The sequence below is a fragment of the Lytechinus pictus genome, chromosome 2 (assembly GCF_037042905.1).
Source record: "Lytechinus pictus isolate F3 Inbred chromosome 2, Lp3.0, whole genome shotgun sequence".
Taxonomy (NCBI): domain Eukaryota; kingdom Metazoa; phylum Echinodermata; class Echinoidea; order Temnopleuroida; family Toxopneustidae; genus Lytechinus; species Lytechinus pictus.
The window spans coordinates 56,289,341-56,433,519 of NC_087246.1; the positions used below are offsets into that span (position 1 = coordinate 56,289,341).

Consider the following 144,179-nt stretch of genomic DNA (forward strand, 5'->3'; position numbering starts at 1 on the left):
CCCAAGTCTAATTTGTTTTGGAAGTAAGAAAACATCATTACTGCGATAAATTTTCAGGATGATATCTTTTATATTAAATAATACATTTGTACAAGCTATGGAAATATTTAAATATATAAAACATATTTTGAATTTCTATTATGAAAAAGAATTGCCTCCAAACTACATGTACTGAGATAAGACATAAGGATATTTCTCTGAAAATCATATCAAATTTTTATAATGTTTTATTTCCATGGACAATGGGCTTATATTTCTGGCACCAAAAATGCTGAAGATTGAAAAAAAAATTGTACAGTATGGAAAAGAAAAAAACATGTTCGTAATCAAACTAAACTGGGTCTAAAAGAAACTTACCAAACTTTACAAGGGCACTGCAAAAATTCCACTCAGTCAAAATGATCAATATTTTTACACAGGCTAGCTTCAATAATCTTTACTAGGCACATGTCACTAATTACGAGTTTGGTTCAATGACAGAGAGGTTATAGCCCCCCGCATCAACTGATGTCAGAATCCAAAGTCGCAAAATGGCAAAAGAAAGATCAATGAAAATGTGAAGGGATTAAACAGGATTCCCAGATTTGTACACATGTCCTTCACGGGCATGTGTAATGATTGGCTCAATCACCAAGAAGCTACAGTAAATTAACATCAAAATTTGAGATGACTGAACCAGTCATGCAGCCACACACAAACCTCCTGGGGATGTCCCGGCAAACGGGGGATAATCTGAACACGGTATGTGCCTGTGTGTGTCTCAATCAGTCACACACAGATAACACTGTGTTCAGATTATCCCTCGCTTACCTAGTTACCATCCAGGAATCTGTGTGTGGCTGTGTGATTGCTCCAGTCATTTAAAACTTTGATTCTAACTTCCTGTAGCTTCTTTGTGAACAAGCCAGTCGCTATGAAGGACATTTGTGAAAAAATGGGAAGTTTGTTTAATGCCATGTCATTTTCATTGGTCTTTCTTTTGTCATTTTGTGAAACCAATTGCTAGGAGGGGCTATAGCCTCTCCATGATTTAACCAATCTCTTAATCATTGACATGTATTTGTAACATTATTGAAGCTAGCCTGTGTAAAAATATTGTTCATTTTGACTGAGTGGAATTTGTGCAGTGCTTATGTAAAGTTTAATAAGTTTCTTTTGGAACCCAGTTTATAATTCAATGGGGATAAATAATATTCTACCTCAATCTTTAAATAAAAATCAAATTTATCATATCAAAATGAAATTCAGAAAAACGTTGGCTCTTCTAAACAAAATATATGTAGGCACACAGTAACATAAGTGTAAGCTGGGCAATCTTTAAATAAAAATCAAATTTATCATATCAAAATGAAATTCAGGAAAAAGTTGGCTCTTCTAAACAAAATATATGTAGGCACACAGTAACATAAGTGTAAGCTGGGCAATCTTTAAATAAAAATCAAATTTATCATATCAAAATGAAATTCAGGAAAAAGTTGGCTCTTCTAAACAAGATAAATGTAGGCACACAGTAACATAAGTGTAAGCTGGGCAAATCATGAAGAAGAATGAATATATACATCAGATTTATACATTCCATGATTAGCTTAACTTTATGATCACTTGCTAATACTGCTCCCAGTATCAGCATATCATAACTTTGGCATACTGCACAGTTTGTACACTATTTTACAGTTGCTTCAGATGAAAAACTACGGGTGTTTCCCCAAATGGTTGTATCTACATCATAGAAATAAAGGAGGGGTGGGGGTTATGAACTGATGAAAACAGCACCTATTCTAAAAACATTGGCAATTTCAACTGAAATAATTTTCTAAAACTTAAAGAGAAAGAAAATAAACAATACTAATTTATCAATTCATGCTTTTTAGTGCAAAATTGGCTGAAACAAATGAAGCAATGAATTTTAATGCTACAAAACTTACCAACTTTCTGCACTTGTTTGTAATTGCACATGAAATATTATTACAATACAGACAAACATTCTTCATATGGTTCTGTTCATACCTTGATCCATGGTCATTTTCATGCTGGTTTTATCAAACTCTACATAGTACTGTGCTGTGTCAGTTCTCATCAGATAAAACTCAAACTGCACAGCGCTTATGCAGTAATTCACTCTAAATTACGATGTTTACATTTGTCTAAAAGGGATTATTTGTCACTGTGTCCACAACATAATCACCAAAATTAACACTTTTCCGAGGCATGTTTTACTGCCGAGTTCCTGTGTTCACATTGTATTAAGAATGTTGTTTCCTTTTATCTCACGTTTGATGAAAGGTACACAATAGCCCTAATAGTTCCAGTAACACATGAATGACAAGGAACATCATTTTACCCCTCACATATAGCCATGAGTCCAAGGCATCAGCACCCTGTCTGTCGTCAAGCAATGTTAAAAGGCCCGAATTCACAAAGGTGGTTTTGAAACCATCAATTGAACCTACAATTTATGCAATTTCCTGAATAAATTACGCTTATTTACCGTGTGCAATAAACAATGGCCAATGCTGATGCACGCTTTTTTCACAGTGCGCCAAATGGACGCCTGTTGCCATGGTTGTGCACGCTAATTTATTCATGAGTCCACTGTTTTGAAGGGTGGACTCATCAATTCAAAACAGTGGACTCATGAATAAAATAGCTTGCTTAACCATGGCAACAGGCGTCCATTTGGCACGCTGTGACAAAAGCGCACATCAGCAAGGACATTTTTTTTATATATGCGGTAAATGAAGCGTAATTTATACAGGAAATCTACATAAACCATAGGTTCAACCGATGGTTTTCAAAACTGCCATTGTGAATTCAAGCCAAAAAGCACCATTCCTGAATAACGTTCACATACATATTTCAAAGATCCAGTGCCCTAATAGTGAAAAACTGCCATCAAGCTGGTACAATGTGAGAGATATCTCAGACAATACCCCACCATTTCAAAATCTCATGAATAAAAAGCATAGTCCCTTTATCATAGAATTGTAATTTATTTTAATTTTAAGTAGAGGCGAACACCATCTCCAATAAATTGATTGTAATTATCAATTATAATTATTACTCCTCTTATGTAACAGGACCTTGTATTCATTGATTGCATTAGTGATACTAGAACTACTACTGCACACAAAGAATTATGTGTACAAATTATACCTCAAAAACATTTCTGATTTTTTCGCAATAATTGCACTGTGCAACATTTTATACTGTCGCAGATACATGTATATTGGCTCATTCTTAATTTCTGATAGATTCAACATTATGTGGTGATAATATGTATAGTTAATGAACAGTTTTACGTCCACTTAATCTACCTTATCTAATACCTTCGCCATTTTCCATACACATCATCTACGTCCTCTTTTCCCATTCCACTCTTTCTCAACTAAGAGTAATCTTTTAGTTTTGAATAATCCTATAATTCCTTCCTCTATATCAATGCTAGTAGAATGACTCTATATCTGGGTATAAAACTAGACATTCATCCTATAGAACCGAAATCACATGTATTTTCATGTAATCTAAAGAAAGGCAAACAAGCAGAATGCCATTCTACCCTTCACTTGTTTTCTCTCAATCCTTCACTGAGTGTTTCCCAGCATTCTCCATCTTTCGTGGGTCTTGGCTTCCAGACCATTGTCTCACTCTCCTACCAGATCACCAGCCAAAGACGAGGATCATCCTCGTCTCTCTACATCCACATCAATCTGACATGCTGGATTCCTTCCGTTTCTTCCACAGCTTCTCTTTCCTGATTCTCCATCCATTCATTCATTCAATAGTTTGTTGCCCCTGAGGCCCATTCCCTAGGAGTTCTTTCGGCCTGTTCCGTTCCTATCTTCCGGTAGAAACAGATGTAAGCGTCTCCTAAGAGTCTCCTGAGGTGTTCTGGAAGTTTCTTGTCATCGGGCGTATTGATGATCCTCTGAGGATCTTTCAACCATTCTTCAAAGTTCTTTAGGTGGGTAACCTTGGGGATGTTGAAACCAGGAACAGTGGATGCTATCAGAAGGAGGACAAAATGTAGGTGACTCGTAATATCATAATCTTTACTCTTTAAGTGATATGATATGGTGAGTACATGTCAAGATGTGATGAACGTGATCTGTTCTCTTCTCCTCTTTATCTCCTTCTGGTTTCTCCTCCCTTTCTCTCCTCTCCTTTCTATTCTCTCAATTTATATCCTTACACCTTCACGACTTCCATTTTCATTTGTCTAGTTTCCTTCTTTCTTTCCGCTCACCTACCACTGCATTCTTCTTTTTCTCCACTGACACTTTTTTTTCTAAGATCACATAGTTTACATAATAGGTTTGTGTATCATTTAAGAAAATGTTACGATACTTTGTATGAGAACTTTATATGTAACTTGCATGTTTGTAAAATTGATCACAATTCGGCCTTTGGCTGCGATGATCTTTTAATAAACCATTTTATCTATCTATCTATCTAATCAATAAATAGCTATGATTATTATTTCAGTAAATAAGAAATTAAGTTAAAGAGGCAGATCAATAATGAAAAAAATATGACACTGGTCAATAAAATAACTATGATAAAAAATAAAAAGATGATGATTGTGGTTTATAGTGATGATGATGATAGTGAGATTGACAATGATGATGATGACGATGAAAATAAAAAGATGAGAATTATTCTAATAGTGGGTATGATGATGATGATGATGAAGATAATGATAATGAGAATGATATAAGAGTGATGAAGGTGATGATGATGGTGGCGATGATGGTGATGATGATGATGATGATGATGATAAGATAAGACTGATGAAGGTGATGATGATTGTGATGATGGTGGTGAAAATGATAATGGTGATGGAGGTGATGATGATGGTGATGATGGTGGTGATGGTGTTGATGGTGATGACGGTGATGATGATGAAGATGATGATGATGATAATGAAAATGCAAATGATGATAATTGTGATGAAGGTGATGATGATGGTGATGACGGTGACGATGATGAAGATGATGAAGATGATGATTGTGGTGATAATGATGACCACGTTTATAATGATAATAATAATAATAATAATGATGGTGGTGATGAGGATAAGGGTAATGATAAAATGGCTCTACTTCTACTGCTGCTCCTGATGATAACTACGATTTCATTATTCAACCTACCATCTCTATCTGCCATGCTGTCAAAGAACACCCAATGTGTGGGTTTCCTCTCAGTCTTCACAAAGGCCACATAATGACTTGTCTGGATGCACACTACAGCAAACAGCTCCATCGTTTGTCTCTGAAAATGAAGCTGCTGTCCAGTTCTGGTCATCAGTTCAAATCCTTTCTCAACCTCTGGATTCAGGGTGAGCTGTTTTATCCTGTGTGATGGGAGACTGCTATGGCTCTGATTGGTTCGATAAGACGATGCAAAAAAAAAAAAAAATCTCACATTATATTTGTATTGCGTAAATACAAGGTGAAAGTTTTACGTATTTCTGAATTCTTTTTATTGCACGTCTCTCCTGATCTACGTGTATGATCTATGATCTACATTTCTTTTCGCAGTTCCTCTCTCCAATAGAATTAACCAGATCCTAATCTTGTATTACTGAAGGCTTACTGTTTAATTCTTGATTGATCCCAATCTCCTCTCGCAGGCTTTGTCCGTCTTTATTTTGTTCCTATTTTACTTTCTGCAACCTCCAATTTTCCTGCGTTCCTGTTTAAGTGTCTTTATCACATGCCATTTTCAGTCTCACCCCCAACACTGTGCTCTGTCTGTCTGTCTGTCTGCCTGTCTCTTCCTCTATCTTTTTTTAAAAAATCCTCCCATAATCCCACTCCCTTCTCAAATATTTCCTTGTAAATGCCAACTCTCTAACATTTTCTCTAAATCTCTGTGTTGTTTTTTTCTTTACCCACTACGCACCATATCACAACAACTAAAGCAGTAAGACTTGATGAATTCTTCTGAGATTTCTTCATCCGGTCTGCAGTCTCTGCATTCCACCTTGGCCAGCTCCCCACAGATAGTACATGATCTTGGATCTATAATGTACACATATCATGCCATAAACATGCTATCAATACACCATAAGGTCACACAAGTTTTCAATACACAGTCATAATCATTACAAATAACTCAGGGGAAAGTAGAATAAAATGGTTGACATTTCTTTGAGTATATTCTCATGGTAATCCACCAAGAAATAATGCAGGAGAGTTCCAAAATAACTTCATACCTAACGAAAATTTGCAACAGCAATAGTCTTTAAATCCTCCGTATCTGGATTTTGTCCCCGCAAGAATACCCTAAAAAATATTTTCTTGAAAATCGTTCATTCATACAGTTTCATTTCTACTTCTTCCATCAACTTAAACTCTCGTTGCGGGCTGCAACCTCACAACATGTACACCAAGTCAAAATGCATTGTCCCATACACATATCATAATATATAAGTTAGTATACAGTTGGGAAAAATGTTGCCTCAAAAACTAAATGTATAAATTCCTTGTAAATGATTACAGAATATTTCTTTGTCAAAGACTACCACATTCCCCTCAGTAATATTGAAATAAAATTCAAATTATATATTTTTTTAGATTCATTAAGCATGTCATATAACTTACAGTTTTCCAGTAGATCAGTGATGTCAATGGTTAGACTGGGTAAAATCCTCCTATACATCTTATAATCCTTCCCAAATCTTGGCATCTGAACTACAAGACACTCTGGAATCTACAAACGATAAACAAATTTGAAATGATTAATATACAAATGATTGGGAAGTGAAAGCTTAAAATGATAAGGTACTAACAGACAAATGATTAATGTTAAAACCTTCAGCACATTAACTGATGCCAATTGGTAAAAAGCTGAAGAAAAGGCAAACAACCGTAGGTTATATGGTATAAGAAACATCTGGCACCAGTATTCCATGAGACTGAAATTCAAAATTGGATTTATTTGAAAAATTTAACCTAATAAAGAAAGCTTGTCTAAGGTTGAGCCCCCCCCCCTTCCCCCTTTAAGAAATGAGGTTCAAGTCTCATGGTTAAGTAAAAATACAGAGTAATATAATACGTTGAAATAGAAATTTAAAAAGATAATCATTTATAATTCAGACTAAAATCTACACAAAAAAATTTGTCTTTTGTCACTTATATTTAGTGAATGCTCTGATCACACAAAGTAACAGATGAGATAGATGGTTTGGGTGAGTAATGCCTTGCCCTTCCCCTTCCAATCCTTTGTGTCTTCAGAGCGTTTATAGCGTGCTACTGCTCGTGTTCCACATTGTATCAAATTGTTCCCAGAGGAAGGAGAGAAAAATCATTCCAATTTCTGTTCTGGGTGGTACAGTGGCAAGTTTTTAACAGTTGTATCAAAATAATACACACGTTTCATGTTCTACTGGAACACTAGTCCATATTGTTACCCGTTTTAAAAGTGTGTCATTGGACCTTTAATAATGGGATATGAGAATTATTACCTCGACCAGCTTTAGTTCGTTGTCTAAGAAGGATTGATGGAGGAGTTGTTCAACCTTTGGTAGCTCTAATGAATCATTTTTCTCCATGAAGATCTGATACAAATACTGGCTGTCAATCTCTTTTGTATCACTATGCCTATCGAAAGGCAGATATAAAAAAGAGAAAGAAAGAGACAGACAGATAGAGAGAGAAAAAAGGAAGGGGAGAAAAAAGAAGACAGAGAAAAAATGCGTAATTAGAATAGATATAATCACCAAAAAAAATCATTTAGTGGCACTGAGGGCCTTTGGGGTCTATGCCCCCCCCCCCCCATTCCACTACCCAAAAAAAAGGAATAGGAAAGTGCAATATGATGTTAAATATAAATATGATATATTTATTGTCAAAATCTATCCCAAAATTAGCTTTACGCATTAAAAAGGTAGAAAAAATCCCCCCCCTTTCCTTCATACCGTGCCCCCTTTGGATTATTATACTAATGTACAGTGGTGTTGTAGAAAATAGATAATTATCTCACAGAGTGATAATTTGCTCTAACAAGTCAAATAAGAATCATTTGTATGTAGACAAGTCAATGTCAAAGCAAAAATCTCTACACTTGTATTGTTTACAAACTGATATAACTTAATTACCAATCCAAGCACAATCTATTTAGTCTGTAATGTTTAATATGGGGGATTTATAAAAACAATTACCAATAGTCATGATAATTTTATACCAATAAAACTGGCAATGGAAATACAAAAAATGCCAATAATAAAATACCAACAATGATTATAGAGATCGCTATATATTATGGGTGTGACTTGGTGTATATGATTCTTATCAGGGGAATATAGAATTAATCAAGATTATATGTAGATGTATGTTAACAGGAAAATCGAATACTTGAAATCAAAATATTACAATCATTGGCAAACCTCATGAATGCAAGCACACTGATCAACTTCCTTATTGATGTATATATTGAGTCTTCTCAAAATAGAATCATAGTTTCAAAACGTCAGAGATATTCATATACATTATGTATACATCTATGCACCTTCACGCATTTCAAAATTCACAACCAGATAAATGCACTGATCTGGAGAGAGCTATAAACTGATGCATGATGATTCTATAAATATCACTAAAGGATAATCTGCATTCATTAGGCACTTGAATAATTTCTGAGAACCATTTCAAACATGACCATGTGTTATCAAAGCATCCTGATTATCTATGATGCAAATACCCATTAAGATTTTCCCTGAAGTCTATTTCCTTGATTGGCAATAACATGCTTTCAAGAGTAGCCAAGGAGTGGAAAATACAGAAAATAAATATTTATAACTCTGCTAAGAGTAACATAAATACAAGTATGAACTTCATATTAATATCATTGCTCTTATATTATATTGATACTGATGCTCTAATCTAACTGATTAAACTCATGAACTTTGGAATGTATATTTATAGATTTCGTACTTCGAAAGAAATATATTAACTTATTTGCAATGTCAAGACATCTTATAAATATTTCAAAGAAAAGGAAAAGTTTACATCAATCACTGGGAATTGTAAGGATGATGGCTTGTACCATACCATGCCATTAAATTTCTTCCTCTCTCAATCCTGTCATTACAAGCATATGAATGCATTCAGTAGAAAATGCTTTATAAGCAAAAACCTGAGTAACCTAAAGTAATTTATTGTGAAGTGATATGCCTAATCAGGTTCAGTTGAATAGAATGATATACATGACTTAAGTATTTCATCATCATCATCCTCATCATACTCATCATCATCATCATCATCATCACCACCATCATCATCATCATCATACTCATCATCATCATCATCATCATCATCATCATCATCATCACCACCATCATACTCATCATCATCATTATCATCACCACCATCATCATCATACTCATCATCATACTCATCATCATCATCACCACCATCATACTCATCATCATCATTATCATCACCACCATCATCATCATACTCATCATCATCATCATCATCATCACCATCATCATCACCATCATCATCATCACCATCATCATCATCATCACCATCATCATCATACTCATCATCATCATCATCACCATCATCATCATCATCACCATCATCATCATCATCATTATCATCATCATCATCACCATCATCATCATCATCATCATCATCATCATCATCATCATCATCTTCATCTTCATCTTCATCTTCTTCTGCATCATCAACAGCACCACTGCACCATCACCATCCATCACCATCATCCTCATCTCTATCATCACCATTTTATTTTTCATCCTGATGTGTCAACTACAAAGCATGTTTCAGTACCATACCTTGTTTTGATAAGTGGCTGAGCCTTCAAGACATCTCTGACCAGCATGTGAAGAAATTCTTCCGGGTCCTTCTCCTCGTTGGTCATTCCTGGTAAAAGACCTAGTTTATCAAGATGAAGACGGAGATCTCGCACACGATCAGCTCGTACAAACCCATTCCTAGGAAATGCAGAAAGCACAATCATACAATCATACACAAGAATCAAGTTTACACTACATTCTAGTTGCCATTGCCATTCCCTGGCTCAATTGTAATATCATACAAGTATCTGGTAGTGAAAACCTTTATCAACTTACTATTACAAACTTAATCAACAATCACACTTACAAGGCGATAACAAGGCGATGTTTCTCTCTAAGACTATTTATATCATTTCTTCCCTAAGAAAAGTATACAAATTTTCCTTACCCTAACACACAAATTACAGTAATGCCTTAAGGAATCTCCAAGGATTCTTGGATACTTACTTAGGAATTAGCTTGAGCAACCATATCAGCTCTTACCCCCATATTCGATTTCTACTAGGTACCAAATTACTTTATACACAACCATCAACCATTAATAACAATCACCCCGCAATCACCACTGTCACAACAAGCTCAACCATCCCTTCTACATCATGACAACAACCACTAAAGAATTTGTCACCAGCACCGGCAAATAAAAATGGAATCTTACTCTCTGAGTGGGTTGACGATTTTCTCCCTGAGTATTGTCTGAATTTCTTCAAAGTCCTGCACATCCTTTCCTTCCTTTGGTCTTACTAGGGAGACATCAAAGGTCGTATTGAAAGAGAACATACTGTAGAGGCTCACATCTAGGTAGCAGGAGTTCTGGTCTCCTTGGATTCCTTTGTTCTCCCCTACTGAACTTTGTTGGAAGTTACGAAGCTGCACATAGCCTGGAATGATGGGTGATTCCTGGTTTCCAAAATCTGAACCAGCACCATGAAAGAGTGTGATAAAACATGCATCAATATATTACAATCTATCTTAAAAAATACAGTAATATCATTAGAAAAACAAAAAAGGGGGGGGGGCAGTGGTTGAGTACACTACTGGGGTCGTTTGGTCTAGTGGTTAGTGCATTGGACTCATGATTAACAGGTTGTGGGTTTGAATCCCAGCTCAGAATCATTTCCACTTTAACCAAAAGGCCTGTCGTCTATGGCGGTCACCTGCTTTTACCGATTAACTCAAACATAAAGTGTTTCCTACGTAATTGGTCATATACCAGCTTGGAGTTGATACGCAGAAAGCTGCTTTGCTGAGTTCCTAAGGGAGTTACTTAAACAGAAACAGAACCTCCTGATAAAAACTGGGATGATGTTGAATATTATTCAGCTCTTTTCTTGTTGTATGAACCCCAATTCTGAGAGCAGCAAAGATGAACAGTCCCAAGTAATTCCAATTTTATATCTGTGAAATTTTGTTCCTTTAAGCTGAGAAATCCCTTTTTGAACCAAATTCTTTGTATGTCATAATTGTTTAAGCTGGCGATAACTAATGAAACTAAAAAAAAAATAGAAACAAACCTTCTCTGATCAGTTCAAAGCATTAAGCTTATGATAAGCAACAAAGTTGAGAACCTACCCAGACTTGTTTCTCTTGTAAAGACCCTGTAGGTATCAGCATTGGTTGGGAATCGTGAATCTGGTCGACATTGAGATAGGTAGACAAAGACTGCTTTCCTCGGTCCACAGGTGAAGTATTGGGTACCTTCAAAGCTACCATCAGTGCCACCGATGATTGGTTCCTCCTAAAAATGAAAAGAATGTAAAACTCATCTCCTTTCATACAAGCACGCCCTCTATATGTCTACAATTACCCTGGTCAATGGAATTGGCTCACCCGCACATAAATAACATATTCGTTTTCTACACTCTCTTGGGAACATTCCAGGAATTCACATGGTGCACATACTGTTAAGCAAAAGTCAAATACAGTTATTTCTGTATTTAATACCTGGGTGGAGAGTGGCACAGGTAAATCAGTGCCTTGCTAAGGGATGCTACTGCTGCAGAAGACCTTGAACCCTTGACAATGTACTTTCCAAACTCAAAGCTTATCCATGGATCCACAACACATGTACAACATAGACTGGTTTTTCTTTGATACCCTACTGATTCTCAGTTCAGGAACTATTCCATCTGATCCACAAATTGGTCGATTACAGTGTAAATGATAAAAACACAATATCAATTACGTCAAGCACTAGTGTCTCAGCTAGTTTATCCATTCTTATTTACAGCAACTTTCTCGCAGAGATAAATGACAAGTAAGTGCTAACAATTCTAAGACCTCTGATGCCCCCAGATTGTAGGGGAAGAGAATAAATTCCTAAACCGTAAATAAATAGTTTACACCACATACATACCAGCTCTATACCAGCAATGTGATCATCAAGCCAATTAAGATGAGTACAGAGAGATTTAATGACACCATAATGGGACTCCCCTCTGATCTTCACCTCGACCACTGATTCCACATCCAGATCCGACTTCTGTGCCTCAGCTTCTGGCGATCGATCCACAACAATGACATCCTTGTCGTATCCTATGCGACGGTGTTGGGTGTAATCATATGCAGCAGGGTATGTTGGTTCCTCTTCATGATTTTCCTGGTAGGTTTCAAATTTTGTTTGTTCGAACCATCTTCTGTTGGATGGGGATCCTGTAAATGAATTACAGAATGAAATTAACATTTGTTTTACCGGTATACACATTGAAGGACTATAATGTAGTCAGCATTCTAAATCCTTAGATCCAAACTATATTTATTTGAGATAATGAAATGGGAGGCACATCTAGAATGCACCCTCAAGGTAAAAAATCAATCTTTTTTTCTTTTTTTAATCAAAATACATGAATATCAATACAATTTTATATATTCAGTAAAATTAATATAAATCATAGGGTCAGTCTTTATATAATAAGTCACGGAAGGGAGTTTTAACATGAAATGAACATAAAATCAATTCCCTTTGAAGATTGAAGAAAAAAAAAGATTCTTGAATGGATACATATTCACAAAAGAAAATATACTTTTGTAATGATCATTATATTTGTCACACATCAATATCCAATCTGTAGATACATTCTTCTTTTCTTCCATAGAAATGGGAAGCTGCATGCCTTAACTTGTAACCCTTGTGACTCCATACTTAAAAAAAAGTTTGAGATATTTCCTCCCATATCTACTGAATAATTGCCCAGTACTACAATGAAATAACATTTCACTAGATTGATACATGATTGAAAATAGCAATTGATAATACAGTGTAAGCTATGAGTTACTTTTGTTCAAATGCCAGAACCTTAAATAATTAACATTCAAATTTCTGTGGCGACTGACTAAGTCATAAAGGATATGCACCGATGCAATTACTTGCATAAAACGCAGATGATTTAAGAACATAATTTGTTGAGTGATCACATTGAGCTGCTGCAGCAGAATGGAACTGAAACCAATAAATGTGCACTCAAGTGAACAATAAATGAAGAAAACAAGGGAATTCCCAACAATTCAAATAATCACAAATTATTACAACATCCTTCACAACCTAAAGGCGACCTCCTCCCATCTCACGCTCCCTCTAATGAATACTATAATCTAATCGAATCAAGTGGTTTGCTGATGCATTCATGCTATTTGGATGGAGAAAAGAGAGTTGGTCATATTGTTTTGTTGTGATTAAGAAATTTGGGATTCACTTCCTAAAAATGCAATCAACTTAGTCAATTTCTATATCATCATTTTACAAACCTGAAATAGAGCTTGACAGCTGAAGAATATGAGGAGGAATAGGCAATAAGAATGAGCAATTGTATGGAAAATCCTCATGCATAATGCTGTGATCGTTCAATAAATACACCAGGAATTCATCAACAGGGGTGTGCACCACAGATTCTCTTAGAAGTTGAAAATTTTCCTGAATTATGTAAAATCCTTACAAACTCCACAAGATTATCAGAATGTTTCACAGGAAAACTTGTCCAGGATAGAGAAAATTTGTTTGAAACATGTAGAGAACATCTACCAGATTTAATACTGACCCACAGCACAGGCAGCTATAAGAAATCATTTAGTCTTACAGCAACAATGAGAGCAAAAGAAGTACAATCCTTGAAGGAAATATAATCCAAGTAGTTTTGTCTTTAGGAATATTCAATGTGTAACTAGGAAATGATCTCCACTTAATATCACGACTAGCTAGATATCATGCAGCAGAGGCTTTTATAGGTTCAATTCCAAAACAAACTTGAATCATGATAAAAATAAATCTGTTCCAAAGTCCACATCTGGTCAAAACCTGCTGATAGTTATCCAGGAGACTTATCATCAGCTGTTTACGACTGAAATTCTATGCCAACCAAAGGTTATGAATATGTATCAAATAACTGAAGACATAGTCTGTAAAAACAAACCTTATTTACCCTATACCATATTCCAACATGACGGGGTTGAAAGGAATGAAATTGAATTTTAAAAAGGAGCAAACATATACTTGATAAAAACAATTATACATCACTGAAGGTAAAGCAGATAATTTTTTTCAGTACACATTGCAATTTTTTTGTTACTTAAACCATGATAGTAAATTTCCTAGGTCTGATTTACAAGACTAGTCCACAGAGCAGAAATGCCTCACATTTCTTTATATGGGTGATGATGTCATCTCATGGTAATCCCCATGTGATGTTTGCACAATTCCTCAGCTCTTAGTGGGCATCACTAGAAACTGCTGGAACGTATATGGTAGAGAGGGAGTTTCGATGGTGATTCAGTGTTTTATTTACCAAGGGAAGGGACTTATTTTCTGAATTTTTATTATAAACATGTTCTGAAATGGAGGGTTTCTTCCTCAATTATCAAATGGTTATTCTTAGTTCCTCCTCAGAATAAACATACATTGTCATTTATGTTTTACATAGTATTACACTTCCCATGACTTTTTGATGATCTTTCTTTATTGGAGTGTAAAACAAAAATCCAATATATAACATTGCAAATCAGAATAGTATCGAGCTAAACCCCTGTAACATTGTAATGCTCTACCCATCATCATTTTTTTTTCAATGTAAACTGTGCGATTCAGCCACCTGCTGAAATATACAATTTGAAATAAGCCAGGAATAATGAAAAAATAATAATTTGAAAAGGAAACAAAAATACTAAATAAGAAGAGGTGTGGACTTTGGAATTCAAAACTAATACATATTTCTGAGTCTGAGCCACAAGTCTTAAAGAAAAATAGATAATTCAAGGCAAACTGCAAATAGAAGGATAAAAAACATGCACTTGCATGTCTTGTGCCAAATAGATTTTTAGCAGTAACATAGTACTTTAAATTATGTTGATGCACATATGACTATATAATACCACCATTGACCCTACCATGATAATACCCTTTCTTGTTATCTCTTCTAAGAAAATATCTTGGAAGGATAAGGCATCTTCAAACCATATCACAAATTAATGAGATGTTCCTTGTTTACTGGAATAGGGGAGAAATTGAGGAGAGGATAGGTCAATGTATCTTGTTTAACTTTTATATGAAAGAGCTCCTAGATCTATTTTCATATTGAGACCGAGAGTACATGTAGTTCAGTCACAAGTGTCTTCAGCTTGATGCTCTACTCCACAATTTGCCAATTTTTATCAATTTCACTTGTAAAAATATAAAAACGTGTGGAAAAATGTCTGAAAATAAGGATTGGTTAACCCCTTTTTGTGGAAAATTTGAATTAAAACAAGTGGAGTGCCTCTGGCAGTCTCACCTGCATCACACGATTCAATATAGCAGCAGTGCTGACTTTGAAAACTACTATGAAATAATTATTCACAAAAAACACCATTCAGATATTGATACAATACTACATTCATTGACAATAAATGACATTTGACCTTGATCATGCAACCTAAGACTTGTCAGTGATACTTGATTACCGGTACCCCTATATCCACATTTTATAAACTAAATCTATAAACTTTGAAAGTTATAACAGCAATCTAATAATTACCTCCAAAATGGCCAAAGTTCAATGACCTTAAATGACCTTTGACTTTGGTCATGTGACCTGAAACTCACATGAGATGTTCAATGATACTTGATTACTCTATGTCCAAGTTTTATGAACTAGATCCATATACTTTCAGAGTTATGATGGTTATTCAACAAATACCCCAACATGGCCAAAGTTCATTGACCTTTGACCTTGGTCATGTGACCTGAAATATGCACAAGATGTTCAGTGATACTTTATTACTCTTATGTCCAAGTTGTATGAACTACATGTAGACCAATAAACTATCAAAGTCATGATGGTAAATCAACAAATACCCCCAACTTGGCCAAAGTTCATTGACCTTAAATGACCTTTGACCTTGATCATGTAACCTGAAACTCGCACAGGATGTGTAGTGATACTTGATTACTCTTACATGTTTATATATTTGTATGTTTAAGTTTCATGAATCAGATCCATAAACTTTTAAAGTTATGATGGTAATTCAACAAATACCCCCAATTTGGCCAAAGTTCATTACCCTAAATGACCTTTGACCTTGGTCATGTGACTCAAAACTCAGGCAGGATGTTCAGCAATACTTGATTAACCTTATGTCCAAGTTTCATGAACTAAGTCTATATATTTTCCAAGTTATGATGACATTTCAAAAACTTAACCTTAGGTTAAGATTTTGATTCCCCCAACATGGTCTAAGTTCATTGACCCTAAATTACCTTTGACCATAGTCATGTGACTCAAAACTCAGGCAGGATGTTCAGTAATATTTGATTAACCTTATGGCCAAGTTTCATAAACTAGGTCCATATACTTTCTAAGTTATGCTGTCATTTCAAAAACTTAACCTTTGGTTAAGATTTGGTGTTGACGCCGCCGCCGTCAGAAAAGCGGCGCCTATAGTCTCACTCTGCTTCGCAGGTGAGACAAAAATCAAAGATGGCACGTTTTACTATGGTCTGTTGGGTTACCACACATATATGTTTTCATAAATACTAAAGTGAATTAGGCTTTATTGAAATATTCTCACTTCTATATGAAGAAATGTAGTGACAGTTATATCACTTTTCATTGACTGATTCTTTTATATGAATATTTCCATTTATCAGATTTTATAATGCTCTGCCAGTATTTTTTTTTCTAAACAAAGGCTCACTTGTCTAACACTTTATCAAACGTAGTGAAATCTTGCATATCTCTGGGAAGCCAATATTATAGTTTCAGAAATCCTCTAGGAGGTCCACAGGGGCAGTTATTATTCCAAATTCACTTGACACTTATTGAATATGTATATTATTTATTCAATGTTGAATTTTGTTCATGCTTTTATTTAAATTGAATTGATTTATCATGTAATTATTTGTATTATGTTGAAGAATGAAAAAAATAAATTGAATTGAATTGACATATTTAAAATAAAGGTTCTTTACTTCAGTAGGCTAAAAGACTAAGAAAGCATTTGATTCCCTAGAACATGACCTTTACTGCCAATGCCTACATCATTTGGCTTTGGTGTACATGTACATCATTCACAAATGGGAACAAGAGTGTCGCAAGGGCGAGCACATAATACACCCGTCTGTAACATGGAAATTGAGTTATTGGTCAAGCAAGAAAAGTGGAAGGTGGTGACTTGACCTTTGACCTTTTTGACCTTCCTGAGATCCATATTAGTATCATACACATCAAATTATATAAGCCTAGGTTAAGTTAAACTGAAGTTATCGCGTTTGCAAGGACTTCAGAAGGGTAAGATGAAAACATGTCACTCAGTCACTGTGACCTTGACCTTTGACCTTTTGACCTCAAAATCGCTAGGCTTCCTGGGATTCGTGCTAGTATCATACACACCAAATTATATGAGCCTAGGTTAAGTTAAACTGAAGTTATAGCATATACAAGGACTTCAGAAGGGTAAGATAAAAACATGTCACTGTGACGTTGACCTTGACTTTTTGACCTCAAAATATATAGGCTGTCTAGGATCCATGCTAGTATCATACACACCAAATAATATATGAGCCTAGCTTAAGTTAAACTGAAGTTATCGCGTTTACGAAGAAAAGTTAACGGACGGACAGACGGACGGACGAACAGACAGATAGACAGACGAATGGACACCAAGCGTGATACCACAAAACGTCCCGTAGGACAGGCGTATAAAAAGCAATATATAAACATGGACCTAGTAGGTCCATGATATAAATTAGACAGCCAAATATTTAAAGGGATGGTCCAGGCTGGAGATATTTAATAAATAGAGTGAAATTCACAGAGCTAAATGCTGAAAATCTTATCAAAATCGGATAACAAAGTTTTAGAATTTTTAAGATTTGCATTATTTCGTTGAAACGGTTCTAAGCAATAGCATGTCTTCATGAATATTCATTAGGTGGGCTGATGATCATGATGTCATATCCCCACTTGTTCTTTTGTATTTTATTATATGAAATTACAGTAGGTTCATTGAAAAATTTTCTAGCAAGAACTAAAACAATTGGAATGACAACTGATTAAAGTGCATTAGTTACTTATTGCCACAACTTATTTCATCATAATGGAGACACATCATTTTATACACATGTGTGAAACAATTATGATTTTATGTAATAAAATAAGAAAAGGGAAATTGGGAATATGACATCATCAGCCAACATCATGAATATTCATGATGATGTGCATATAACTGTTTAAAAAAAATATTGATAAACTATAAAATTCAATAACTTGGTTATTTGTTATCCGATTTTGATGAAATTTTCAGCAGTTTGCTCTGTAATTTTTACTCTATTTATTGAGATTTAAATATTTTCAGCCTGGACCATCCCTTTAAGTTCAGTGAAATCTACTGGACATTGCCGGATGTTAGATTAGCAGAAGAAAGGCAAGGAAATCTCTCCGGCTCTCCCTTAAAATAATCTGTTTAAAGAGCCTTGCATTATACATCTTGAAATCAGAAGAGAGAAGGATGTAGAAGTTGGTCTATAAAGTGAATTGGAATTATCTTTATGCAGATAATTATTGTTCACTTTGTTCAAATGTAAATTCTAATTATTTAACATTATCCAAATTTGAAAATCAGAAACATTCTAGACATAGATTTTCAACACACTTTCAAGTTTGTTGTTGATAATCAATATTCATTATTAGTGTTCTTTCAAAAGAATTTTTTTCTTTTTCTTTCACATCATGACAAAAGGATGTAAAAAATGAACGGATGTTTGAATAAGATGCAAATTATTTCTTTAGATTAAAGGAAGTGTACACTTTTTTTAATTGCTCTAATCTTAACATAATACAAATTTCATTCCAAGAACCAAGAAGGATTAAGTATTATTTGGCCTCCTGCATTGTTACAGTTCAACAGAATAAAGAGTTCACATTTTAAATGATCTGTTGGTTGCTGAAAAATATGAATGTCCAGAAAGTATGTTCAGACTGCAAATTTCATATGGCGTTTCAGATAAAGAACTATTGTTGGCTCATTCATCTATTATTTCAACTACAATTTTAGAGAATCAAGTTAATAATATTCTGAACCTGACTGAAATAGTATAAAACAAGCATGGATCATTAGTTTTCCATCACTTTATTACTATTATTAAGACAATAAAATGGTTATGCATTTAGTTTGGAAATGCACAAGCATTATAGAATCAGCTTAGAAAAAAGTATGGACTGCTATGAGAGGCATGGTTGTTTCTAGAGGCTCAAGGGGATAGCAACGCGACTATGCCTGAGGGCATGGTCTGGCAGGTGCAGGCCTGTGGGCCGAAAGAAACAACCATGTCTCGAATATTAAAGCAGTCCATATATCTTTTATGAACCACATTATAAATAAGTCTAAAAGTCTCCAAAATAGTCTATGTATGATCTAAGAACAAGCTTAACAGCTAATATTAGATCTAAATTATCTAACTTTAGGTCTAGTGTTGGTCCTAACATTACATCTAGCCGAATTTACCTTTTGCATAAACTTTAGTATTGAACAACTTAAACAAGGTTTGATGATTGATACTTCCATATGTCCATAATATGTTCCCTTAGATTATTTCCAATAATGTGTTTTATTTTTAAAATAATTTTCAATAATGCTATTAAAATGCTATTAAATAATGCTATTAAAATAAAGTATTGGGAATAGAACATGCAGAAGTCAAGAATCTGTATTTGTTTCATTGAAATGTCATATATGTTGTGTGCACATGCGCAATAGGCACGTAAATGCGCGAGTTGTCTAAAATTTTCGATTAAATTGCACTGATAGTTATGGTACTTGCAATCACCACAGAAAGCAACATTTTGGGGATCTCAGCCAAATTTAACTATGCCCATTATTATGGGATGGGTGACAGGGTCAGGGGGCAATGGGCAGAAATCTTCTTAATTATGCCCATTGCCCTTGGAAACTACCTTAGTTTGTTGTTTGGCAGGCATGGTCAAATACATAACTCCACTTTTGACATTATTTGACAATCTTAAAGAGGGGTTTACAACTTTTACTATATTTGATTTTTCACTGTTTAATTATGAAATGTGTAATCATTTGTGTATTATCAAGAAGCTTCATTCTTTTTTAAACATACATGTTCATTTAAACCTACTATTTATAATTAGTTTAAAATAGACAGCTTTTTTGTAATTTGGCTTTTTGAATAATGCCTATTAAAGTAGTCATGGGCATGGACAAGTGGATATTCAGTGTAGTTTGATCAAATTCATGAGTAATGAAATGTTCATTCCAATGCTTTTAATATCAAAATGTCATATATTTTCGATTAAATTGCACTGATACAGGAAATATACCTTGAAGTTACGAATGAACACAAGATTGAATATAAGACAGACATACAGACAGGGCTCCAAAATATAATTACTGGCACATATAACCTTAGGTGGGCAAAAGTCACCTAGTGCACATACAGACAGGTCCCCAAAATATAAAATAATACAACTGGCACATAACCTTAGGTGGGCAAAAGTCACCTAGTGCACAAAAGTTCAAATAATTTTCTTTTATTGCAGTCTCACTCTACTTTAAATGATAAATTTTATGCAAATTGCTATAAAAAGAGAATTTCAGAAGTTTTGCTATCTAACTGTATATATGGCTAGGAGGTTTGTATTACTTTAGACATAAAAATGGATGATATAAAAGTATATCTTATTTCGCAATATATCGTATTTCACAATGATCCTTTTTTGTAATAAGTCTATTTCACAATTCATACTTTGGAAATACAACAGGGTGCTAAACTCACACCTCACCAGTCATTATCAGTTAATACATTTCAATCTTATATTCCTTCTTTTTTCTATCTCTTTATTTCTTTATTTACATATCTTTACTTATTCTCGTTATTTTTTTCTCTATTCATCTTTTTGTTTACATATTATTGTTTTTCTACTTACTATTCATTTACATATTTAAATTAATAATTTCCTTTATCAATCTTTTTTTTATTCTTTCTTTTCTAAGGGGTTGTGAATTCATTTAAACTAAAGATAATAAGAAAGTCTTTTCAATTCAAAATGAATGGTTGAATTTTTTAAATACATGAATATAGACTCTGCAAGTTATACCATGTTCTACATGGCATGTCAAGTTGTTTTATTTTTGTTTTTTACTACAAATGCAGCAGGATGATATGTGATCCTAAAATAATGCAGGTCAATGTCATGACAAGATTATCATTCTGAATTTTATTTCAAATGATTGGAACTGAATCACTGGTTGAGCCAGCAGATCTGTGACTCTAGTAAATACGATCAAAACAACTCATCATTTCAGAATAGCAAATTTCAGAACTTAAAATGGCCATTTGAGAAAAAAATACGATTTTCAATCACAGCATTCAAAACCCCAATCACAAATACTTAAATCACACGTCAACAAGGCTTCATTCACTTGTCATACAAAGGGAATTGCTACACCCTCATTTGCAACATGTAACTATATTCTTTAAAAAACACTCACATCAAAATCAAAAGGTTTTACCTATAAAAAACACTAAAAATATATAATAAGATAGAAGAGGAATGTATGATATTTTCATTGTTTATTTCAAATGAGATGATGAGGAAAGGGGAACATTTGTGGGGGCAATGGATAAGATAAACTTTTCCATTATTTTGAAGAAAAAAATGTTTTTTTGTTAACATGTAGTCATGCAAAATAAATGATGATATATGAAATAATAGAAAGCAGAATGGCTAAAGAAAAAAAATCCAACAAACCCATAACCATTATGGGTTTGTGGGATAACCTAGGATTGGAAATGTAGAAATATGTGAAGAAACAGATAAACATTTTATTGGCATATAAAGACAGACACAAACACAAGTTAAGCCAAAATATAGTATAAGAAAGGATTACAATAACAATGAACAGTAAAGTATTTCTTCTCTATATCAATCTATTATCACAACATTATAAAAATATGCTCTGAAGGAGAGAAAAGAGAGAAAATGAACTCACCATGAACAAGGAATTCTGCATGAAGATCCATTCCCATTTCCAACAATATTTTACACAGCTGCCATCCAAGATTATTCCCCAAATAAATACTTTCATTCCTGTTAATCCAATTCCTCAGAAAAAAGAACTTCTGTTTGGAGACATCATGCCATTGCTTCTGAATCTTGAGAACATCACTATCTGGTACTTGCAGTTTGTGTGCAAGTTCTCCGGTGGAACACTGCATCTTTGCAATCATTGCAAGCACATTTCCTTCTTCAAGTCCTGATTTTAAAAATGAAATATGTGTGTGCCATGAACCTTATAATTGTTGGACTTTGTATGATTTTAAACAATAACTGATCTCCTCTTTTTCTTCTTTGTCTTGATGCAGTTTGTTTTTCTCATCTTGCTTTATTTTCACAAACCATCAATCACTAAATTTTCTGTTTGATCTTCTTCCAAATGGTCTAATCTGCATTCATCTAAATTGATTCATCTGCTAACCATTGGTCTCATTGACATTTAGCCTATTTACCATTTTGTTAAAATTTCAATCATGCTGTACACATTTTTTACAATATCCACTTGTATTAGACCACCTACTTTATATGATTAGATGAACATTATTTTATGAACATTTTTTTTGATAAACTGCAAAATAATAAGTTAATGAAGTGGAAATTAGACCATCAGGGCATTTAGACGAAGACCCCTCTTACACCGGATTTCCTAAGTAGTCTCGGGGGCGCCATGCAACCAGCCTTAGGCGGGTTTCTAATCCGGTTTAAACGCACAAACCTACACGAGACCGGTCTCGGGGTGCCCCGAGACTGCTTTGGATTCGGTGTAAACGCATACCTGCCCGAGACTGGTCCGGGACAGGCTCGATTGATGCCCTAAACGTGGAACGATTATCCAAACAAATACAGTGCGCGCTTGGCGCCCCACCAAACCTATGTCGAATAGCTTTGGTAATTCAGTGTAAATGCAAAGAAAGCTGTCTCGGGGCACCCCAAAACTCGTAACGATTCCGGTGTAATAGGGGGTCAAAAATTTAGGTCAACTTTTTGGAAACCAGTCTTGGGGCGCCCTGAGACTGGTCTCGGTTAGGAAATCCAGTGTAACAGAGGTCTAAATGACAGTTAGACCAAGTTTGTTTTTATACCAAGTGATGGTTGGACCAATGGTAATTAGACCAAATCGATAGTGGGCTAACACATGATGGTGTTAGATGATATGAGAATAAGACTATTTGCTAGTAGACCAAGTGGGTACAAGCCTATCAATCAGATGTGCTATGTCATACGTCTAACAGTTTCAGTAATTGTCGTACACCTACCTCTTGGTGGAGGAATCCTTTCTGGTTGAACCTGCGGTCTGCAGGACTCCGGTAACACCATGTCAGCAGCATCGTTGTAGCCATACTTCATGAGAACATCAAAGAGTTTCCTCTGTCCGTCCTCTTCATTCATTGCTCTGTTTGCACGCCACCACTGGAGCAATCTGAGTGTGCTTGGTTTGGTTCCGTGGCGGCTATCGTTGTGGCCAAACTGCTCCTGCATGGGGATACTCAGAGCGATGGCGATACTGTGCTGCTTGTCGTCCACCATGTCGGCTATCACCTCCAGCAACGTATCATCCATACCTGCCAAGAATGGAAGATTTGGTCAGGATCATACATGCATGATCTACACACAACCAATGGATCCAAAGACTATCCCTTCAAACTCTTCTTCCTTTAGCATCTCTAAATGCTACAATACAATATCTGAATGACAAGTTTCTAACATGCTAGCAAATACCAGACACCCATGGACATTATCTGCACACATGGATGCCCCAATATGGTTCAGGTAATCATTTTACTTACATCAGCAGGTAAGTTCACAGGGAGAATACATTGCAACAAGTTTCTGCCCAGTCCTTTGCACAATGACCTGCTACAATTTTTCTTCATTTTGTGTGTGTAGCATTCATAATATTAATGCATAAAAAATGCATATCAAATTCCTTTACAATACCAAGAAATAATTCATTTTTTTGTATTATCCACACTCTGATAAAAAGTTTAAACATGGCATCATTTGGCACAGCAATTATTATTTTTGCATTAACCGACTTAAATGTCCTTTTTCCTGTATGATAACGTATCAATTTTGTTATGGAATTTCAATGTGAATATTATTAGCAGTGGGAAACCCATATGAATTTGAAACACTGTCATTCTGAGAAAGATATTTCCTCAAAGCATACACCGTGTATCCTTGCAAAGTGTATTATTAAAGATGGATCTACATGGGTTTGCCAATTTAGAAAAAAAAAATTCCTACTTCCCTCTTCTCATATACATGGAGTTGTTTAGTTGACAAGTCTTCTTATTAAACACAATAACAGTTTATAAATTATGCCTGGGCAAGTACGGTAGGCTCTTTGGCAAGACACCAATCTAAATTGCAAAAGGACCATTCTTGTTCACATGTGTGACTGAAATTATGAAAAATCTTGACTTAAATTAGTTATAAATCTAAAAATTTAAAAGATTTATTATGATAATTATGAGAATTTAATTTCATTTTGAAATTCCTGTGAATTTCAAAATGAAATTAAACTTTCAAAGTCATGCTTCTGTGTAAAGTCACACACGTGACCCACATTTTTTTTTTTTTACTTTTGACCTTCAACCTGAATATTGAAGACAGCAAAAAATATTTCCAATTAATAGCTGACTAAACATGTTAATGTTATATAACCCTCGAATTACAAAATCTTTATATTTGTATATTTATAACTAATCAAAGTCACGATTTGTCATAATTTTGGTCACACACATGACCAAGATTGGCCCACTAACAAGACCCAGGAGAGGTTACCGGTAATAGATTCCTGAATAGAATTTACATCTTGAATTCCAAGAGGGGAAATACAAGAAATTAATCAAACTTTTGTGCTGCACCCAAACCCCATTGCCTCAATATATAACCAGTGTGTTGGCTCAATTGGTAGAGCGTCCGTCTCACAACCAGGAGGTCGGGGGTTCAAACCCCGGCCGCATCAGACCAAAAGACATTAAAAGATGGGAGTTGCTGCTACCCTGTTTGGCGTTCAACGATTAAAGGGATAGAGCCTCGTCGATCTGGCGCTGCACAGCGGCTGCCGGGCCCACGATCAATTGGGCAAAGCTAATTTTTGGAGTATTCCATTTCATGTCTATTTCGAACAATAGATTATTAATTTATCATTTTTTTTTATCATTATCATATTCACTCACTTCACAAACAAGCTGCTCAAGCCACTTTCAATTACAACCTTTCATAAGAACTAGAAAACAGACAAAAAGTGGAGTGCCTCTGGCAGTCTCACCTGCATTACGCGATTCAATATAGCAGTAGTGCTGACTTTGAAAACTACTATAAAATAATTATTCACAAAATATACCATTCATATAATGATACAACAGGGGCCGCGGAACCGGGGGGGGGGGGGGGCTGGGGGGCTTGAGCCCCCCCCACTTTTTCCCAAAACCGTGTACAAAAACATAAAAATTACCATATGATTGTGATTTTTAGCATGGTCAGCCCCCCCACTTTTGGCTCAGCCCCCCCACTTTCAAAACCGTTCCGTGGCCCCTGTACAATACTACGTTCATTGACCCTAAATGACATTTGACCTTAATCATGTGACCTAAGACTTGTCAGTGCTATTTGATTACCCATATGTCCACATTTCATAAACTAAATCCATAAATAATGATAAAAAAATTAACCTTAGGTTAAGATTTTGATGTTGATTCCCCCAACATGGTCTAAGTTCATTGACCCTAAATGACCTTTGACCTAGGTCATGTGACCTGAAACTTGGGCAGGATGTTCAGTAATACTTTATGTCCAAGTTTCATGAACTAGGTCCATATACTTTCTAAGTTATGCTGTCATTTAAAAAACTTAACCTTCAGTTAAGGTTTGGTGTTGCCGCTGCCACCACCGCCAGCACCGCCAATGCCGCTGCTGAAGGAAAAGCGGCGCTTATAGCCTCACTCTGCTATGCAGGTGAGACAAAAATCATTTCAGGAAGGTCCCACATAGGGGGTTGAACATACATACTTTCTGGAATTGTTCAATTTTATATTGGCAGCTATAACAAAAATCAATGTAATAACAGCAAAACACAATGAGAATCATATATACATACTAGAAACTCCTACATCAACATGAAATCATTGTCTCAGAACTGTTCCCGATAATGCAAAGAAAGTGAATCAGATTGACAGACTTGAGAGTCTTTCATGGAGCTTTCTGTCTATGATATGCAGTACAACTGTTAGAAGCTAAATGATATCCTTACATCTGATTGGTTGAGATTGAATTTGAGAGCAAAGACTTTATAGAGAAGATTCTTCATACCATAATAATAAGAATAATAATACTAACTCTTATTTATCCAGGGTAGCCACTCTCAGCTGTGAGCTGTTCTTCCAGCGGGCCATGCATAACATAATGTTATTATTACCCTTCTCCATTCCCATACGTCGAGCACCTGATAAGAAGGCAGAAGGTCCTAGTTTTAAAGTCTTTGGTATGACTCGGCCGGGGATCGAACCCACGACCTCCTGTTCATGAGACGGGCGCTCTACCACTGAGCCACCCTGTAGCATTGTACTCACCTTTGACAACCTTGTTTGCCAGGCTTTCCCTGTCACATTTCCTAAGGGCATCTGACAGAAGGCTGAGGAGATCCCCTTCAGGCTCCTGACGTCTCTTCCATCTTAAAATGGTTCCATATGCAGCAGCAAAGTCATCATTTCCTTTATCAAGATTCTTCAGCTCTCTGGTTGTCAGGCGCAGCACCACTGCAAGACGTTTCCAGAAGTCTTTAGCGCCCCTGGCGACGTCTTCAAGTACTTCAGCTGTTAGACCTGTTGTGCACATATTACTTTCAAATATTAAAATATATCTAATCTAGATAACAATTCAATATATTTTCTTGACATTGAAAATTTTTACTAATTTCCTTCATTACACAAGGGTGATACGAGAAGTCCAAATGGATTTTTAAAGATAGCTCTTTTTTATACATGACATGCATGATAAAGAAAACAATGGGTGGTTATTTTTGCATCGATAACTATTCATCCTTTACTAACTACTGCTACAAAAAGTTGATTCAACCAAGAGTCAGAAAATTACACCACACATATTTACAATTTAATGAAAAGGTATGTCATGAACACTAAACTAACACATATGGTCTAAAAGAGATCTTCTTTGACAACAATCCATTGCTAAACAATGGATGATTTATTGTCTCCATGTCTCCATCTAAGCATCCTCACACCAGGGTGCCCTTCCTATTGACTCATGTTTGAGTTGGATGTAAGGTGTGAGCCTGTGTCTGAGCTGTCTGAGCGTATGATTGACATATATGTAGTGGAGCGTACATGGGGGGGGGGGGAGTTTGTGTGTAGAATGTGAGGAAATGTGTGTGGTTCTTTTGAACACTGGGTTGTTGTTGCATGGTGATTGCGGTCACAACAGAAGGGTACTCTGGTGTGGGGGTTGCGGGGTGGAGGCACAGTGCCAGTCATACGTCTTTGATACCTGTTTGCCTGTTTCGGCCAGAGAGCAATAGATAATGTACCGTTCTCTGGTAGGGACGGGTACACGGGTGTTAGAGATATATGTGACTGGTACTGTACAAGTAGGTTGCACAATTGCATTGTCATATTTCTCTCTGACTTCTCTTCTTATCTTATCTTCTATTTTTTTCTTCTATCCTCTCTGATCTCATTCTCCCCCTTTCCTTCTCTCTCTTTTCTTCTCGTACAGTTGTGCAATACATATTTTAACAGTTATGATTGTTTGTCAAATGTATTATTTATGCCATTGTTTATTGTATTCATGTGTGTAACTTTATGCCCGAAAGCGAATTTTGTGTATTTTTATGCATGACAATAAATTATCTTGAATCTTGAATCTTCTAAATAATTTGATATCATATTTATATGGTATATGTTTATGATTGAAGAATAAGTAGGTACTCTTTACTGTGATGTAAAATTTGATTTGCACCAATATAAGGCATGGCTGCAATAAATGAATCCAGATGCCAATTATGTTCCAGTAAACGTTCTTGCAGACCCCCTTAAATGAAATCAATTCAGAAATTAAAACAAAGAAGTGTTCATTAAACAATTATTATGTCAATTCCTCAGTGATTTTACGAACCGGCTCAAAACTAATTTTCAGTCAAATTTTGTAAATGTATTTTTTTTTGCATATTCTGAAAGCCTGTAATTTACTCTATTGATTTGCCAAATTTCAGATCAAAATTTGTATTTAAATTTCTTAAGAACCAGCTCAACCACCTCCTTTGATTTTACGAACTGGTTCAAACCATACTTTATGTACTATAAAGTCTCGGGAATGGCACGCTCAGGTCAAAGACCCAACCTAGATGCTGCACGTATGTGGCTTATGCAGGGCTTGTGCCTCTAAAAAATCATGTGTGTGGCATGAATGATTTTACGAACTGGCTAAAACCGTAATTTATGCTGCTAAAAATCAGTGCGCATGGTGCGTAAGATTTTACAAAGTGACTCAAACCCTGTTTTTGGTAAAAAATAGCAGCTTCTGAAATGCATACATACGCTTCATTTCAATTGCAGACATAATTTTGTATATAAATAGAATGTATACTTTAAAATTAAATTGGTATAAATAATTGATCTGGTTTCTTTCAAAGCGCAAGTTATGAGGATCTAAAAATCATTCAAACTTTGAACGCGATTATCTTGAAATCATGTTTTGGAGATCAGCCGAGGTTTGAGCCAGTTCATACAATCTCTGACGAATTACTAAAAAAGGTGATTTGCATAGACTTTACTGCAACTCTTGTAGGATTATGACTTCATTGATATCTGGATTCATTAACTACAGTCATGTCTTACTTTGGCACAATATAATATTTTACATAACAGCAAAGTATACCTACTGATTATCCACACACACACTCATACTACAGAAATATAATATAAAATCATTCATGAGAAAAGACTCTTTCAGGCCATACATGTACATAATAATGATGTGTTCATGACATATTTTTCCTTAAATTGGTGATTTGTAAGGTGTAAAGTTGTTTCTCACATGGTAGATGGTCATAAAAAAATAATGGTAGATTTATCAAATTAATACTATATTCTCAATGCACTTTACACTGGAATATATTGAAGCTAAACTCATCTAATACAAACACAGCATTACATGTAATTAATAGACTAAGTTAGGAGAATTACAACTCACCCCTGCAGACTTCCATAGCTAGTTCATCCATACCAATGTCACCAAGACCTTTCGCTAGCATGAGAGGCTTATCAGTGTCAAAGGTCAGAGTGAGTCTCCAGTCAAGGAGCATGTTATATACCCTCTGACTTGGATGGGGGTCCTCCATCTGGAGCCGGCTTAGATGGTCACGCTCCAGGCCAAGGCTGTCTCCGAGGACATTCCAGACAGTCTCATCGACCAGGCCTGCTATATGATGCAGCCTTTGCTCGTCTAGTCCTGAAAGACACAATTCAATGATCAATTTAGGTTGTTTTTCTATTCAGCAAGAAATTCATCCACACTGTGCTGCGCTCCACCCAAGTGAGGTAAATGGGTATTTGGCAGGAATATTTCCCCAATTGCACGGAGCTCTGGGAGCAGCGGCTAAAGATAAAACCAGGGTATTCAATGGTTGGACTTTGTTTCCTCTAGGAAATGCGCTCTATAAATCCAGCTATCATTATGATTTTTAACATTAACTGTTACATTAGTAATTTATGTTCATCAGACTTTTAAAAATATAAATAATCTGGATACAATTTTTTTTTTCTCTCTCTTTTTTTCCCTCTTTATTTTCATTGGCCTGTCTGTATATTCTATCACCATTACTTCAGCCATCTTTCTTTCTCTCCCTATATCATTTCTTACTTTTCTATTGCTCGATACCCCTCCCTCACATTTCGAGTATTCCAATATCATCAGCTCACCTTGTTCTAGTTCATTAGCAAGATAATTAAAATCACTCTTCTGACAGGCCTTAATGAGTGGCCCTAGTTTATCCCTAGAGCTTGACATCTGTTCACGCCATCTTCGTAGCATATCCATAGCACATTCCTTGGAAGACGAGTTGGTGCCGACAATATCAGCCATCTCCTTGTTCATGATTCCCAAGTTCTCGGCTAACGTCTTCCATTGTCCATGTATATGTAACGCCACATTGCCTAGGACATCATCCAGGAGAGTGACTGCACAACATGATTTTTGAGGAAAAATGGATCTGATCAGTAAATGATACTTCTTTTCAGGGTAACGATATAGGTATATTCATATTAAAGCAAATTCAGGTAATAAATGAATCAATGTCATTATCAAGAGTGCAGTGTATGAGTATAGAGGATGATATATCACTTTACAATATGAAAAATGATCAGGGAGGTGTTTCATCAATATTTGTTGTCTGACAAGGTGTCAGATCTCACAAATTTCCTTGGTTTTGATTGGTGGAGAAGCACAACTGTATGTCTGTTGCTATGGTTACTTTCAGATAATGACAATTGCCATTGCTTAGAACTTTTTTGAAAAGGTCCCCTAATTATCATTATTTATTCAATAGATTACCTGATCTGAGACTCCCCCCCCCCCCAAAAAAAAAAAAGAATTTACCAGGCACTATTAATTTGTCAGATATCAAAGCTCATGCTTAGTAGCAAATGAATGTTGATTTGAAACTGATGAAATTGTGTTAGAACTTTGGATGTAACTTGCAAGATTACTGATGGTGCACTCATGATTTCAGAGTATTTCAGTGTATTTTCCACACATTTGCACATTTATAATTCAGGTTTCTGTGCAAGGCACTTTCATTTTACTCCCAATCTAACTGTTCTTGATCCATGCGATAAATATATTGATAAAGCTTTTGGATTTGTGAAATCATGAAAAAAAAAAAAACCACCACCTAGCTTTTGATGGGCAGAACTACAATTTATAATTCCATTTGATTTTCATCAAACACAAATTATCATTCTTTGTGTGTGAAATGTTTCTTTAATACTAAAAGTCACAAAATGATCCATCTTACTCTCCGACTCACATTTACTGACAATCCTACCATGGTCCTGTCCTGTTGTTCTATTACTTTTGACACTTGCTGTCTTTCTATGAACACTAGGAACATCTGAAGAAGATGAGTGATATGCATCATTCCTTCTTGAGTGACTCTCGTTGCGTTGGGGAAATTTATTGGTAGTCCAATTGCTTTTCTCTCGCTTGCTTTCTGCCAAAGCAACTGTTTTTGAGCCAGAGTCTTTGGGACGAGTTGTCCCTCTGGTAACAGTTTCTAATGCTGATGTCTGTCCGTACTTAATAGACGTGGGTATGTTACCAGTGGAGGAGGGCTTTGCATGCATCTTTACTCGTACTGCTCCAGGATCTATAGGTTTGCCAAACACGGAATCTGTTTTAATAAGAAAATTCAACAAAAGGCTTCTAGATATCATTTTAAACTTCAAAACCATTGGTTCTGTACAAAAATCATACAAATCCACTATTCAGCCAGGTATACTTCTTTTTCTTGGATTTCTAACTGAAATCAATATCAATTTGATTGCAATGACAAAGCAAGTCATCATTCAATTTATATACAAAATGTGACAATAAAAATTAACCCAAAGTTTGATAGAGGTATTGTTGATTATCAATATGTGTAAAAGAACTTAACTTTACCCTGTCTTCCCCACCCCCTTAAGTGAAAAAAAAATAAAAAAATGTATAAATGAAAATTGTTGAAATGCCAATGAAGAGATCCATTTCACTCTACTAGCACGAAATTCATTCTTTGATATCAAATACCTCAGCCAAAAATAAAAAGCGTTTTGATTCACTGCAACCATTTTACTGTATTATTGATCAGTAATGTAATCACAATTTGATTTCATTTGCAAAATAGCACAAAACATTATTCAATTGTATGTGATATTTTGAAGTATCAACAATGTGTTTTGTTTAAATTTAACAGTAGGACTATAAATATATATATATATTTAAGACTGACATAACATCTTCAAGAATATAAACACGATTCTATTGAGCCTTGCAAGGAAATGAAAGGAGTGTGGTTTAATTACTTTTGTCTACGAGAGGAGCTGAATGTGGTTTACTGGGTGAAGTGGACATGATGGCATCACTAACATCAGTCATTGCTAGATGTTCAAAGCCAGTGGCAACATCCTCAGTAAAGGAATCACTGTGATGTCTCTGATATGGGGGAGGGTCACATATCCTGTTGAGTCTTTCAATCGGTGGAGCAGAGGTAGCATTAAAAGAATCCTTTACTGTCTCTGTAAAAGGTTTAAGAAAAAAAATTCAAGTAGACGTGGATGCTTTCATGTTTTGCATTAAGGAGATAATCAATGAGGATTATGAGATACAGCAAGACAAGCATGCAGAGTTCACAAATCAAGGTGCAAGTCAGACATAAACCTAGGTTATGTTACAAAATACATTCACAATTACAGGTTGTTATTATAATGACTTTGATTCACACTGAACTCTCTGTGAAACAGTAACTTGGGTCCCGTTTCATAAAGCCTTGTTACAATAACAAATGCAAGATTTTCTATGACAAATTTACTAACAGCCAATCAGTTTGAAGGATTTCAGTAGCTTATAACTGTTATTGTAAATTTGTTATTCTAACAAGTTCTATGAAACAGGCCCCAGATTGTCCTATCATTAATCACCAGTGTTATAGCTACAGTGGACGGCAATGGTTGGGCCAAAGAAGATTTCTGATAACCACTCATCATGAAAAACACTGCTTCCACTACTTTCAAATGAAAAAAAAAGAACTTCTTACAAAGAGGAATTGGACTTGCATTCATTTCCATCTATAATCTTCTTTTAGTTGAATAATTTACATTAAAAATTCTTTTATTAGTTTATTTTAAAAGATTTGCTAAAATGTCAAATTGTTTTAAGGGCAGTTCCACGGTTACGGAGTGACATTCAGAAACAAGTTTTTAGCATTCAAACAAAGATATCACACATAAGTAGTTATTTGCAAAGAAATGGTACCTGAAAGTAGTTGCTGAAATTTTGATCCACTGAATTAATGACATATGAATATTCATAAACATGGTTACGGAGTGACGTAAAATGGACAGGCGTATATGAGGAGAAAACATATTGCTCAAACTCTGTGAACTTTAAATGGCTATCACAATGATGAGTTATTGATTGGATTCTATGTTGTTCTAGCTTTAATATGCTGCATTACATTAAACAAGTGGAATGCCTCTGGCAGTCTCGCCTGCATTACGCGATTCGATTAGTAGCAGTGCTGACTTTGAAAACAGCTATTAAATAATCATTCACAAAAGAATACTATGTCCATTGACCCAACATGACCTATAACCATGATCATGTGACCTAAGACATGTGCATAACAATCATTCATACTTGATTACCCTTATGTCTATGTTTCATACAATCCATGTGTAGATCTATACACTTTCTAAGTTATGATGCAAATTCAACAAATACCCCCAACATGGCCAAAGTTCATTGACCCTAAATGACCTTTGATTTTGGTCATGTGACCAGAAACAAGCACAAGATATTCATGGATACATGGTAACCCTTAAGTCCCAAGTTTCATGAACTAGCTCTATAAACTTAAGTTATGATAATTCCACCAAAACCCCCAACATTATCAAAGTTTGTTGACCCTAAATGACCTATGATCTAGATCATGTGACATGAAATTCGCACAAGATGTTCAGGGATACTTAATTGCTCTTACGTCTAAGTTTCATGAACTAGATCCATAAAATGTCAAAGTTATGATGACAATGCCACAAAGACCCCCAACATGGTCAAAGTTTGTTGACCCTAAGTGACCTTTGACCTTGGTCATGTGACCTAAAACTCAGGCAGGATGTTCAGTAATACTTGATTACCATTATGTCAGTTTCATGAACTAGGTCCAAATACTTTAGAAGTTATGATGACATTTCAAAACTTGAACCTTGGTTAAGATTTCAATATTGACGACGCCGCCGTCACCGCCGTCGGAAAAGCGACGCCTATAGTCTCGCTCTGCTATGCAGGCGAGACAAAAATTGGTGTATTTTTTCATCAATTACAACTTAAAACATAAACCCATACCTGGTTACGGAGTGACGGTTACGGAGTGACATCTAAAATATTCACACACAGGCAACGTAAAATGAACTTATGATTTAAAATTTTCTTATGATATGATGTAAAATGATGACCAGATTATCCAAAAGAAAATTTTACAAAACAAGCAATAGTTTTCTGTTAAATTGAAATTTAGTAAAAAACAATATATGTAGTCCCATGTATAGAATTTTTTGTATGGTTTGGATTCTCCTATAAGGAGATGCGTAAGAAATAAAATTTGTGGCTAATTTTGTATATATGAAATCCCATATGAGTTTTGATAGAAAAAATTGATCCAGATTTGAACTAGAGCCAATATAAATTTTTGGAAAATGTCCACTTTTTGCTTGGAATTGCCCGTAACATTGATGTTCCTTCACTTTTGGCTATAAGACCACTTACTTAGCCTGAATTTTTTTTTATAATGCTGTGAAGTAGCAACCATCACTAAAATGGGTCTAGCGGGAACACAGTTAATCACATACAAAGGGTCCTTTTGAATCCAAAGGCCTTGGCCTAAAAAGGACTAAACATAAACTCATCCAGGTCAGGCAGGAATCAGATAATATATCAAAGGTGATCCTCTCTTCCTCTTGTGTACAAGGATTAACAGAAATGTATATTGCACACATTGTACATACCTGGTGATAGACTTCTTTCATACGACATAACACAAGAGGCTGGAAACAAAACAGTTCTGTCAACATGTTTGGGTTTAAACAATCTCTTTCCACGATAGGTCCCATCATTACATTCATCATTCCTTAAACATGGAAAGTCCTAGCAAAATACAAAAAAAGTAGCAGTCATTTATTCATGCAAATACATTAAATGGTTATAATAAAATGGAGCAATTGAAGAATAAACATATCAAAATTGAAATACCTTAACATTTTACATAAAAAACAGGAGTTCTAAATATCAAACAAAAGCTTGCAAGCCTAATGAAAATATATGCAATAGTAACACTTGTAATGAAATAGCACAGAGGAGAAGTATATGGTTTCTACCAAGTCTAAAAAAAAATAATGATCTACAATTGAAGACAAAATTACATTATAAATAGTAATACAAGAAAATTAATCTTCGAAAAAAATTAAATGAGCTCTCTGATTTCCACTCATTTCTTTACAATTCCTATATAATCTAAAAGAATCAAAGAAAATTGTATGAACAACAACAATCAACTAAACAAGAAATAAAACAACATAAAATGAAACCCAGTTAGAAAATCAATCAAAATTGACATAGGGAGTAGAAAAAGGCAATTATAAAATGTTTCATCTTCTTCTTATCTCCGGATATATTTCAGGAAAATGTATAATGCAAAAATGAAAATCACAATTAATGTCAATTGAGACTTTTTGAACATTCATAACTCTCCCGTAATGATTATTTCTCTGAATTGCCTTTCACTCTTCATTTTTTTAAATAAAAATTGATTTCTCCAGAGTTTTTGTTTCCTTTCGTTTCTGTCCTCACCAATTCTATCCCAACATGCACCTCCACTTCTTGATCAGGCTTGCCGACCCATATCACATTACCACTTTTGGTACCATCACGCTGTGTGTCGATATAGACTCGGCTGCCGCAGGTGAATTGATTGAAATCAAACAGGTCTGTTGAAATCTCCATTGGTTCTGTGGAATGAAATCATAAATTGTCATGAAGCGAATTCATCAGTGACTAGTCTTACTAAAGGCCTCTGACTTAAGGCAGCAATTAAGTAAGTCAGTTTCAAGGCCCTGCTCAAACCTCCTCTGGAATGACCAAATTGTGGGTAGTCAATGGAAGTGCACACAAGCTTAGATTTTTAGTATTGTTTCATTTTTTTTTGTAATTACCTAAGGCTTAGTTTACAATTTCATATTATATTTTGCCTATTAATTTTGATACTCGGTGTAAAGTTGAACATAGAAAACAATGTACTTAGAATTTCCATACTAAGCGCTTAATAATTTGTTATTATCGTTATTATTAGACTATCATGAACTTCAATCCTCATCTCAAATGCAAAAGATGTATAAGACGCATTCTATAACCTGTACAAAGGAAATGAAATTCAAACAACTGATACATGGTGACAAATATTGGCATATTTATTTAATTTTATTGATTTCTGCAGCTTTTTCATATACAAATGAACAAAGAAAACAAAAAAATTACTGACAATCAAAATAAAGAACAAATTTGTGTTTTCTTTAATATAAAGATATAAGAAAGTTGCAGAGGTTGCCACTATGAGCTTAGCTTGACTGCGTGGCAACCCAAGAAAACAATTACAAATTATATTTGAATTATATATTACAAATTCCAGGAAATTCCAAATAAAATGTTCATTTGACGAATTCCTAAAATCTGCCATGTCTCCAGAAATACTTGTTTCACCGCATCACAGTTGGGGTAACACATAAGAGGATATCACGCTATGTTGTGTGATGTGTATCTCTTAACAAAAAATTAACCGTATCTCAGTGTGATTTTCTTCTCAAAATCTGATATTTGGCAAAAATTTATATCAATTGTTACCCAACACAGTTGTGTATTTTACATACATCATTTTCACCAAGAGCATTTCAGATTTAATTTGAGGATGAATGTTTAGTTCAATGGAACAAACCAGGTGATAACAATTTTCTTAAAGGAATGATGAACAAAAACATTAATTCCTGCGAAGGTTAGAATTGTATTTTCCACAAATTTTGCCCAAAGGTGTTTGCAACAAAATTATACTTCAATGGATTTCGGTAATTATTCCACCAAAATTTGGATGGGTACCCAACTTTGAAGCATTATGTCCCCCACCTCTTGAGATAATAATTGTTTTCGGCGAAGAAACTGAGCAAAAAAAAATATTCAAATTCCTTTTTTTCCCAAATTTCTTATCATAAAAGCAAAATCACACCCGCATAATTGAGCTTCAGGCTTGATAAGACATAATGTATAAGTCAGACATAAGATTTTGTTCATCTCTTTCATTTGATACCAAATTAATCATTGTAGCCCAAAGACATTTTATAATTCTGGCTATTGGATATTTTGTGTGGAATTTGCCAAGTGGATTGCAACTTAATTATATCATCAATTTTGAAATACTGTAACCCATTTAAGATAATGAAAAAAATGTTATTTTTTTTTACAGGAACTACCTACCTGCAGAATACTGATTGAGAATCCCTGGTTGGTCTGGAGTGTCCACAGGAAACACACTTACTTTGGGACATAAGATTGTTCGTGCAGGTTTCTGAGGATGAAAGAGAGTCACGCTTCCGTATGTCCCATCGCTTCTCATTGATGCTTCCACAGGATTATCCTAGAAAATGAACAAAGAAACTTGAATTTACAATTTTTCATGACACAACTTTTTATAGCGTTGTGTAGTGGAGATAAGCTAACATCTGCACATACTTCTGGCTTCCTTTTATCAGTTCTTTATGGAATATTGACAACAATAACTCCTAAGTCGGTAACCTTTGACATCGACATGCTACTGTGTGAAAATATCACTGGGAATCAAATATAAAAACTCTAGTTTCAATCTGTATTACAATAAATAAGTACTTTGTACTCACAAAACACTACCAACAATGTGGAAAAACAGAACTACATGTAGAGAACGGAATGTATTGGGTCTATATCTGGTGCTTCTCATGTATAAAAGAGAAAAAGAAAATGACAATATTTTCAAAATATGAATCTGTGAACTTTTCACAAATTTAACCTTTAATTGTCAGTCATGTGATTTAAACAGTAATACAACCTTTCAATAATGGTAATACATTTGAACTTTCCAACCAAATGACTACTGCGAGATGACTCCAAAATGGATATTTTAAAGAATACATTCAAAATTCTTTGCAAACAATGAGTCAAATAAGTCAGATAAAAGTTGATGCATGGGTTGTTCTTCTTACTAATTCAATTCCCACAAAGTCTATGTTGGCACCAGTGGGTCTTCCACAGTATATAACACGACCCTCCTTCATTTCATCAGTGAATACATGTACCCTCTGGTTGTGTTGTAAGTCACAGGGACTGAAAGCCGAGTCAACTTCCAAGACATTCTTTCTGTAGTGTCTGATGGTTCTGTCAAAGTCTTTGTAGCGTTTCTTGATTTTGGTAATGGGGACAAACACACCACAGTCTTCTTGGCAAGCGAAAAAACGATGGTTCCTGAACATTCCATCTGTGGTTCCTGCTCCCCTGTATTCCTGAGAATAACAAACAATGAGAGGAAATGTCCAAGGATCACTATAGGCTTGTCGCTTGTGAAATTACCAGGTATTGCAAGATTTTTTTTCAACAAATTAAGAAATATTGAAGCTCAGAACCATGCCTTATAAAAAAAAGAGAGAGATCTTTCTAATTTCTAATGTTGTGAGATCCTTTCACTGGGAGATAGATGTGTATTTCAACAAACCCAATTTCGTCAACTTTGATCCACACAAAATTTGACTTTTGCAATATTGAAGAGCATTAAAATGTGTAAAAAAAAAGAGTAAAAACTGACAAAGGACCCCTTTGTCCCATCCTCCTCCTTCCTCGACCATTTGAATGAATCTATTTCTTATCATTCTACTGTTCTTCTTATAGCAGGGAGTATTTCCTATATTAACCAAGAAGCAGCTTTTAAATTATTTAATTTGTTATATGGATAAAATCTTTACACAAATATTTACAATGGAACTTTTGACTTGTGCAAAAAGAAAAGTTTTTTCTAAGGTGTATATCTCTTAATCATGGTTTCAAGACCCAGAAGGACCAAAAAATGAAATTAAGAAATCAAACACCGATCAAAAGCTTACATGTATATAAACTACTAAACACAACAATGCAAGCTTTATGCACTTTCACCGCTTACCAGCTGAGTATTATGCTGAAGAATAGCTTTACTTATCGGGGTTCGAAAATAGGCTTTCTTGTGCTTTTCACCAAGACCATTATGTCATGTTGTGTTAGAAGCATTGTGATTGCATACATTTGTAAACAGAAAAACTGGGTGATTTTTTTGCTTTTCAGATTATGCATTTTATTTTCTTTACTTCTATCACATAGTGATATCATAAATATAATTTCCGGTAAGCTTGAATTGATGAAATCCACCGCTTTGGGCTAGCGTTTGCAATATTTTATTTCCCTCTTATTTTGCGCAGCTTTCCAATTCTATCTGCATTCAGATTATGTGTCACAACTTTTCCTGACTAAATAATTTAGGCCCAATAAGAACCAAACAAATAAATCACAAAAAAACCTAGTGAAGAGTTGTACGTTTCCATCCATTTGAGCTCTGAATAATTTTCAATGCCATTTTCCTCTGTAAATTTAATTCATAATCTAGAAATAATAAAAGAAATCTGTCTTTTCTACGTACAAACCAATTGAATCATAACCCTCCTAAAACAGTGTGATATCACGTAATTAAGGCCGTTAAGAAGCTGGATATAGCTTATTGTCAAAACCTGTTAATTACAGTTTTTCTATATGAAGCAAAATACTCAGCTGTCAAGCAGTGAATACGCATAAAACTTACACTGTTGTACTATGAGCTATATATACTTTTGGCTTCGGTCTGGGTCTTTAACATATATTTGAATAATTACCTCAAGCTCAACTCCAAAATGAATCCCTCGCTCGTTAGGGAGTATTCCTTTGTATCTAATGACCCCAGCGACATTTACCTGGTTTCCCTCTAATCTCACTTTAACAAGAACCCAATCACCTGAATTGCAGATCAAACCAAATGCCAAGGTGTCACTCTCAAATGCATACAAGTTATATCTCTCCTCTCTTGATGTTACAGCAATGAGTAAATCTTTCTCAAGTTCCTGCAATGGAGAAATATCAGAGTAGTGACAGTCAAAGTCCATATTGTCATCATCCAATGATGAGACACGTATCTTCCTGGCTTGCTTTGATGGTGACAAACGACGAAGAAGCGTTCCTCTTAGTAGCCTTTGGCATGCTGATCGACTACTATTCAATATTGTGCTTGAATCGGTATTATATGCCACCTCCTTGTCATGAATGAGCATGACATACTCAGCTCTGGAAACCTGTTTTGAAGACACAGCCATCATGCCAAAATACCATTTCAAGTACAGTTTCTATGGTACTGCCAGCGATGGGTTAGAATAAGGAGGCAACTAGATTCTGATCTTGCTTCTCTGATTCCACCTTTCAAATGATTCTGTGCTTTCACTCTTGCCTAAAAAGAAGAGAAAATATATTAGCATGATAAGGCCCAGTAGACTGACAGCTCATCAGAACATTGACAAACAAGGATGACAGAGCTCCAATTCCCTCCCGTCCCCCCCCCCCCAAAAAAAAAAGAAGAAGATATTTGCACTTTTACAATTCACCAATTGAGAGATATCAGAAAATACTAAAAGGATTGTGTATTACATACTTTGACATCTGAGAATGTGGTTCCTTCTTAGATGCAAAAAGTAAAAATATATGGTATGAGTGCTATGTGTACGGCCCTCCATAATGAGTCAGATTATTTCTAGGTTCTTGAACTATGCAAATTCTTAATTTGGTTCAAGTACAGACTAAATAGAAATATCAAGCAAAGGTAAAGAATTTCTGAAGAACATCAGTTTATAGCCTTTTAATAAGAACAACAAATTCTGCTATCAAGTGCTTGTGGTCTAGTAATAGTCAAAGTGCTGGGTTAAAGCAAACTTCTGAAGCAATGCCTGGATTCGACTCTTGCTCTTTCTTTAAAAAAAAAATCATTTATGAATTGAAAAAATCGTATGTAAACATTGTATTTGTTATGTTGAAAATGAACTGAACATTACAAAGCGCAGTAGAGTATATCTATATAGTGGCTGCGCTATACAAATTCATCATATTTTACAGAATTTTTATGACAAAAAAGAAGAAATTTGGGAGTACTTCAAAAAGCAACATTGTCAATGTCGGGATTACTTTTAATTTCAAGGGACATGGATCACAGTGAACCACTGAAATTTTTTTGCCCATTTGTCGCTGTTTCGTGTGTTATATCCAATGAAAAATTAAAAGTTGAAGTTTTTTCACCATTATGAAAATGGCTACAAAAGGCAAGGGCGATAAAAGGGCAAATTTTCTGAGAACAAATGGCAAAAAAACCAGGTGGGTGTTTCATAAAGCTGTTCGTAAGTTAAGAGCGACCTTAAGAACAATTTTATATACCGCAAATTCGCAAATTGTCTCTAAGCGGTTAAGAGAAAGGAAATATGTAAGTATATAATGTAATATATATGTAAATATATAAGTATAAAAGAAATAGAAATACTTTGCACAAAAAAATGTGACTTACCACACGAAATGTGATCATTTCGTGTGGTAAATTGTATACACCAAAACTCTCATTGGCGATGGTTTACTAGCGCGTAAGAAAGGTTCACCAGTCGTTCTGAAAGTCGCTCTTGACTTACAAACGGCTTATGAAACGGTCCCCTGGCTACATTAAATTTCCTACATAAACCTGTGCCACTGCTGTTCAGTACCATTATCAGGCTATTTACTTCCTTATGAAAACGGCAAGAAAACGGCGAATGGAAGAGACAGGGATCCGGTAAGAGGAGCAAAAATACAGAGATAAAACAGCCTGGCGAACTATTATGCATAGCATAAAATCAAGAGAAAACAGAAAGAAAAGGGAGAACAATAACCCTAGCTCCTGCAATCATCTTATTAAAAGGGAGCCTGTGGACAAACATTGATAGAATTGAGGTGGGTGCATTAACTGCATTTGTTTTTATTTGGGGGTGTTTTCAGGTATTATTTTGGTGCCACTGCCTTGAGAAAATCTAATATGTATGGTGAGGCTCTGGGCGCCCGTGCTTTGCCCAGGCGTTCTCTGGGTTAGGCGAACAATAGTGTGATATGCATTGCATAAAATGGCTAGAAAACAGAGACATAAAGGCGAATCGATAGTGTGATATGAATAGCATGAATGGAGAGAAAAGGGCTAGAAAACGGAGAGGAAAGGGTGAGAAATCATAGATGAAAGGGCTGGCCATTGTGAAGTTTAATATCATTTCAAATGATGCAAATCACTTTGCATACACTTTCTTTCCATAGTCCGCACTTTATTTTTGTTGCCCGTTCTAGCCCTTTTATAGCTTAGGTTCGTTTCTCAACACCATCATAACTAGGTCTAATTTCTTGACTAAATCGGAGATAGTGAGCTCCTTGTCCGCCGACTGCTTCACGAAGCCCTCTTTGCCAAGATTGGGGACAACAGCCTGACTACATATTTATGACATCTCCGAAGTCCGAGACTGTTATACCTTCTTTCTTAATGACGTATTGGCATCACGTGGGTATGACAGGTATAACTAAGACAGGCAAAAGTGCCTAAAAATTTGAAAATTATAATCTTAAGTAATCAATCATAGAGGTTGAAATTACATTGCAAAACAAGTGTAATAGATCATTCAATAGTTGTGATGCACAGAAACTATAAAAACCGTTGTTTAAATGCCACAAAATAATTCATTTTAAAATAGTAAAATAATTGAATCGATAAAGATTCTACCACTTCAGGCCATCCATAACTGGACTCATATTCGTTGTTTTCAGATCCTTATCAACATTTTGGTAAAATTGTATCTCTAATTTATGCATAGAATTTGTCAAATCTTGGGCCCATTGCATAAAACTTTTGCCATAAAAACCTCTGGCAGACAAAATGCCATTGAAAATTACACATTAAAAAACTCTTGGGGAAAAATTTGCCAGAGATTTTTATGGTAAAAATTTTATGCAACGGTCCCCTGATGTTTCGGTATCTAAAGAATTAATCAATTTATGTTACAATAATAATTTTGATGTTTGGATTTAAAGTCTTAAAAAACATACAATCATCATCAATCTACAAAGAAAACCATTACAGTTCACTTTCCTGGGGGTACCCATCTCAACATCCACATGTGATTTTTGAGTCATGAAATGAATTATTCATAATTTCATTTTCTAAGCAATTGAATGCTCCAGTCTTCATGTTTTAAGTATGATGTATATTTTGCTTATGCTAACATTTTGATTAGATGTATTTCCAAATTCATCACAATAATTGCAGTTTTATCATAAGTTTGCTTTTTGAAAATCATGCTATTTTGTATTTGTAAGCTACGTCTCGTCTGCTCTTTCTACCAATAGCATCAATATCAATTCAGGAATTCTAGCTAAGTAACGTTAGGAGTAGGAAACCTTTCGTGAAACGGATTTAGTAAGATTGGAACTAACTCTGTGGTTGGTGGATAAAGATATGACTAACTTGTCCAGGTGTTGAGAAATGAGCCCCAGCAAGTATCAATGTGCTGTGGTAAAAAAGGGAGAGAGAGAATGGCAAAACATATCTGACACGCAAACCAGTAACTTGTTACTAGCTTATCTTACTCTAGACCAAAGCTTCGGTCTCTGTTATTTTGGTTGTTCCGCTGAACTACGTTGGCTCCACTCACCAAATACATAGACCGAAGTTAAACCGTCGTCTGTACAGGGGCTCAATGGCCACCGCCAATTTCTTGTTTTTCTCCTCGATACCACGATATTTTCCACCAACAGTTCATACATATGCACCTATAGGTGAAAATGTATAAGTAACTAGTTTCTTACCCTAAATTCCCGCTTTGAAACTGGCAATCAGGGGATTAACTCTGGAAGTTGACACTTGCGAGTCAGACTAGTGGGCAGCCATCTTGGTAATTAATAATTCTAGACAGGAATAACCGTCGTTTCTGGGGATTTATTCAACAATTTCTGACATTTTACTGTAATCCCCATTCAGCGACGGTAGTGTGAGCCTGCATGTGTAATCACGTCACCCATTCGGAGGACGGGTTTTATCCAGATTTAAATTTTTGTAGATTCTAAATGACATTATATTATCTTGAACGAAGGCCCACTATTTTCGTTGGACTCTAATCTTTCTTTTGATACTATGTAAATACTATGTAAAATATCGAAAATATACGTTACCCAGGGTGCTACATAACTTTTTTGAAGCACTTGCCCAGTCGGGCAAGTAAATTTTCAAATAGTTGGAAAATACTTGCCCAAATATAGATTTCACTTGCCCGAAAAAATCCTTCAAAACAAAGTTTTATTGCTTCAAAACAAGTTTTATCCTTATGGTTTACAACTTTACATACCATACCATTGACGGCTTTAAAAATATATTTTTCAACATGACTACTGATGTACCTTGTAGTTGTATTTCTTTTTTTTTAATGATTTTTATCTTGAACATCATGACAAAATATATGGTCAATATGCTCTTTAATTGATTTCCTAATCTCATATATTTTCCATATATTTTGGAGGGGACTAGGACACACAATACAAAAAGGGAAAATCACTGAAAATAACCAGAGAAAAAAAAAAGAAATTAAGAGAGGAGAGAATGAAAGAAAAAAAAGAAGAAGAAAGACAGAAAGGAGGAAGAAATAAAGGAAGGAAGAAAGAAAAGGAAAAAAAAGAAATAAAGAGAGAGAGAATGGCTGCGGGGAAGAAAAAGATGGAAAGAAAGAAAGAAAAAATAGAAAAAAAAATGAGGGGAAGAGAAAGGAAGGAAAGAAAGGAACGAATAAAAAAGAAATAGAAAGAAAAGTTTAAATGAAAGAAAGGAAGAAAGAAAAGAGAAAAAGAAAAGGTAAAGGATTGATGAAAGGAAGGAAAAGGGAAAGAAAGAAAACAAGAGAAAGGAAAGAAGGAAGAAAGAAAAGGTATTATGATAGATGGAAGAAAGGGAAAAAAGAACGAAAGACAGAAATAAAGAAAATCAGAAAGAAAGAAGGAAAGAAAGGAAGGAAGGAGAAAGAAAGAATGAACACAAAAAGAAAGGAAGGAATGAAGGAAAGAAATAAAGAAAGAAAAGAAAGAATGAAAGTGATGAAGAAAGTAAGGAAGAAAAAAGACAGAAAGAAAAGGTAAAGAATGGATGGACGGAAGGAAGACAGTAAGAAAGAATGAAAGGAAGGGGAAAGAGAAGGAAGGATTAAAGAAAGAGGTAAATAAAGGTTGGATGGAAGGAAGAAAGAAAAAAAGATAGAAAGAAATGAATGACAAAAAGAAAGACGGCTATAGTAACAGAAAAAATGAACAAAAGAAGGAAATTTAAAGAAATAAAGAGAGATTCAAAAGAAGGAAATAATGAAAAGAAAAGAAGGAAAGATAGGCAGAAAGAAAGAAAATAGAGAGGAAGAAAGCTCAAACTATCCAGTCATAAATAAAGAAAATTTATAAATTTCCTTGGCTAAAAAAAAATTGTTACGAAAGAAACCATGTTTATCAACATACACACAAATGCATATGTGGGACTGTCAAACAATGTATTTCAGTGTGTGCGATACAGACGATCATTCGAAACCCGATCTTTTTGAAGCATAACAGAAGTGAAAATTTCTCCTTTTACTGCTTGCAAATGACAAAGCTACCCCAATTTTTAGGAAATATGGACATTACAAGAATTTTCATTGGTAAGAAATGTGAATTTTGACAGTTCTGTGGGAGATTTCTTCCAGAGAAAACTTCGTTCGTGCAGCACCGTACTCCGTAGAAACTGAACTACATGCATCGGTTGCGTGGACTAGGCGCTAGCTAGCTAGGTATGCTAGACTGCCATTGATTCTGTGTGTGTGTGTACGTCTCTGAGCTGTGTGTTTATTGCAGAAAATGGTGCAAATTTTGCAATTCGAATCATGACTTTTTTTAAAGAAGAAATTAATGATATTGCTTTTTTTGTCTCTTTCTTTTCTATATTTTGATGGTGAAATATGGGGAATCTTTCTACAATATAATTTCCATAGGAGAATTTTGCTTGCCCGATTCGGGCAATCAGTTTTTGTCTTTGCTTCAAAACACTTGCCCGACTCTAACTTTTACTTGCCCCGGGCAATCGGGCAAGCGCTTATGTCGCACCCTGCGTTACCGATGAGTTATTCCCCCGTTATTCCTTATTCTTTTTTTTTCTGCCAGAGAGGAAAAAATGGCAGCCGTGCGTTGTTGTCCTTTACGTTCAACGAGTTGTGCTTTTATCAAGGCTTTCCGATTAAATTTTCAATAGCCTGGCCAATCAATGTGATCAAGGCACATCTACAAGCGCAAAGCAGCGGCACAAATCGCGATATATAGCGACTGGTAAATACGTCTGTAAGGATGATGACGTCATCCAAGATGGCAACTTACGTTGACCAACGAAAGGATCGAAGATGACGATGTTTCGATCATCATTTGAAAGGAATGAGCGGTAACTGCGGTCTAAGGTACGATATTTCTGAATTTTAAACATTTTATCGTAAATATGGATGTGATTTCTTTTTCATAATGTGATATTTTATGTACAAAAAAACGATCGGAAAATCAGGTTTCCCCCGAATGTTAGAGTAAGTTAGATCTAACGTTACTGCTAATACGTTGTCTGTACGTACGGGCCTCCAAGCTCTTCAGTCTATGTATTGGTGAGTGAGCCAATGCAGTTCAGCGGAACAAACAAAATACAAAGACTGAAGCTTTTGGTCAAGAATAATTCATGAAAAAGTGGCCGACGAAAGTCAGACTCCGCCCCATGACCTTTACGTCACACATTACAGAAGGGGAAAAGAAAAGAGCAGTTAAAGAAACAAAAGAGGGGAAATAAAAAAGAAAAAGAAAAGTAAAACAAAAAAGAGAGAAAACGAAAGAGATAAAGGAAAAGGGAAAAAAATGTCTAGAATTTTAGTATTCATAAACCCGACTAGACCAAAAGCTTCGGTCTCTGTTATGTTGGTTGTTCAGCTGAACTCCGTTGGCTTCACTCACCAAATACAGAGACCGAAGTTCTAGCGCGATCTGTACAGGGGACTCAATGGCCATATGTTTATGTGTATTAAGTTCAGATAAAACAGGGCAGTGAAGTTGCGCGACAGCCGAGGTAAGTCACTCTTTTTGTTCCTTTTTACTTGATTTTCCCCGTTTTTTGGCAATTAATGCCAAGAGGGAATATTAATTTGCATTTCGGTCGCGTTAATTTTCAAAAGTTTGATTCATTAAAGACAAAAATTGAAGAGCCCCGACGGGGGGATTTTGCATTGTAAGTCCCCTAATGGTGGCTGCACGATAGCGAGCGGTCTGTGTATGAGGAGAAATTAAAAAAATGAAAAAATGTTAAAAAACTCCTCGAAACAGACGGCTGCCAGCTGTCTAAAACCCGACGTAAAAGAGATGATCTGATTGGCCAATGGTTTTGATACGCAGTTGACCCGGAAGTTCTTCCAAAGGCCAACGGCATATGTTTGTGTGTTATATCGACTTCGGATGAACGAGTGAACTAGGAGCTACACGACAGCCGAGGTAAGTCGCATTTTTTTTTCCTTTTAACTTTACTTTTTCCCTCTTTTTTGGCAATTAATGCCAAGAGGAAATATTAATTCGCATTTTGGTAGACTTATTTTCATATAGGGGGGGGGGGGGCCTATATTTATGAAATAAAGACAAAAATCGATGAGCCCCATCGGGGGGAATTTGCATTGTACCTCCCCTAATGGCGGCGACATGCTAGCGAGCCGTCTGTTTACGAGGAGAAATAAAAAAAATTTAAAAATGTTGAAAAACTCCTTGAAACAGACGGCCGCCAGCTGTCTAAATACTCTAAATAGTAAATGATCTAATCTTACTCAAGTCATGACATGTGGATTTTTATTCCTAACAGCAATACAGAATAATAAGAGCCATGAGCCCTATCAAATGATTTTGTGTGTGTGAAATATCAATAAAATTCAGTTACGGTGTCGGTAGTCCCATTTTTTGTGCGCAAATACATATTGACTATTGAGGTCTACGCTACGCGCATATAACTACAGTCCCACTCATCTATTATCATGTATTGATCGTGTGGAAGTTAGCATTATTGTATTGAATTATAAGGCGTATTCAACATCAATCTGTGAAAAAATTGTATCTATGTTTGAATTAAATCTTCCTCTGAAACTTACGACTCACCATCACATAAATACTTCTTGAAAATCCCCGAAAATAGTAGTACTAGACATGACGTACTTCGAGACAATTGGAAATCCCCTGCAAGCCAGTGTTGCCGATCTGTAAAATTGATATTCTGTAACACTCAATTTCTTCGAGTGAATTTGAAATTAACAATTGATGCTAGTAAATATTTCATTAGTGTTTAAACATTATTCATACTATTTTAAAATATATATTTTGCAATAAAATGTCATCTAGTTTCAAACTATAAATATAAATCTGGAAAAGTTTGGGAAATCCCCGAAGATGACATCATGCTTGGTGAATCCCCTAAAGTAAAAAATACTAGTAAGTGAAAAGAAAAGTCATCTAAAAGATGCAGTTTTGAGGCAGCACGTCTGAAAAACGACAAGAGTGAAACATTTGATAAAGCCACTTTAGTAAATAAAAAATAAAAAATGGATTTCTTGATTTTTAACAAGCAAATCAGAGAATACACTCGGGAATTCCTGTTAATTTGGTTGATACATAAATATACCAAGAAAATAATAATATAAATCGGTTACTTTCAATAACTGTTTAAATAGAATAGCGGATTAGTATGAGCAAGAAAGTCAGAAGAAAACATTATCCTCACGGCTCTTTTTTATTTTAAGTATGGATTCAGGTTTTGTCTTAGAGGAATTAATTTCCCCAGGCGGCTAAAATTCCATTATTCAGATATGGTAACAATATATAGTAGAATACAATAATTTCAAAATGTGATGCGGAAAATGAGGTTTAAGTTTATTAATGACTCCAAGATTTCTAAGTAGATTTCACATAAGTGATCAATGTGAACTTTCCATTATAATTTAAAATCAATAAAGATACCAAGAAATTTTGTTGATTCAATTTGTTCTAAAACATTACCATTCATATAAACAAGACTTGGCAATGTGTGTAATGAGTTGCTAAAAACCATATAATGTGTCTTTTTTTATTTAGGGATAATTCATTAGCTTGTTTCCAACCACACACAGAGCATAATTCAAGATTTAGTCTTTCAAGAATAAGCTCGTGTCATCTGCGAAAAGAAGAAATGATAATAAATAGAATGAGTTATGGAAATCGTTGATGTATAAAATAAATAGCGATGGACCCAAAAGGGAACCCTGTAGCACGCCATATACAATGTGCTGTATTTCAGAATTGGAGTTATTAATGGCTACAAATTGAGTTCTGTTTATAAGGTAACTTTTGAACCACTCCAAGGCCTTTCCACGAATTCCATAATGAGTAAGTTTGTATAAATTAAGTATTTCATGGTTGATTGTGTCAAAGGCCTTGGAGAAGTCCAGAAAAATACCAGTAACATGAGATTTACGGGGGGGCTGCCGCCTTAAGATTGATTTACAAACATCTCATAATGTCTAAAGCGTGATCTATTCTATTTCAGTACTTCGCATAGGCCTTAGACGTAAAAACCAAACATTCTAATTATAATCATGAACAAATGCATGCAGCCAGCTGAAATTGACCCGAAAAGTGATAGTTTAGTATAGACAGCATGCGTATTTCGTTCAACAAAATAATAAAAACTCGAAGCGTGAGCAGAAATGTATTTTGGTAGACCCTTTGACATAAAAACTGGAAATTTCAATCTCTTTTTAATCCTCTTGAACACGATATGCAGTGCCTCATTAAATATCCATTGTGAGTGTGAAGCCAGTGCAGAATTTTCATTTGTAGATAATAATATTGTCCTCAAAGTTATATTTTCCAATTTTTCCCCTCACCTTATTTTATCAATTTTTCTTCCTGCTTCGATCTTTCTTCTCCTACTCTCATTTCTTCCCTCTTTTCTTCTCCTCCGCTCCCCCATTTTAGCGCCGTCATAATCGGAGAGCCTGGGTCGCGGTCACTTCGGCCCCCTGCATGGATGCGCCCATGCAATACGCGGGAGAAAGGGGTAAGCGAGTGTAATGAAACATTCCATTATCCTTGAAAAAAATACAACAATAAAACATCCATCAAACACCCTCGGACATAGATAAATCAGATATCATCATTAGGTCCATGTTTTTTAAGTTCTCTGTGTTTGTAGACAAATTTTATTAATTGATATTTACCTTTATTTCTATCCTGGTTCCCCAGAAAGAATATCTTGCCAATTAAAGGGGAAGTTAACCCTGACGAAAAGTTTGTTGTAAAAATACCAGAAAAAAATAATTTTGAAAATATATTGATGAAGGTTTCTGGAAAATCCATTAAAAGATTAAGAAAGTTATTTGAATTCAATTCAAGTTCGGTTTTCGCCATCATAACGAGCAGGTGCCCCATATGGTAATGATACAAATTCATAAATTAACATTTTTAATGGTTCGTGATGACTCTTCTTTCAGGAGCGGATGTGAAATGATTTGTTTGTTGATATTTACTACAGGTACAATAAATCCAATTTTCAACTTCGGTTTTGAGAAAATGGCATTACACTGATATTTTTAATTCACGATACATTGGAAGCTGATCGCATATGACCTTAAAATAAAAATAAACTAAAATTCTATAACTTTATAAATCTTTGATGGATTTTCTTCGGATATTCACTGGTTTTTTTTTTTGCTGTTTTTACGATAAACTCCTTGTCAAGGTGACCTTCCCCTTTAACAAAATTATTTCAAAATTTAAACATCTCGCACACATTTCCCACATTGATTTAAAAAAAAATCATAAGTAAAGAAATTATGCTCTTTATGTTTCTTATTCCTTTTCACAAAATGAGCATTATTGGTCGAGACAAGGCAATTGTCTTACAGTCTAAAAATGCAATTACCTTATATATTATATGAAAGACCATAATCCATTCTAATTCTTTGACAAACCAAGTGGTTTTAAATCTATGTATGTACTAACACAGTGTCATAATTATCATTGAGTGTTACATTGAAACTCTATACCACACTATCTTCCAATACACAGTGATAAATAATATTGATGGTAAGAATGTACTCTATTTATAAGCCTGGTACATAAAAAAACATTGTTTAAGCCTGTCATTCTAACAAGAAGTTGTTTAGACTTTTTTTGGTAATTATTTAAACTTTTTAAACAACTTGTTTTAAAAAATTTGAAAAGATGTTTAAAAAGTTTAAACAAGCAATAGTTGTTAGAGCGGAAGTCTTAAAATGTGCTTAAAATTTTGAACACTGTTTTTATAGGTTACACTTCGTAATTCCGAAGGTTCGGAATTCCGAAGGTTCGTAATTCCGAAACACGTAAATTGCCTATACCTCGATGATCGTTAATCCGAAAACGAAAAAGGGTTCGTTAATCCGAACATTTGCGGCGTAATTCCGAAGGTTCGTTAATCCGAAAACGAAATGAGATTCGTAATTCCGAAGGTTCGTTAGTCCGAAAACGAAATGAGGTTCTTAATTCTGAAGGTTCGTTAATCCGAAAACGAAATGAGGTTCGCAATTCCGAAGGTTCGTTAGTCTGAAAACGGAATATGAGGTTCGTAATTCGAAGGTTCGTTAGTCCGAAAACAAAATAAGGTTCGTTAATCCGAAAATTAAATAAGGTTCGTATATCCGAAAATGAAATTAATTCATTTTGGTAACAAGAACGGTGTTGATATCAGGATATTATACAATAATAGTAATAACGAACGATGATACATGAGTGTGTTGTGGCCAAAGCATGTATTGCATTAAGAATAGGCGCCCGGATCAAACATTAATTTCGATTTTATTTGAGCAATTATTGCTGCCTATATAAGCAAATGGTTTAAGGATGCAGGGGATTAAATGTGTTGGTCGCATGCGAGTAACCTCCAGATAATAGGATTTGTATTGGAGGGGATGTCATTTTTAATAAGAGCTTCTGCTGGTAATAAAAATAAAAATGATACTAATGATGATCATAATAATCCAAACGATGATCATAATAAAAATGGTAATAAAGAATATATATTTTAATAAAATCTTATTGTTCGTTACGCCTAATGTTAAAAATGTTGATCCTTTTTTCATAATTACAAAAAAATGCTCGGAATGTTGACTTTTTTATGTGAGGCGTTGTGGCCCAGTGGAATAGTCTTCTGACAATGAAACAGAGGGTCGTAGATTCGAATCCCAGCCATGGCGAAATTTCCTTCAGCAAGAAATTTATCCACACTGTGCTGCACTCAACTCAGGTGAGGTGAATGGGTACCCGGTAGGAAGAAATTCATTAAATGCCTTCCTTTGGGTGCCTAGGCAGCCCAGCTAAAGCCGGGGTAATAATAAAAGCAGGGCCCGCTGGGAGAACAGTTTTCAGAACTGAAGTGGCTTCCGTTGGTAAATAATACCAATATTATTATTATTGTTATTATCATTTCTTATTAGGCCTACGTGAAATTTCCAAAAGTTTGAGCTCGTGATTCGTTCGCAATATCTCACAAGGATGCCCTTTTAACAGTAATTAGGTCCATAATTGACCAAAAAAGCGACTTTTACAATTTCAGATTTGCTAGCGAAAAATAAAACCTAAATATATATCTTATCAATCAGAAATAAATTAAAAAAACTTTGCTCAACTTAATTACCACAATACACACAACTTCTTTACACAGATGATAATCTCATGGTGAAAATATCCGTTTGCACCAAAATGCCCGTTTTGGCATATAAGTGCTCCTTTTTTTGGCTTTGCCCCCCCCCCCCCCCAGGAAAATACGTTCCGCCGCCCCTGGTTGAAACATGTATCGACTTCATGGCTAACTGCAAAATTCCTTAACATGTTCCTTTAGATCAGGTCAGAGCTTATATTTAAAATTTCTGCTCACGCTTCTTGCTCGCAGTTGTTATCTTGTTACATATAGGCTTCTTGTTTTGAAGATCACTAACATATTGCCCATCATATTTTTTAAAAAATTATAGCTCGCGCTTCGCGCTCGCATTATTTAAAAAAGGCTTATGATATTATTATATATTTACTTTATTTCATAACAATAAAGCTAATTATTGACTGTTAGGACTACCCTTTCAAAGAAACAATGCCATTTTAAGAGTAATTGACCCCCAAAACGAGTTTTACAACTTCAGCTTTGAAGATTTTTCCAAACCGCTCGCTCATTATACTCTCTCGCGAAAAATAAAGCCTAAATATACATCTTTCCATAATCAGAAGTCACTTCAAAAAGGCTTTTCTCTAATTAATTACTATAAAACACAAAATGACTTCACGCAGATGAAAATATCACCAAAGTGCCCATTTTGACGTACGAGTTTCATTTTTGGCTTTGCCCCATAAACGAAAATTCGTTCGACCGCCCTTGCCTTCCCAATTATTCCCATCCTCATAACAATTGAACAGCAACGGTGTTTCTCCCCCCCACCACCACCACACTTGCCTTCCCTCTGCTTTCCCTGTTTTTATTTTTCGGATTAACGAACCTTCGGAATAAGGAACCTTATTTCGTTTTTGGATTAACGAACCTTCGGAATAACGAATCTTATTTCGTTTTCGGATTAACGAACAATCGGAACAACGAACCTTATTTTGTTTTCGGATAAACGAACCTTCGGAACAACGAACCACATTTCGTTTTCGGATTATCGAACCTTCGGAACAACGAACCCTTTTTCGCTTTCGGATTAACGAACCTTCGGAATAACGAAGCTTTGGAATTACGAATGTATACGCCGTTTTTACAGTGTAGGCCTATCGCACAAATCTCCACCCAAATGTTTAGCGACAAAATTCAAGAAAGTGTTTCCATTTTATATCTTCATCTTTATTTAAAAGATTTTGCATCCACATAATTCGCTACGTTTTTCCTGCACAGGAAAATATCTTTAACCCCCTCCGCCTGTTTATTGTATTCCTATTGATTTTGTTTTTCTTGCCTTTCCATATGAAATCAAAAGTTAATTCATCCATTGATTCATAAACCCATAAGAACGGGAGAGATTTTCGATAAAGAAAAGTATATAAAATGTGCACTTCAAATAGTTGAATCTTTCCCATGAGTGGTATTCCCCTTGCATGGGTGTCGATCGGTATTCACAAATATTCTTGTGGATGGGGATCTCTCAATATTACCCCCACTAAAATCACAAGTTAGGACATTTGGGAGTGGTTGATATGCATGGTGTTCTAGGAAATTCCTTCATTGTTGCAGTGTACTGTATTTATATATATATTTTTTAAATTCATTTTGTGTTACAAGTAAACCCAGTGGCGTACCGTGGGTCATGGCATTGGGGGGCACCAGCAACAATTTTGAGTCATTTAGTGAGCGCGCGAAGCGCGCTCAGTTGCCAGGTATACTGACCTAATAGACACACTTTAAGGACAGTGCCATATATTAAACAGATATGTATCTCACTGATGAAATAATGCATGCGCGAAGCGCGAGCTTAAAATCTTTTATATTCGGACGTAAAAAGGGACATTATAATCAACTTTTTGTAATCATAATATGTATCTGTCTCGCTAAACAATGCGAGCGCGAAGCGCGAGCTAAATTTTTTTATATATTGACCCCAAACAGGGAGATTTTAAGGACTATGTTTAAGGAATCCACTACATATCCCACCACAGTCATCTAATGCGAGTGCTAAGCGCTTGCTGATTTTGTTAGAATTACACATGAAGCACTTGAAGTCATTATAATCATGATTATTAACATACGCATCTCAATAATCAAATATTGCGAGCGCGAAGCGCGAGTTGAAAATCTAGGAAATTCCGACCTGAAAAGGGGCATTCTAAAGCTTGTTTGTAGGAATTCACTAAGACCATACGTATTTCATTAACCAAATGATGCGAGCGCGAAGCGCGACCTGAACATTTTTTTGATATTGAGATCAGAAAAAGGGACATTTTAAGGACTGATTCTAGGAATTCATGGAGAGCAGACATATCTCACCAATCCACTAATGCGAACATAAGCACGGACAGGAAATGTTTTATATTAAGACCTTAAAATGTGGCAATCACTTTAAGTAGTCATGAAAAGAAGCATACTATTGCACATAAAATAATAATTTGAAGTGCGAGGAAGTATATTGAAAACAGGAGGCTTTAGTACCACAGGATTATTTATCTCGTTACAGTTAAACAGACAATGTGAGCACCAGGAACAATGAAGACATGCGCCCTAATCAAATTATTTTTCATAAAGTTATGAAAAATGCGTCTTATGTAATATAACAGAATTATAGTATAATGTAACATCATAATGAACAATAATTTCTTCTTTCCCATTACATTTCCCTTCCTCTCTCCCTCTTTTTCTCCTTTTCCTCGTTTTTTTTGGTCAGCCGATTGGGGGGGGGGGGCATGTGCCCCCCATGCCCCCCGTAGTTACCCCACTGAGTGAGCCTATTCTAAACTCATACGAAAGAAAAAATGACAAAAATTGTCTGGACCATGTACAAAGTGATCTGTTTATTGAGCATGATGTATACAACTTCTCTCTTAAATCTAACCCGACTGGTAATATCTTGTTTTTTTCTTAATGCATGATGATAAAATGCAGATTCGGACAAATTAAGACTAGCACAAATGACAAACTGTGTGGCTTCTCGTGCGCCATCGGGCTTACCGTCATTCCTTAGACGATTTTAACCCTGGATTTTAACATGTTTTAAATGCTTTATAAGTGCATGAAACAAAAACAAACATAAAAACAATCAAAACTCAACTGTCATGTTATGATATTTCTCCAACATCTTCTTGAATCATCAGTGTGTAATATCAGCTAATATATGTGTTAAAATTAAATTAACATACCGCATGAGTGTGCTCATGTAGAATGCAAAACTGTCATCCCTTTCCAAACTCAAAAAAGATTTATTTTTGCCAAAATAAGAAAAAATCAACCAAGTTTAGTTATTCAAGTCCATAACAATAACATGGAAAAAAAAAAACCTCCGATGTTCATATCCGAAGATACGCGTTAGAGAGTAATGAATGATTAGTCTTTCTGAAACCATTAATTGATTTCACTTATTAAAAAATTGTAAAAATATTATCATATTATATTGAGCTCACTGAACCTCAATATTTTCATGAGAGGTATCTGATGGGGTCACATGATAAAATGTTTAATATTCAAAAGGGTTGTAGATTAAATGGGACAAACACCATGCACTTGGATGTGGGGAGGGGTAAATCTGAGAAAAGGTATTTGTACTTTTTCAAGATCTACCCCTATAGGATTTACGTCCATGGGGGTTTCCCTGTTTATCTTGCCACCCTTTTCCACCCGTTTATTTTTCCACCCTTTTGAATTAATTGATTTCTTAAAATTAATTTATTCACCACTGGTGGGATGGAACACCCTATCAACAAAGGTTGTTTTTCGTCGGGGTCCTTTTATGTCATGTGTTAAAAAATATCATATACCGGTACATAAACATTTCATTTTTTTCATCTTGAACCTCCACCCATCTGTTTAAAAGTCCTGGAAAAGAATGTTTTTATTCAATAACAATATACACAAATTGCGAGGGAAACAAACTGATTGATGGCATACTATAATCATCACTATAATCATCATTATCAAACTTTTCATTTTTTCATCATTATTATTACAATTTTCTACCCTAAATTATTGGGGGGGAATGATAATACTATGGCCATCCCCCCACTTGAAATATTGGGGGGATATATCCCCCATCCCCCCGTGATCGATACCCATGTCCCCTTGCCTTCCAAAACTTCAAGGGTTGATTTTGCTTATATTATAAAAATTTCTTTGTCATTTGGATCTTTCTTATATTAACAATTAAGGGTGAAAAAAATCTTTTAAAAAATCAACTACTTCGCCGAAGGAGAAATCATAATCCAAATACTGACATGAACCTAACTTTAGTATTTTAGTTTTGTGGTATAGTCCCGTAAGTTTGCCAAAGCAAATAGCATACTTTAAAGTCTATCAACTGATTTTACATTGCGAGCAAAAACTGTCATTTCTGCATAAAGCTCTTAATTAGTTTCCTTATCTCCAAATTCAATTCCTTTTATCAATGGGCCATTATTTCCATACACAAGATAAAAGAAGGTAAGGACTTAGGGGCCCGGTCTCCTTGTCTTACCCCCCCCCCCCTTTATTCTGAAATAACCAGTGGTCAGTGGACCTTCCTTCATTTAAAGGGGAATCCAACCCAAATAAAAACTTGTTTTTAGAAGAGAAAGAAAAATCAGACAAGTTGATAGGTGAAAGTTTGAACAATATCGGACAAACAGTAAGAAAGTTATGAATTCTTAAAAGTTGTAAGTATTGGTATATCGCTATATAGGCCTACACATGGATACTTTGAGTTGGCCCCGGGAGTTGGCTGCATATACGATAGTGATGTAAGGCAAGGACTACTCTTCCATGTACTCCAATATTATTCAAAATTTTTACTTCAAATTAGAATTTTCTTTCATGAGGGCATAAAACAATATACTACCTGGGTTATATTTAGATTACTGCCCCAGGAAAATTGAGAAAACCATAAATCCCTGTCAATTACTAAATAAGTACATGGTCTACGTTGTCATTGCCACTTGTCATAATTTACTGACCCAGTTGCCAATTTGAAATCTACATCATCTTATATAGGGATCTCGATTTTAAAGCAGCCACAACTTTCTTATTGCTTGTCCGATTTCTTTCAAACTTTCACCATTCTGTTTTATTTAGTTTTCTCGACCAATGCTGGATTTCCCTTTAAACCCAACTTAAAGTGTTAGTAGTGTCAATATAAAACTTGGACCCATCTCTGAAAAGATGTACAAAAGCTATAAAAACTGTCAGAACCCTTTTTTTTTAAAATGATGTGATGGCTAGTCAAAGCCTTTCTCAAGGTATATAGCAAAAAAACCCGGGAATATTATAACGGGATGTATGAAAAATAATATCAGGGGCGGCGGAGCAAAGTTGAAAGGGGGTCACAGGGAAAAATTGCATATTTTCTTTCGAAATAAACGGAACTATAAAAACGAAGAAAAATTAGACTTATCAGCCGACTTATCTACAGTGGCGTAATAAGCCATAAATTTTGAGGGGGCTAGATTGGTCGCATCCAGTAAAATTTATAAGAAGTTGCAAGCGAGCGAAGTGAGCGAGCAAAAATGTTGACATTTTTACAACAAAAACTAAAGGCACTACGTAGGATTAGGCCTATTCTTACAACTTCCTTCCATATACATGTACAGTAACATATAAAATGAGAATATTGTTTTCTTGTTTCAAAGGGGCGCTCGTTAACACATAACAAGGGTCCAAGGGACACAGAACACATTCGTAAGGGGCACATTTCTTGGGTAAAGGGGGCACTGATTCGAGAAAGGGCAATTACAAGAAGGCAAGGGGCACTTGCTGACACATGAACGCGGGTCCTTCTCAGTGAAAGGGGTACAGTACGTTCGTGTGGGACAATTTTCTTCCATAAAAAGGGCACTTTTCTTGTGTAAAAGGCCACCTTTTTTGGTGCTTCAAAAAGTGGGGGGCATTGTATCCCCCCCCCCCTCAGAATCGTCGCCTTTGGTCTATATACTAATCAAAGACGTTTATTAGACCGAAACCTGCGAATGGACTCGCCAATTTTGTTACTTTATTTTTCATTTTTTAAACAAGTGCACACCTGTAGTTACCAATAACGCATATAGCTTTTCCATTTCCATTAATTTGAATGCAGGATAAGATAAATTAAGGAGCATTGCAGATTAATTGCTCACGGGCATAGATGCCGCGGCCGGGGATCAAACCCCGGACTTACGTGTATAGCCAGGTGCCTTAGACCGTGCCTAGCTTAAACCCCCTTAGCCCACTCGGCCACGGCACCTCCACATATTTTTTGTTTTGAATAATATTTTATTTTAATTCTTCCTCTTTCAAATATGAAGTTAACTATAGCTCTTCCATATAACAATGTGAAAGCAGAGAAAAAATACATATCAATCGACAAAAATAAAAATAGACATTGTCAAAGATGACTTTTTTCCCTGAACAGAATAGAAATAATCTCTTTTGCACATACCTTACCCCCATACCCCTCACCAAAGACCCCCCTCACCCCTCATCTCTCTCCCCAGAAACTCACACAAGCTCGATCAAAAACTCACCACAACTCCCCTCCCCTTCCCCGTCACAAAATTCACACATCCATCTACACACGTACAACCACATCCTGCTCTGGTACAACTATCTGTATTTGAACAAACAAAAAACAGAAACAAAGATGAAGCAATCAATGCATCCATAGTATTAAAGGAGAATGAAACTCTTGGAGCAAGTTAGCTTTTGTGAAAGCAGAAAAATCAAAGAATATGATCAACAAAACTTTGAGTAAAATAGGACTAGCAATAAAATAGTTATGAGCATTTGAATGTCGAGATCACTAATGCTATGGAGATCCTCCTATTGGCAATGCGACCAAGATCTGTGATGTCACACACGTACAACTCTCCCATTTGGACACTGAAAATATACCCCAAAACATCTCTTTTTGCTCATTCTAATCATATGACAAACGATTCATCAATGATATAATGTTGTGAAACCTCTTTACTTGTCATCTCATAAAGAGAACACCTCACCTTGTGATAGACTCTATAAAAGTGAGAATATAAGTCAAATAAGTACTAAAGTAATGAGGGAGTTGTACGTGTGTGATATCACAGATCTTGGTCGCATTGCCGATGGGAGGATCTATATGGCACTAGTGATCTCAATATTCAAATATGCTCATAACTTTCTTATTATTCATTCAATCTTCCTCAAACTTTCAACAATATGTTTCTTTGATTTTTCTCTTTGATATGGATTCAGCTGGTTTCAAGGGTTTCATTCTCCTTTAAGAAAGGTATATGCATTGATTTGTTCCCATCCCCAGCTATTTGATAATCCGTATCTGTCTTATATTAAAATGCGTCACTTTCTGTACGGTTGGTAATGTTCCCTGTTTTCTTTAACTAAAAAGTAATATACTTAATTAAAAATACAATACAATTTATTAAAGATACTCTTGTAGTATTTCCAGATATCCCCATGAAAATTGTTTTCCAACTGTCACTGCCAAGTTCATTCAGTTGAAGTACCGTAATATAACTTTTGTAATTTATTACGCCGCCCTCTATCGAGCACATTCCATTAACCAAAATATTTTTGTTGACGGTTGCTTGGCACTTGACTTTGGCTTTGCATTTGGGGATCTCAGTCGTATCTTTAATTTATGTAAGTTCATTTCAATCTAAGTTTGCCCAAAATTTCATGAAAAACTAACCAAATTGTGGGCTGTGTATCAGATAAATTTAACTGGTGGTAGGCGCAACTTTGTCTTTATCATGCACCGCGCACCGGGCCGAGCTTGTCTGCTAACAACACAGGCCCGGCCAGAGTCCGTGTAATACGACTTACGAGGCAGACATGTCACATGATGATATGGTCACGTCCCCAAGTCTGCGCACCTAGCGATTTGAGTTAAGATTTAACATGAATTTATTTTTATTTCACAAAATCTTTCAGTTGGTAATGTTCCTTACGTCATTATGAGTTAGTGTGCCAAATATCTCATGGAAATTTGAAAGAAATAGGGCCTATAATTTATAATAAATATAAATAATAATTACCGTATATATAGGCCTAGGCCTACTATAGGCCTAGGTCTAGTAGGACTAGGTATGATTTTCTTGGAAAAACCTCAGGCAGTCATTTTCAATTTCAGATTTAGGCCCTAATTAAAAACAAAAAAATGGTGCCCCGTGTCTGCACACCCATTCACTTTGCACGCGACTCGGGGATTTTAAATTTAATGAAAGAGGCTGCATTTAGAGGCCATCACAAGAAATGCCCAAATTTAATTATTTTTCCATCATTGTGAATGTGAGTCGGATTTTGTAATTAATATCTGTCTATGCATTAGGCTTAGCTGTGTACCGGTACTTTGTGTTCGTTGCGTATCTGTTACTAGAATCGCACAGGTACAAGGTTGTATGCGCAGAGAAGGGGGACTGTGCAGACTTAGGGGAGCTTGCCATATTCTCCAAAATGGGGTAGATTGGGGTCGCAATAGCACTCCAAATAAAAAGGGGAAAAATAAATTATGCACTTACCACGACTATATGGATGAACTTATGAAGGTCTATATAGTATCCGACTATCGTGACACAGAAATCCTGACATCGAGGCACAAACTGGACACTCAAAAAAAGAAATAGTTTTACCTCTGTCTCGTTCGTTCTCGGTATCGATCGGCCATTTTGTTTTCGATTTTGACAGAAGGAGAACGAACGAGACAGAACTTTTCCTCTTTTTGAGGGTCCAGTTTGTGCCTCGATGTCAGGATTTCTGTGTCACGATAGACCTTCATCCACATAATCGAGGTAAGTGCATGATTTGTGAATTTGCGATATTTTCTTCTTGGTTAATGATCTTTAGAATGTTTGCCACAAACAATGGAGTTTTCCTTGAAAGGGCATTACATGTGATGTGTGCAATAAGCCAGGGGTGTGAGAGTTCAGATTTTTATCTGATTTCAGACTTTTTTGTTTTGATTTTCAGCTTAATTTCAGCTTATTTTTGGCCTTCCTCTGTACAAAAATAAGGGAGCTCTTTCTATTTCAGACTTTTTCAACACTCTTCAGCTTTTTTCAGATCTTTTTATTTGTGACCACTCACACACATATCTCTGTCTTGAAATAAATTTGGGGAGATACTGTCTTCCTCTGTAAGTAGTCATAATTATGTGACACTTAATGTTTTTATAACATCTTGTTTTCGTTCATCACCAGACATCTCAGACAATTTTCATTCATTGTACGCAGTTGAACTGGTAGCAGAAATGACTCAGAGATCTGCAGATTTTAGGGCAAGGTGTGTATTAGAGTAAAATCTGTTTTCATCTTTCTGAGGGTTTTTGTCTTTTAATCTCAGGTTCTTTTCGCCAAATTCATTAATATGCCAAAATTTAGTCAAGCTCCTTGTGTTAAAAAAAAATCACTTCAGTCGGGTCTAAACAATCCTACATATATGTATCCGAGATGATATTTGATTATCTTTCATTGAATTATTACTGTACTAAAACTACTTTTAAAAAAAGAAAAGAAAAAAATTAAGTAAAAATAATCAACAAAGCTCAAAATTGGCAATACAATTAAAACTACAAAATCACTGTTTTCATGCACAAATTTGCAAATTCTTAGCTTGTAAAGACATTTTCTAATTTCTATCATACACATATTTAAAAGGAAAAATGCTGCAACAAAAGAAAAATATCCATCTTGCTGATTTGAAGAATAAATAATGCTAGATTAAGGCTACATTTATTTCCTTCTCCTGAATGGGTTATAATCTTTTATATTGTTTCTTTTTTGGGGGGGAAGGGGGGGGTGGGGTGGACAGGTTTATGATAATCATAATCATGGAAATCGCATTATGGAAGTATTAACTAAAGCTCTCTATCAACCTCTTTCCAAAATATTACTGCGAATATGATTCTTTTCTTATTACTAGACACATGATAATCAAGGTTTAAATGAATCTAATACATCAAAGACCATTGTCACGGATGTCATGTTGACTGGCTTTCATGTCCCTCACTGGCCTTTGAGATTTATTGTGCCCTCTTTTAATTTTCCCCATTTGTGCTCAAATATAGAAATATGTCCAATGGAAAAGTATCCTTACCCTAAACATATCAAAAGTTAGGCCTGTGTAATTGATTAAGTGTCTTTTTTAAAATGCCATTCAGGGAGAACCAATCAAAGTTTGTACAGCAGCGAATCAATGCTGTTGAGAAGCACTTTGCGGATCTATGCCAGGATTTTTCTGCCTACACCCGTAAGCTTGCCCGTGTCCGTGACAGGGGTGATCTCCTCTCCAAGTCTCTCTTGACCTATGCTGAGGCAGAGGCCCCTTCTACCAAGGCTGGTCTTACTGGCTTTGCTGAACACATCTCCTCTATTCAAGATTACAGACAAGCTCAGGTACGTTGGTCAACACACATTCCTTAAGTTAAAGGTCAAGTCCTTCCCAGCAAACAGTTGACTTGAATAACATTAATTCGAGAATATTTCAATTTTCGCAGGTTTGACCATAAGGACACTTCATTGTGGATGATAAATTACAAAATAATTCGTGATTTGGTGACGTCATTGGTTTTCTAAATTGCTTACTGACCAGGATGAGCATATTGCTGTTTTGTGATATTAAGAGAAAATTTAGTGAGGAAATGACATTCTTATTTTACATCTGATATTGATAAAATTTTCAAATTTGTTATTGCTTGATTTTTCTCTTTTCATTTAACCCTATCTTAACTGGGCTATTTCAGACCAGTATATACTGGGGGGGTCAAATTGACCCCCCCCCTTAGATCTCGGCCGCTGATCGCGCGATCGCCGCGAAAATTTGCATGCGCATAGAGCCGGATGTAAACTACAAGACTGTATGGTAAAATTTTTAAAAAATTAATTCTTTATATTTTTAATTAATTAATTATGCAAATAGGCGTATGAAATTTGCCCTAAATTTTGGTTTTGTGTATGTTTTTGCCTTTAACTCAATTTATATAGCTAGTAGAATGCTAATGTTTGGTTGGAGTATCAATTATTACATTCCTAACAAATATCTACAAAAATATTGCAAAATATAATTAATTTCTTATGTATTTTATTGTTTTTAAAATTCTTATGTATTTCTTTGTTTTTTCAAACCTTTGTTTTTTATTGTTTTTTCCAATGAACTTTGTCAGGGACCCTTCTGCGATCATTAATAGAATAAAATAAATCCATTTAAACCAACAAAAGTAAAAATAATCATACATCTATGATTATTGGTTGAAAAACACAATTTGCATTGACTTTGTACACAGAATCACGTTTTTGAGCAATTTCGGGTCTGACATGCACTTACAAAATGTTGCGTAATTTCAGAATTGCGTCCCCGGGCGTCGCAATTTTGGTCTCAAAAGATGCGCAAGACTTGAAAGTAAAAAGTCAGTGAGCGGCGCGATAAAAAAACTTTGCGCGACGGCGTAGTGATGAAATTTGTCAAGGGGGGGGGGGTCAAATTGACTCCCCTCCCCAGTTTAATGAGGGTTAAATCAATACATGTAGTTTGCTGGGCTTGATTTAAAAAACATACATTGTCAGCTTTTAAAGGAAGTGGAATGTAATATGCTGGTCCAAGGATTGTGAAAATATTTGCAAATGGAATAATGTCACATCATTTGAGCCAGCTAACCCACTGTACCTGTGAAAACATGATTAATCTGTCTTTAGTAGTTATTGCTGGAGAGTGAGATAATGGCTTTGGCATGTATATGTGTGAGGATATGTCTGGGATATACAGGATATTAAATAATATTTGTCATGAAATGTATTCCACCCATGATGAGATAAGCATTCAAATTGTATCAAAGTTCCCATCAGAGCTGACATTGCTTTCTTCTATTTGGGTATTAAAGCACCCAGTTTAAAAAATGAGTTGATACCCTTAAGTTCTTATCCCTGTGATATCTTATAATTTTCATCATGTCAAACTTGATTTCCCCCTTTTTTGTGCCCATCTGAGAAATGCATCTGTGATAACTCCCCCCCCCCCCTCCCGCCTTCATCAATGTACCCCCATTCCATTTTGAAAGTCCTTTGGCTTTGGACTAAGTGTCCTACTCCTGTAATATTTGTCACCCACTAAAATCCATTTTATTTTTTTGATATTAGGAGGTGGTTATTGCTGAGTTATAGATCTTTGCTCCATTGAATTTATAATTGTATGATATAATAACTAATGAATTGTACCTTGAAATAATGTTCATTTCCTTAATTGTTCTTGTAGGTATCAAGACTGGAATTTAAAGTAGTACAGCCATTGACACTGTATGGTACAGCATGTAAACATGCTAAGGTAAGTCCATGTTAATGCTCGGGCTAATTATAATCTATTTTTGCATTCAAATGCAACATTTCAAAGCAACTTAGTTTTAAACTTACACCAGAAGCATGCATTTGGATCTTGTGTCTTCATTATGTTTAAATTTTTTTTTCAACTTTACTCAATGAGCAATTCTTGGGGTATGGACCCCCTGTTATCAATTTCAAGAGAGTGAAGGGAGATTACAATTAACTATGGTCGGCCATCATTGTCATGGTCACTCATAGGAAAAGTAAATTACAGACATGTGTTATAAGTACATATAATTTTGCATGTTTGGTCAGAGGCCCACATTGAGCAAAAATCAAGTGGTTGAGCTGGCCTAGCATACTGATAGCTTGATATCTTAATGTGATTTACCTTGTGAAATATCCCCAAATTTAGATAGTAATAGTTTCAAGTAACTTCTATTTATAAATAAGAAAGGTTATTAGCTCCCATATTTTGGGGTAGTTGGTAATTACCATGGTGACACTTCTTAGCAGCCAAACAAATCATTAAATGATTTACCAGTACCGGTAATGTTAACTTCTGTGCAATATGGTTGTTGAGATACCCGTGCATCAATTTCTTGCTTATATAGAAATTTGACTTGCTCTCCCTAAACCTAATCTCGATCTGAGACCTTGTATGGGGGAATTCACTTTTTGGTTGTGATTGAAGAATCAATAACATCAAATTCTTTTTGTTATTTTTTCAGGATGATCTGAAGAGCAGCTTTGCTGCAAGAGAGAAAGAAATAAACCAACAAAAGAAACTTGATAAAGTCAGACAGAAAGCCCCATCAGACAGACAACAAATAGTGAGTAGAATACCCCTTTCCAGGCAGACTATCAAACCAAAGAAGAATTCCTTAACCGTCACATGTATTTTTATAAAGTTCTGCAATATTGTTGGTCTTCTGGATGTAGATGACCTTTCCCCTTAAGGCCTTAAAAATGCAAAGGCAAACAAATGCTAATCGTTGTTACTCCGCAAAGGAGAGATGTGGATAAGGCCAGGAGAACTTCACTCTAATGGGGTAGTTGAAGATACTTCAATGACTTTCTTCCATTTTATGGTTAAAATGGGAACAGAACTCTATTGGTGAAGTGATGTGATTGTGAACCCTTTTCTATGAACAAATAATGTCTAAGTGACGGTTTCTCTTGACCTTAGTTTCTTGCAGACTTGCACGATGCGTAGAGATGTGTATAGAATTTGAAACACATTTCTATTGGAAACCCATAATTGTAGACATTGAATGGTTTTGTGAATTCAACCCTGGTTTCCCTTTCCTTTATAGAGTTGCTGTTTATAAACACATCTTATCTAAGCCTGATTTGTGTAAACCCCAATCAAGCAATAGATATTTTTCTGATTTATTCTTAATGTGTTATGATTTCTTATGATTTCAATTTCGACCCCCTATAATGTAGATTAGAGCGCAATATTCCTATGATCCTACCATCTTGAATGTTTCCTCTGATTTGAGAAGTGTGATATGTACCGTATTTGAAATGTTGTTTACACATTTTGTCAAAAACCTATTTATTCAAGTTTACGTTTACAACATATTTAAATGAGATGTTTATGATAATACTGCCTTATGCTTATTCATGTGGGTATACAACTTGTGTATGTTGAAGGCAAAAGTTGCAGACATTTTTTAAGGACTTTAGACAGTACATGCATATTGTAAGTTGAAATGAATAAAAAAGACACACCCATAAACTATCAAACTGATGTCTTTTGATAAATGTACTTTTAATGTGTTTCTACAGCGCAAGGTTAAAGGCCAGGTATGATATCTATGGAATGTTTTCAGTTGGCCTTGCATTGCTTACTAAAATAAATCACAGATTGTCAATAGATCCATCAATGCCATACTGATGTTCAGAGGTCTGCATGATTTGTACATGTATATATGGAAACTAATATGTTCATTCATTTAATTTAAAATGTGTTTTCAGTTAATGAGAAGTTTGCATGTTCTATCAAGAAGTTTTCAAGGCTGGAGCAACAAAATTTTTCAAGCAGCTACCCATTTCAAAAGAAGCACAAAGGAGTCTTCAGGTATCAGTGCACAGTGGTCATTGATGGTGATGTTTGATGCTGCCGGTCTCATGGGGAAAACTATATTTCTTTTTTGTCTAGATAAGTTACAACATGAAGTTTAAGCATACAACAATATGGTTGTCAAAGCCTTGTGTCCAGAAATCTGGTTGAATTATATGATAGCAATTTCAGTTTGTTATATAGTCTGTCCTCAGTCAGGAATCTTACAAATCTGCAACCATAATCCTGGAAGCATGAAACATGCTTTACAGGGAACTGGGGCCCGTCTTACAAAGAGTTGCGATTGATCTGGGGAGCATTTCATCAATATTTTCATCCGACAAGTTGTCAGATCTGACATCTTTCCATGATTTTGATTGGCAGAGAGGCACTGTTCCTATGGTAACTGTCGGATAAAACGTCCGACAAGTCCTTTCATGAAACGCTCCCCTGATCAATCTCAATTATGGACGGCCGTCAACATCCATTATGCAAGTTTGTTTAAAAAAATTCTAGATATGAATGTAAAATTCATTGATTTCTTGACAATTTGGTGTGTTCTCTTGGTTTACAAAGAATATTTTGCAAATTTCCTGTAGAAAAAATTATGACACTGATGGATTTCCATAGAGTTACGACTGATTGGATCAATCGTAACTCTTTGTAAGACTCTATGGTTTGATGTGACTCCAGCTAAACTTGAAAGCTTCTTGGTTTTATGTTCATGCATGTTGTGTTAATTTGACTCATTAATTATAACAGATGTGTCTCACATTCAAAGGGTATAAATTTAAGATTAAGAATCAAATCTGCAAGATACAGTCTTAGATTGTTTTTCCAGGTCTATTTTTCAGTACTATGATTTGTGGGAAATGAATATCATTAACCCAATACTTAACGGGTGGGGGCGTCAATTTGACCCTCCCTCGATAAATTTTGCTCCCACGCCTCATGAAATTTTTTTGTTGCCACGTCACCACTCACAGACTTTTTACTCTCAGTCCTTGCAAATCTTTTGAGTTTAAGTTCATTGAAAAAAACAATAAAAAACAAAAGTTTGATAAACAAAGAAATATAATTAGAAAACGATAAAATACATTGTGGATGAAAAAACTCTTGAAACCTCACTTTCAATTCATCCCTCCCACAATACAGATAACAAGTATATTTGTGCTAGACTTTGTGCAACATGTTCTGGAAAAAAGTATACTATTCAGGATTTTCATATACATGTTATTTTGTCTCGCCTGCATAGCAGAGCGAGATTACAGGCACCGCTTTTCTGACAGTAGAAGTGCCGTCAACATTGAAATGCCATCATGACTTTGAAAGTATATGGATCCAGTTCATGAAACTTGAAGTATCACTGATCACCTTGTATGAGTTTTAGGTCACATGATTAAGGTCAAAGGTCATTTAGGATCAATGAACTTTGAATATATTTGGGTTTTTTTTTTCAATGTCATTCATGACTTTTTTATGGATCTATTTCGTGAAACTTGGACATCAGGTAATCAAGTATCACTGATCATTTTGCACGAATTTAGGGTCACATGATCAAGGTTAAAGGTTATTTAGGGCCAATGAACTTTGACTTAGTTGTGAAATATTTAAGTTAAGTTTTTTAAATGTCATCATACCTTTGATTACTGATCATTTTACATGAGCTTTAGGTCTTATTTCATTATTCATGTGAATTTTTCTATTTGTGAATAATCATGAGTTGCATAATGCAGGCAAGACTGCCAATGGCGTTCCACTTGTTTTAAACATTGGGTGATTTGTCATTTATCCTGAATTTACATTTGCTTGACTTTGCATGAGGAGGATAGAGAGAGAGAGAGAGAAATAGAGAGTGTAACATAGTTAATCTGCTGAAAATAGGTACATGTGTATTGGTATACATACATGTATAAGGTCATACGCAAAAGAGCCATTATGTGGATTTGCATGATTCAAAGTCTGTTTGAAAGAAATCAATACATTTCATGGTACAATGATAAATAATAGACTTTAAATGTTGTGATTTCTTTTTCATTTCATGATTTATAGTAAGGGCTAATCGATAATCTTGAAAATAAAAAGAAATTATTGGCAAATAAAATAGATTTGAGTGTAGAAGGGACATCATGAATTTGTATCGCTACACGAATGTTTCTGTTTTTGGAAAAGTGGCAACCAGTAAGGAACATTGAATCCACAGGAACTTTTCTCACAGTAATAATCAGCAATATGGTGTTCTTTGATATCAGTCTCAGGCAGAGTCTAAGCTTCAGAAAGCCACAGTAGATGCAACCAGAAGTAACAAGGCTCTGGAAGATCAGATGGATGCCTTTGAGAGGAAGAGGTTACAGGATATAAAGGTAAGGTTTCTTCTTCAAATAACAGCAAGAATGTCAAATGTAGATATAATAATAATAATTGTAATAATGATGAAGGATATTGAAGTTGAGATCATACATTCATGTAGTGAATTTCATACTTATAGTTTTATTTTTAAGTGAAGTATCATTAAAGGAGAAGTTCACCCTGATGGCACATGTAAATTGGTTTTAGTGAAAGCAGAAATCTAAAAGAAATGTCATAGGTGAAGATAGGGCGAAAATCCGTCAAAGATACAGAACTTTATGGATTCTTAAGTTGAATATGTGAAGTCACATGTGAGCAGTTCCCCATGTGTCATGTGTTACAAATTCCATTAAATGCCATTTTCTCAGGAAAATTGAAAATTAATTTACTTGTGCATTCATTACATCATCAGATACCTCGTTTTTACCAGCTTCAGTGATCATGAACCATTAATAAATACCTTATGCTACTGGACAGCTGCTGGTATACAATGTCACAAATTCAGATTAGAAAAAAATGGTCTCTTCACTCTCGTATTCTTTGATTGATCTGTGTAAAACCTTCACCCAATTTTTTTCTTTATTTTTACTGCTTTTAATAAAACATCTTTATCCTCAGGGTGAACTTTCCCTTTTAGGTCTGATGCATATTGTCATCCTGTGGAAATTATTGAACTGTAAATTTGCTTTGCATTGTAGAATTGTAAAAATCAGTGATCAAGAATTATTTCAATGACAATATATACATATCAATTTGTGATTTTAGATGAAAAGAAAATTCTCTATTTCATATTGAGAATTTTTTTGTGAAAGAGGGTGCTCTATCCAACTTGGCTATGGCTTGCCTTGCTTGAGTTTAATTATTTGTTTTACCTTATAAAAAAATCTTGTACCATCCCATTAATGCCTATCAGCTATTTGTTTACCTGTTGATTTAAGTCCTTCTTTATAGTAAGCTACCTTCACACCACCATCATAATCTTGCATTCCTTTTCTCTCTTTATATATTTCACAGAGTATCTTGTCTGAGTTTGTGAAGATAGAGATGTTATTTCATGCCAAATGTTTAGAGTCTTACACAGATGCTTTCCAGTCTCTCCAGTCAATAAGTGATGAGGATGATCTTGAGGTAAGGTTGGGTAATCCTCTCATGACCAAAAAGCAACAGACTGCAGACCCTGTGAAAACTGGTCCTATCTCATTAAGTTTGTTGAACTACTTTTTGTTCCATATGACATTCAATATGTTTGTAATAAAAACTTTCATGTACATGTATATACATTTGAATGGTGTGAGAAGTTCCGCTCAACTTGCATTTCTACACCAATCCCAAAGGTACATGCAGCAAGAAAGTATTTTGAGATAGAAGTTTGTTTTCGATCCCATTACCTATTTTTTTTTTTTTTTTTGAAAAAGATATGAATTCATGAAAGAAACTTGAAGTTCAATATATAAGAAAGATGAACATATTTTAGTTTCATGACAAAATTTTGCTGTCCAAAGCTCTAAATCACCATTGGAACTGAAGATAACTTTGGATTGTATGATGTTGAAAATCTCACAATAAGCATGGGTTAGTGACACTGTCTGGAAGGATATAGTCTTGATATGATTACTAATACTCTAATGTCATTTTCCCTGCTATGCCCAAGGTAAACACATCATTGGGATGGTTAATAAAACTGTTCTTATGGTTAGGCTTAATTTACAGATGACTTGAATACGGCATGCAATGCTGTCTTTCAATCATTTTCAATCACATAAAATGAAATGATTGATAAGCATTTACTTATTGATATACATTTTTGTGCAAATTGATATTTCTTTGTACAAATACTGCCAAAACTTTGACCTACACTTAAGCTCTTCTATTGTGGTCACTATTAGCTTTATTAGACACCCCAGGCCTTGTGGTAGTCCTTTCTAATTTGATTCCCTTAGATGGCTTTAGTATAAACAAGTGAGCATGGAATATTACTCAAATAATTGTCTGTCTTATCATCTCTGTCTTTCATTTACATGACTTAATTTGTTGAATGTGAAGGGTGTGCATTGAAAGCCAGGACCAAATGGTACATGTAAGATAATGAAACAAAAAACTATATGTAGCATACATGTATAGATTGTATTTTCAGTTTTGTCATTGTTGAATGTTTAAAGTTATTTCACTCTTGTGTTTTCTGTTTCTCTTTGAAATTTTGTACATGCATATTTGTATCATAGTCAGCGGTTTTTATTTCAATCTTGTGTTTTCCATTTCTCGGTCATTTTGTATGAAACAGGAATTCCGGAATTCACTTCGACCATTCAACACTGCTGACAGCAGCTCAAGGCAGAGTCTATTCAGAGGAGACTCCAAACAATCTCTCAACTCAACATCTGGTAGTTCACGACCCTCCACCGTAGATCGCAGGAGACCTATTAAGCAACAGCTCCAGTACTCAGAAGAAGATGACGACGATGAGGAGGATGATGACGATGATGATGAGGAATATAGTGATGAAGATGTTGCAGAAGACTACTACAAAAGATGATTAATTTGGTGCATGATAAAACAGGTTTAATCAATTTACCTGTATAAATGTATTCTGGAGGTTAATTAATGAACTTTGTAATAACAGTATCAAACTATAAAATAAAGACAAAACTTTTGAAGCATTGAGTGAAAATAGGCCAGGCATGCTATTAAGTGTTGAATTTTGCTGTGATGTATGTGCATGAACTAAATGAGAATGATATTACACCTTGATTTTTTTGTTTGCCTTAGTGTACTATCTGCCACTGTTAAGATATGTTTTTAATTATGCTGTTTAGAAATACAAGGGATACACTCATCAGTATTGATTTATATTTGTTTTATTGATTTATATGTCTTCTGGTATGTTTTAGTGTTGTTTATTGGACAAATTCCCGGAGTACATGGTCTAATAATAATCCATTTCTAAGGAGACAAAGATTCGTCCAAAAGTTAGCTCAGGGTAGGAAATAACTTTAACTTTTAGGGGCTATTTTTTTTATCCAGATTGAGGGGATTACAGAATTTTGGGAGCTTTTTCTTTCATTTGAAGGGCTACTTTTAATGGGGGTAAAAAGCAATTGCGCAGTAAAAGCAAATATTCTTCTGCCAGTTATTTTATTGATTTTCTAAATAATCTTGAACATTGTTTGGAACAGATCTTGGGGCAACTGTAGGGGCGATTTTGGCTTACATGAGGGTGAAATCGCCCGTCGCCCTCATGTATTTCCTACGCTGGTAGGAAGAGTCAGACAGCTTTGTCAGAGCTGACAACTGGAGACGCAAGTATTGATGAATTGCTCTCCGGGTGGGTGTTTCATAAGCTGTTTGTAATTTAAGAGCGACTTTAAGAACGACTGGTGATAATTTTTTGAGGTAAATGATATTCATCTTGAAATGTTCATTGGTGATTAATTAGCGTGCAAGAAAGGTTCACCAGCCGTTTTAAAGTCGCTCTTTAACTTATGAACAGTTTTATGTATGATCTACCATTGTTTTGATCGAGAATTTAATTAGAAAAAAATACAGACAGTATAATTTGCACCAATAGAGTGCTTTGTGAATCAGGTTGTAAGTGATTTTTCACTGTCAGTTGTAATTTAATACAAAATCAATCCATGTATCCAGTCATATTTGTTCAAATCACTGACACGGTGTCTCATGAAAAGCTCCCCTATATGTTTCACTTGTTCCATCATCACACCGAGCTGAGTGTATAAGGATTGCATTCGTCTTGTGAGTTAGCTCAGACACACATGTCAGCAACTTTCTAGTTTTATACATGCACAGAATGTTCAAGTCTGAATTGAATTTAAAATCTTTAAATTGATTTGTGTAAACAAATATATTTAATATCTTTTTATCATATTTATCCATATGTAAATGCCAACATTAAAAAAATATATACATATAGTTATAGTGCTTGGGTGATCCCTAAATCTACTAGCTTTAATAACAGCTAGAAATGTTAGAATAAAAATTTTGCAATCTCTCAGGCTTGTGTGAAATGAAGAGGATCAGTGTCATTGTTATTTACAAAACATTCTAAAAGTAAATGCTATTTTGCTTAAATATTTTTTTTCAATATCTGGCAAATATATTGAGAATCCTATTCAACTTTCAATAGTCTATTTCATTCAGTTTCCCAGAAAAAATAAATAGTGGATTAGAAAATGTTTGCCTTGAAATTGAATTTTTGTCTCACTTGCATAGCAGAGCAAGACTATAAGCGCCGCTTTCCCCGACAGTGGTGGCGGCGTCAACATTGAAATCTTAACCTAAGGTTGAGTTTTTGAAATGTCATCATAACTTAAAAGGTATATGGGCCTAGTTCCTAAAACTTGGAATTAGGAGTAATCAATTATTACTGAATATCCTGCCTGAGTTTCAGATCACATGACCGAGGTCAAAGGTCATTTAGGTTCAATGAACTTAGACAATGTTGGGGGAATCAACATTGAAATCTTTACCTATGGTTAAGTTTTTGAAATGTCATAACTTAAAAAATATATTGAATTAGTTGATGAAACTTAAAATAACAGTAATCAAGTATTACTAAACATCCTGCCCGAGTTTTAGGTCACATGACTAATGTCAAAGGACATTTAGGGTCAATGAACTTTGACCATGTTGGGGGTATTTGTTGATATGCCATCATAACTTTGAAAGTTCATGGATATAGTTCATAAAATGTGGACATTGGGGTAATCAAGTATCACTGATCGTCTTGCACAATTCTTAGGTCACATGATCAAGGTCAAATGTCATTCAGGGTCGATGAACAGTATTTTGTTATCATATGAATGGTGTTTTTTGTGAATAATTTTTTTATAGTCATTTTCAAGGTCAGCATGCACTGCTGCTATATGGAATCGCGTAATGCAGGTGAGACTGCCAGAAGCACTCCACTTGTTTTGGTTCACACATTTTTTCTAATTGGGAGAATAGTACATTAATCATTGAATTTGTAAATTAGAAGATGAAGAAATTAAAATAAACTGTTTTGCTTTTTGTCTAACATCCTTTATAACTGTTGATATATCTCTAGGCTATTTGCTAAAAAATATTTAACAAATTTGTGTATATTTTACATAATACTGCATGATAATGTGCCATTGTATTCTATTCAGTTTGATATTTGTACTATTTTTCTTTAGACCAAATAGAACAGAACTGTATCTTGAAAGAGAACTAACAAAATTATATTATAAAATACGTTACTTGCCAAGAGTTTTTTTTTATAGAAGTGAAGTCTGTCTAAGGTCGACTAAACTATAACTCTGTTGTGCTATGTACAATAATCAATACCAACTTATTTTCATTTCGTATTTTGTTTAGCTGCAGGAATACTTTTTGTCTTTGTATTTTAGTATTTTGTGGAAGTGTTTTTGAAAGGTTATGCTATTCATGAATGTTATATACTCATGATGTACTTATGTGAAAATTAAGGCATTGACAATATCATCACTTGGTTGTTAAAACCTTGAATCTCAAAATGAAGAACAGATCAGAAAAAAAATTAAAGCAATGACATGGGTAGCAACCCAGAAATATATAGAGCTCTACAGGAATTAGGAAACTGTTTCAGACAATATGATATTGCTGCCATTTTTCTAAGATACAGCCTTTTCTGAGCTACCCAAAGTTTTTTAGGGGTTTCACTAGCCCAGCGACGATATTTCATTTACTTAACCCTTTTTTGATACGTAATGTATGTCATATCAGGGAGGTCAATATAATATGAAGGTACTGGTACTTACTGACATTTCTAAATTTATTCAATAGAAATTATATATCAATATCCTTGTCTCTCCATAGTGTTGGAAATTTGAGGTATAAGTCTGGAATTTATTATTTGATTGGGTTATTTTGAAGAATTGAGGGCAATATGATCCATATTTAGCCAATAGATGACCTTGGATTATAAGAAGAAAACAACCAATATATAGCTTTTATATATACAGTTTCTAAGCACTTTACAACTTAAATTGAAGGTAAATGAAATATATATACATTGTATTTAGTTTATATTCAGTGGGTTAACATGTGGGTATGTTTTCTCATCTTTGAGAATTAGGGTCACCTTGCCTTCCAACCGTCCATACTTTTGTTGATATGTTTGTTTTCTATACTCTGAGTTTAATGAATGTCAAGGGTATCCGTCTGTGTTTTTCTTCTGAACATTAGTATTTGAGATAGGGGAGGAAAAATATGACATGTTCCAGAATAAAGTTATATTTATTAATGTGATATTCTGCTGTCAGATGTAGTTATTTTTTGCTGTTGCAGTTTGAATAGTTCAACTCAATTTTTGATTGAGTTTGAACTGGGCCATGGAAAATGGTGGAAGCTCTGATGATTGGATAGAGATGGATGGGTTTTCTTTGACAGATCTGTTCAGAGCCAACCAGGTGTACAGATTTCAGTAGCTTGTAACAGTTTTCTGTTAAAGAATGGTTACCAACCAAGTAGCGAGCAGGGGAGGGTAAGGAACGAAGCTTTCATGGATCGATGTGAGAAAGGGGTTTTAGGTTGAAACGGAGAGAGAGAGAGAAGGGGGGAGGGGCAAGAGAGGGAAACGGTCAAGAGAAAAAATGAATTAGAAAGAAATGGAGAAAAACACAGGAGAGAGACAGAGATGATTTATTGTAGAGGTGCAAGAGCAAAGAGGGAGAGAAATAAAACGAATTTTAAAAAGAAAATTTATAAAACTACAGGGGGGGGGGGGACAGATTAGAGAAATTGGTAGATTTAAGGAGTTTGGTGGAATACTTAGAATTTTCACAAGTTCCATTGTAATGTTACAAGTGTTATATGCAGACCTGCCAACCTCTGGGAATGAAAAACTGTATTCTGTGATAAAAAAACTGTATTTTTCCCCAAAAAAGTGTATTTCATAATAAAATGCTTGGCGCACTCGCTCATCGCGGCGCTCAAGCTGCATGCAAGCTAAAATGCGCACTGCTCTTGCAGATGAAAAAAAAAAACATTAAAACATATGTGTATATCTTCACCCTGATTTGAACAAAATGATTGAAAAAAAAAACAAGTTACCTGAAATTACATTGATCTAATAACCATATTTGTGCACGTTTTATTTATTTTTTTTTTTTTAAATACAAAAAACGTATTTTTCAAAGAAAAAACGTACTAAATACGGCTAAAAGGTACTGGTTGGCAGGTCTGTATATGTAACATAAAGAACAGGGATATCGACCATACCTAGTAAATTTCAAATCTCTTCACTTTTCTCTGGAAACCTCCCTCCCCCATCACCACACACTGATCTTCTGTCATTCCACTTCCCTTTCTGCCTGGTCCTGCCCCTCTCTGCTCTATCCCTTACTAAATACTCTTGTCTCTTTATCCTTGTCTCATCTTTCTCTCGTGCTTTCTCCTTTACTATCTTCTCGCTCTGTTTCCACCAACCTTCTAATTATCACTTCCCTAGCTCTCCTCATACCCTCTTCACCTTGCTCTTCTCCACTCCCTCACCCTATTTCTCTCCTCTCTCTCCCTTGCTTTCTGCCTCCCTTTCCTTCCCTTTTTGCTCCGGCCTTCTTCCTGTCTGCCAACTTTTCATGTCATTACATCCCCTTTAATTTGCGAAGTACCCTTTAAGGAGAATCCAACCCAAATCAAATATTTTTTAAGTAAAAAAATAAATCAAAATTAGACAAATGATAAAATCTATCACTTTACAATGGCGATTTTAAAAAAGCCACAAAGGAAATATCATTTTGATGGAGGTATACACAAAATGCCTAAAATGTCATATTTTCCCAAAGTTATTCTCACAATCTTTTTTGTTAGAAAAAGTACTTGCTAAACGGTGCTTGCGAGAAAACCACAAATTCCTGATAATTGAGAACATGGCAAATCAGAAAGTTGGTCCCCCCCGCCATTATGATGTACTCACCTAATTGCCAATTTGGCATTTACATGTACATGGTCTTCGTGATCTCACTTTAAACCTGCCATGAGTGTTTGTTTGGTTTCTTTTAAACTTTCACCATTGTAGTTTTCTTACATTTTTCCTTCCAAATCTTTTTCACTACCAAGGTTATTGGATTCTCCTTTAATTCTTCGGATATAACAATAAATCTAAATTCAACCCCAAATAATGAAATAAAAAGCCATGGTTTTAAGTCTCAATGATCAGGCTTTAATACATCTTCTGAACTAACAAAAATGACAAGCAAACAATTAAGCATGAATATTATACAGAATGATACACTTTGCAACATGGTCAGGGGATTCCTCGCATCAAAATGATTACCAAGAGGTGCAAATTCAAAGGCAAAACATCTCCACTAAAACAAGAATATACATGTACCATGAATCATGCTTGTGTTTAAGGGTCATTTCAAATTTCACAAGAACAGATCAATGTTTGATGTTTTTATCAGTTTATCAATTTACAAAATTACTGACTTGATTGATACATGGAAACATGATATTTGCAGGAATGTCAATCATGAAAACAACAGTGGTGTATTTTGATGCTAGAATGGGCGTCTTTCAATGAAAGCCGAATAACAAAACAGGGAACCTTCATGCATTAAGACAATACACAGCATAAATGAAATGAACATACAGAAAATTGAAAAAAGAGGAAAGTGTAACGTCTGCAAAGTCTAAATTTTTAATTTGTCCCATTAAAGAAATTCAAGGTTTTTGGTTATGATATATAATGATGGGACACATCTTTATCTTAATCAGATTACAATGTGGTCTTTGCCTTTTCTTTCTTCAGCTTTCCAAATAATGAATACATTAAACTATTAACCCATTTTCACATTTATTTAAAAAAATGAAATTAAAGTGTACTTTGCTAACATCATTCCATATCACCGTTTCGTATAATGCTTTCATCTTATATCAGTTGGTTTTTAATGTCAAGTACAGTGCATGAAAAATCAACTATTAAAACACTAAGAAAGGTAAACGAACCGCTCTATACACTTTGTACATGTATTTACAGACACAGACACCATATAAAGTGGTGAATACGTACAATCAAACTAGAGTCTTACAGGAATCCTTATTTTGGCCAAGACATACAAAATTAGACAATCAACAGTCAACCTTAAACAATCATCATTTGTGATTTACGTGTTGTAGCAAAACAAAATAATCAAATAAATCAATGGTATGATAATATTTACACGAGATGCATGGGGGGGGGGTACACTATACAGCTAGGTCATCCTTTACATAGAGTAAGTATGGTCTATCAGTTATAACAAGTCAAATATGAAAAGCATTGTATTTTTTGTTATAAGATTAAATTTTACAAGTATATCTCACACAAAGCTCATAATTACTTGACAAAACCACCAACAACCAATATAGAAACAAATTAATTGGACCATCGAGATTATATAAAATAAGCGAGACACTTGTACAGAGCATACTTGGGTAATATCAGAAATAATAACCAAACAAATACACCTTTGTATGACTTGAGGCTAGAGCATACCTGCATACCATCATTTTTTTTTCGACAAAGCATTTGCTATATACTGGGAATAAATAAGCAATAACTAGTAGGCATTTTTAGAGGACAAAGTTATTCAGGGGTTCACATCCTAGTCATAAAAAAATCTCAACAGAAACATACCAAATTCAGCATGAACATAATCAATATGACACTTTCATCTTCTTTATCTCATTCATTTACTTTTTATATTGTATGTGTAGTGTAATCTTGGTACATCACAATCATTGAAATAATTGGGACTATTTTACAGATCATGTTTAATGGGGAGAGCCAGATAGAGTATCATACACCAACTGAATTACCTAAAGCATTATATACACAATATTACACATAATTTTCAACCAAAAGATGTCCAAAATAGGCTTTGTTTTCAAAATCGCTATCACCAGCTTTCACGGTGTTCTTTTTTGTAACAAAAAAAAGAATGATGAACTAAAAATAATGCATATGGAGAAAAAATGCATTCACATTTTTCTATGCGCAACAGAATGGCAGAAAATTGTATGTACAAATTTGAAAATAAAATACATGAGTAAAACACACAAAGAGCACATCATAGTGGGTATCCCCAAATTAAAAAAAATTGAGGATACATTTCGAAAAGCAACAAACGATACGAACTTAGCAGTAGTAATATTTGTAATTTATCAAAGACAGATCATAATTTCTATGAAATGAAAAAAATAATGTTGAGCATACAATTTTTTTCCCTAGATACTCCCAAATCTCTCCTGTTATGAGTATCCTTCTTTTTTTGTTGGGGGGGGGGGCATGCTTTTCAAAATGAGACAATATTTCATACGGCAAACAATCAAAATTATTTTTCAAGCATACAACTGCATTTACATACAAAGGTTTCAATTTAGATTAGTAGTGTATAAATGAAACAGATAAAATGTAACATTTATAAAGATAGCTGATAACATATTTTCTTAACTATTTACTGCATATATATGCTCATTTTATATGCTTTAGTTTTGTGAAACTAATGTGAAATGCTAAAAGAGAAAATACATCTTTATTGTGATTTCAACTCCATTTCTAAGATATATACAGCTGTGGCCAAACCAGATATTTTTCAACAGTTTAAAGAGTAACATGAGAAATCTATAAAAAAAATTGATGGTTTGAAATGATGTGCTCTTTTCTTGCACACTTTAAGAATGAAACACAAATTTACATGCATAAATTACTATAATTCCCTTCTATTTGGATTGTAGGTCCAACATGCAGAAAACAATTATCAAAGCAAAAATTGTGCTTCTTAAAAAAGTAATCAGAATCTCATACCAAACTTTACATACTGGAAGGTTTCATACTAGTACTTGGAATCATATTTTTTTACAAAAACACACATTTAAAAAGGAAACAATTATTTATTTTGTGAGATGATCTTTTAACTTTACAAAGTGCATCATAAAGAACAGGTACATTGTACATTACTAGTCTAAGCAGCCTCAATGAGATCAGCTTCTACTATGGCATAATAGTTCGAACATGCACAAACTACTTGAAAAGAAAGTAATAAAATTTAATATTGTATAATCTGTCCAAAAAAAAGACTGACAAAAAAATCCTAGATAACAATACAAGCTGGGAAAAATGAATTTATGCAATGATTAGGGAATAAACAATTGTAATAATCATGAAATTATTTTTTTTCTCAACACAAAATCCCAACAACAATTACAGTGAATATACATGCAAATATTATCTGGTAGGAATTCAGTCAAATTCTACGTAAGTTTGCTGAACAAAGATGGTCTACAATCATTAAACATAACTTTCATTAAACTTTTGAAGAGGGTCATGAACAGAGGTTTGAAAGTCAGAACAGCAAATTTCATATAATGATATTTTTCGGATTAAAAAAATAGGAACAAAAGGCCATAATGAAAAAAATATTCAAATGATTTTGACTAGGGCTTTTTGACATAGGCCCTATTGTTAATAAAAAGAAAAGAAAATCCAACGGGCAAAACTCACAATACATTGAGTACCAGGAAAGAAACAATCAAATGTCATCAACTCCATCTGCCTGATATCTGGGAGTTAACATCACTTTTCCAATAGAAGGTCTAGACTTTATAATCACATGACATGGAGTCTGACAATCCGCCCATTTAGAGGTCGATTATTACGCTCCTTGATGGCACGATTAGCCTCTGTCGGGTTGGTGAATACAATCTTTGCTTGTCCTGTTGCTTTGCCTGTTGCTTCATTTGTGTCCAATTTGATAGCACCCTTAATAGTACTAAAACCTTTAAAGAAATCCCCAATAGCATCAACAGTGATTGTCAATGGGAGATTTGTTGCAGTAACAACACACCCTTTGTGTTGATCAGACTGGATGGGGGAAGATTTAGTTGATACAGGAGATGTATTTGTCTCTTTCGTCTCTGGAACAGTTTCTTTAGGTTTTTCTGGTTGTGGTTTCTTAGGGGATGGTTCAGGAGCAGCAGTCTTGGGAGCTGGAGTAAGGACCTTTTTATTAGGTTCAGATTGTTTAGATTCCTTTGAAGGTTCTGGTTTCTTTTGCTCATGCTTCTCTTGAGGCCTTTCAGGTGGTCTGTGGTCACGTGGGTTTTGAGAAGGTCTATCATCCAGATGCCGAGGACGACCACCACTAGGATGTTGAGGATGACCATCATCCGGACGTCGAGGGGGACGACCCTCATCAAGATGCAGAGGACGACCATCATCCGGATGTCGAGGTGGATGACCATCATCCGGGTGCCGAGGACGACCATCATTTAGATGTCGAGGAGGACGGCTATCATCGAGATGTCGAGGAGGACGGCCATCATCGGGATAACGAGGAGGACGTCCATCATCGTGATGTCGAGGACGGCCATCATGGGGATGTCGAGGAGGATGCCTATCATCGGGATGGCGAGGGCCGCCATCATCAGGACGACCAGGAGGGTGCCCATCATCAGGATGTCGATGAGGACGGCCATCATTGGGATGTGGAAGAAGATGGCCATCATCAGGTTGTCTTGGAAGCAGTCCATCGTCAGGATGTCTAGGTCGGCCATCATCCAGATGTTGAGGGCGTCCATCATCCATCATATCTCTAAATGGTGGCCTGAATGAGCCATGTGGATGTGGTCCACGGGGATGAAAGCCATGAGGAGAATCTTGATGTGGAACAGGGCCTCTGTTACCTTGGAAATGTGGTCCCCTGGCACCAAAAGGTTGTCCACGACCACGTCCTCCAAATCCATGATTAGGTCTATTTTGTTGCAACTCTCCAGTTTCCTGCAAAGCACGAATCATCATTGACTTTGAACAAGCGTTGATCTGAAGCGGTCGATCTTTCAGCTTTTGCAGTCTACGCTCTTCCGTTAAACGAGCTTGGTGGGCATCAGTGAATTCAACGAAACAGTGGCCAGATGGTTTTCCACTTGAGTTAATCATAATATGAATACCACCAGGAACAATCTGGATGCCACTGAAAAAGTGAGCAATGTCTGGCCATCGTGCTGTGTAGGGGACATTTCTAATGTGTGCACATACATATTCACTGGCACCATCTCCTGGAGGTCCATCAAATGATCCTGATGGTGGGCCCGTGTTATGATGTGGTTCTCTCTCCCCTGGCATACGCATATCTCTTTCCATTGATCGGCGATCTTCAGGCCCATGTTGTCTGTCCATATGACCATGTATATCTCTTGGTCCTTGATTATCTGGTTCTCTCCTATCTCCTTCAATTTCATCAAGCAAACCAGGTAAATTATTTCTTTGTGGAAAAGGAGGACCGTCCTGTTGGGAAGGTACATTCCTTCCATCTCTAGGAAAGGAATCTCTAGCATTGGGCCTGAAACCAGGTCCATTTCTTCCTTGTGAATTGTCACCTGGCCCTTGATTAGGAAAACCAATGCCTCCACGTGGTATCCTTTCCTCTGATTGGTTGTCAGTCCACCTTCGTGGGCTTGGATCCCTTATGTTCATTCCTTGTGGTCCCCTCTCGTTTATGCGGTCTTTATCTTGGTGATCAAAAAATCCTTGCTGTCTTCTATCAATATCTCTGTCCTTATCATATCCTTTTAGTTCACCTTCAGGGAAGTCAAGAAGTGGTTTTTTTTCACTACTACCATGACTTTGAGGTCCAATACTCTCAATGAGGGGTCGTCTTCTTTCTCCACTTTGTCCTGGTTGTCCTTCTTGTATATCCATGGATTCATTATTTCTATTCCTTTGATCCTGTCGCCATTCTTCCAAAGATCTTCCTCGAGAACTATGCACAGTAGTTTCACCTCTACCTTCATCCTGTCTGTTAGGTCTGGGTCCACCTTGCCAAGACTCTTGCATTCTTCCTTGTCTATCAGATATGCCGCCTTCCCATCTAGAGCCCATTGGACCACCTTGTCTGTTGTCTCCAGGGCCCCCAAATGAACCATGATGCATGTCTGAGGGATGATTTGCCCTCATATCTTCAGGGTTGCTAAATGGACGATTCATATCCATAGATTGATCCCTTCTCCTGTCTACAGGTCCATCACGTATGTTACCCATAGGACCTGACTGCATATTCATTGGCTCATCTCGTATTTCATTCCTAGCCCCAGTAAATGTATTGCTCATTTGGCCATGATGCATAGGATTATCCTGCCTGTTTCCTCTTGGGCCATTAAATGGTCCACGATCCATATCCATAGGGCCGCTAGGCATGTTGTCTAAGGAACGATGCTGTAAATCACTACCTTGCATGCTATCTCTAGGCCCAACAAATGGATTGCTTGCAGGGCCACTCTGCATAGTTATAGGACCGTCTCTCCTGTTATCATCAAATCCTCTCCGTGGACCTCCAAACTGACCATGTTGGAAATCCAGTAGACCTCCTTTATTTTGCCTTTCATCAGTGAATGGAAAGGTTTCCTTTGGAGCAGTTCTATTGTTCCCTAACATTCCTCCAGACATTCCCATCTGCTCTGGTACATCATACCTGTTGTCCATTGGATCTTGCATGAGCTCTGGTACACCATGCCTGCTCTCTAACAGACCTCGCTCGTGATCTGGTCCTCCATGCCTGCTGCCAATCGGATCTTGCCGACCTTCCATGGGACCTTTTCTATGCTCGGATACACCAAGCCTGCTGTCAATGGGACCTTGCTTTTGCTCTGGTACACCAAGTTTGCTGCTCATTGGATTTTGTCTGTCCTCTCCTTGTTGCTTATCTACTGAATCTTTACTGAATCTGGACACTGCATCCCGAATTGCATGAAAATCTATGGAGGGTGCTTCCTTTGTTTCATCTGGTCTTGCTTTGGAAGTAGAAACAGCTTGTGGAATATTGACAGACCCAAAATTCTTTTGTGTGAGCCCGAAGGGAGGTTTATCGTTTGCTGAAAGCTCAGGTGTTTTCAGCAATCCCTGTTCTTTGCCCTTTTCCTTTTGCAAACTTGGGGATGGCAACAATGATTTTGAAGGACCATCTTGCCTAGCTGCTTTCTGTGAGCGATCTTTTTCTTCAGTTTTTGGTGAGCCACGACTTTTATCTTCATTACCTTTACTTGATGACCTTACTTCTCTTGGTTCTTGATCCCTCCTGTCTTTCTTTTCTGATGTACTTTTTCTGTCTTGAGAGCCATGGCGAACAGGGCTTTGATTTCTCCTGCTCTGGCGTGATGATTCCCTGTCTCTGTCTCTGTCTCGATCTCTATCCCTTCTATCTCTTGAAGGACTTGTTTGTCTTCTCCCTGGTCCATTTCTTCCTGGGGAGCTACGACTACTGCTTCGGACAGGACTCCTTGCTCTTCTACCTGGACTACGTCCTCTCCTGTTGTATGGGCTACTGCCTCTTCGCCTGTCTGGACTTCTTCTTCCAGGTGAGCGTTTTTCATCAGCTCTTCTTTTCATATCTGAAATCTTTGCCTCCATAATTTCTTTTGAAATAATTCTGATTGAAACACTTCTTTTGTTGAAAAGTTTCCCATTCTTCTGGCAAGCTCTCCTTGCCATATCTGAATCAACAAACTCAACATAAGCTGTACCTGACCCAGGGCCATCTTTATGTGGGTCAAAATGAATGGTATCCTGCCTCATTGCTAATCCTTCAAAGAAGTCAACAATATCAGAATTTTTTGTGAAAGGAGCCACTCCCCTCATTTCGATAGCAGTATTGGAGCTTCGAAGGGGTGACTTTCTGCTTCTAACAGGTGATCTACTACGTCTTCTAGATGGTTCACTCCTGGATATGTCTTCCTTTTCTTTTTCCCACTCAGATTGAAGGCATGGACGTACATCAATGTAACGTTTTCCCATATACTGCTGATGTCTTTTAAGCGCTTGGTCGATATCACTTGGTCCTCGAAGTTTTACATTGGCAGTACCAGTCATATTTCCACGTGGGTCATTGTGAATCTGGATACCATCAGGTGCAATATTGATATCACGCAAGAATAGTCTGATATCCCTCTCTGAGGATCCATAAGGTAATCCAGAGAGGCGCACTGCATAAAACTCATCACCTGAAGGTTCCAACATTTGCAATTTGGTTCCATAAAGAGATGCAGGAGCAGGATGATCTAATAGAGATGAGGCAGTAGATGTTGGTAGTTGTTGATTTACTCTTGAGCCATACATTTGAGAATCAGAATCAACTCTGGAAGGAATATCAGCTTTGAGTGAAGGAATTGGCGGTTCTTGATTTGATAATGGAGCACGATTAGACACATCTCCCATGCGATTGTCAAAGTCAGAAGATTGAGATCTGTAATCTTGATACATTGGATAAACAGCAGACTGAGATTGATCCATGTTGAATGATTCCTCTCGTTTATCTTGCTGATTGTACATAGATCCTTGATTAAGATGGGTGTTTCCATATTGTTTGTTGTCGAAAAAACTTCCTCCCATCTCATTCTCATTGGACCCTTCACTCTGGTAGTGATCTCTCTTCTCTGTCATAGGCTTGCCTTGATTATCTTGAAAGGACTTGAAGCTATCAGTCCTTCTTCCTTGCATTGCTTCAGAAGGTAAGTCTCTGGATGAAGTGCTTGTTGCCCAGTAAGCATCCTCGTATGGTGTTCTGATGAATTTACCCTTTTCTTGTTCCCTATCTAAATTCTGCCTTCCATACATAGGTTGCGTGATTTCGGAATGAGAGTCCCTCGATTTTACCTGATCGCTGCTCCCTCTTTGATCTGCGTCCGATGTTTGCTGGTAGTCAAACTTGTCAGTAGGACCAGCAGGAGGATATGATGTAGATATTCCTTCCATTGGATCATCGACCTCTTCTTGATAGCCTCTTTCATCTGTATTCCTCATTCCCTCGGAAGGGAGGAGGCTACGGGATTTGTCACCCCCCTGCATGTAGGACATGTCACGATCCAAAGATTGCATGTCTGATCTCATGCCATATGAACCTGATCTATATTGTTGATCTTGGACATTTCCAGAAGGGAATCTCTCCTCTTGTCTGTCATATTCTGAGAACCTATCAAACTGAGCAGACTCCTGTGGATATCCTGAATCTCTGTCTGTGCGACCTTGCCTTCCTGCATCAAAATCATCTCGTCTCTGAATCCCTTGATTTCTCTCTTGGGTGTTGAATTCCTGATACATTGGACGTTGACCAGCATCTCCTCTACCCAAGGAATCCTCATTGAAACGGTCATTACCATACATTTTATTCTGGGAATGGCCAAAATTCAATCTTTCATTACTCTGTGATGGAGGATACGAGGTACCATAACCTTGGGGAGGAAGTGACTGATTAGATACATTTACATTACTACCTCGATAACCATCACCATACCCTGAAGGTTGTCTTTGCTGATCATCACTCTGGGGAAACCCTTGGTATCCCTGGCTGTGGGAACTCGTTACAGAACCCTCTCTGGATAGTAAACCACGTTGATTGGTCTGAGCCACAGGTGGGGTGACTATCTCAGACGTCCCAAAGGGATCTGGTTTCTGTGTTGCAGCTCTGCTTTCTGCAATCACCTCCTGCATCTCTGATTTGCTGCTTAGTAAGAGCATGATGCGACTTCCATTGAGTGGTTGTTTCTGAAGTTGCATTGCCTTGCGAGCATCATCATCAGAGCTGAAAGCGATAAAAACATCGCCTTCCTCTCCTCCAATGATATGTACACCACCATCTGGAATGGATAGACCCTCGAAATGTTGACGGACATCTTTGGCTGTAGCTGACCAAGGAAGTCCTTGAAGTCGTAAGATGATCATGATTGGTGGTATTCCTGAAGAAGTACCTGGAAAAAAAACATTCAAAGTGTTATAGTTACTGCTTTGTCACTTTTTGCACTTTTTTAATTTGATCGCTCTTTTTGCATGTTTAACTCTTTGCCCACCATGGACTTTAAAAAAATCTCCAGTGCAACATTAATATTATGGTGCACCCTTCAGAGGGATTTTGCAGGGACTATGCTAACATTTAATTCACAATAAACTTTGACTGGTTTATTGTAAATAAAAGTTTTGTCTATGCACTGTACAATGCAATGCATGCATCACTGTTTTGTATATCGTGGCTGGGCTGATAAAATCTTGTATCTCAAAATTTGAATATTTTACAAGCATTTAAGCAAAACATTCTGAAATTTTACTTTTATACAAATAAGGAATAAAGGAAACGTGCAACAATATATAACAACAATATATAATATATAAATGCAGCAAAGTATTTCAATGTTACATAAGTTTCTTAAATAAAAATAATACTTAACTCACTTTTTCATTCAAAATTATCTGAAATGGTCCTAGGATATTAACATATTAACAGTCCTGATCCTGATCAACAATAAAGGATAATCTGGAAAAGGTGGAAAAGGGGAAAAAAGATTTACATAGAGAACAATTAATATGCTGTTTGAAAAATGAAGGATGCTTCTGACTCCAAATAATATAAAACAAAAAATATGTCTGAAAACAAGGTTTCTAAACTTATATTGACATTGAGAAGAAAAATTTTGTTTTGTTTTTACAACATCTTTAATTTCTCAACAGTTCAAGTTCATTTATTAAAAATTTTATATGAAAAATGGCAAATAGTTTACATATTATATATATACAAACAATAAAAAGATAGAAGATAATATGATCCCGGAGTCGTAAAAATAACTCTAATTATGCAAAAAACAAAACAACAATAATCCCTATATATGATCAAAATTAAGGGTGCAAGTGGGTAATACAAATCTCTACATTTTAATTAGTATGAATGAAAGTATGAAAAGATCAAGCTTTGTGATAAGAGCACCCTGAAATAAAAGATTAAACACTTTCAATCAATAACAAACACATACAAAAATTGCAATAAGCAACCACAAATATTGGAGAGGGCCAGGTCTGAATGTGTTCAAACAAATCTTGATGAATAGTCATAATCATGTAGGCCTATTCTGCTGCCTATATTCAGATTTCAATAAAATCATTAGCAGTTTTATTTCAATATCTAACGAACAAACAATATATTATACAAACATTATCAGTGACATAATGAGCGAGAAATTTGAGGGGCCAGATATGGCGGATGGTGCAACTTCTAAAGGGGTGCAAGAGAGCGAGCAAAAAATTTTGAGTGTTTCAAAACAAAAATCTCATTTTTTAATAGCTATTCACATCATATTCAGAATTTGGTATATTTCACACTTTTCCTATCTTTGGGTCCCTTTTTTTTTGGGGGGGGGGGGTGGCATGGCCCCCAAGCCCCCCCCCCTTCACATCTGTATGCCAGTGAACTTTGACGAGTATATACGAATATGCAGATTTACAATCTTACCTGGTAGAATGATTGTTCTTGGTCACAAAATAAAAGAGTCCAAAGAAGAAGGATTTTGATGGTAGGAAAATAATCAACCTGATAAGATGAAAATAAAAATGGGGAAAATAGTTAATATTCAATCAGAAAAAAATTTTTAAACAGAAAACAGGAATATTGTAGTGGAAGAGGAATAAATGGATGAATGACTTCAGACATCTTAATTCATTTATTATATTTCAAATTACTGCATTTATTTATTATTAGTTTTGTTTTTGTTTGTTTTTTGGGGGTGTAAATTGATCAATATAGATGTTGGGCCTAACAAGATCTTAATACAAATACAATAAAGCAGATTAATATTTTTTTAATTTATGATCAAATACACCGGTCTCTTCAAGAATTACAATTTAAGCAACCACAAATATGGGGATGGCCGGGGTAGCCATGTAAAATACCTGTCTCAAATGGTGAATTAATCATCACGTTTTTTTTTCCATAAAATGAATAACATATTTTACATAAAAATTATTATAATCCTACCTGACAGATTGATTCTTAACGTTCTCAAAAGAAAGTCAATTCTGATAGCAGAACACAGTGACAACACAGTGAAACCTGAGTAAGAAGAGAATAATGAAAATTGGAAAATTGTTAATAATTTAGAGGAAGATTAGAAAATGAAGTGGGGGGGGGGGGGTATTTATTAACATAGTTGCTGGGCCTATTTGTCTTAATGTCATTAAAAGAATATTTAGTCAATAAAGGTAATACACAATTACTGTTATTCGTTTTCATGAAAATTAGATTAAAACCCAATGCTTAACATTCTTTTTTTTTTTTTTTTTTATTTATTCATTTTTTTTTTTTTGGGGGGGGGGGGTGGAGGTTACTAATATAATCTACCTATACATTGAACCCCCCGGAATGGTAGGCCCATGCGATGAGTTTGACAAACAAAGCAGACAGGAGATCACTTAATTTAGACTTCACTAGTTGCCTTCTAAGTCATTTGCAACACTCTATTTGAGCACATTGGCGCCTCAGATTTGACGCCACAAATCCGGACCGCGCCTCAAACGAATCGCATCTTTCTTTCTATCATGTCCAATCACACAGTTTTCTGTCCACGCATGCGCTTTTCTAGTCCCTTTTTTAAAAGTGAGAAAATAACAAATTCGCGCCGGGAGTTCCCCGAGTCCCCGACGCGACACATGGAAATAGCCGTATGCTTCATGGATAGGCCTTCGTTTTCCCGTCTGGAATGTTCTCACCGATCTTATCCCTACGAAGTGGATTCACGTTGTCAACACCAAAAAAAAAAAAAAAACCTGACTAGCACGCAAGCAGAACAAATAAAACACAAATATAATTCATCTATGTTTCTTATTTATTTTTCATTTATTTATTTATTATCTTTTTTTTTTTTTGGGGGGGGGGAGGTTGGTGCTCTTGCTAGCCCCCCCCCCCTCCTGTTCATTTCACATGCATATCGACAATCAGTTGATGGTAGAATATTCACTCGTATATCATACCAAGAAGATTCTATGACTGGAATTCCAACAGGCAACAAATTTATTCAAGCAGATGTTCATTTCTAAAGAAGCACAAAAGAAAGAACGGCAATAAGGACATTTTGATGTCCGCCTTCGAAGCCGCCAGTTTCGGTGAAGAAATCCGAGGCGTGAATTTTTACGAATATCCATTTGTATCAATTTTTCATCTTTCACATTAATAAAAAAACTGAAATTTGAATGCATGACATCAATAACCAAGCAATATTACGACAAGATATTTGCCCATGCAGACTACTGGTATATCAATTAACCTTTAATTGGTGAAAAAAGAAAGAATTTGACCTTTACTGAAACCAGATTTTAACACTTTTCCGATCGTTTGCAGCGAATAAAAAATTCAAATGTGGTCGGTGGAATATTGTTGTTCATTACTGTATATGCCAGATGAGTGCCCGCACATGCCCAGTCGAGCAAATTTGAGTAATATTTCAGGACATATTGCATAGTTTATTTTCGCATGCCCCGAATTATGTACTACTCATATAACCAGACCAAGATCATGAAGATGCCGCGAAAAAGTAATTATCATCACAAAAGCATATTTCCCTTTATGTATGACCTATAGCTGCGAGTCATGCGGGAATCATTTGTCTACACAATTGCAAGAGATGTTGAGCAAAGTGCATGCCTGACATACTTTCTGCTGGCGGCTTTTAACCTTGTTCAAAGAGATTTTATATGCTGTTACTCCATCTCATTTGAAACCTCCTTGATCATGGACCTCTATAGTAGGTCCATGGTCATACCCGGGATATCATACATAAAATTATCATTCATACGTAATACTGTTATGGTGGACAGGACAAAGTGAAGAGGAAGAGCGAAAAAAGGTGAAAGAAAGGAAGAAGTAGAAGAACAAGAAGAAGACATTAATATTTCATTATATAATGTACAAAGCGCTTCCCACCTTCCCATGCACATAAGAATTTTATTATTTGTTTTTTTTTAATAAAAATATTCACGAACAGAGGTTCTATATAATGCGATGCCGCAAATAATATTGGCATAGGACCCAGACAAAAAAATAAAATGATGAAGTGTATAGTAGACCTCATCCAGTGTACCGGTCAGGCAACTATTTCTTTCTCAACAGTAAATAAAAATGAAGGATAGTTTTATTTCGAATGTCAAACACAAGACGAAAAATGTTCATAAACGTTCACCGGTTCCGAAGAGAAATCAAGAATCAACTGGAAATAGGGTTGATGTTTTTGTATATGAAAAAAACCCAGCAAAAGTCAAGGAAAAGTGGTATAATAAAGCATATTTTATCAAAATGAAATTCAGAGGTATTAAATATAAAAAAAATAAGGAAGTGAGGTACAGAGACGCTTTAACCATGATCCCTCGATCTCTCTTCCAGACCACCTATTAATTACCTTTAATTTTCTTTTAATCTGAAGCAAAATTACGAGGTGACTAACTCCGTGCGAACTAACCTAGTATGTTCAATTCCAAATTGTTCTCAAAAGCTTTGTAATTCAGTCCCTCGGAACATTTAGAATCAAGTGTAATAAGTGATCTTAATCTGGTAAAAGGAAGATTTTCATATATTTATTTCCTGAAACCTTTTCCACATTTATACGTTGCAACAGATCTCTAAATGACGATATAATTGTCGAATAATCTTTCCGCTTGAGTGAGCACCACTTACTTTTCAAAAGTTCGTGAAAAAGAATTTGCGCAGGACTTGGAAATATTTATGTGAATAAAAGTAGACTTTAATCATGAAGAATACATGGACTTTAGCTCGGAAGGTTGATATTCAGATATCTTTTACCTGTTTAATTCATTTTCTTGCCCAAGACCCCGGGGGGGGCCACTTACATTGACGAGTGGATACCATGCGCGACCAAAAAAACACGTAAAAAGGATGTCTTTTTCAAGATAGGGCACGTTACGTACGTAACGTGATAAGGGTGTCAATAACACAAAAATATTGAAAAAAGGGTATCTATTTCGCTCGGAAAATATACGTGTTTAGGGTCAAATATGCGGGGATGATAAAACAAAATCAAAATGTTTTATAAAGGATGTCCTTTTTGCCCCAACACTACGTGTTTAGAGTCCGATTTGCGCGAGGTGTGGAAGGTCGGGCCGTACTAAACCAAAATAATGGTGTGTAAAGAAAAACCGACGATCGACAGACCCGTGATATCGCTGTACTTGTTTAGAGCTTCATTTCAGGGAATACTTGCCAATTATCGTTTTGTTTCCAATACTTGTTTTGGGGTGCATTTTCAGAATATGGAAAATACATTGCTGTACTTGTTTAGGGGCTCAATTCTGGGAATACTTGCCAATACTTGTTAAGGGTAGGGTTTCACACGCCAATATACAAATAGCGAATAGGCATGAGTGCGATGGTGCGAGATTTCGCATGAGGTGAAATAAAGATGCTCTATTCAACGAGGCGTTAGCCGAGTTGAATAGAGTGTTTTTTTCTTTCACCGAATGCGAAATCTCGCACCATTGCACGAATAAGAATATTCGCTATTTGTGTTGTACAACGCCTCGGAAGTTAGCGAAAATATGTAAAAACAAAGAGTTTTTCCTGCAGTAATCTATGAAAAGGGAGCGAAAATATGGAAAGCGAAAAGCAAAATCCCACAAGCGAACACCTCGGGCAGCATTGCGCATTTAGCCAGCAGGCTATACGCGTATTGCACCTGCATTTTTACTGAGCGCAATGAATTGAATCGTATTGTGACGTCACCTCCTAAGCCGTGCAACGGTACATTTTGGACGGTACATTTTGGATGGTACGTCTTTTGTGCAACGGTACGAATGTTTGACATTCAGCCTCCCATTTGCTCGCGTACAACAAGCTAAGTAGGCGTTGTACAATATACAAATAGCGAATAGGCATGAGTGCGATGGTGCGAGATTTCGCATGAGGTGAAAGAAAGATGCTCTATTCAACGAGGCGTTAGCCGAGTTGAATAGAGTGTTTCTTTCTTTCACCGAATGCGAAATTTCGCACCATTGCACGAATAAGAATATTCGCTATTTGTGTTGTACAACGCCTCGGAGTTTAGCGAATTTATGAAAAAACAAAGAGTTTTTCCTGCAGTAATCTATGAAAAGGGAGCAAAAATATGGAAAGCGAAAAGCAAAATCCCACAAGCGAACGAACACCTCGGGCAGCATTGCGCATTTAGCCAGCAGGCTATACGCGTATTGCACCTGCATTTTTACTGAGCGCAATGAATTGAATCGTATTGTGACGTCACCTCCTAAAGCCGTGCAACGGTACATTTTGGACGGTACATTTTGGATGGTACGTCTTTTGTGCAACGGTACGAATGTTTGACATTCAGCCTCCCATTTGCTCGCGTACAACAAGCTAAGTAGGCGTTGTACAACACTAATTGTTAAGGGGTGCATTTTCAGAATATGGAAAATACGTGTTTAGGGTGCTTTTCAAGACCCCGTGGTCGCGCATGGTATCCACTCGTCAATGGAAGTGGCCCCTCCGGGCCCAAGACACTACAGCGCCATTGCGCCCCCCCCCCCCCACACACACACCGAGGCCATCGTGATGTTTATCTGCTTTACACGGAGCTGTGATTCACATGAATTGGCTTAGACTCGATTTTCGTTTTGTTAATCATTGTCATGCTTGGGAAAAGTGTGGAAACAAGTATTAAATAAAATACGAAATGTAAACCTACTTTATATGATAAAAACTTTACATTCAGTTATGTCGTTTGTTTACATTCATTTGTGTCCTCAGATCCAGCTGTCACAAAAAAAGGTTGTGCTTACCTCGGGTTGAAATGTTAATTTGGGTGGCAAATTTGTGACAAAATGTTTAAATGTATCTGTTTTATTTCAATTGGCTGACATGCAAGAGAAATGTTCTACTCGGTCAGTTTGTTTTCGCCTTTTTTCCTTGACACAGCGTGAAATTTCTGAGAGCTTTACGAAAACGGACAATGCTCATGCACTCAAGTGTAACAGTCTGTCAAAATGTTTACTTTCATTTGATAGATGAGACTCAGACCCAAAAATATATGTGAAAAATTCATCACCATGTTTTATATTTTTTCAATTCCCAGGACTTTTTTAAAGTGTAAACTTTTTATTGATACGCACTGTAGAAATCAACTGTGGCCTTTGACATAAATAAATACGGTTCTTCGGGGGCGGTCCCCCCCCCCATTTTTTTCACTGAAAATTTTCAAAAAATTAACCAAAATGCAGGAAATCCTTCAATTTCACTTTAGTAATTGCAATTGCCCAAATTCGCTCCCTCGCTTCTGAGTTACTTCATTTTTTTCATGTCCTGCTCCCCCACCCAAGAAAAAATGTCTGCGTGCGGCCATGGGGTTTATTATTGCATTTAGTTCTATCTCTATATTGTCTACACAAGTCATGCCAGTCCTCGACATTCGCTAAAAATGTATCTTCCAAACAATTCCATAGTATGCTCACACCATGTGAACGACAGATATACTTATCAATTCTTTTTCATAATTTTGAGATGACCTGAGGCTCGCGAATATCGCACCCTCGTTTTTCGATAATATTTGTCGACTATTTGTCCTAAACATGTAATAGCACCCAATGCCAGTGAAACTTTGATGAGACTAATCCACATTTATTTCATAGAACCCAAACCATTAGGCTACTGCTCAAGTTCAATCGGAATGAAGTGCCGCGAGAGAATGATAATATGAAAGAGACGAATATTCGGAGATACATATATACTGCATGAAGATAGGCCTTTCATAATATTAATCAAGCCCGTACAAGCTTTTTTGAAGGGACTTCATTTTAAATAAATGTTCTCATCGACAAAAAACGGTCGACAAAGGATATAGAATGGATCGACATTTGCCTCCTCGCGAATAACTGTTCGGGGCGGAGGAGCTAGGGGCAGCACCTGGAAGCACTGACAAAAATACGAAAAATATGTTATGAAATATTACAAAGAGGCCCCTTTAATGAGAAACCATTTCTAAAATTGCTATTACCATGATATGGCGATCAAGCTATATGTTACCGGCCACCCCAAAACCGGTCAGGGAAGGTGCTCTGTAAATAGTCAAGATATATATGGCTGTCGGGTACTAGTACGGGATCACGATGGTGGGGGAAGGGAATCCCCCAATATTCCAGGTTGGGGATGTCCTGTGTTATCATTCTCCAATAGTTTACGGTCAGACATCATAATATTTATAATGAATCATTTGACAAGTATGATAAGGAGGGAGTACAAGATAATCACGATCATAACGATGGTAGTATTGATTTCTATGTCAAGATGGCCCTTTTTTCGGAAATTTCTTGTTTATTGAAGAAATGAATGCAATAATTCTATTCAGAAATAGTTACAAAAAAAATCCAGGATGAAATAGAATAAAAAGTCCACGTTTGTATTTTAAGGACATTTTCTGTTTAAAATGAACCCCTCAAGCGCATGGATTTTGCAACGTTTATTTTTCTATCATTTCATTTTTGTTAGTATTATTCTTATTGATCCAGGTTTTTTGATGAAAACTAAAATAATGGAGAACATACAAAAGATATAAGATTTCAAAATTAAAAGAGTGTAAGAAAAGGAAATAACTGTAAAAACCGACAAGAGTCCTCAAAATGGCTCATTTTCGGGTCAATTCATACAAAAGTTTTAACTCGCGCTTCGCGTTCGCATTGTGGATCTAGACCTTACATGTTCAAATCTCCTATAGTATTGTTATAGAAATAAAGATAACATACATTTAAGGAGTCCGCCTGGGGTGCGTACAGGTGTGGAGCGTGGGGGCAATGGACCCTTAAAAGGTTTCACAGCCAAGAAAGAGGGAGAAAAGAAAGAAATGGAAAAGGAAAAGAGTGGGATATGTTTCATTTTTTGTAATAAAAAAGGTAACAAAATTTACTCGCTCGCAGCTTTTTATATCTGGCCCCTGAAAATTCTAGCCTCTTTACTCCACCATGGACCTACTACATGACCCCACTGACCCCCCCCCCCCCCCAAAAAAAAAATAATAATAATAAATAAAAATAAATAAATAAATATTAGTGTCAGTCATTCCCCAAGTCACCACCTTTGCACGTTAAAGGGATGGTCCGGGCTGAAAATATTTATATCTTACTACATAGAGTAGAATTCACTGAGCAAAATGCCGAAAATTTCATAAAAATCGGATAACAAATAATAAAGTTATTGCAGTTTAAAGTTTAGCAATATTTTGTGAAAACAGTTGTCATGTATATTCAACAGGTGGGCTGATGATGTCACATCCCCACTTTCCGTTTTTTTATGTTATTACATAAAATCATATTTTTTTCATTATTTCATACTTGTGTGAATAATATGTCTCCCTTATAATGAACCAAGTTGCAGCAATAATTATTTAATGCACTAAATCAGTTGTCAATACAATTTTTCTAGTTCTTTGAGGAAAAAATTTGAATAAACCTCATTTCATATAATAAAATACAAAAGAACAAGTGGGGGATGTGACATCATCAGCCCACCTAATGAATATTCATGACGACTGTTTTCACAAAATATTGCTAAACTTTAAAATTCAATAACTTTGTTATTTTTTATCCGATTTTGATGAAATTTTCGGAATTTTGCTCAGTGAATTCTACTCTATTTATTAAACTCTAAATACTTTCAGCCCGGACCATCCCTTTAAGAACCCACTGCACTATTCGTAAGAGTAGGGGGAAACAACGGTGTAGTGGTCCACTTGCACTCCCCATTCATGCCAATCCGCTTATATATCGGGAGAGACCTGCGGTTCATGGTGATTCAGTTCCCTTTTCATCTCCAAAGCACAGGTGACGCCACATATGCCAAACAAAAATGATGATGATAATAATAATTATATTAATAATAATACTAATATTAATGATATATCAAAATTATATTTTTGTTATAATTCCCTTCAAATTAATGCAATTTTTTTAACTTCTCTTTCACAGCATAGTTGTATCCACTATACACCCACCTTAATTGACCCTTCAATGATAATCAATAATAATCTCGGAAAAAAGGTCGAACTGAATCATTGTAGGCTCTCTTGTAAATATCTTTTAAATTTCATCGTTTGCCACTTGTATATTTCGTTGTTTTATAACTGTTTTTTTACTCTCACAATTTTACTTTGATCATTTATTGTTAATGACTCTAGATGTAAAATTATCAGTCTGATGTATTTTCTATTCGCATCTTCTTGTCGATATTTTTTCACTATGGAGGTATATACAGTACCTAAAAACATTGCCAGTTGTGTGAAAAAGTAACCGGCGTGTTTTTCAGGGCGGTGGGTGTTACGGCAAATTATGTTATTAGGGAACATTTTGGTAAAAGAAATTTGTAACCAAAATGTACAGTCATAATACTGGGGGCAGGCGCGGATCCAGGGGCTAAATGGGTCCCCCCAGACCCGGTTTAAAAAAAAGGGGAGAAAACGAAACACACCTCAATATAGGATGAATAACTATAATTCAGACACATATAGCGATTTATTATAGCCTGATTTTGATAACCGTCTCTACGAAGCATTTAATTAGCTTATGCCCAGTTTTCTCAAATTTAAAGGGGTGCTCTGGGCTGAAACTAATTATACCTAATTAAATAGAGTAAAATGCTGAAAATATAATCAAAATCTGATAACAAATAACGAAGTTATTGAATATTCAAGTTTAGTAATATTTTTCAAAACAGTAATATGCACATTGTCATGAATATTCATAGGTGGGCTGAAGATGTCACATCCCCACTTTCCTTTTTTTTTTCTTATGTTATTACATGAAAACATAATCATTTCATTTTTTTAATGCAAGTGTGAATTTTATGTCTCCCTTATAGTAAAATCATTTGCAGCAATGAATATCTAATGCATTTAATCAACTGTCAATCCACTTTTTAGCTCTTGGAGGAAAAAAATTGAATCAGTCGCTTAATTTGGACATCTTGTTTGTTCTTGCTTTGTTTTGTGTTCTGTTTTTGTTTATGCATTTAAAACAAGACAAGCGAGAAATAATTTTATGGAAATTAAATTCTCAATTTTGAGATCTGAAGAGAAAATTATTGTACATTTCACGGGAAAGTCAATAGTGTTCACAAAAGGGATAAATGTGTGTGGGGATGTAGGCCTGTTATGAAGGCGAGGGGCATGTACTCATGTTATTACCACCCGATTGCAAAGATTTATTCACATTAGACCAAATGGGCATTGGACCAAGTGGGAATTGGACCAAATGGGTATTGGACCGAGTGGGCATTGGAACAATGGTCAGTTCTACCAAATGTGTATTAGGCCGTCAGACGAAGTGGCTTTTGGTCCACCTGGCTATTGGACGAAATGGCACTTAGACGAACGATGGCTCTTACACTAACTGGCTATTATTGGACGGAATTGTATTGACCAAACGGCATTAATTAGACGACATGGTCATATAGGGCGAAAAGGCGTTTGAGGGTGTTGACATTAACCGACCAAGTGGGTCTTAGACCATGTAGATCTCACACAAAATTAATAGGTACGAAATATTTTGGTAATTTACCACGCCGCAACAGTAGGCCTACTGCAAGAAGGACTTCCCCTTTATGATGTTAAAATAATAATGAACCAAAAATAAGAAAATAAGTGAGTATGGAAAGAGATGTAAGGTGATGATCAATTCAATACAAAGGCTAACTTTTCATTTTGTTTTAAATATTGAATCATCCCGCCAATCGTTTGTTTTTTTTCCAATTCGTGTCATGCCAATTCGTCCAATCGCCAACTCGTCTACCATCAGTTCGTCCACTCATCACATGGTCTACTTTCATTTAGTCTAATACCATAATAACCACTTGGTCCAATAGCCATTTAGTCCATGGACTAAGTGTTAAATTGTGCAAAATGAATGAAAATGAAATGGATATTAGACCAACTGGTTAGGGTGTCTGGAAAACGAAGACCGAAGACCGAAGACCGGGGACTCATATCACACTCGTGTGAAAGCGTTTGTAGTTCACGCCCGAAGTGTGTACAAAGCAGTGCAAAGTGTGTACAAAACACGTGCGCGGGTTAGAATGGACTTTGGACCTTGCCCCGACACATGTTCTCCCATTGACAATGCACGGGTCCCCGGTCTTCGATCTTCGTTTTCCAAACCCGTTGTTGGGTGTCTGGAAAACGAAGACCGAAGACCGGGGATCGCATTCGTTTAGCTAAGATACCACTTATAAATGTCATTATGAAGGCCTCTATTATTCAGCTCAAATTCAAGAATATTCTGATCTAGAATACATTAATGTCATTAATTGGCTGATAATGAAGTCATGTTAATTGCTTGTGTCAATAATTAGTATAGTTAGACCAGTTGAAGCGGGATAGGTCTCCCAGTTTACACCACTATTCCACTGAGACAAGTAACAAACTCCAGTAATCAATCAGACCAGTTTCAAATTTCCAGTTAAAGGTTAACTCTAGACCAGTAATTTCAGACCAGTTTAATTCTTAACTGGTCCAGTAAAGTGAACTCGACCAGTTAGACCAGTATGCCGTTTTTCCATTTTCCAGAATTACATTCTGTGAACTGGTTTTTCCTTCTTAATTGGCTGACATTAATTTGCAATTTTACTATACCATTGACATAACGCATGTCCCCGGTCTTCGTTTTCCAAACCTGTTGTTGGGTGTCTGGAAACCGAAGACAGAAGACCGGGGATCGCGTCAATTCGTCTAGCTAAGATAGGCCTATAATATTCAGCACCAGTTCAAGAATATTCTGATCTTGGATCCGTCATCAGCTATGATTGGCTGCGGACAAGTTATGGTTATTTGTGTGAATATCGTTATCAGCTAGGGCATGATTAATAAGGATAGATAACAATTATAACGTACATATTTCACCCACGGAATTCAGCCATTGCAATTCTGAAAACTGTCATAAAACTGAAAATTTGCATAATACACCCCATACTGCGCAATCACGTTCAAGCAGACTCGACTCAACTGGCGTTTGCAACTATTTTACTACCATTGACATTACGCATGTCCCCGGTCTTCGGTCTTCGTTTTCCAAACCTGTTGTTGGGTGTCTGGAAAACGAAGACAGAAGACCGGGGATTTCATTCGTCAAGCTTATTTCCACATATAGCGTGCTATGGACACGTTTCCGTGCAATTGTACTTCGTTTTCTTCATGCTGGCTGATAAACAGACCTTAAAACAACCGATATACGTGGATACAATATTCCATGAAATTGTCATATCGTTTTTAAAGAAAACAAATTTTCAAACTGAAAAAATGCATGCAATTAATAGATGCTTACATAGAATCAGGGGCGTAGCAGCGTTCGGTGGCCAGGGGAGGGGGGGGGGGGACGAGAGCCAGAAAATTCCCGGTCATTATCATCAGTGGCGTAATTAAGAAAAACGGGAAAAAGATAAAAGGGAGGGAGAAAGAAAGAAAGGGAAATGGGGAAGGAAATGGGAAAAGGAAAGGAGGAAAAGGAAAGGGAAAATTGAAAAGAAAACGAAGAAAAAAACTTTTTTTGGAATGGAAAAGAAAGGAAAGCGGGAAAATATACGAAAGAAGAACATTTGAGAAAGAACACATCATTCCGAAATAGGCCTATGTAATGCAATAGCACGGTGGGAAATAATTTAAAAGATAACAAAATGGTATGAAGAGCGGGAAACGAAGGTAGAACGTAATTAATCAAAAGCTAAATTGGAAAAAAATACAAGGGAAAAAGGGACAAGAAAAAAATAATAACACGACCGGGCTGCCGATGATTGAAAAGAGCGGGAAGAAAGATGGTCTGCATACAACATTGTGTTATAAGCTTGCTAGATTTTATGCAAATAAGCTACCGGGCCTTTGTCCCAGACCCCACGCAGTATGGGCTCTTCAGCATTTATAACCTCCAAATGGCTATATACCTACCCCCGTTCAACAATGCTCAATCATTGGCATACAGGCGGGGGGGGGGGGGGGAAAGAAATTATAGGAGACAAAGTATAATGAAATGAATGGACAATGAAATGTGTTATTTGCTGAATATAATGGAAAATATATCACATAATTAGAATTTAATTTCAATAGGCAATTTTTTTCCAGCTCGCTTTGCACGCTAGCGACTTTTTACAATTTTTTTCCCACGTTGGTATGCTTTGCCCTATAAATATTTGGTTCATTACGCAACTGGGTTGAATAAATGTGTTGTGTAAAAGCTATAGTCTATGTAGAATGCGATTTGATTAAAATAGCGGCAATCTGCGAGGTTTAAATGGCTTTGATATCAAGAAGTTTTCAGGGGGCTCCGCCCCGGACCCCAACCGCACATCACTGCGTATGGAAGTGTTGGGCCATGGGCCCAAAAAGTTGTACAAACAAAAACACAAAAAAAGCAGAGGAAAAGTGTAGGATATGATTTTATTTACTGAATATAATGTCAAAAAATAGCTCAAAGTTAGATTCTCATGAAAAGGTGATTTTTTTCTCGCTCGCTTCGCTCGGGACTTATATAAAACAGCTTTCTTTAGCACATGTGGTATACTCCACCCCTGTTTTTTTTTTTTTTTTTTTTTTTTTTTACTCTTCACGTTACAGCCGCAAAGAATCCTGTTCACAGTGCGCGTACAGACGACAAAAAAGGAATCCAAAGAGAGAAGAGTGAAATATCATTCTCTGGACATCATGTCAAAATCTATCACAAAATTGGATTTTTGTATTAAAAAGGTCAACATTTTTGCTCGCTCGCATTTTTTTAAAGATAAATTCTGTCCGATGCACAATATCTGGCCTTCTCAAAATAGTGTCGGCTCATTACGCCTGTTTATACTATATAATGTGACCAGGAAATATTTGGCTCTTGCCCGCCCCCCCCCCCGCCCCTGGCCACCGACCCCTGTTACGCCGCTGCATATCATGGTGTGAAGAGCGGTCTGTCCCCTGGATAGGAACATCGGCAGTGGTTGGGCGATATCTTGAAGTTCACTAATTTGTGTCCCCTTATGATTGCGGCTAGTTGCGTACGTGAAATCAAAATAGGCTATTATATACACGTCATACCCACACACCAGCCGAGTCTTTCTTACCGTTCTTTATTTTCAACCTCGGTATCCCGGTTGTGTTCCAGTGGCGTAGCTAGGATTTTTTTCCTGGGGGGCACTGGGGGTCCTTGCTTTGAGTCAGGGGGGCACCATTTTTATCCGGTGTGTACTTGTCACAAGGGCCCGAAATTATCTTCACTTATATTTTTCCCGATCAGTCACTTCTTCGTTATATTCTTATAAAACAGCATAAACATGAAATAATCTCATAAGCATTATAAAAAGTGCGAGCGCGAAGCGCGAGCGATTTTTTTTATTTGTTACTTTCATGTAATATTCTGGGCAATGTTATCTGTGATCCCGATCAAGATTCGTATGTAACTAGATGGTTACTGCGAACGCCAAGCGCGAGCAGAAATTTTTATTAACTGTTCTAGCATTATCGAAAAGGGACCTGTTAAGTGCACTTATATAGGTACCCACGAAGATGGTATATATTTTAATAATGCATTTTTTTGACATTCCGACCTAAAAGAATGGTAATTCTAAGCACTTTTTGTATCAATAAATGGGATAGGTATGTAACGAAACACTGGATGCGAGCGCGAAGCGCGAGAGGAAAAAAATTGAGATTTTAGACCTAAAAGCGGGACACTATTCATATTTTGTAAATCATAAATAGGATATAGTTAATTGGGTATCATTAATTATGCTATCGTAAAGCGCGAGCAGACAATTATTTATATTCTGATGTGAAACTGGATAATTCAAGTAGATTTTAAATAAAGAACATGCATGCTATCGCGCATGTTTTAGATTTAGACCTAGAATCTGGGCATTCTGAATATATTTCTTTAATGGAACATTATGGAATACATGTAGACAATAGGAACTTGGCAAATCAAACAATGTGACCACGCAGCGTGAGCTTTAAAAAAAATGGTGATATGTAGACAATAAAACGGACATTTTACAGAGCACTTAAATTTGTAAATGAAAAAAACATTGAAAGCTCGATGTCCGAGCTAATTATGTTTTGTATAATGACTTCAAAACTTGCTCCATATCAGCCTATTGAGCAAGATATGAATCTCATCGAACAGTCAATTCTGGCGCGAAGCGCAAGCAAAGATTTTTTATAGTAACATGAAAGAATTGTTTCTTTTTTGGCAAGTCTTCCCCTCACATTATTTCATTCATTCGTCTCCCTCCTCTTATTTTCCTCTTCTTTTTTCTTCTGTCTTTCTTCTTCTTTTTCTTTTCTTCTTTCTCCCTTTTTTTTTTGCTCTACCAATTTTTTTCCAGGCGGGGCACCTGATGGGGGCACACCAAATCTCAGGGGGGGGGGGCTCCCAGCCCCCCCCCCCCCTTAGCTACGCCACTAGCTGTTGTGTTCTTAATTTCTTTCTTTCCCCCTCTTGTTTTTTCTGTTTTCTATTCCGATTTCATGTTAGCATTTTCGCATCCCGTTTATTTTGGCCTCTCTTCCTTCCCTTTCCCGCCTAAAATTTCCGTTCCACTTTGCCATCTCTTTATTTCTAACCCCTTTCTCACTTGTTTATTAGTAGGCCCTATTTCAGGATGATTAGATTTGTTTGATCATTCCAATTATTGGCCCTTTTCCTTTCTCCTTTCTTCCTTCTCTTTCTCATTGTTTGTCTCGCCCGCAAGAGGTGAAGGCGAGACTAAGAGATCCAAATGTCGTCCGCCCGTCGATTCCCAAAGAGGGTAAGCCGATTCTGCGGTGCAAGATAGACCAAAAGCCAATTCTGCATCGGCTTTTGGTTCTGAACCAAAAGCCGATGCACGTGTAAACAGGGTAATTTTCTTCCAAACGCGTACTGAATTGTTGCTCTCGAAATGTACGCGTGGGAACGTCTCGGGTTTAACCGCAAAGTAGTATACAAGCAACGCACTTGTGTTTCATGTGCGCCGACCGTATAGAAAACATCGCATACCGGCAACAGCATTCTACAAAGGCGCGCTTGCCACCTGTCTTAGGTCGATGACATTGCTTTCTATTACAATTAGGTTTATTTTATACGGAGCCTTTAAAGGGATGGTCCGGGCTGAAAGCATGTATAGCTTAATGAATAGAGTAAAATTCACTGAGCAAAATACCGAAAATTTCATCAAAATCGGATAACAAAGTTATTGAATTTTAAAATTTAGCAATATTTTGTGAATACAGTCGTCATGAATATTCATTAGGTTGGCTGATGATGTCACATCTCCACTTGTTCTTTTGTATTTTATTATATGAAATTAGGTTTATTCAAATGTTTTCATCCAAGAACAAAAAAGTAGAAAAATTGGATTGGCAACTGATTTAGTGCATTAAATATTTATTGCTGCAACTTATTTCATTATAAGGGAGACATATTATTAGCACAAATATGAAATAATGTAAAAATTATGATTATATATAATTAACATAGGGAAACGGAGAGTGGAGATGTGACATCATCAGCTCACCTAATGAATATTCACGACGACTGTTTTAACAATATATTGCTAAACTTTAAACTTCAATAACTGTTTACTTGTTATCCGATTGATGAAATTTTCGGCACATTGCTTAGTGAATTCTACTCTATGTATTAAGATATAAATATTTTCAGCCAGGACCATCCCTTTTACATGTTTTAATTGCCATCGACTTGGCGAGAAACTTAATTATGACATGTCGACATAATGTCGACATACGTTATCTCGCCATGTCGACATAATTATATGACCTTTTATAAGTCGACTTGGCGAGATATCGTATCTCGTCATCTTGGATGTGAACGAAATTCACACAAATAACCATAACTTTTCGGCAGCCAATCATAGCTGATGACGTATCCAAGATCAGAATATTCTTGAACTGGTGCTGAATATTATAGGCCTATCTTAGCTACACGAATACGCAATCCCCGGTCTTCTGTCTTCGTTTTCCAGACACCCAACAACAGGTTTGGAAAACGAAGACCGAAGACCGGGGACATGCGTAATGTCAATGGTAGTAAAATAGTTGCAAACGCCAGTTGAGTTGAGTCTGCTTGTACGTGATTGCGCAGTATGGGGTGTATTGTATGCAAGTTTTCAGTTTTATGACAGTTTTCAGAGTTGCAATGGCTGAATTCCGTGGGTGAAATATGTACATTATAACTGTCTATCCTTATTAATCATGCCCTAGCTGATAACGATATTCACACAAATAACCATAACTTATCCGCAGCCAATCATAGCTGATGACGTATCCAAGATCAGAAATATTCTTAAACTGGAGCTGAATATTATAGGCCTATCTTAGCTAGACGAATACGCAATCCCCGGTCTTCTGTCTTCGTTTTCCAGACACCCAACAACAGGTTTGGAAAACGAAGACCGAAGACCGGGGACATGCGTAATGTCAATGGTAGTAAAATAGTTGCAAACGCCAGTTGAGATGAGTCTGCTTGTACGTGATTGCGCAGTATGGGGTGTATTGTATGCAAGTTTTCAGTTTCATGACAGTTTTCAGAATTGCAATGGCTGAATTCCGTGGGTGAAATATGTACATTATAATTGTTATCTATCCTTATTAATCATGCCCTAGCTGATAACGATATTCACAGAAATAACCATAACTTATCCGCAGCCAATCATAGCTGATGACGTATCCAAGATCAGAATATTCTTAAACTGGAGCTGAATATTATAGGCCTATCTTAGCTAGACGAATACGCAATCCCCGGTCTTCTGTCTTCGTTTTCCAGACACCCAACAACAGGTTTGGAAAACGAAGACCGAAGACCGGGGACACGCGTAATGTCAATGGTAGTAAAATAGTTGCAAACGCCAGTTGAGTTGAGTCTGCTTGTACGTGATTGCGCAGTATGGGGTGTATTGTATGCAAGTTTTCAGTTTCATGACAGTTTTCAGAATTGCAATGGCTGAATTCCGTGGGTGAAATATGTACATTATAATTGTTATCTATCCTTATTAATCATGCCCTAGCTGATAACGATATTCACACAAATAACCATAACTTATCCACAGCCAATCATAGCTGATGACGTATCCAAGATCAGAATATTCTTGAACTGGTGCTGAATATTATAGGCCTATCTTAGCTAGACGAATTGACGCGATCCCCGGTCTTCTGTCTTCGTTTTCCAGACACCCAACAACAGGTTTGGAAAACGAAGACCGAAGACCGGGGACATGCGTAATGTCAATGGTATAGTAAAATTGCAAATTAATGTCAGCCAATTAAGAAGGAAAAACCAGTTCACAGAATGTAATTCTGGAAAATGGAAAAACAGCATACTGGTCTAACTGGTCGAGTTCACTTTACTGGACCAGTTAAGAATTAAACTGGTCTGAAATTACTGGTCTAGAGTTAACCTTTAACTGGAAATTTGAAACTGGTCTGATTGATTACTGGAGTTTGTTACTTGTCTCAGTGGAATAGTGGTGTAAACTGGGAGACCTATCCCGCTTCAACTGGTCTAACTATACTAATTATTGACACAAGCAATTAACATGACTTCATTATCAGCCAATTAATGACATTAATGTATTCTAGATCAGAATATTCTTGAATTTGAGCTGAATAATAGAGGCCTTCATAATGACATTTATAAGTGGTATCTTAGCTAAACGAATGCGATCCCCGGTCTTCGGTCTTCGTTTTCCAGACACCCAACAACGGGTTTGGAAAACGAAGATCGAAGACCGGGGACCCGTGCATTGTCAATGGGAGAACATTGTGTCGGGGCAAGGTCCAAAGTCCATTCTAACCCGCGCACGTGTTTTGTACACACTTTGCACAGCTTTGTACACACTTCGGGCGTGAACTACAAACGCTTTCACACGAGTGTGATATGAGTCCCCGGTCTTCGGTCTTCGTTTTCCAGACACCCCAACTGGTTATGAAATGTTGATGGACGGAATGGCATAAGACTAAATGAAAGTAGACAATGTGGTGAGTGGACGAGTTGGCAGTAGACGAATTAGCAATTTACCAATCGTTTGACCCCTACCATTCATTTCCTGACACTTTTTTATACGCTTCAGAGAACCAAATCTGAAATTCATATATAGACCTCCTTAATTTATATTGTAAAAAAAAGAGGGATTCATCAACATTTTGCATGTACATGTATAATTCTGATACATAACGTATAAAAATACATTATAATTATAAGCGCACTATAAAATAATAACCATGTTATTATCATTATCAATATTGCCTTGATTGATTGAGCGCATAGTAAACATGGTTGTTTACCTTTTTAGTGAAATGATTCGTGACAATGATAGAGACAGTTACAACCAATGCATTTTATGACTTCGAGGACCAATCTCATTACAGGAATGGGTTAACTATACTTTGCTCTATTTGCTCTTTTTCGTTATAAATAATCAGAAAATGTGGATTTTTTTATAGTGAAAAATGCCACTTGTCAGAATGTGTGATATCCTGCACGCGCAAAATTGTATTTTCGGCCATAATTCAAGTCCGTTCCAACAAAAAGTAAGGTTTGAATGAAAGGTGAAATTAAATAAGCTTGACGATGAATTTCATCAAAATCGGAAGTAAAAAAAAAAATTTAAAAAAGTTATGACATTTTGAATAAATGATGACATCTCGGTCGGTAAGCAAAATGGGGAATGATTCATCCATATGACAATGTCCAATTTTGAATTACACGTATTTCAAATTTCCTGCTCATTATAATCTGGAAGTTTGATATACCACCCTGAAAAAAATGGAATGGACATTGTTGTAAGCTACTTAATGGATTTTTCTCTTTTTAATCAAATCAATTTTTTGTTGGGATGTACTGTACTTGTCCTCGATAAGTAAAGCAATTAGAACTCATATGGCTCTATATACCTCTTCTTTATTTTGTTTTCCTCTTTTTCTTTATCCGAATATGTGACATCCTTGAGTAGTTGAAGAGGGATTCGATATTAGAAGGCAATGGACGAGTCGTGCATCGGCACAGGTGAGTGCATGAGGATCGTAAGTAACTTCCCGCCGAAAGAGCCGCGATTGGGGCGAAAGGCACTACCCAAACACTTTCAACTCAATGGCACTATCGGCATCAGTGGTACATATTACATAAATATCTAAAAATCCGGGATTAAAACCGTCCTCAGTTCAGCAAGTTCACAGCTATTTTTCAAAATAATCAGATAATTCAATAGACTGCACTGCAGTAAAAAAAAAAAAAAAAAAGTGTCACATTAAGAAACAAATCAAGAACTCATCCATATGTAAAACCCCGGTGTAAAATCTGGATACCGCGCAGCAGTCATGCATAAAATAAGAATGGAACAATGAAACCACATTCACACATCAATGGATGAGTAAATAATTCACACATCAATGGATGAGTAAATAATTCATATTCAGAGGACTGAAGATGATGTAATAGAAATAATATCGTAAAATGTTATTTTCGTCCCCAGTTTTCGTCTCACCATGCATAGCAGAGCGAAACTATAGGCCCCACTTTTCCGACGGCTATGGCGTCGGAAACATTGAAATCTAAACCAGGGTTACGTACATCATTGTCGCTACTTGGACATAAAAGGGCAATCAGTATCACTAATCATCATTGACCTTGCATGATCGAGGTTAAATGTCATTTAGGGTCAAATTGACTAAGGAATGTTGAGGGTATCAATTTAGAGAAAAAAAACCTAGGTTAAGATAAGTGTATGTCCATAATGGCTATTAAAGGTCAAGTCCACCCCAGTAAAATGTTGATTTGAATAAATAGAGAAAAATCAAACTAGCATAACACTGAAAATTTCATCAAAATTGAATGTAAAATAAGAAAGTTATGACATTTTAAAGTTTCGCTTATTTTCACAAAACAGTGATATGCACAACTTAGTGACATGCAAATGAGACGGTTGATGATGTCCTTCACTCACTATTTATTTTGTTTTCTATTGTTTGAATTATACAATATTTCATTTTTTACAGATTTGACAATAAGGACCAACTTGACTTAACCATATAGTATTTAACAATGCTAATTCCACATGTTCATGGAGGAAATATCCGTTGTTTCACTTGACAATGAGGAGAAAATCATAATATTTCATATAATAAAATACAAAAGAAATAGTGAGTGGATGACGTCAAGAGTCTCCTCATTTGCATACCGACCAGGATGTGAATATAACTGTTTTGTGCCGCGAAACTTAAAAATGCCATAACTTTCTTATTTCAAATCCGATTTTGATGAAATTTTCAGTGTTTTGCCTGTTGGATTTTTCTCTTCTTATTCAAATAAACTTTTTGTTGGGGTGGACTTGTCCTTTAAGTATCGTCAAATGGATGAACGTAACTTCAATTCTATAGGCTAATGTCAAAGCTAAATTGGGGTCAATAAACAACTTTTAAAAAGTTAAGCAAACGCAGGGGCAAACGTAAGCCCTTTGAACTTTTAAGATAATTTTGAAATAATAATTCTACATGTATTATAAATTTGTAAATCATATTAAAAGAATAATTCAGATGACTGCTATACTTTCAGGTTACGGGTCAAGGTCAAAAGTCATTTCAGACCAATCTTGGATAATTGATAATTTATTCAATATTGAAAATATCTAATAAAATGTAACGATTATAAATGTATTATCAGACGAATTTCGTTTTTATGAAGTTGTTTTCAAAGTGAGCACTGCTACTATATTAGACAATTTTCGCAATCACGACGCAGACGCTTTCTGGAACGTAGAAAATATATTGTCAAAAGCCCTTCATCTGCTCATGACAAAGTATAGTCTTTGTCGAAAACTAGTGAATCAAAACAGCAGTGTCACCCTGGTCCCTGGACAAACGACATAATTTTTTATTTGCAATATTTCGTCTGATCAGAATTTTAGGACGATATGCATTCCCGGTCCACCAACTTTCTACAAAAACCTCTCAGCTGTCCATTGTGATTCAACATGAATTTTCAATAGATTTACCACTATGCAGAATCCATCCCCGTTGCAAAAAAGACTGCGAAAATCCCTATTGAATTACGTAATGCAGGCGAGACTGCCAGGTTTCCATTTTTCAGTATTTTTATCATGTTTATACATATTGTAAAATAAATCTGCTCGTGTGTACCCCTTGACTTTTATTCCCCTTCACCCATTAAACCAAATCTTTTTTTTTTATACTTCCGTGTTTTACCAGTATGTTATCTTTTAAATTTGCTTCTATAGGCCTGCAGTAAAGAAATAGCCTATAGGTAATTTGAGCTTGTTTCATTTACGTAAATTGTAACAAAGACTATAAGAAGCCATACTAATTATTGAAACATTCAAATTGAACGAGCTCAATTTTTCAATTAACATCTGCAAAATATATTACATGAATATGGATACTAAATAATAATTTTCGATAAAAGCAGTCATTCCTTCATGTTTGAGGTGTTTTTCTTCTTTTAGTTGGGGGAGGGTTACGGAATGTAATGAAGTTCTCCATTGATTCATAACCCGTATAAGGCGAGCAGCATTTCTGCAATTTTCACAAAAGAAATCTATAAGGGATTATAACACAATTGCAGTTTTTGAAGAGGTGTCGTTTTTTTTTTCATGATTGTGATGCTCATTCTGCCGTTAAGTCACGGATGGCGCTATGAAAAACCACTTTTTAACAACCCTAGCTTTGATGGGGTTTTTTAGGGGGACTTACTTTCGATGTTGTGTTTATAACTTTCGAATGAGACATTTTTATACAGTGTATATAAAACGTGGTGGGTCATATTACGGTCAATTATCGCATTACACTTTGTCCAATACCACAAACTTGAAATTTTTAACGCTCCGGACAACTTATATTTGGATATATATTTTCTTTTAAAATGCTGTAAAATGATGACCTCCAGATAATCCAAATGAAAATTCTGCAAAACAAAATAGTTTTCTGTATTTGTCCATAAACGGTATATCATTTTGTATGGTTGGATTCTCCTTTAAGATGCGGAAAACAAATCATTATAACATCATTTTTTTGTTCATGTGATGCTCATTTTGCCGTTAAGTCACAGATGGCGCCATTATATTCGAAAAACCCTAGGTTTGTTTATATTGGACGACTTGATATCTGGGGTTCTTAAGGGGGGGACTTACTTTTGATGTTGATTATAAGTCTCAAATAAGATATATATAAACTCCTCAAAAAAAGTTTGGAAATCTGACTTTGATCGATAATCCCTCCGCGGATTTAAAATATAACAATGTTTAATTAATATCAACGAATACAACATTTAATTTTCTTCAAAATGATACCCTACATGATATGATTATGGTTCACATGGAGGTGCAGTGCCTTGAAATATGGGGCAAGGTCAACATTCAAAAGTTGCAAAATGACACAATATTGAACATCACTACTCTTTTTTCCGTGGTGATGAGTGGGTTTCTCAGTGGTTTCTTTTGAATTCGATCGATAATTCCTCATCGGTATTAGTAAATATCAATGTGTAATTAATATCAATGAATAGATCATTTAATTTTCTTTAAAATGATACCCTACATGATATGATTATGGTTCACATGGAGGTGCAATGCCTTGAAATGTGGGGCAAGGTCAAAATTCAAAAGTTGCAAAATGACACAATATTGAAAGTCACTGTTTTTTTTTCAGTGGTGATGGGTGAGTTTCTCAGCGGTTTCTTTTAATTATTTTCATGCAACTTTACATCAGCATTAACATGGAATCAAACACACCTCTGCACAAGCAAACACTTCACAAACAAACACATATGCATGGGTATTTCAAACCACGACTCAAACCATGTTATCTCACAGAACCATCACCGTGGTCACTACAGAAGCAGGGGCTTGATTTGAATCTCTACTGACACAGACAAAAGAGTCATGTTCGGTATTGACCCTTCATGACTATTTCTGCTCGTTTTGCAGCTTTTCAGTTCAGACCTCATCCAACACTTTTGAATCCTGCTCTTTTCGTAATGGCATGATCATAACAATCATGGTATCATTTCAAAGAGAATTAAATTATCTTTTGAATGATATCAAATATGCATTGCGTAAAATTGGGAGTTGGGAGAAATTAATGGCCAAACTCAGATTTCCAAACTTTTTTTGCTCGTTTTGCAGCTTTTCAATTCAGACCTCATCCAACACTTTTGAATCCTGCTCTTTTCGTGATGGCATGATCATAACAAGCATGGTATCATTTCAAAGAGAATTAAATGATCTTTTGAATGATGTAAAATATGCCTTGTGTAAAATTGGGAGTTGGGAGGAATTAATGGCCAAACACAGATTTCCAAACTTTTTTTTAGGGGTTTATATATATATATATCAAATAAAATAATGTTATTATTTATATAAATATATATATACACACATACATATATATATACATTATGGTTAATTATCGCATTACGCCTTGTCCAGTACCACAAACTTGACATATTTAATGCTCCGACAACTTATGTTTGGATATTTTCTTTTAAAATGCTGTAAAATCATGACCTCCAGATAATCCAACAGAAAATTTCTACAAAACAAAATAGTTTTCTGTATAGACAATAAGTTTCAAAATAAACATAGGATCATTTTTGTATGGTTAGGATTCTCCTTTTTTAAGGTTGATTATGATCCCCTTTTGCATTTATGAACTTCCATAAGGGTTTAATCCAAAACGTTGATCTAGATTAAAAATAGAAATGTTGGAAATGTCAACTCTTGCTTGGAATCGCACATAATATAAAATAAAGCTTAACACTTTTATCCAGTTGAATGGTCTGAAACAGAAAACTTATTCTGTTTAATATCACGAGTTCCACCGCCATGCAAGGAACTGGGACAGAAACAAAATAGGTATTTTGGAAAAAAGTTTAAATCATAGAAAATTGATTTTGCAGTTGTGGCATAAATTTGTGGCATAAAACAGTTTCTCATAATTTCCCCCACAATAGTCCATACGTCTACGTTCACGAAAAGTTGAGTTACAGTAAGAAAGCGTTAAAAATCAACAATTTTAACAATGAGAAATCAAAAACATATCAGAAAGACATGTGGCAATTTGAAGTTTCGCTTAATTTCACTGCAAAAGAGTTATTTGCCTTTTGAAGTGTATATGTAAAAAAAGTTATAATTTTCTCCTCAATATAATCATAATGTGAAACAAAGTGTGATCCCCCCCCCCCTCCTGAATGATAGTGCAATTTCCATTGCCGAAACCTATTTTCATTTTATGAAGAGTCTCCTTACATTTTCTGCGAAAATTGAAATAGGCCCTATGGTATTATAAAGAAAATAATACCGAGTGACATTAACTCTCGAAATTGCATATCAATATGTTATGCATACCTGTTTCGTTAAAAATAATAAAATTTTAAATGTCTTTACGACTCGTAACTTTCCTATTTTACATCGGAATTCAATGAAATTTTCAGCGTAATGGTGATTTCCCCTTCAAAGGGGGTACTCCAGGCTGAAAATAATTTGATTTGAATAGATAGAGAAAAATCAAACAAAACACTAAAATTTTGATCTAAATTGGACAAGAAATTTCAGTTATTACATTTTAAAGTTTTGCATTATTTCGATGAGCAAACTGATGTCATATCCCCATTTGTACTTTTGTATTTTATTACATCACGGGCATTATTTAAAACAAGTTGTTTACACTTTAGTTAATTTTGTTTAGAAATTGATTTAAAACTTGTTAGAATGACTAGCTTTAACAACTTGCTTAAAATTTTAGTGTTTTTACAGTGCATTATAAAGGGCCAACAATGTCTCATACAAGGTCAGTGTCGAGGAGTCGGACATTATCTACATAAAGTTTCGCCCTCGAAATAACATCAACTTCAATCTTAGCACAGTCGTGTTAGCATTATGGAAGCGGATATAATTCGAGTACGAGTAGATTTGGGGTTCAAGATGTCAAAAGTAATTGGATAAATATAACTCCCAAGTCTTCCCCTAAAATAAAAATACATAAATAAATAAAAGGCTTGTCTTGCGATACAGAACCATGCATTTGTCAAAGAGGTCATTCATGGTTCATTATGATGATAATTTATAGATCCAACAGAAAAATAAGAACGATCTAATTGGATTATGAAAACTTTACAAATTGAGTTGCAATGACAATGGCAAAAGCAAATGTAAAGAATTCACCTAGTTTTTAATTTACAGCAAAGATTAGGGCTATAAATTATGAAAGAATATAGTCAAATGTTGTTGATAGCAGAGGGTCCATTAAGACGCCATTTACAACCTTCAAATCCAGTACGGCCAAGCGAACATGTTGCAGACTGCGGATGTGTTCCGAGGCAAGATATGCCTCCGGACAGAATGACGAACCACTCTTCCCCCTAAATCCAAATCAATATTTTTCTTTTTTTAGTGTTCATTAAGACTTTTTTCTCCCGAGGGTTATTTCTATAGGCATGTTTGTCCTTTTTTCTATAAATACTTGTTAATCATTTTGACTACGACGCCTGCAACTGCATTTATCGTCGGTGATACTGGCTTTTTAAAAATCAAATAACCTATAGCATCCCTAATTTGTGGTGGGGGGGGGGGGGTTGGCAGTAACCACGGTAACCTGATAATCACGCTAATTTGTTCAATTAGAGATAAGAATGAACAGAAATGATTTGGAACCAGATTACGAAACAAATACTGCCTTTACTTAGCGAACATATCTTGAAGTGAAATTTTTTACGCACATGTTCATTTTTTTCTTTATTTTATTGCATTTAATTATATTCCCCTGAAAGCCCAAGCCTACCCCAACAAAAAGTTCATTGGAATAAAAAGAGAAAAAATCAAATAAGCTGACTGAAAATTTCATCAAAATCGGTTTTAAAATAAGAAACTTAAGACATTTTTTTATTTGGGGGGAGGGGGTCTCAGTTTCGCGTGAAGGGCTACTTCGGTCTAAAGATGTTTATATCTAAATAAATGAGTAAAATTACCAGAGAAAATGCTGATAATTTCATCAAAATCGGATAACAATTTACAAAGTTAACGAATTTCAAAGTTTAGCAACATTTTGTGAAAATAGTCATCTGCACGTCATCATGAATATTCATTAGGTGGGCTGATGACGTCACATCCCCCACTTTCTTGTTATGTTATTACGTAAAATCATAATTGTTTCATTTTTTCATGTGTGAATGTGTCTCCTTTGTAATGAAATAAGCTGCAGCAATGAATATCTAATGCACTTAATCAGTTGTCAATCCAATTTTTTCAGTTCTTGGTAGAAAAAAAAATGAATATAATTTCATATAATAAAATACAAAAGAACAAGTGGGGATATGACATCATCAATCTGCTCACTGAATATTCATGAAGACATGCCTAGAACTGTTTCACAGGAATAATTCAAATCTTTAAAATGCTATAACTTTGTTATTCCTTGTCCGATTCGGATCAAATTTTCAGTGTTTTGTTTGATTTATCTGTTTAAATCATTATTTTTCAGCCCGGAGCATCCCTTTATTTTACAAAATCGTTATATGCACACCCTGGTCGGTATGCAATGAAATACATGTAAGTGGACTGATGACGTCATTCTGTCACTTTTTCTTTTATTTTAAGAAATATGAAATATTCTCATTTTTTTAAACAAAGTTTTATTCCTCCCTGAACATGTGAAACTTAGAAGTATCACTGAAGGTGATTAAAGGGATGATCCGGACTGAAAATATTTATATCTGAATTAAAATTTAGATAAAATTCACCGAGCAAAATGCTGAAAATTTCATCAAAATCGGATAACAAAGTATTTGAATTTCAAAGTTTATGAATATTTTGTGAAAACAGTTATGCATAATTGCACATCGTCATGAATATTCATTAGGTGGACTGATATTGTCACACCCACTTTCCTTTTTTTATGTTATTACATGAAATCATAAATGTTTCATTTTTTCATACATGTGTAAATGATGTGTCTCCATTATGATGAAATAAGTTGCGGCAATAAATATTTATGCACTTAATCAGTTGTCAATCCAATTGTTTTAGTTCTTGGTAGAAAATTTTTGAATAAACCTAATGTCATAAAACAAAATACAAAAGAACAAGAGGGGATATTACATCAGCCCAACCTAATGAATATTCATAAAGACATGCCTAGAACTGTTTCACCGGAATAATGCAAATCTTTAAAATTCAATAACTTCGTTATACGATTCTGATAAAAATTTTCAGCATTTTGCTCTGTGAAGAGATATAAATATTTCCAGCCTGGACCATCCCTTTAATACCCCCTATGCCGTTACCATGGCAACGTATTTTCCAACACTCTTGGAAATTAATCTCGTATGTCTTCACCCAAGATAATGTTTGTGCCAAATTTCAAGAGCAATGATAAATAAAAAACCGGGGAAGAATAACACGCTTTTACCATGGTATACCAATTGGAAAAGGGAATTGCATGGGGTATTTTACCCAGAGATCAATGTTTGTGCCAAATGTCATGAGAAATGGTTTAAAACTGAGGAAGTAGTTCGATCGATCGCAAGATTGTTACCTTAATATTTGCCATAATATATTGTTACCATGGCAATAGAATTTCCAAAATACAATATCCAACACATGCAAAAAAATGCGTCTTGCACATATTTACCCCATAGTTCCAAAGTTCATGAAAATTGGTTAAAAATTGAGGTTCGAAGCGCAAGATTTACAACGGACCGCCTGACCGTACGCCGATTCCTACATACCCCCTTCAAACTTCGTTTGGCGGGGGTATAATTACAGTGTTTTAATATTTTATAATCCAGTCAAGATGGTCAATAATATCAAATCTGTAAAAAAAAAATATTGTATAATAAAAAAAAAAACAGTGAGGTACATCATGGACTCTCATTTGAATGTCACCGAGTAAATGTCACATCTGTCTTATTTCACATCCGATTTTATTAAATTGGTAGCGTTATGCTTGACTGATATTTCTCTATCTATTCAAATCAAACTTTTTTCTTTGGTGGACTTGACCTTGAAAGGAGACTGTCAATATATAGCATGTTTTTCTAACTATGGGATCCTCTTATATACAGGTACTTCTTTTGACACAGGTTTACACCTTTGGATAACACATGAAAAAATTATTTTTTTTAATTGTTGTGATAAAGAAAATGAAACAATGGTTGACTTAATTTGTGAATGTAGCAAGGTATACTATGGCTTGACGTATTGGATTCATCTCCCTTAAATGCGGAAACAATATAAAGGAAATTTGGAGAAAAAAATGTTCGGAATTTGCAGTGATAGGTTTTTTACAAATCTGTTTGTGCTTTAATACAATTTTTACTTGTATATCTAAAGGCAGTCTCCCCAATTTCATTGCATTTAAATGTTTTGTCAAGAAACAGCTATATTGAATACATGTCTGCCAAAAAGAGAAACCAATAGCCAATTCATTTAAGAAATGGCATTTCGCCCCGATTTCGCCTTTTAACCTTCCTTCCTGATCCGTTCCCATATATAAACATAAATCATGGAGTTATTTCTAATTCTTGTTTTATTTATACATGTATATATTTTTTTCTTTTACTTGTAAAATTGCATCTTGTTCAATCTCTCTTTCTCACACACGACTTTATCTCCATTGTTTTAGACTTTAGCAACACTCAATCATTGACATAATATATGTCTTTATAGCATTTTGCTAGTTATTATCGAATGGTTATACGTGCACTATTCAAATATGTGCATATTCTCTTTCCTAATATTTTTGGGCTATTGATCTTTATGCGCAACTCTGCTATCATTCCCCAAGCTAATTGTAAATTTTGTGATTTGATATTGATCTCCTATGGGTAAGGTATAAACTACGATGGGTAGTTTTGAATTTGAATAGAAAGCGAGGAAGCATGCAGGTTATTATTTTCTTTTTTTATTTGGGTATGAACATTATTTTGAAAGATAAATGCAAGTGTGCCTATTCAGAGCGGCACCGCTCTATATGATTTTTCAAGTAGTGATAAATAGAGGGGAGAAGAAAGAAGAGAAGAGTATTAAAGGAGATATCAGGGCGCCACCCCTAGGTCTATGTGATGTTATTAGATTCCAGATATTGAAACCAAGGACTTTCTGATATGGATGTATCATACTAAGAGTAAGATCAATTCAAAGTACCCAGCATTTTCGGATAAAATTTATTGTTTCCACTATATTGAACCGTTAACTCAATTCCTCAAAAGAAATTGAGCCCTTAATTTCAGTTATCAAACAAACAATACCTTTATGGATTGTACTTATGACAAGAAAATAAGGACTGCCTAATTAACATTTACAGTAATTTTAATGTGATTCTTCTGTTTTTAATTAGTGCTATGTATTTTGGATACTATTATTGTTGATTTTATTTGGCCTCATTTTACCCACTTACAAGCTTTTTCTTTGGTTTTCTCACTTTCCTTTCTCAAAATTCTTTAAAAATCATAACACTTTGGTGAATTATTTCAAAATAAAGATTGGTAATATTTGTTTAAGCCTATAGTAATAATTTTTTCAACCACACAATTATATGCATTAATTACAATAAATATATGTAATGCATGAATTCATTAATGGATTTTAGAATTGGTTATTGATGCACACTTAAGACCCCCGGTTCAAAACGCTGAAATATGTACACATGATCAAAAATGGTGTTGACTTTATTATTTTTACCCTGATCAATGGATTCTGGCTTGCCGAAGTCCAGTGTATGCACAATCTCCACTCGTTGGGGAGTAATCCAGCAACAGGTTGTCACGACACTCTCAACCCCAAGTCAACTTCATGTACATTGACATTCAAATACTTCCCGGTGGGTGTTTCATACGCGGGTTTCATAAAGCTGTTCGCAAATGACTTCATGCACGACTGGTGACCATTTCTTGTGCCAAGTCCACCCCAACAAAAAGTTGATTTGAATAAAAAGAGAAAAATTCAACAAGCATAACACTGAAAATTTCATTAAAATCGGGTGTAAAATGAGAAAGTTGAGACATTTTAAAGTTTTGCTTAATTTTACAAAACAGTTATATGCACATCCTGGTCGGGACTGATGATGCCATCCATTCACTATTTTGTTGTATTTCATGTGAAATATGAAATATTCAAATTTTCTTCTCGTTGTCATGTGAAACAAATTTTTATTTCTCCCTGGACCAGGGGTGTGAGTGGTCACAAATAAAAAGATCAGAAAAAAGCTGAATGTTGAAAAAGTCTGAAATAGAAAGAGCCCCATACTTTTTGTACAGAGGAAGGCCAAAAATAAGCTGAAATTAAGCTGAAAATAAAAACAAAAAAATCTGAAATCAGATAAAAATCTGAACTCTCACACCCCTGCGCCTGAACATGAGGTATTACCATTGTTTCTAAAATTTTGTGGTTCAGTGAACTTCAGTTGATTTGGTCCTTATCTTTAAAAATTGAAATATTGCACAATTCCAAGAATGAAAAAACAACAGAAATAGTGAGGAACATCACCGACTCGCTCATTTGTATGTGACTCATAACTTTCTTATTTTACATTCAATATTGATGAAATTTTCAGTGTACATTGTGCTTGTTTGATTTTCTCTATTTATTCAAATACAAAAATTTTTCTGGGGTGGACTTGACCTTTAAGTAGCTGACTTTGCATCATTGCCAGTAGTGCGCAAAAATTGCACGGAACTTTACGAACAGCTTTTTGAAATACCTGATACCGCTTTAATACCTGGATGGAAACTGGAGATGTTGGAAGTGAGAATTGACGCCTTGCCAAAGCAAAGGACGCTAGTGCCACGATGAAACTATTTGTCATATTTTTATTGATTTTGTTCAGTCATGTAATGTGCTTTGTGTTCATATTAATTTCATATTTGGACTTTGGAGATCTAAAATGTGTACACATTTCCTGATTACATGTACATGTTGAATGGATTGACTTATGACATGAAAATCAACTGAAATGTTTTTGTATTTTTTATGCATATTTGACACGGAGCCCCCCCAAGAGAACCCAGTGAAGTTGTTCAAAGTTATACTAGCCGATACTAAAGCTTGTAGATATAAGTACATGTAGTATTTTTCCTGATTTCACGAGCTGACTGGTCAACCTTGACTCGACATCCCCCCCCCCAAAAAAAAAAAATTATATAGGAAATATAAGACTATGGTTTAGGATTTTTCTACCGCTAGATGGCGACACTTTCTTTAAAACCCCCTGCTATCTTTCCAATTGAAACAGAAATTCCACAAAAAACAACAATGTTTGGCTTTCCAATTCTTCTATAATAATTTAGACCCCCTTTTTATGCCCCCGCAGACGAAGTCCAGAGGGGGCATTAAGCGTTGCCCCGGTCTGTCTGTCCTTCCGTCCCCCCACTTGGTTTCCACGCAATAACTCAAAAATATTTAATGAATTATAAAAAATTTTGGTGTGCAGGTAGATGACACCAAAATACAGGCTAGGTTTGAATTCGGAGTCCGCAGGTCAAAGCTCATTAAATATGCGAGTTGGTTTCCGGATAACTTCAGTCCTTCACGTTTATAATTTCGTGGAGCTCAATAAATCGCTCTCCTTATTTTTTTGAGGAGCTCAATTGAGCTCCTCAGAATCGCTCTCCGTGAGGAGCTCAAATCAATTCAATACATGTATGATAAATTGTAGATTTTTCTTAACATTGTATATATGCAATAGCTGTGTTAGCTATTAATTAATCTGTGGTGAAACTAGGCCTGGGTCACGTCAATGCGTTTACAAGATGTCGTATGCGCTACTGCTAAAAAAAAAAATGGAAAAAAAAATGGGAAAAAAAAAATTGCTAAAATTTCACATTTTACATCTTTAAATCCATGAAATGGCCTTCTTTTTTCCATAATTCCTTGAAATTACTTTGATTTAGTTGAAAACTATCAGAAAAATGAAGAATATTCACCTCTTTCCCGACTCTGATTTGAACTTACCTCGGTAAATATTGTAGTCCCACATGTAGACTTCCATGGTGTTGCCATGAAAATCTACATATGGGACTACATGGGACTGCAATATTTACCGTGTTTGAATTAAAATCAGAGTCGGGAAAGAGATGAATATTCTTTATTTTTCTGATAGTTTTCAAATAAATCAAAGTAATTTCAAGGAATTATGGAAAAAAGAAGACCATTTCATGGATTTAAAGATGTGAAATGTGAAATTTTAGCAATTTTTTTTTCATATTTTTTTTTTTTTTTTTAAGGAGCGCGATTTTTTGCTCTCCTTATTTTTTTCAAGGAGCGCCGGCGCGATCGCGCTCCTCAAAAATGAAGGTCTGTAACTTATGAAATATTCAACAGATTGAAAAAAAAAATTGGGTGTGTAGGTAGATGACACCAAAATACAGGCTAAGTTCGAATTCAGAGTCCGCAGGTCAAAGCTCATTATATGCGAGTTGGTTTCCGCATGATAACTTTGGAAATATCCACCAGATATTCAAAATGTTTGGTGTCTGGGTAGATGACACCAAAATACAGGCCAAGTTCGAATTCGGAGTCCATAGGGAAAAGGTCAAAGCTCATTAAATATGCAAGTTGGTTTCCGCATGATAACTTCTGAAATAATCAACAGATTTTTAAAAATTTGGGTGTGTAGGTAGAGACCAAAATACAGGCTAAGTTCAAATTCGGAGTCCACAGGTCAAAGGTCACAGCTCATTATATATGCGAGTTTGTTTCCACATGATAACTTTGGAAATATTCACCAGATATTAAAAATGTTTGGTGTCTGGGTATATGACACCCATTCACATGCATGATAACCCATTGGTGAATGTATGTTCCCAACCTAATTTCTCAGATCACTCACATGTTAATATCACCTTTGTTTCATGCTAAAGCAAGATGAATAACTTCACATATTTTGCTGATGCTTGGAAAAAGGAGTAAAATTAAATCTATATGAGTGACAGTAATAAATCCCAGTTCAAGACACTGCTGCAAGTAGCTGTATTGAAAAAATTGAGGAGACAGCAAGACCACATTTCCATATGACACAATGAAGTGAGGGATTATCCACATCAAATGACCTGTCATATCTTCTGTCAGAGATTATGGAAAGGGCGAGTCTTTTGGTCAAAGGTCTAAATTTGTTCATTGTATATATGCATATTGGTTTCTGCACGATATTAAGTTTAATCATATTGAATGAATTTCTGATCAGGTTAAGCGGGGGCATCTGTGTCCTTTGGACACGTCAAATTTCTAGCTTTTGTATATGTCCAGTTACTAGTTACATATACATGTACATATAAAAAAAATATATAGGATATCCCATGCAGACAAACAAGAGGTAGACTGTCCTAGAAATGCATGGTAATGTTCATGTCTAATGGTCATTCTTGAATGTACATTGACCATCCAACATCATTCAGATACATCAAGAATAAAATAATAAGATGAAATTCAGATAAGAACCTGCTGTGGCAACGAATGGCAAAATGTAATGTTAAAGTTGACTGTTCATTGCATCTATAGTCCCCTAGATGTATGTACAGTCCAGCCGAGTATGCAAGTGCAACTTACAAGAAAAGAAACGTTAAATGCTGCCGACTTGCAGGTATCCTCTCGGATTGTTGCTTTATGGCACAGGAAAGTATTATTTATCAAAGTATCAAAGCATTTGTACAACAGTGTCCTTGCTATATCTTTGTATGCAAGAAGATTTGACTGTATTAAAACATTGCTTCTGTGTCTGTAGCAACTTTTGTTGATTTACAAAGTTTCCATCATTATATTTAAATGAATTGTGTGGTCAATGGTCGCATGACATGAATCACAATACACATACTTCATCAAACACTAAGGGCAGTAACAATTTTCTATAACCTATGCATATTAATAAAATATAAAACATGTATAGCACTCCAAATATTATGAACAAGGACTGTATGGTAAAACTTCTACAATTGGAAGACACAATGCAAGGTCGAGAATAGCATTGCCATCTTTGTTGATCACAGCTGTAACAAGATAACCAAAGTCCATACATAACCACCTAAATCAATTAATATTCACAGAATGACTCTTCAGATGCTTTGCAGAAGATAAAAGAAAAGATGGTATCACAAGGAGAAAGAAATGGAGGGCAAGGTGAAATTGAGAGTATGAGAAGCAGTAGAGTTTAATTTTCAGAGCTAGGGAATTGAAATTTGCAAAGCAAGTTGAGTCCTCTTTTTTGCACCAAGAATTTTAACCCACCAAACTCTATGGTTTTTAATATGCAATATCTTTCACTCTATAGGCCTACATATAGTTCTGTAACATAAGAACTGAACATCTTTGAATTCAGAGACTAGGTATGGACATTGGGTAGAACAAGTCAACAGGACTCATTAATCACATCATTATATCTTGTGGAGAGTAATGTCATGTGCCTCGACACAACCCAGAAACTTCCAAATGGCCTGTCCTCCAAAACTATTCAGCATTCAGCAGGTAACATTGACAGCTTTTATATAGTTGAACATATAAAAATCAATGGTTCGTTATCACTGTATTGTACAAATATAAATTTTGTAAATGTGCATGTTGATGTTATGTAATGAGAGAAAAGGTGATGGAAACGTGTAGAAGTATTAGTGTTTGTTTTTGAAAAAGTAGAAATTTGTAGTTGCTTACCTAGCAGCCACAAAAGAAGTCAGGCTTGCATACACAACATACCTAGAGCACAAACAATTAAATTATTAACATGCTCTGTATCATGTTGTTCAGCACACCATGACTGAACTCTTGCCTGCACACTGCAGTCTTTTCTCTTGGTAGCTCGATGACTGGAAATTCCTTGTGAATCAAGTTTTCCTTCAGGAGCTGTCCGATATGACAGATGGATTTACTTCAAGAAAACCATTCTCTGTGAAACTCCCAGTCCTGTTACATGTTAAGTTCACATCAGCTGGTTATTCTGAGACTAGCTGTTCGCTCTCACTTTTAACAGAGTGGTAAACTTACAAGCATTTATACATGTAGTTTCCACCTTCAGAAGGTCCGAAGAAAGTGGCACTCATTTCGTAGGCTGATTTACACATGTCTTGATGTGCCTTCATCTTCTTTATTGCTTCATGCTGTTCTCCAGAAGTGTTCACATTTGATCTACATCAATTTTTTTTTCTCTTTCTCGGGTTGGCTGCTTCATCTGTTGCATTGCTGATCATTTGCAGGACACCCACTATCAACCTTCCCAATGGAAGCAAGAAGAATGAAGAAACATCTTCTATACAATCTTCTATACATGTGTTTCTAAACCAATAGATAAGGAAAGTCTGATAGTGATCTTCATGTCCCCCTATAAATGAATGGAAAAATTTTCGCTCTCAGCCTGGAGATAACTTCTGCTTCAAAGACATCTTTAAGAAAACTTAATTCATGATCCTGAATTTTCAAGAAAAACAAAATCGGACATTAGCATATATGTGTGCCTACTTATTTTCCAACAAAAGACATCAGCCCCCCACCCCCCCCCCAAAAAAAAAATATATATATATGTATGTTCAAATTACCTGTAAGTGGCATAAAAGAGAAAATCTTTGGGGAAAAATAGGCCCATGTCATGAATGGATGTGGTGCAAGACAGACTGCGAAAGATTGGAAATTGACATTCTCATTGATCATTTTAACACATAATCATAAAAGATGTTCTCCTTGAAATATTGGACATGCGCATCTAGAACGCCCAAATACAGAAAACTGTACATAAAGATAGAGACATCGTAACAGCTTGATCAGAAGACTGCCTCAATCATGGTTCCAGTCAAATCCATGCCAGTGGTTTAAGCATCTGTTGTTAGTGTATCATTATTTACCATTTTACATGTATGACGCTGAGATCTAGATGTTACATTACCTTAGTAGCACCTAATCTGAATAAAGACCCCCTTTGGTTGGAACTATGGCTCTCATTACACTTCATTCATGAAAAAAAAAATGCAAAGGAAACCTCTCTCTCTCTCAGTAAACCTCCGCATTTCAATAAATCACTTATCGTGTCAGGAAATCTTCTTTTTGACCCAATAATTTTTTTATGTATTGGTGCTGACATTCAAAATCCTGTTGTTTATTTAGTTTGGAGATAACATCTACTGGCAGAACATTTACTGAAATGAGTATGAATTAGTACAAAATAAAATACATGGTTATAACTACCACAAATCTACTATGAGATTGCAGACAATGGTATCTCAATATAACCAATTTTTATTTATACCTTTGGCGCTCAGATAAGGCTGAACATTGTTGTGGAGGGATTGGCCAGCATCATCATTCAGCAACCCATTGACAAGGAGAAATGAAATGCTCCAAGAAGCTTTGTACCACATGATACTTGTAGCTCCAAACCCAATGACTCCAAATACATACATAAGATGAACCACCGGCACTGTGGGTTAAGGCTTGGCCCCACTGCACTAACGGATACAGAGGATGTAAAACGGGAAAAAATCTTGACATCCGTTGTGTACTCTTCATACGCTCTATATCCATCCACTGTCATTTCATTGTTTGCCCATTTTGTCCGTTGTCTGGAGCTGATGAAAACGGATGGAGCCACCCCGAAATTTTGCTTGTTCGCTCACTTTGCTGTATCCATTATGAATACGTTTTGTGTCAGTCGGCCAGTGGAACCAGGCCTTTAGAAATTAAATGCATGTGTCAAGGAGTCATGGAGTTTGACCCCCAGCAACAGTCAAACCAGACTTTAAGAATAGAAACTCCTGCCTTCTTGCCAGCCCCCCCCCCCCTTAAATGAAGGGTAGAAAGGTAGAAATACATCTACACATCGTTATCTCATGAGCACTGATCTAAATGTATTGTAAATGGGCATTGGGTTTATACTTTTAGTAAGGCAACTACACAGACGATTGTAAATCTTAAAGAGCTGCCACTCTCATGATGGCAAGATTTTGTGTCCAAAATGTCACATGTAATCGAGATTCATTGAATCCTTTAAAAAGAAATGTCTTGTATTGTGCCTTAACACTCGATGCAAGGTTACAGTCAAGTCATGTACTACATTTCAGTAAGTCTTACATACAGAAGCACCTTGTTTCTTAATTTCAAAAAGTAAAGTTGTGCATGTGTGTAACTGATGCATGAATTTGAACAGGAATGTTAGAGATTAGTGATAAGTGTGTGGATGAATATAGTATAACATCTAAAATTACAAAATCTTTTCAACAGAAAAGTTCTACCAAATCTATCATTAAAAAGAAAATGTGCCTAGAAAATGTTATTGTATAAACATAAATTATGGCTTTCAAAGTGTCTCAAACTATAGGAAATATTGTTGAATAATGAAAGACCGAGTAAACTTTTAAAATAATGATCTTGACAGCTTTAAACAAATTTCCCACCAGAGCACTGTAAAACAAGCCTTGATGATTAATGGTGGCTGATATTTACAATGTATTGAATCAATAATAAGCAATCACTTCTATCTAGACATTTTCATCACTTACATGTTAATTTTTTTTCATACTTCTATAATTTTACATCTTTGTTTCATTCCCACCTTCTATTTAAACAAATAGATTTCAAGTACTAGTAAGACTCCCATCAGTCCCATATTTGTGCATTTGAATGTAGTGCCATTGTGCCAACTATCTGTGCAAGGCCACAATAAGTCGAGGCGAGTTAATAATATCAGGTGACATTTTGTAATTTATGTGAACTTCGCTTGATGATGTTCTTGTGTTGTCAAAGAGATTTGTTGATGAAGGGTTTTGGAGACCAAAGATCCCAATGCCTAACCTGGATCGAAACCATCCACACAGTAGTATTACTCTGCTGTGTCCTACATTTTTTCCTTAAAAAACTTTGCTAATGTCAAATTGTATCTCCATGATACTAAATAAACAAAACAGATGTCAACACAGTTTGAGAATTGCGAGACACATTTACAGTTCTGCTGAATGATTATCTGTTTAAGACATGCAAAGTTTGAATCTTAAGGCAACATACATGTAAGGAAAGAGAGAAAGAGAAATAAAGACAGAAAATTGACAGATAGCTACATAAAATAATCTTCAAAATCAAGAAAGGAATAGATGAGGAATAACAGGTCTATAGCACATGGAGTATACAAAAAGCAGAGATTGATAACACCAGAGAATTTCATTCCAGCAAATTCTGATATAAACATGTACAATTGTACATATTATTTATGTTTTAAATTGATTTTACCATCCATGTGATACTTGCCGCCATCTTTATTTTTCAATGTAAATGCCAGTTGTGGTCGCGATATCAATGACCAATATAATTATTGACCATCCAAGTGTTTGTATGTATTATAATTAAAAATGTGTTGTGGTCAATGACCAATAAAACATCCATCAGATTGTTTGTATGAGGGCTTTGTATGACTATAAATCAAAAATGTGTGTCAAATGATTCTGAAGTGAAACGCACAAATGTTGAGATATCAACAAAACAAGCATGGCACTGGTACCAGGTCTTTTTTCCAAGCAATTATCACACAGTACAAGGTCCCAGTAGTACATATCTGTGTTGGCAATTTTCATAGTGCTCGCTACACAGTTCAGCTTAGATTTCAAAATTTCAGAGTACTAGGTTATAAATAATCGTACAAGATCTATGATGATATGGCGACAGCTGACCATACATTTAAAAAACTTTCTCATGAAAGTTGTAAAATATATGTAATTAATCAGAGTTTGTGAAGGAATTAATTGTTTATTCAGGTTGAAATCCCATTTAACCACGTGATTACAAGATTTTTTTTTAAATCTTGGGAAGTGTGCGTCTGGATACCTATTGTGCAGGGGGGATGAACTCATCCCCCCCACTTCAATAGTATGACATCATGTATTTATGTTTATGCCCATGGATCGAGAGGTCAGACTGTAAATGTATCTACTTTCCTATGTACCGGTACTGGACACAATAGAAAGATCAAGAAACTACTGTAAGCATTTTCATTTACAGGCACAATTTTATTTGAGAATTTTAAATCTTGGTAGTGCTAGTTTATCTTTTCATTGAATTTATGAAATTTTAGATCTGACGTTACACTGCACATGGAGTTCAATCACTGAAAAATAAAATGAAACTTGTTTCAAAGATGAATAATCATAACAAATGATATATCAATTTGTGAAAAACAAATCACAAAAATGATTAGTAATAACTGTTTTTTTTCATATCTGACTTTAAGGTATTTCGATATTAGGGAATTGCTGTTTCACAAGACTTAGAAGTGTTAAGTAGTTACAGAATCAATTAGATAATCTCTTAATTTTGACCGACCCATGTACGATTGCACGAGCATGGTTGAGCTCATGTTCTGGCCAGCCAAAATATTGGCAGTGGGAGAGACTTGCATGGAGTAGATTTTGGACTTTTTTTGGTGATACATATGGTGATTTGATTTTTTTTTTAATAATGATCATTTTTCTTGAACATTATGTGTTTTCATTAGATTAAACTATGATTTTAGAATTAGAATTACTTTACAAAGTTTGGGCTTTTAATTTTTTTTTTATTCCTATACTAATCATATTAGTATTAACAGGTACATAAGTGAATGTACAAAAATATGAGAAGATGTAATTATTTAAAGAATCAAATGATCCTCACTTGCTTGCAATGCTCGTTGAATAGCCTTTATGTATGACCAGTTTCTGCTATAAGTTCAAATGTATATTTACAAGATGAGAAATTGAGAATTAAGTTTCAGAGAGCTCTACGATTGTTGAGTTTTCTCTAATTATTCAAATCAATTTGTTGAAGTAGGCTTGGCATTGAAGAGTTACATTTCCATGGTGTCCATGAAGGTGTTTTTGCTTTATATATTTGTTGTCGCTGTTGTTTTATGGTTGCAAAGTACCAGTCTTACTTGTGTATAACATTACAGATTACATAATCACTCTAAAAACTTGTACTGCATATATGAGGTAAAGAGAAAGAGAGCAAGAGAGAGAGAGAGGAGAGAACTTAAGGAATACAGCAATGATCTAAGTTTCTATTAGTTTGTAATGCTTGGTGAAACAAGGCACATGTATCAACAGTTCATCTAAAATTCAAATCAAACTTAACTAAGATTAATATCACATTGTGTAGTTGAAAGATTATAGGAAGTGAAAACAATCTAAATAGAGTTATAAACTAATCTATGGAACTCTTTGGGGCCAGGGCCAAGGTACCATAGGACCAGTTTTGTGCCATTATAATCTTTATTGTATTTTTAAGTGGGATATTCCAACTAGAACTTAAATGGAATCTCTGATTTTCTCACTATTAGTATTATAATGTTTACTCAAATTCTTCTAAATTTGCTTTCCTTAAATTCTTATCTATTTTAACTTTGCAGCCTTAAAACTTCTAATTTCTACAGGTCTCTTCTAGTTCACTTCCTATCTTCCCAACTTTCAACTCAACTTTCCTCCCCTCCTTTGCTCTCTCTCTCTCTTTCATATCTTATTTTCCTGTTTTATCTCTGCTCCCCCTCCTTTTTTCACTTCTCCTAAATCAAACTGTTCTTGCTCTCATGCCCATTTCGTAGTTTAAGTTGCTGGACATGGCGTTTGTGTTTTAAATGAATTATCTTTTTTATGTGTCTATACTGTACTTTTCTTCTTCAAATAATGCATGACATATTACATACTATTTATTTAGGCAAGTTTGTTTGTAGGGATTGTATAACTATTTTGATTTGTTAAGAATTGTGTAATTATGTGACTTACTACATGTATCATGTTAACATTATTATTTGTAAAAAGATTCTGCAATTCAGCCTTTGGCTGCTACTGAATTTTTTAAATAAACCATTACCACTGCAAAAAAATGCCAGTTTAATTGTGCTAACAATATCTCAAAATAAGTTTGAACAGAATCCAATAAAATGAGCATTGGAATGTGTAATTGCTGAGAAGTTGACAAAATAAGCAGCTGAGAAATTGACAAAATAAGAATGGCATTCCAGCCAGGTGTCAAGTCTTTTTTTTTTTTCAAGCAACCCCCCCCAAAAAAAAAAAAACTGTCCCACATGTATTCATCTGTGTTGGTGATCTTCAGGAAACTTACAAATTTCATAATTTCACTGTCAGGTTATATGTTTTATATACAAAGGAACAAGATGTAGATCTATGATATGAAATATGATCATGATGGCAATGGATTAACCTTGATTTAATACCTCAGTCACATTTCCCCTACAGCGGCCGTACGGCGAGTCGAAAAACAACCGTTTTAACATTTATTGTACAGCTACATACAGGTGGTTTGAATAAAAATTAATAAAACGGCTGCTTTCAACTCGCCGTATGACCGCTGTAAGAGAAATGTGACTAAGGTATTAAAGACCTTGAAAAAAATCACTGTTGCTGCAACAACTGTACATGTACTTCTGTAGCTTTAACCTTGATTCTAACGAATTTCCCATTAAACCATCAATTACTGCAGCTGCATGTACATGTAATTAGTTTAAGTAATAAAATTGAAGATATCAAATGGTACTCTTTGGTTTAAATAATTATTAGGAAGGTATGGGTTTGATTGCTATTCAGTGGCGCATCGATTTCAGTTGGTTTATTCAGGGAGTTGGGAGTTCTCCCTGGTTTTTTTTCATTGCACCTAATCTTTTCTTTGCAATAGAGTTTCATTATAAAAGCTGTTAGAGAGCTACATGCAGGAGCATACTGTACATGACTTGTTTCTTCAAGAAGATGGCTCATTAATTTAAGTTAATTAAAATTAATGTGTTGAAGTTTGTTAACTCCTCAAAAGGTTTAGCTCGTGTTTTAAAGTAAAGTCCTAGTTAGTTGTATGAAAAATTACTGGTAACCCATTCCTTTGAACCACCATTTTTTGGTTTAATTAATGCTCTCCATTAGCCCCCCCCCCCCCAAAAAAAGTAATAACTGGTTGTCGACAAACCCATTTTTTTCTTATAAATCCAATATCGGCAAAATGAAAAACAAACCCTTCCCAAACAGTAGCTGAAATTTCATATTTTACATCTTTATATTCATGAAATGGCCATCTGTTTTCCATATTTTCTTGAAATTGTTTTGATTTAGTTGGAAACTACCTAAAAAGGGAGAATAATCACCTCTTTCTTGACTCTGAAATATCATTTTATGATGGTACACTTGGTATTGTAGTCACTTGATATTGTAGTCCCATAATTAGACTTGCATGGTGTTAATGTTGCAACAGCACAAAAGTTTACATGTGGGACTACAATATTGACAAGGAAGATGCCATTGAAATCCAGAGAGAAACCATTCTGGCTTGTTTCAGCCATTATCTCATCTTGTGTGCAGTTAAGTCAAATTATATGTTAAAGTCGCCATCAAGTTCGGCCACAAAACAAAAATGAAAAGCACTAAACTTAAGGCACCCGCTTAACAAAGTTCCTGTATTTCTATTACTATTAGACACTAGAACTTTAATGAAACAAATTGAATAAAAACATTGTTAAATAAATTGTAAACAAAACTGCCTCATATTTTCATACATGTAAATCAGTAAAGTTCACCAGAAATGAGTCAACTAAAATTATTTATTGACATCTACCCTCCCCCATTATTATGAGATTGTGCATAACAGGTTTTTAGTAAATAAAAATGTCTTGTCCAGTTTGGTGCAATTTATTTCCACTCGGGCCGAAATGAGCTGGGAGTGAACATTGTATTAGAATAAGATTTAAGTTCAAGTCACACTCACACTTGATTCTTTATATAAATTACCATGAAAAGATGATCAAAAGCAATCTTGTACTGGTAAGCCAAGAGGTAATGCTCCTGTCTAACTTGCAGCACAAAGAATAATTATCACAAATGGGAAGGCATATACAAGCAGAATCCTTGAATTAAAAGGTCAGTTTTTTTAATTTTCATTAATAAATAGTCAGCAAATCTTCATGAAAACTAGAACTCTATTTCTAAGCTTCAACAAAGTTCAATTTCTTGCCCCCGCTCTCGCTAGCACTTTCTGAAGACTCGCAGCTCTCACATGAGCAGCACTTACATATATGTATTATTTTCCCAGTTTAGAACCCTTGTCCATAACCATTATCAACACATTTCAAAAGGCTTTTACTTCAAAATGCATTTCTGAAACCATTCCAAGGGTTTTATTTATCTCAATGCAGTCAGGAAACCAACTTTGTTATTACAGTGCAACTGAGCTGTATTGTGCTATTCATGACTCTTCTTTAGCCTTTAGTGCAGATTACCAGAAGGGCTTGCCCTACCCGTTTTGGATAACTTTTTGACCCACTTGTTCTTGATTCTTAAATAGTCACAGACAGGATATTGCTCCCCCATCCAATAACAGAAGTAATAAAAATCATTATTTTCTGAATGAAATATCCACAAAAAGACAATCCATTTTGTTGAGATGACAAAAGGCGACAAGTGACAACGGTGAGCATCGTATCAAAAGTGCAAAAGTTTACCTGTATAGCAGTTTTTTGTGGAGAGTATTTTTGCTCGCTGTTTTTTTCTTGTGTTAGTTGAGAGTTAATGATTAAATATGCACTTCTAGATTAAATCAGTTGGGTTCTGGTATAAAATCCAATTTCAATAATAAATGGTTGGACGCAATTTTTAAGTGTTTATCATATGCCACAATCCTTTTTTATAACAAAGTTTAATTAAACTTCAGGCTTACTTGCAGGCTTGCTTGTAATTATATTATTTCACCACCACTTTTTAACCTTTGCATTTCTCATCTGCAATTGTGCTATCACAAAGGCAGCGGAGCTCGAGTCTTGTGGACCCAACATGGTGTAGACTTGCAGGGATCTATCTCACCACCCTAATTGCTCACTTATGAAATAAAATTAAAAGTTTGCACTTATATTCTTTACTCCACCTTGAAAAAATGACCATTCAATTCTCCATAAAAAAAAAATTAGTTTCCAGCCTGTCTAATGAGACTTGTGTGAGCGAGTTGCATACTAAATTATGCAGGCTAGGTTCCCATTTTACTTCATTTTTCAAGAAAATATCACATGCAAGAGGAACTGGAAGACAAATTCACGAATGTGGTTATTTTTATTCAAGAATGGGGTTATTTTTTCTAAGATAATGGAGAACATTGAATTGATTTAGAGATCCTATTCCTACTTATCCTTTGCTAGTGCAAAAATTACAAACTCATGTCATGAATGATATTTTGTTCACTTTGACTTTAACCTGTTAACTTATCAAGTGAAAAAGCAAGGGGGATGGTTACCCCATCCCGAGTCCAGGCTAGCCACACAAACAGTAGAGGCGCACGGCCAATATTGGAGACTGTCTCCAATGTGGGAGATTATCTCCAATATCAGAGACTTTTGTAAAGAATTTGGGTATCCAATTTCAGAGACAGTCTCTCCAGTTTTGGAGACCAATTTAATTTGTTTTCATTTGCTGCAAAAGGATTATCTTGGCGGCAAATAAAAATGTGATAAGGAGATTCCTCATGAAAAATTACCCCTTTTCACTGTCTACTTTAAAAATTCACCGTCTACTTTTGTTTTGATAAGGATTTTTGTTGTCAATCACACACAAAACATATGGGCTTCTGACATCAGTGAGACAAAATTTTGGGTGGAAAAAATCATGCTTTTGTTGGTGTTGTTTCTTTTGTCCTTTTGGCAATTTTGCAAAGCAAGTCTCCAATGTGGGAGATTGTCTCCCCTATTGGAGAGTCTCCCATATTGGCCGTGCGCCTCTACTGACGAATGTAACCACATTTACAGTTGGGTCAACGATATTGCCTCCGCTGCTCAAGGCAGCCGAGCACATGAAGCAAGGCACCAGAGCTCAAAAAAAAAAATTCAGAAACAACGGACACTGCTGGGTATTTTTTTCTATTTTCTTTGAATCCTATACCCAGGCCCAGCCCAGCCCAGGGCCAGGCCCCGCCCAGGCGGCAATCACACTCACAGTTCACCCCCCCAAAAAATGTCAGTCATGACACGTCAGTTAATCACTCTCACTTATTCTCATTTCGCATATCGAATCGTGCTGTTAGTGTTACATTCCTTCATTCTTCAACATCAAGCAACAGCCAAAAGCCCAAAACACAGATGCGCGGCGCGGCGTCGGAACCGCTATGCATATGCATAGCACATAGCGCGTTTAGCGTTGTATTGTTGGCATGTGGGCCTTTTTGTTTTGACTGTCTAGAGTCTCTCTCTCGCTCTCGGCCGATACTGCCAAATATATCTCTCTGTCTGCTTTGCTTTTCACCCATTTCTTTAACTGGAAGTTCCTACGTTTAAACTTGAAGAAACAGACCATAAGGAAGTTCACATTATATCCTCCAATGGACCCATCTTACCTCCCAAACTCCAGCTTGGTGGGTTTTCCTAAGTCAGCGAATTCCTGATCCTCCAACCAGAATTAGAAAATGGCGACGAAGTTCCGCCAATCGGCAACGCGAAGATAAAAATAAAAATATTCGAAAAAAATTTTGTTTTTTTAATTACATGATTCATCTGTGATCATTTTAAAAACAATTTTAACCATTCGTTTTTATTCATATCAATGTCGCACACATGTATGGCACTTAAAGATATATTTTTCAATAGGTCAGTGAGGTCTACATGACCTGCATACGCTATGCACTGAGCACATGTTGAGGAAGCAATCCACTATCGTGTGTGTGTGTGTGTGTGTGTGTACTTGAGATTTGTCAGACGTGTATCAATCAGATATGATTATTTACGTCTGGACCGACCTTTAACGTCACCATCCGAAAGACGTGACCGGGGCTCGAACCTCGAACCTCTGCATCAATTTGTAACTTCCCCCAGATTACTAGGCGCACGCCACAACGCCCAGTTATTCTGGGCCCTGTTGCAAAAAAGTTTATGTATTGATTTATGTCATGATTTATGTCACGATTTATGTCATACAGCATAAGTCATGACATAAACACAAATATTGACATAAATCCGTTGCATAAAGCTTTATGTCTTAAATCACGACATAAAATCATGACATAAATCCATTTGAATGACATAACTTTATGTCGTGATTAAAATCAAGACATAAACGGCGGCTTTCCGCAATAAGTGACTTAAGGGAAATTTTACGATTATTTTTTATAATTATGCCCTTTGTAATTTGATGATATTTTGAGTTTTACTTGGGCCTGCGAAATAATTTTTGTGTCATTGGATAGCCTATGATGTATTCTTTCAATAGTTTTCAAACTAATAACCGTAAATATTTCCCTAATTTTTATAAGCAAAGCTAGGCCTAAGCATAATAGTTAATGTGCTTGCTTAATCGAGGATTATACATTTTCCTTATAATAATATCATAATTTATTTCAACGTCGCATATTTTTCAAGCACCACCACCCTTCCCTCCCAAAATAATGATAATAACTTTCACTTTCAGTCTATAATCGCCCCTTTTGTGCTAAATTCAGATGTGATTAAACAAGAAATTTGGTACACACATTTCAAGTCCGGTGTTGGCGTTGGTGTTGGAATTTGGATTGCTTCCCCTCCCCCCCCCCCCCCCGGGGCTTCCCCTAGCTCCAAAACCTATTTTGTGTGTCAGAAATCATGTTGCCATGGTAACGGCATATGATAAAAAATTGTTTTAAAAAATCAGTTTTAATTACTTCATCGATTTTCAACCAATTCTCGTAAAATTTGGTTCACACTTTGAGCATGTTGAGTTAGAGGTAAACGTGTGAAAGAGACATATTTTGTGTGTGTCGGAAATCGTGTTGCCATGGTTACAACATATTACAGGCCCAAAATTAGGTAAAAATCTATTGGTTCCAACTACTTGATTAGTTTCCAACCAATTCTCATGAAATTTGGCTCACACATTGGTCTCGAGGTAAAGATGTACAGGACATATTTTTTGTGTCGAAAATCGTGTTGCCATGGTAACACTATATATTATGTCAAAAATTAGGCATAAATCTTGCGGTTCAAACTACTTCATCGTAATTATCATGACTTGCTCACACATACATGTAGGTCTTGGGTAAAGATGGGCAAGACATTTTTTTCCACGTGTTGGAAACTGTTGCCATAGTAAAGGCACAGGGCAGGGGTATTAATCACCTTCATCGATAATTCTAGTTTAATTTACCCTTCCCCCAACCAAGTGCATATATGGGCTTGCCTCGTTTATTTCACCATCCTTTTTAATATCGCCTCATTTTTGTTAATTTTCTTTATTCAGGTTCATGGTCTAAAACAGGCACTAGGCCTAGAGAACATACAAAAGAAATGCGAATTGTAATTTAAAAGAGGAAAGAAAAGGGAAATATCAAAAAGTCATCAAAATGGATATATAAGAGGTCATCCCATTCTTTTCGAAAATCTCAGCTCGAGCTTAATTCGCGTTTGCATCAGTTCTCATAGTAGTCTTGTTGGAAAAAGAAAGGTATCATTATCATGAAAAATTGAAAGAGTGAAATACGATATAATATCATATCAACATCAATCACAAAATTGTACTTTGTATAAAAAATTCAAAATGTTTGCTCGCTCGCAGTTTTTATAAATTTTGCCCTTTACACCATGTCTACCCCATAAAAATATGAGTTTCCACCCCTTTAAACTAAGAAAAAAATTCTTCACAGAGAACAATTTTGCGTCAGTCATCCCCAAACCATGAACACCGATTGACAACCATGCATAATCCCTGCAATGATTTGTTCATTATTTCATTTCTTTATCATTTCAATTGTGTATTTTATAAGCGTGTCATGGAACCCTTTTGCCTGTGCAGTTGGGGCGGGTTACAAATTTGGAAGCACAACGGGGCAATTTCGTCAAGAAAATAATTGACAGAGAAAATAAACAAATAAATAGGCCGAAATAAAAATGTTCCTCAATTCCGAACAAAGGTCTAATCAGATGGCTTGGTTTTTTTAGCTAGGAAAAAGAGACGCGGGGTTTTCCTTGCCCAAAACTTGCAATTGGAGATGGGGCGAGTGGAGGGGGTGTCCACTTAAAAAAATCCCACTTATTGCCCAAATACAAGGAGTGCGCACGAGGGGCCACTACTCATCACAGCTTTGTGCCTAAATTGGGACACGTTCATGCATCTTTATCCCTTGATCCATACCTCTGTCACCCATCATTTATATTTTTACATCTTTGAGCACCTGGTCATTTTCTTTCTATCTCTCTCTCATCAAATGAAACCCCCCCCCCAAAAAAAAAAAAAAAAAACTGCTTTATCCTCGTTATACCTTTCATTATCTTCCTCCCTCCGAGATTGGCCCACTATCATTCACGAAATTTATCTTTCCAATTCTCTATACATCTCTCTATATCTCTGTTTGATAATGACTCCACATTTATACTTTTTCTTTTCCCTTTTTCATTCTAATTCACCTCCCCCCCCCCCCTCTCTCTCATCATTCCTTATACATTGGAATCTTAGAATCTCTGGATCTTTCTCATCTTTATATGATATTTCCTTTTCATTTCTCGCCATTGCTACTTCAAATCTTCATTTTTAATCAATTATTTTCCCAATTTGACAATTCATGGGACAATATTTGGCGTTCATAAAAATAATCCTACAATTTTCTACAAATATTAATTACTATATCTTTAGTAGGGAAACAAGTGTGTTCTGAGGGGCAAATCATATTTTAACCACACCCCACCCCTCCCGATTCAATGAAAGCAATTAAACAAAGAGATGAAGCAAAAGGAATGACATTTTATGTAAATTTATTACTTTTGAAATAAATGCACACTAAAATTTGTAAAGCAATATAATCTTGTCACCTGTCCCATTTCCCCTACTCATGACTGTATAAACATGATTAAAAGAGGTATGTGGATTCAAATAAAATATATTATTCATATCCTAAATTAATACAATACCTCAATCAAGTGTACAACTACAAACATGGCACAATAATACATCTTAAAAAACAAGAATAAATATATCACATTTTTATGCTTAAAGGACAAGTCCACCCCAACAAAATTTGGTTTAAATAAAAAGAGATTAATCCAACAAGCATAACACTTAAAATTTCATCAGAATCGGATGTAAAATAAGAAAGTTATGGCATTTCGAAGTTTCGCTTAATTTCACAAAACAGTTATATGCACATCCTGGTCGGTATGCAAATGAGACTGATGACGTCATCCAGTCACTATTTCTTTTGTATTTTATTGTATGAAATATTCTAATTTTCTCTTTATTGTCAAGTGAACAACTATTGATTCCTCTCTCAACATGTGGAATTAGTATTGTTTAATACTATATGGTTCAGTGAAGTTGGTCCTTATTGTCAAATTAGTAAAAAATGAAATATTGTATAATTTAAACAATAAAAAAAGAAATAGTGAGTGAGGGACATCATCGACTCTCTCATTTGCATGTCACTGGGTTGTGCATATCACTGTTTTGTGAAAAATAAGCGAAACTTTAAAATGTCATAACTTTCTTATTTTACATCCGATTTTGATGAAATTTTCAGCGTTATGTTAGTTTGATTTTTCTCTATTTATTGAAATCAACATTTCTCTGGGGTGGACTTGGCCTTTAATCTACATTTACACAATAAATGGAGAAGTAGATAAAGTAAAAAGTCAGCAGCCATTCAAGATTACTATTCATACCCATACTCTATTTATTCAAATCAACATTTTTCTGGGGTGTACTTGAACTTTAATAAATATTTCCATTTAAAAGAGACGATGATTTCTGTTATCATGAATGAACTCGCAGTGATGCAATTTTTTTCTCCTCCTTTTCTCCTCTTCCACCCCTCCTCTTCTTTTTCTTCTTCATCATCTTCTTCTTCTTTTCCTCCTCCTTCTTTGTCGTCTTCTTTTCTACTTATTTTTCATTTCTATTATTATGACCTATCATCATTAACACTATAATAATTTTATGATAACAATCATAAAAGATATCCACAATGTCAACATAATGATAATCTTTGAAAAATGAAAATTAGTACTAATGTTAATTTTACAAAGCGTTTTGTGAATACTTCAGTGAAGTCATATAGTTCCCTTGCCAGTTGCAACCAGGTCCATGACGTCATGTCTTCAACAGTCTTGACTCTTGAACAATCTGAAATAAGAAGAATCAATGCAAACAACTTTAGCAACTCAACTTGATAATAACAGTGTTCACATACATGTACATGTCTCTGAAAGATTATGAAAGAGACTTTTGAGATTGCAATCACAGGTTTAAATTAAAAAAAAACCCAAAATGATGTTAAATAAAAAAATCGGTTAATAGTCTCCGAATATTACCTCTGATACGCTTATATTGTAGTAAGAATATTTTCATTTCAATCAAATCATTGGAGAAAATGTTCATGTGTGGTGTTACTGAAGGAGGGCAAGGGTGCAGGGTAGTCGACTCACCTATAGTAATGGGGGAAGTATATAAGAGAACTTCAAAAGAGGGGAAGAACAAGGAATGGGGGGAAAATACAAGAACACAAAATTGAGGTCAAGGTCACGTTTACGTTACCAACTTCCCACCTGTCCTTTCTACTACTACCACTATCTTATTCTTGAATGCACTTATATTGTGCTTAAGCTTATAAGCTCAAATTGTTTGTCTCTTTTGAGAATCTAATAAAAAATATAAATCAACTGAATCTGAATCTCTTGCAAAGGTAAAGTGGAAAATAATTGTTACAATAGTATGGATCCAATAGTCTACCTAGATTTTGTTTTCATTTTAAAGAGTTACATTGTTCTTGCTCTTACATATTTTTGATAATGCATTCCATAATTATATTGTCATTAATTTAAATATTAAGAGGGCTCAGTTGTCAATTGAAACTTGACTTTCTATAAAAATTCACGAGATTGATATCCATTTTTGTGAGTAAATTTAAGATGAATTTATTACAAGATGTGGATGAATTGTAAAAATAGATTCATATTTGAAAATTGATATAACAGTACATCACATTTACAACACTCTTAAGAGTAAAATAAATAAAAAATAAATATTACCAAACAGTATACTTGTATTTACAAGTAGAATGTTCAATAAACACAACTTTATATAAAAACTTACCTTCATACTAGCTTGACCCCCTAATCCAAAGAGAGATTTCTTGTTCAATGGCACACAGTGGCAGAGTGTCTGGACTTCCATCTCCTTCCAGTTGCTGTCTCCCGCTCTCTTTCTACCTCTTCTCACCATTTGTGTGGTTCACCTGTTAGAAAAGTGAATACCAAATTTTTCATAGTAACAGATGAGAATGAATTCATATTTGCAATTTGTATAAACAACAACTGAAGTCCCTTCTTTAAAAAAATAGTTTTATCATTACAGATTTTGTTAAATATATTTGACAGGGGTGTTGGTACAGTTTCACTGGCTATTATCAGAACTGTGTAAAAATGAATTATATCCATGAGTGCATTGTAAATACACATCAAAGGCAAATAAGGTCTAGTCATTCAACCTTGAAATTGTTTGATGAACGCACTAAAAATCGGGGTTCAAATTTGAACCTTAGGGGTTGATACAATAAGGGGTGCTAATTAGAGCAATTATGCTCATGTATGCACCTTTATGGGTGTAGCATAAGCTATGTTAAGCACCATATAGGGCACAGATTTGAACCATGTAATAAAGGTTTTAAAAATTGAACATTTTTTAATGTTTAAGTATTATGCACCTTAAAACGTAAAATGTTGCCCCTCTTATTGTGCAAACGAACATTTCTGGGTGCGAACAATAAGAAAAAGGTCAATTTTGCACCTTTTATCACTTAGGGTGCAATATTACAAGGAGAGTACAAGTGTTCCATTTAGGCTTCAAATTTTTTTTTTTTTAATGTTAGAAAAACATATTAGAAAAATGATTAACACACGCAATATATGAATTCTTCTAATAAAGATAGGTTTTGATAAATAAGAAAAATCTAGGCCCTATAATTCTATTATTTATACAAAAATTAGGGATTTTCTTTACTTCAAATTGCCAAAGTTTTTTTTAGAAGCACCCCTTTAATAATTGATCTAAAAAAAATCCTCTTTACAATAAATAGGTAAAAGGAACAAAATATAGTATGATAAATTCTTGATAACAATCACCAAGAGAATTTCAATTATCACGGACATTTTTATCCACAGATCAGAAACCAAATCCTGTAGTTACCGGTACCGGGTAATGGAAATGCCTTTTCTCCAAGCATATTATTTGTGCACTGGTTTGAAAATTAATAGAAAAGGCATTTGATAAGGTTTTTAACCTGTAAAACAAATCAAAGAACTAAAATGTGCGCTTTATCCTCACAAGTATATTAAACTTATCAAACAGATAGCTTGTCTACAGGGCAGCGGCCAGCTCTCAGAGAATATATTCAAATCAGAAAACACAAAGGATACATAGATCCATTTTTTGTTGACTACATGTTCAACTTATTGTTTTTGTTAAAAAATTGGAAGAGTCTAAAATATCCATACAATGTAGTCATCAGTCTCATCAGACAATTTTTTTCGTGAAGTTACATGTCAGTTCAGTGTTAAACTTAATTAGTTCAGTGTGTAATTTTTTTTTTCTATTTCCCCCCTTCTTTCCCTTTTTGTTCAGTAGTCTCCAGTCTTCGTTAACACATAGGCTGACTTAGGATTTTCTAAATAATTTTATCACCTTTATTACACACCAATCACTTCGGTTTTTTTTTTCTTAATGGAGAGGGACCCCCCCCAAAAAAAAAAATAAATAAATAAATAAATAAATAAAGAAAAAAAAATGTAAAGACAGTTTCAATTTTGGTCCCTAAAATAGACAAATAAATTACAAAATACAAGCTCGCTCGTTCTGCCTGAGCTAGATCTATTCTACATCTCTTGTATTGCTATTGAAAGTACTAGATTAGGTCCCGAATTAGGTCTCGATTTTGATCTATAATATAAGCATGAATGGAGGGGCCCAAGCCAGACCCAGTCCAGGGGCAGGGCTGCACTACCTCATTCCCTGGCCAGGACTAGATCTAGTGAAGTAGTATTAGTAATACAATGGTACGGCCAGCTCAGCTAACCAAGACAAATTTAACTTAGTTAATAAGTTAGAATTTCTTAGATCTAGTTTTAGACCTGGGAGGTCTATTCTAAGTCTAACTTAGACCCTAGATAGAAAACTAGATCAGAATAGATCTACTGACTACTGTAAATCTAGACTAGAACTTAAAAGGGGCCAAGCTAGTATAGCTTGGGCCTGGCCCTGCCTACCTCAGGCGAGGGTTCGTATAGGCTCCAACACTTCACTACCGCTACCCCCTGCTCCACCTATCCGAGTGGATCGTAGCGGTAGTGAAGTGTAGTGGAGCCCATACAAACCGGCGCTTGAGGTAGGCCATGCCTAGACTCTATCCTAATTTTTTCCTAACATATGCTCATATCATAGCCTAACTTAATTATTAGGCCCTGACTTAGACTTAGACTAGTTAACTTTAGGGCCAGGCCCTAGGAAGTGACTCTAGCTCTAGGGCCTGGCTCTGACGGTCAGTGACCAAGACACAGAGCTGAATAGACTCTAGGCCAGGCCCCAACTAGTAGAGGGTCTAGTGACAAGTCTAGTCTTATCTAGGCCTAGCTAGATCTAACTTGTTAACGTTAGAATTTAGACTCTAGAACTAGAAACACTACTCTGTACTCACTAGATTAATCATTAATGTTAAGAATTTTCCAGAAGGGCGGGACCGGGGTGCTCTAAAAAAAAACCTTAAAGCAGTGTCCAATGTCGTGAAGATTAATAAAATTGTTTTCTGTCGGTGTTCATTCCAAGCATTATTCATGTTCATCCGACACCGGAACCTTAAAAATCAATGTCCAATGTCGTGAAGATTAAAACTGTTTTCTGACGGTGTGGATTCCATACATTATGTGTCTGTGTCAGACGCCGGAACCTCCGGCTAGCACTACCGCGTTGTACTGCTAAAAGCACCGGAGTATATTCCAAGCAATCATTGCATAAGTTGACGGCGATAATAATTCATTTAAAAGATCACTTCATACTTAAAAACTTTGAACTTGGGTCAGAACGTGAGATATATTTATTATCTATGATATATAACAATGAAAATTTGATACATACCAAAATATGCCTCTTTCCCGTCAAAATGGGAAGCCGAAGACCCTTTTTCGCAAGGACTTGCTGCGGTTGAAAAATGACACCTTTTCCCAAGTTTATGTCAACAGGCTCGTTCGTGACTATTCAGTTTATTTAATGATGATTAATTCGCGTCATAAGCTAAAACAATACATAAATATTTTTATGCAACGGAATTTATGTCAACGGCATAAGCTATGCATGATTTTATGTCATGATCGAAATTTATGTCATAATGACATAAATTTTTTTGCAACAGGGCCCAGGACTTACATACATACCGAACGCGGTGCGATTCGTAGTAAGTTACTATATACAGGCCCTATAAATATCTCTCTATAGTCTATGGGTATAGGGTATACACATTATATCCACTTCTATGATAGTGTGGATCCTTTGTCGTCGGTCCATTTATTGATTGATTGATTTTATTTATTTATATATCTTTATCTATTTATTTATTTATTTACTTAATTATTAAGTATTTATTTATTTATGTTTTTATTTATCTATATTTATTTATTTCAACAATATATTATTCATAGGCGGATC

At 35.6% G+C, this 144,179-nt stretch overlaps 3 protein-coding genes and 1 long non-coding RNA gene across 5 annotated transcripts; 1 reads left to right on the forward strand and 3 right to left on the reverse strand.

Moving 5' to 3' along the window:
- Positions 1–1,319: 1,319 nt before the first annotated feature.
- On the reverse strand, positions 1,320–48,595 carry LOC129277355 (uncharacterized). The gene is made up of 22 exons (XM_064095224.1): positions 48,487–48,595; positions 40,113–40,717; positions 38,427–38,723; positions 37,666–37,825; positions 35,995–36,152; positions 35,154–35,292; positions 32,454–32,666; positions 31,421–31,783; positions 30,315–30,572; positions 29,587–29,844; positions 26,949–27,200; positions 23,628–23,933; positions 22,307–22,570; positions 12,180–12,475; positions 11,396–11,561; positions 10,482–10,737; positions 9,803–9,961; positions 7,466–7,601; positions 6,603–6,711; positions 5,902–6,020; positions 5,148–5,376; positions 1,320–4,002 (listed from the first exon to the last, which is right to left on the reverse strand). The coding sequence occupies exons 2-22, from the start codon at positions 40,587–40,589 to the stop codon at positions 3,776–3,778; spliced, it is 4,842 nt and encodes a 1,613-aa protein (XP_063951294.1). The 5' UTR covers positions 40,590–40,717; positions 48,487–48,595; the 3' UTR covers positions 1,320–3,775.
- An 11,977-nt stretch (positions 48,596–60,572) lies between these two features.
- LOC129253928 (CBY1-interacting BAR domain-containing protein 1-like) lies at positions 60,573–76,012 on the forward strand. Of its 2 annotated transcripts, none has more exons than XM_054892367.2 (8): positions 60,573–60,664; positions 62,221–62,302; positions 63,180–63,414; positions 65,267–65,335; positions 66,063–66,164; positions 69,652–69,762; positions 70,763–70,876; positions 72,030–76,012. In XM_054892367.2, exons 2-8 carry the CDS (start codon positions 62,271–62,273, stop codon positions 72,279–72,281), a joined length of 915 nt encoding a protein of 304 aa, XP_054748342.1. In that variant the 5' UTR covers positions 60,573–60,664; positions 62,221–62,270; the 3' UTR covers positions 72,282–76,012. The 2 variants fall into 2 exon arrangements, with proteins under 2 accessions (XP_054748342.1, XP_063951296.1); XM_064095226.1 differs by having other exon boundaries at positions 60,585–60,664; positions 62,254–62,302.
- Positions 76,013–77,904: 1,892 nt separating this feature from the next.
- On the reverse strand, positions 77,905–89,613 carry LOC129253927 (uncharacterized). The gene is made up of 4 exons (XM_064095225.1): positions 89,536–89,613; positions 89,014–89,091; positions 87,963–88,044; positions 77,905–87,484 (listed from the first exon to the last, which is right to left on the reverse strand). Exon 4 carries the CDS (start codon positions 87,456–87,458, stop codon positions 81,357–81,359), a length of 6,102 nt encoding a protein of 2,033 aa, XP_063951295.1. The 5' UTR covers positions 87,459–87,484; positions 87,963–88,044; positions 89,014–89,091; positions 89,536–89,613; the 3' UTR covers positions 77,905–81,356.
- Positions 89,614–138,230: 48,617 nt separating this feature from the next.
- On the reverse strand, positions 138,231–143,716 carry LOC135153322 (uncharacterized). The gene is made up of 3 exons (XR_010292777.1): positions 143,613–143,716; positions 140,580–140,721; positions 138,231–139,610 (listed from the first exon to the last, which is right to left on the reverse strand). It is a non-coding gene; the product is annotated as an uncharacterized LOC135153322 (long non-coding RNA).
- Between the last annotated feature and the right edge of the window lie 463 nt (positions 143,717–144,179).

What these genes read in the sequence shown, in the direction of transcription:
- LOC129277355 (XM_064095224.1), bottom strand. Translation starts at nt 40,589, where the DNA reads ATGATGGCTGTGTCTTCAAAACAGGTTTCCAGAGCTGAGTATGTCATG. An exon ending in ACTTTGTGGGAATTGAATTA is followed by an intron (nt 37,826 to 38,426) that starts GTAAGAAGAACA and finishes TTCATTTTCTAG; the next exon opens with GATAATCCTGTGGAAGCATC. An exon ending in AGCTATGGAAGTCTGCAGGG is followed by an intron (nt 27,201 to 29,586) that starts GTGAGTTGTAAT and finishes TGTGCACAACAG; the next exon opens with GTCTAACAGCTGAAGTACTT.
- LOC129253928 (XM_054892367.2), top strand. Translation starts at nt 62,271, where the DNA reads ATGACTCAGAGATCTGCAGATTTTAGGGCAAG. An exon ending in TCTGCAGATTTTAGGGCAAG is followed by an intron (nt 62,303 to 63,179) that starts GTGTGTATTAGA and finishes AATGCCATTCAG; the next exon opens with GGAGAACCAATCAAAGTTTG. An exon ending in CATCAGACAGACAACAAATA is followed by an intron (nt 66,165 to 69,651) that starts GTGAGTAGAATA and finishes CTTTGATATCAG; the next exon opens with TCTCAGGCAGAGTCTAAGCT.
- LOC129253927 (XM_064095225.1), bottom strand. Translation starts at nt 87,458, where the DNA reads ATGATCATCTTACGACTTCAAGGACTTCCTTGGTCAGCTACAGCCAAA.